Genomic DNA, 144,179 nt, shown 5'->3' on the forward strand with positions numbered 1-144,179 from the left:
CTTCTTCAGCTGAACAACCCAACCATGTATGTCCCATGATTTTATACCTTCACATGCCAGCTGGGAGAGGCAGAGGTACAAGGTATGAGCAAAGCTTCATTCGAGCACCTACAAAGTCTGAGGTGTAACTGTCCTACCCGTGGCCTGTTATATCTCTCCTATTTTACGGTGATGCCAGTTAGCAGATTCATGCAGCCTAAGTTATACTGGATACAGTTCTTTCGTTTGTCTGATATGTTTGTGCCTTCAGAAAGTCCTTTTCCAGTGCTCTATCGTCTTTTGCAGGCAATATGCTTCCTCCCACACAAAGCAGATGACTACTGTTTTGGCAGTGGTCAAAACACCTTATGGCTGTGAACAAAAGACTGAATGTATACCCCCAAAAGTGCAAACATCACACAAGCCTATCCAAGCACTTGACTGGTTCTAAGCAGTGGGCAACAAATAGCTATGAAAACCAATCTTTAGATATGCAGAAGAAGAATATTCATCAAAGGAGCTGCTGGTTGAATAAGTTCTTGAATCAGTCTAGCTGCTTTAAATGGTTACATTAAAACCACTAATTCAGAAGGTAAAGGGTAATTTCAAAAGTTTTACTTGATTTTTTGTATTTTTTTTTTCCATGTCTCTGGTGTAAAACCTACTGGCAAGGCAAATAATTTTAAATAGAAGAATGGCACTTGTGGAACAGTGCAAGTACAAGGTTGAAATGAGGATGAGCAAACAACTATGTCAGTCATCATCTAGGCCTACTTGAATTTTACAGTGCTAGGTAGAGTTCAAATCATGAATTCTAGTGATTAAATGCTTGAGGATTACACATGATACTTCCAATTTCAGCTTCAGTAATGCAAACACTTCAGATTTTTGAAAGAAGTAGTATGTATACACAAAAAAGAATGTGTACTTCTGTCATAGGAAAGGTATAATGTTTATTGTCTATATTTTTAATGTTCATTTCTTGTACATGTATTACTGCACTAATGCAGAAAACATAGAGATGAATCTGTATATCTCCCCATACTTAAACATCTTTCCCAATGTAACTTGGGAATCAATGTACAGCACTGTTTTTCAGCTGAGAACTGATGTGGGAAGGAATGTGTTTATGGAGATAAATGCAAGGGTCAAAGTCTTTAGTCCAGAAATCAATGATAAATGTAATGATCATCGAAGCAGATATCAATAACCAACTCTAGGCTGTGAGACATGAAACAGAATGAGGTAACATACAGAGAAAGGGAAACAACTCAAGATAGGGACTGGCTGCTGAATGTCAAGGAAATCATTATTTGAAGAAGAGTTACAATTTGCCTGTTACAGAGCTATATTCATGCAAGCTCTTTTGAAATTAAGCTAGAAAACATGCAAAATTTGTATGAATTTGTAGAAGTTTGTAGAAGTTTTTGATGAATCATTTTACAAAAGAAAAAAAGAAAAAAAAAAAGACCAAGCTTGATTAAACTGGTAACATTCCGGTTTTTATTATGTTCTGCCTCAGTTGTAATATGAAATGCTCTGTTGCTTTCCCATTACAAAATTTCGAAGTAGTTCTCTCACGTATTGTCCCAATAATCTTTCAAACAGAAGTACAGGGATTCAGGCTGAAACAAAAGAAATTAAGCTGTGTATATTGCATATATGTATATATATATAGTGTGTATATATATGTAGCTTGAATTACTTATTTTGACTACTCTAGAGGATTTCAAAGATCTGAGTTAAGTAAGTTTTTTTCATTTTCAGATGTATCTTAAAAAATTTGTATGTTTTAGCACCTGATGTCTTTTTGCAAATGCCTATGAATTCAATAAATAATGACTTTTCTGTCAGTCATGTGCATTGCTTTTCAGTGCAGAAAAAAATCTAAGGAATAATATTCAGACAAAAACTTTCTAATTAGAAAACACAAGTGCCTAGAAGCTATTAGAATAAATTTTTATGGTTTATGCCAACATTTACCATTCCAGTCAAGAGCACTAACTACCCGGATCGTCTAGTCTCTACTTTTCTTCATCAAAGCCTTTGGAAAGTTTGTTGCATTTCAGTTCAAGAGGGGGTTGGGTGTGAATCAAATCTGAAACATCAAAGTATTTCACAAAATATCTTTACTTTTTTCTTGTCTCAGAAGAGATTCGTTTTTATGTCAGTTTCTGATTTCCAGATGGAAGTAGCTGGAAGGCTGTCTTGGAGGAGGCATACAGGGAATGGATAGAAATGAACACTTTCCATCTCATACACCTGTTTTGGAATTTCATACCTCAAGGACCTTCTTACAGAGAAAGTAACAGGAATCTGGTAGAATAGTTTTCCATTATTTGGAAAACTCTCCAAGCTACTTCGAAGAGAGTCTTGGAATGAGACACTTCACTGCCCAACTTCACTTTATTTTGAAACCCAACTTTTTTCTTTTTTTTTAGCACACTCTAGTGCATTCCCCTTACTCCAATGCATGCCTTGTGATATGTGAAATCAAAACAAATAATTCCTTCAAGTTACGTTTGTTAGAGAAAAGGGTGAGCTTTCCCTTCACAGACTGCTTTTTCTAGAACTACCCAACAACATACAAATAAAAGTAGCTTTATTAGCCTTTTTTTTTCCCCTCTTCAACCTTTTTAGTCCTCCATGTAATTAAAGAATAAACAGTTGCAATTCAAGTAATCCTAACCTACTAGATCATACCCATCAGTTCTTTGGCTTCACTGCCAAACTTATTACCAAGAAAAATTACTAAAGAAGTGTGCTTGCTAGTGGTGGAATAAAAATTAGTGGTAGGCTGTGGCAAAATGTTGTCAACTTAGAAGTACACAACATAACTTTCAAATGAAAAAGCTTTCTTATTTTCTTTTTCATTCTCATACCTTATCCAAGATATAAATGACCTTGCTGTCAGAGAAATGCAGAAAGAAAAATGAAATCACTGGCATGCAGTAGAGCACTATGTGCCCTGTTTTCTAATATACTTTGACGTAAAACAACCAAACTTTTGAAAAACCATTTGGGTTTTAGTTTGGTTTTGGGTGTTTTTTTTTTTGTCTTTACTGACATTTTTAAATACAGCCTCACTTGAGAAGAATGGTAGTTATTGGAGAATAAATCACAAAATAAATCCCCCAGGTCTTCACCAAGCACTCTGCAAGCAATTTAGTACCCATTCTGTTGCAAAGTAAACAGTAAATTTCTTACTTGTTATATAAGCAGGCTAAGAAATTAATCTGCAGTTGAATTTATCTACTAAGGGTGGAGGCTGTTTCGATTAGGGGTCTGAGATATTTTTAGGTGATAAGTAGGAGAGTTCTGAGGAATAGATACTCTTCCTCATATAGAAACATTTACAAAACCTGCATACCAAATATCTTACTAGTGTTTTGTCTTCTATGTTGTGTTTATGCACAACATTGTCATAAGTACTTAAATAAAATTGACTAGCTTGCACTGCAAGATCGGGCAGTAAGTCAAACTTTCAGTTAGGCCTGGGTTCTGCTTAAAAAGTGAACAAAAATATTTCTATAGTATAAAGATTTTAAGGCCCACTCTTGCCGTAAGTCTCCACTTGGTGTTTTTAAGTTTTCTCATTTCATAGGACAAGCACTGATCTCGCCTTCATTTCTACAGGTTTTTGGGTGCACAAAAAAGAAAAAAGCAAAAAAGAACTCACCAACAACCTCCCCCCCCCCCCCCCGCGAAAAAAAAAAAAACAACTAAGCCTCAAAGATTTATATTTTGGAAGTTAAAAAAATATTTATTTTGATATATTTAAAACGAGTGAAAAACTGAGAGGAAAAACCACATTCTTTAAAAAATAGACAATCCATTTCTTCCAGAGCTAAGTTAAATGCATAAGGCTTAATTCCTCAGCTCAGGCAAACTTCTAAGTTAGTCAACAGAGCTTCATTTAGTCACATGGGCCCTTACAACATAGAATCATAGAATAGTTAGGGTTGGAAACGACCTTAAGATCATCGAGTTCCAAAACCCCTGCCATGAGCAGGGACACCTCCCACTAAACCATCCCACCCAAGGCGCTGTCAAACCTGGACTTGAACACCACCACTGGTGGAGCATTCACAACTTCCCTGGGCAACCCATTCCAGTGCCTCACCACCCTTACAGTAAAGAATTTCTTCCTTATATCCAATCTAAACTTCCCCTGTTTAAGTTTTAACCCGTTACCCCTTGTCCTATCACTACAGCCTCTAATGAAGAGTCCATCCCCAGCATCCCTATAGCCCCCCTTCAGATACTGGAAGGCTGCTATGAGGTCTCCATGCAGCTTTCTCTTCTCCAGGCTGAACAGACCCAACTTTCTCAGTCTATTCTCATACGGGAAGTGCTCCAGTCTCTTGATCATCTTGTAAATGAGGAGTTCATACATTGAGTATTAGTTAACCAGATATAAGTGCTAAGTAAATGAAACAAGCATGAGAAGGAGGGTGTTTCAAAAGTTTTGGGGATGTTTTGTATCGCTAGAACCTACTGAAATGTTTTGCATGGAGTTTAATTCAATCTGCAGTGAAGTGTTTCTTTGTCCTAGAAACTGTGTGCCTGCCTTCCCCCTTGCATATTTACAGACACTATCATACACTACATTTAAAGCAAATCTGACAATGACTCTCCAGATCCTGTCAAATCACCTGAAAACTTCTCCTCATTTTATTTCTTGCCTCTGGAAAAGCCTCAGAGAACAAATGGGTCTTGTGGCATGCCTGAGAAATCAGCAAGATTCAGGCTCCAATGAACCAAGGCAGGGAGCAAATTCTGCAGTTAAGGACCCATCACTGTTTATGCCCTGACTCCAGCCCCTTGTGATTAAGCCAGGAGCTTGTTACCTTAAGCATGTTAGATGATCTTGACTGTCATGGTGTCATTTTTATACACCTCAGTGCACACTTTCCCAGCACAGCTTGACAGGGACAGGTGTTATTGCTGAAACCATTTGCATGCAGAAGACTCTACACAAGCACTGAGGCATTTGCAGCCTAATTCTCCAGGAACTGAAAGGACAAACAATAAGCCTGTTGTTTTAATGTAAGACTGGACAGATTTTAGTGGATGAAATAATTTCTTATCCCCATGTTGCAGCATCTGTAATTTTTCCTGTTTTCTGCAAATCATGCTTTTTTACATTTATAGTAATTTATACAGTTGTTAGCACCACAGCATTAGAAGGGCACAGTTGCACAGAGAAGATTAATTGCATTACAATGAAAATAAGTATCACTAAAATTCTCTGAAGTTGAACAACAGTCCACACTCTGCTAATCTGCAGGTTTTTTGTACTGGGAAAAACAATGATTAAGAGAATCCAAACCTGTACTACGTAACATTCTGTGACATATGAACATTGCGCCACTCAATACTGTAAGAAAGTGTCTGACATTCCATATACCTATATCATTCAACTGTTAATACAGTTATTAATAAGATAAAGCAATTAACATTAAAGGTGGAAGAGCTGGTTCATGTGAAATTCATATTTATTTCCAGAAAACTTGTGTCTCCTAAAGTTTCATACACCCCAGATCATTACTTATGAAATAAATTTAAAAGAAATATATTTTCACATATAATGAATTTGTATGTTTGAAAGCACTTCTTATGCCTGCAGTTTGCCATATGTATAATATTCCATATATCTGTGAATATAACTTGGCAGAAATATACATACATTGTCAGTATTCCAAAACAAATTTGCTAGCTGCTATACTAACCATACACTGATTGATAGGACAAGTAGCTTAATAGTGTCACTACTCCTTTCCACTGTATCTCTACAATCATCTACAGTTTTCCTCTAGTAATATTCATTTTCACATTGGGATATTTAGTATATTTTAAAAGATAAAATAAATACACTGTATTCCTAAAGAATCAAGTAATCTTGTTTAGGCTCAGGAGTAAAGCTTCAGTGTTCACGTTGTTATTGTGTAAAAGTTAATATGAAAGCTCAGAAGTGCACCTAAGTTTTTTTTAAATTTTTAATCTTATGGGAAGTGGGCATAGCCTGGTCCTGTCTATAAGACTCCAATTTTGAAATAACTTAAGCACCTATTAATTTTATTCAGTCAGTTCTTTTATTCAGTTGTCTGTAGTCTAAAACTGACCTGCACTGAGACTGTGGAATTAGGTTACAGCAAAGAAAATGCTTAGGTGACTGTGCCCTAATTAAGAAGGCCAGCCTAATTGATGACATTAGATGGTTTAAAAGTGAAATAGTAAGCAAGCGTATATATACTTACAAGTGAGCCCAAGAACTCAATAGTTTTAATATATTCAGGAAATATGAATATGCTTAATACTAATTTAAATTAGGAATATTTTCTAAATAAAATAAGTTTATGATTGTCATCATGTTTTCGATCAGCACCTTTATTCCAGTAATACTTCCATAATTACTTGTAATCATGCTCTACAACAGATATCTATATTTTTCCCTAAGAAAATTAGAAGGTATGAAGATATAAATAAGCATCATAAAATATAGTACAGAGAAAATCTGCTGTCTGATTTATATTTTCTTATTAGGATAATGATTTGCATTTAGCACATAGGGTGAATTAAACCCACCATAACAAGGGCTATAAACCTTTCTATAATTAAGATGAACCAAAACATGTTAAAAAAATGATTCTTCATAATTACTCTTGATAATGAAAATGATATTTTAAAATGAGATTCTTATGTAGTCTTAATAATGCTGCTAATGCAATTTACAGAAGAATAAATAATAAAGTTATATTCTGCTCAGTGTGAGAAAAACTGCCAGTCTTAACTTAGCAATTTTATTCCCTCTCAAGTCTTGCATAAATGAAATGTTCCTTGATGATCCTTTATTTCTGATATTACATCTCAGTTGCATTTGTCTAACAGGCACCCTACATCAATAACCCTAAAACACACAGCTCAATTTCAGAGGAAAGGGAGAAGTCTGCTAAGAAAAAGACTTATTTATTTTGCAAAGAATAGCCAGAAACAGACAGAAGAGAAAATTAAGTTTTCAGTTGCACGAGGTTGACTGGATGGTGTTTTGTAACTTTGAGCTTTCAGGTGCTGCTGGTTCTAGAAATTTTATTTGCTCTCTATTGAGTTCTTCATTTGGAATTGAAGACAACTAGGTTCAGACAGGTGGAAAGAGTAGCCTACATTCCCCCGTGCAAAAATATTAGTTGTGCCAAATCTATTCACTGTGAAAGGTGAACAGTTTTCACTAGAGATATAGTTATAAAGTAACTGAAAAGTCATGCAAATAGGTGAGCATATAGTATGATTGTGGTTTATGTACTGGAATACATACTCATATTGCATCATAGAATAACAGAATAGTTAGGGTTGGAAACAACCTTAAGATCATCGAGTTCCAACCCCCCTTCCATGGGCAGGGACACCTCCCACTAAACCATCCGACCCAAGGCTCTTTCAAACCTGGACTTGAACACCGCCACTGGTGGAGCATTCACAACTTCCCTGGGAAACCCATTCCAGTGCCTCATTGCCCTTACAGTGAAGGACTCCCTCCTTATATCTAATCTAAATGTCACCTGTTTAAGATTTAACCCATTACCCCTTGTCCTATCACTACTGTGGAGATGGAGAAATGGAGAAAACTTCCCCAGCATTCTTATAGGCTCCCTTCAGATACTGGAAGGCTGCTATGAGGTCTCCATGCAGCCTTCTCTTCTCCAGGCTGAACAAACCCAGCTTTCTCAGCCTATTTTCATGCAGGAGGTGCTTCAGTCCCCTGATCATCTTGTAAATGAGTTCATATATAACTTCCTGAGGGCGCACTCAATCCCACTGTCCATGTCACTGACAAAGATGTTGAACAAGACCAGTCCCAGCACCGATCTCTGATGGCCACCACTCGTTACTGGTCTCCAGCTGGACATTGAGTCATTGACCACAACTCTTGACATGTGGCCATCCAGCCAGTTCTTTATCCACCAAGTGGTCCACCTATCAAGTTGATGTCTCCCTCCCCAATTTAGAGACAAGGATGTTGTGTGGGACAGTGTCGAACACTTTCACCAAGTCCAAGTAGATGACATCAACTGCTCTACTGCTGTAGAGCAGTTCTGTAGCCCCATCATGGAAGGCCACCAAATTCGTCAGGCAGGATTTCCCCTTAGTGAAACCATGCTGGCTGTCACCAAGCACCTTGTTCATTTTCATGTGCCTTAGCATGCCTTCTAGGAGAATCTGCTCCAAGATTTTGCCAGGCACGGAGGTGACACTGACTGGTCTGTAATTCTCCGGGTCATCCATTTTCCCTTTCTTGAAAATGTTTTTTTTTTTTCCAATTGTTGGCAACTTCACCTGACTGCCATGATTTTTCAAATATGATGGCCAGTGGCTTAGCAACTTCATTCGCCAGCTCCTTCAGGACCCGCGGATGGATTTCATCAGGACTTGTGCATGTTCAGAGTTTTAAGATGGTCTCGAACCAGTTCCTCTCCTACAGTGGGCCCAAGGTCTTCATTCTCACAGTCCCTGCATCTGCCTTCCAAGACTTGGGTGGTGTGGTCAGAACCTTTGCCAGTGAAGACCGAGGCAAAGAAGTCATTCAGAACCTCAGCCGTCTCCAAATCCAGGGTAGCCAGTTCTCCCGAGAGCTTCCTGAGGGGGCCTACGTTTTCCCTAGTTTGTTTTTTATTTGAAATGTACCTGTAGAATCCCTTCCTGTTATCTTTCACATTCCTAGCCAAGCTTAATTCTAACTGGGCCTTAACTTTCCTAACCTGGTCTGTAGCTTCCCGGACAACATCCCTGTATTCTTCCCAGGCCGCCTGTCCTTGCTTCCACCTTTTATAAGATTCTTTTTTCCCCTGAAGTTTCCTCAGCAGCTCCTTATCCATCCAAGGAGGTCTCCTGGCCCTCCTGCTGCACTTCCTTCTGGTTGTGACACAGCACTTCTGAGCTGGTAGTAGGTGATCCTTGAATATCAACCAACAGACTTGGGCCCCCCTGCCCTGAAGAGGCCAAAGTCTGCTCTCTTGATGTCCAGGGGAATGAGCTTGCTGCACTCTCTTCTCACTGTCCTGAGGATCTTGAACTCAACCATCTCATGATCGCTGCATCCAAGGCTGCCCTGGAGAGTCACATTTCCAACCAGCCCTTCCCTATTGGTGAGCATGAGGTCAAGCACGGCACCTCTCCTTGTTGGCTCCTCTATTACTTGTAGAAGGAAGTTGTCTTCCACACAATGAGGAACCTCCTGGTTTGCTTGTGTTGGGCCGTATCGTCCCTCCAACAGATAGCAGGGTGGTTGAAGTCACCCATGAGAACAAGGGCCTGCGAGCGTGAGGCTTTTCCTATCTGTTTATAGAGTGCTTTATCCACAGAGTCCTCTTGATCAGGCGGTCTGTAACAGAAATCCACAGTAATGTCCCCCATAGCTGTTTTCCCTTTAACCCTGACCCACAAACTCTCTCTTGACTGCTTACCTGTCCTCAGACAGAGTTCCATACTCTCCAGCCTATCCCTAACATAAATAGAAACACTCCCTCCCCATCTGCTGGGCCTGTCTTTCTTTTCTAAAGAGCCCGTAGCCTTCCATTCCAACACTCCAGTCATAGGAGCCATCCCACCATGTTTCTGCGATGGCCATTATATCATAGACATGCACACACCTCTAATTCCTCTTGTTTGGTCCCCATGCTATGGGCATTTGTATAGAGGCATCTGAGATGAGCTCCAAATTAAGCCAGCTCATCAGCTGGAGTCGCTGGAATATCTCTACGCTGCTCCGAGCATTTATTATAGGTGCTGGCAACTGATTGGCAGTGTTGGAATAGAATAATGCCCCCCTCCCCCAACACATCTAGTTTAAAGCATCCTTGACCAGTCTGGCAAGCCTCTTACCAAAACCACTCTTCCCCTTCGTTCCAGAGCAGTGCGACCAGCCTCCAGTAGACCTGGTCTACTAAATTGAGTCCCGTGTTCTAAATACCCAAACCCCTGACTATGGCATCACTGTTCTAACCATTTATTAACCTGTCCAATCCTCCTAGCCTTTTTAAGGTCCTCCCCTTTATCCTGGAGAATTGATGAGAAGACTATCTGAACTCCAGAGCCCCTAACCACCTCTCCCAGGGCTCTGTAGTCCTTCTTTCTGTTCCCCAGGCTACTACTATCTATATCCCTAGCACCCACATGGATCACTAGAAGTGGGTAATAGTCTTTGGGACCTACTAGAGCAGGCAGCCTCCCTGCCACATCCCTGATCCTTGCCCCTGGTAGGTGACACACCTCCCTTGAGACTGGGTCAGGCCGACAGATGGGTGCCTCTGTTCCTTTCAAAGAAGAGACCCCTGCTACTACAACCAGCCACTTTTTCCTGGCAGCATCAGTAGTGATCTTCTTTACCTGTACATCAGCCAGTTGTTCATGTTGGGAGTGTGTTTCCTCATTTGCCCCTGCAGAAATTCAAAGCCATATATTCTTCTTATATAAGAATATATTTTATATATATATATATTTCTTCTTATATAAGAAATATAAGTGTTTCATCCTAAGGAAAGACAATGCTGCATGAAAAAAACAAAATAGTTAAGTAAATAAATCCTTGGAAATAGAAAGGGATAAGAACTGTATGAAATAAAAAATGTAACAGAAAAGAGGAAATCACAGAAGGAAAATATTATGAAGAATATCAAAAGGAAAATTCAACACCTTTCTCAGCAGTGTTTGAAGGACAGAAATTCTTTTCTGTGAGGGTAGTGAAGCACTGGCACAGGTTGCCCAAAGAAGTTGTGAATGGTCCATCCCTGGTGGTATTCAAAGCCAGGCTGTACAGAGCCCTGGGTGACATGGCCTCATGTGAGGCATCCCTGCACATGGCAAGGGGGTTGGAGCTAAATGATCTTAAGGTCCTTTCCACACCAAACCATTCTAATAGTCTATGACTGTGTTCAAAGCTGCGGGGGTTTAGACTGTCACTGAAAGGGTGGTCAGGCACTGAAACAGACTTCCTGGGGAAGTGGTGGAATCACTATCCCTGGAAGTGTTTAAAAAAATGTTTAGATGAGGCCCTTAGTGATACAGTTTAGTGTCAGACTCAGCAGTCCCGGGGTAAAGGTTGGACTTCATAATCTTAAATGTCTTTTCCAACCTAGCTGATTTTATGAATCTATGATTCTTAGAAGCAAATTTGAAAAATTGGAATATAGAATAGAATCAAAACCAAGAAGACTTAACAATAATGCCTGCCTTTTTTGAAATCTGTTTCAAAGTCTATTCTACTTAAATACTGAAAGACAGGATTATTTATAAAAAAAACACCACCTTTCAAACATGAATTCTAAAAACTGATTAGATCCATTTTGGGAAAAAAAAAAAAAAAGTAGTATGGGATATGTGATGAAGTGTTTTTGAAAGTTTTACCAGAAAAGATTCCAGAAAAAGTAGACAAGGAATATAGGTTGGAAAAATACCACTGAATCCAATGATATTGGATTACATGAAGATTAAATGAGTCTTAAATGAGGACTGCAGTTAAGAGGAATTTTCCAACAGAGTTCATTCAATAGGGACTTCAGTGTGAGTGTTGATGCTTTTTTCTTTGCCTTTTCCCAAGTTGTAAGTCCAGTATGATAAACATAGGTTGAGAAATGCCACCTTGTCTGGTTACTGATCCTCAAGCAAACTGACCTGTTCTGGAAGTAAGTGAACTAATTTTAAGTCATATGAGCACCTGCAGGCTTTAAGAAGGCACTCGAAATATTTCACTAGTGATAGTTATTTTTTTAAGGGTATTTAACCTTAAAATACTTTGTTAACAATATTTTTTATTATTTTTTATAAAATATCCATCAGCAATGTTCTATTCCAATACTACGTAAGGCAGCTGTAACATTTTGACTATCAAGTTTTAAAATTTATCTGCAAAGTTTTTAAGTATTCTATGCATAATATATCTGGGTTTTAAAACTTGCATGACTAGCTCCAACCTGATGTAAAAATATTAAGGTTATTTCAAATTGTGGAACTGGTAAATTTTGTTTTTTCTGAAGCATATTCAGATAGCTGCTTTCTGTCTCCACTGAATTCTCTTTGTATATCTGTAGTCTTATTTGCTGGCATTAGTGCTAAGAAATGTTTTATATTTCCTGTAAAATCTATGTGACAAAGAGTGGGTGAGAAGCTTATTCCTTTGTGACTGTAATTAGTAGATCTAAATTGCACATGTTGTTCCTGAAGTACCCAGCAATTCCAGTTTGACAAAAGAAGTTGCTTTACATATATATGCTGAAGAGATGTCTGAAAATAATAGTTACAGGCCAAAAATAGCCTATACCTGATTATCAGCTCATTAGCAGCAATAGTGTCTTCAAAGAATAAAGCAAAATATACAAAATAGGGAGTCAAAATTTAAGTCTGATAACAGAACAAATGGGAAATGAATTGCAGAGATCACAGAGTTCTGTGGGGTTTTGGCTCCAATATAGCCACAGCCAAAATATAATTTTTATAATATTCCAACCAGTTCACCTTGTTAGGGAAATTGAAAAGTACTCTGGTTTATTCTGAAAAAAAAAATCCACAGTTTTTAGGGTCAAAAAAAGAAAAAGAAAAAGCATTTGGGTTGCACTGTTTAGCTCAACAGTACAAGGTATTTTTGTGTTTGGATTGTATCCATACCTTGGGAAATCAAGAAACTGGAATTAGGCATTTCTGTTCGCACACGACAAGTATAACACTATACACAAGTTGGAGCAATTGTCCTGGGTTCAGCAGTAGCAGTCATTTTTCTCCTTCTTGGTAGCTGGTGCAGTGCAGTGTTTTGACTTTCGGCCTGATGTTTTGGTCTGGCCAAGGACTTTGTGAGCCTCATGCTCTGCCAGGGAGGAGGGGAAGCCAGGAGGAGACAGGACACCTGACCCAAACTGACCAAAGAGGTATTCCATACCACAGCACATCGTGCCCAGGATGTAACTGGGAGTTACCCGAAAGGGCTGGGACTGTGGGGTTGGAGGAGGCATCGGTCAGAGCTTGGTCGGGCTGGGGGGGCGAGCTATCAGTTGGCTGGGACTGAGATGTTGTATTCTCTTCCCTTGTTATTTCCTTTATTATTGTTATTATTGGTGGTAGCAGCAGTGATTTGTGTTACACCTTAGTTACTAAACTGTTCTTATCTCAACCCATGGGAGTTGCATTCTGTTCAATTCTCCTCTCTGTCCCTCTGGGAGTAGGGGGAGTGAAAGAAGGGGGGGAGTGAGTGAATGAGTTGCCTGACTGGGTTTAAACCACGACAGCAATATACAGAATATTTCTAGTACATTTCTTATTTTTTGTATCTGTAAAGCAAGAGCAATCCTGCGATGCCGAACCAGATATAATTTAAGAGAAATACATAGTCCTCTTAATGTAACTTAAGGACTTCATGTGTCCAGTGGAACTGATAATTCTTGGTTTACCTCCAGTGAGAGCTGGCACACGTTCACCATACCAACTTTGTAGATACTTATTTTGTTGTTTATAAAAGAAAACAAGGATCTCCTTGAGCATATGCTTCCCATGAAAAGATATAGATTTGTGATCTAGGTTTTTTCAGTAAAAGGAGCAGAAATAAGGACCTGTTTGAGACTGCAGTATTTGTCATTAACTTCCTGCCCAAATTTCCTGTCCATGGCTTAATATTTCTCTATTTTATCATGCAAAGGTATGACTTTTATTATCTTGTGTGACTCTGCCTTGGCAGTATTCTGCAGAGTCCGTTATCTTTCCCAAGGGGACTGGAGTTCTTTCCCCTTGTTTCAAGATGAAAGGTGAGTAACAACTTTGTTTAAAAAACAGCCTTTAAAACCTGTGAGACTTATTTGGAAGGTTGTAATAAAGTAATACACATGAAAACTTTATTGTTTGTAGCTTTAGTCATGGAAATGAACACACATATGGAATAACACCATCAGTTCATGAAGTGATCATGTACTTCACCTCACATCCTATAGAGCTCAAATAAATTGCTTTTGGGTCTGACATGAAAAAAAAAAAAGATAAATTAAAGAAAAAAATAGAAACTAGAACTGGTTAGTATTTCATTAGGTGAAATTTCAAGGACATTTTACGAAGATTAAAATTATTTAGCTAAATAAAAATTTGGCTTTTTATACAGCCAAAGAATATTGTGGCGATACTTTCAAGTTTTCATGAAACTTCTTCAGTCACTATTAGTAAGAATAAATGTAAATATGTGGAATAACACATGAGATTTAGAGAATATATTTTTTATATATTACCTGAAAAGGTAAGGTATTAGGAGCAGTTACCCCAAAATTTAAAAGAAATATTTTACAAAAAGCTACCTGGCAAGATTTTTTACATCGTGTTTTCTTAATATTCATTCTACTGCTGTAAGTGTGGCTTTCTTATGACATGAACACAAACTTCAATTGCACAGTAATGAGTTGCAGTGTTAGAGGTTGCTGAGATACCCTGGGATTTTACCAACAGAATCCATTCAAGTTCCTGAACTGACACACAAATGATAGTAAGTAGAGTATTTGAACGAGAGATGTATTTCATCTTAAATATAAATTTGAAATGAAAATGAGCTCTGACTATTCATAACTTTCACTTATTAAAAGAAAATTATGTTTCTCTAAAAGGAGGAAAAAATATTGCACAATATTGATATGAAATTTTATATTTCATAAAAAAATAAATTCATTACAATGCTTGGGTACATTTTCTTCCTTCTAAAACTTTTTCTTTAAGTTTCTTTTAAAATTAACCAACCTAATGATTTTGTGTGCACAGGTGGCATGATTAATTATTCTGGTTCTAGGGTGTTTTGCAAAAATCATAGGAAAATACTCTGCTTGAAAAGATGATGAAATTGCTCACATAAGCTATGCAGCTTTATTGCTTCACATGCATTCCTAGTGTCTGATAGTTAAGGAGTTGTTGCTGACACTGGCCTGTACTTTTGGTTCTGACACAAGGAGTATTGAAGCCTCTGAATATAAACTGCATTTGTCCTCCAATAAATGCCTAGAAACCTGGTGTATCCTTTTGCTGAAGATATCTTAGGGAAAGAAGATCAAATAAAGGTGACAGTGAAAAGTGGAACAAAATAAATGCTCACTTAAAAATACTGGGCTATTCTCCCTTGAGATGCAGCAGATGCAATCATTTATATTCACTAATTTGTATGTTGATGCAGAGTTCTTGATTGCACAGTGGAAATGAGAAAATAGTCATCTAAAGAAGATTTTATATTTATTTACAATAACAGTAAAGTATGATCATGGTAATAATTTACATATAGTACTAAGTAATGGAGACTTGTGTCCTGAAATCATAGAAAGAATGGTCAAGGTTAGAATGGACCTTAAGATCATCTAGTTCCAACCACCCTGCCATGGGCAGGGACACCACACACTAAACCATGTTGCTGAAGACTCTACCCTACCTGGCCTTGAACTCTGCCAGGGATGGAGCATTCACAACTTCCTTGGACAGCCTGTTCCAGTGCCTCATCATCCTCATAGTAAAGAACTTTTGCCTTATATCTAACCTGAACTTCCACTGTTTAAGTTTGAACCCATTACCCCTTGTTCTATCATTATAGTTCCTGATGAAGAGTACCTCTCTGGCATCCAAATATATAACAGCATATTTATTACCTGAAAATTTGAGAAAAAAAAAATCCAATCCTTCTTTTCATAGATTTTTAGTGGTTGGGATTGTGGTTGGAGTTCTTTAACTCTCTTAAATTAGATCCTGTTTTGTTACTAAGATGATGATAACCAACTCAATCTGAAAATATTTAGTTACAATAGGCAGAGTGATTTGCTAATGGAAAATGTTTTCTCCTTAGTCACAAATTAACTGGAATTTAATTTCTCTTGCTCTTAAATGTATTCAAACATGGGGTAAACTAACCATGATGGGTTGGAAAAACCATCTTTGGGTTGGAAAAATACTTATAGGAATAAATACGTGACAGCTATTCACAGTAATTAAGCTAACCTTTTTTTTGTATTAAAACAAAGAGGAGAGAAGCCTCATGTGACTACCACTAGAACAGTTTCAGGGAGACAACTGAATGATGTGACGAGATATAAAACAGATGTATTGTCTTCCAGGTGTAGGGTTTATAGAAGAAAAGATTATTTTCAATGTCATTTCAGTTGTAATTGAACTATTCCCAGTGAAAGATAAATTTTCACTAAATTGCACTATGGCATTTTCATGGCTTTGGCTTGCCTTAATACCATGTGAATTAAGTTCCTGAAATATTCCATTCCTTTTAGTGAAGGAGATGCACATGGAAACCTGATCATTTAGAATTTAAATTAAGTATAAGCCACAAAAAGACTCATCAAAACTATGCATATCAAAGAAAAAAAACCTCAAACGCAAAAAAGTGAACAAAAAAAATCACAACACACAAGCCTGTTCCTGTCCTCCTTTAAATAACTTGAAATTGAATTTTTTCTTCATCTAATTGTTATAAGACTAATTTTTTTTTTCTATGGTTCACACGTCAGATTGGATAAGAACCCTCCCTGCGTTCACTTTTTACCAAATGCTATGATTTCTTATGTAATTTCATCCTATGAACTGTATATTGCTGGAACAAACACACTTCATTTCTGATATAATAATTTGTTTCAGAATTAATAACCACTAATCACTCTATTGTACTTTTTTTTCACACATATAATGTCAGATACTTAAAATGTTTCTCCCTATTTCAAGAAAAGGGACTTTAAAACATTGTGATATATTTTGAATTACAAATTGTGAATTGTGATTGTGAATAAAAACTCCACAGGGGTAGGAGCTGAGAAGGTTCTTTAGACTGTTTTCCATCACTTTATCGTTTTTTGCATTAAGCCCTAAAAAATACCATTAATGACTTCTCGCACCGTACCAACCTGTTCTGCCCACATTGCAGGTCAGTATTGCCGGGGTCCTAGCTTGCTCCAGTGGCTGCCTGGCCAGCATTAACACAGTGAGACTGCAGCAGTGGAGAATCATTAGGAGCCCTGGACTCAGAAGAACAGGCAAGCGTGACATTGCCAGTTGAAGCAGTACACAGCTCCTGGCAGTGCATGTGTCACCCTGCTCTGAGCCACCTTACCTGGTGATGGCAAGGAGGGGACTCAGCCAGATGCACAGCCCCTCCCGACTGTTCAGCCTTCTCCTTTATGACTGCAGGAAAGGACCAGATTTGCTTGTAATGCCCACTTTTCAACCTGCAAGTCATGAAAAGGTGCACACCCTTTCTGAGTTTATCCTTTATTGAAAGTTGAATACACAGGTGACACAATCCACCTCAGTCCCTCATTTTGCAATGCTGTGAAACTGCAAAATGAGCTTTTACAACAGAAAGTTCGCAATACAAACAGTATGTGCATCTGTGAATTGAGAAACGTGATATACTCCTCTTTTCACATTTTTTTCTCACTCTGGTTGAATTCAAGAAAATGAATTTCTGATGATTCTGTTTGTAAATCTGCCTCTGTGTTTTAGTGGTAATTCCACAGCTGTAAGAACATTTACTATAGTAGTATGTTATGTCACAGTTAGTGGTGAGCACAAAATGTTTTAACGGCTGAACAGCAACAAAATTCTTTTAACATTTTTGTTCTTACTTGTTTCAAACAAAAGGTCAGTTTGACTTAATTCAAAATGTTTTTTACTTGATTTCATGTATTTGTAGAAAAAGGGAAATGTTTCCAACCCTAACTATTCTATGATTCTATGATAAAATGAGGATCTGCACTTAATGTTTTTTCATAAAGGCATTGTAGCACTTGTCCTGTGCTTTTCAAGGTTTGAAAATCTCAGGGCATCAACCAATGGTCGCATGACATTATTTTCCTTTTGTACAAGGAGATTTAAATCGCATTATCTACTGCTCAGGAATATACATATATTACTGTAACGAAATATGGACAAAATCACAGGTGTTCCAGCTGCTTCCTTTTTGTTTTGTTTTTTTTTTGTGTTCCTTGGTTGTTTTTGTTTGGCTGGTTGCTTTTTTAGAAATACACAGTGACTAGTTCACAGATATATGGAGTTTATGCTTAGATGTTCTTCCAAGAAGATAACAAAATTAGAATTATTTGTCCCTAGCAACACTTATATTATAAAGTGCAAAAGTTTAACTTTGCCCCCTTCTCTGCTTCTTTTACTTTGCTTTTGCTTAAGATGTCCAAAATGACATAAAATCCTATTTCAGCTCTGATAAATGTCTGACTTAAAATGACATTTTTTAATTCCTTGTTCAGTTGGAGCAAAATTTACAGATTTTGCCTGATCTTTTGCCACCAGAGTGTAGAATGAATTGCTGTGAAAACTGTGTGGGAGTAATTCACCATCTTTTACTTAGACAATTGGAAGGGAAGGAGGAATAATGTTTGGGGTTTTTTTATAGTTGAGATATGAGTTCTTAATTTCTTAATCTTTTAAACATTAAATTTATATCCCATTAATGCTTTCAGAATATCCATTAATTTTGGATGTGTTAACATATTATTGCATAGCCAGAAATCCAATACTTCCTAAAATCTTAATAATTTTATTTATTTTTATACCAATAACAGATAAGAATTCCTGAGACATGTTGTTTTTGTGCTATGAAAGGACCAAGTATTTTGCAATTATCAAATAGCAGTTCCTGTAAAATGTTCTGAACCTCCCCTTAATAAAAAGAAGCTCCCTTGGAAGTCATAATATGATAGTTCCATACTATTTTAAAATAAACACCCAGTTCTAGGTTTGTCTCTCACTTACAATGGCAAATCAAACTGTGGTTTGCAGTATGGTGGTATTTATCCAATTCCTCAGGTCATACTTGCTCCCTTTCTGCCTCTAGAGTTTCTCCAAGCCAATTCTTGGATCCTTATGCTAATTATAATATCACTGTATGTTTCAAAACAGTCAGTCATCACTTAGCTGATTCTGGTAGCAGCTTCTGGCAACTAACTTCTCTAAACAAGAAAATGTATTTATTTACTTTCAAGAGGACATATCTCTCAGAGATTCTATTTAATATATAAATTGCCTTCTGCAGACCTATGTCTTACTGTAAGTGCCTCCACAGTTACACTGATTATAAGAATGTTGATGAAGTGGAATTAGTACTAAAAAGTGCAACATTTTTTCATCAAATTACAGTATAGCTCATTTTGTGGAGCTGACAGTCATGAATTAAAATTTTTTCTGCTAAGAAAAGGCAGAAATTTTCACAGTGAATGGCTGTTCCAAGTAAAGTTTCGCTAATGTTCTTTATAACTTCTCTGATATGTAGTATATCACTAATACTGAAGAAAACAGATTACAAGTGAAGGGACAGAGTTCATTGAATTCTTTAGGTTCATTATTTATGTTAACCTCAAAAAGGTGCAAAATCCTGCCATGATATTGAGTGGTTAGGCAATAAAATGGCATATGGAGCCCAATGACAATGCAAAACAATGCTCACAAGAGAAAACATTTCAGCTTTATATAGGAACACAGTGATGAGTTCCAAATTAGCTATCACCTCTCTCAGGAAAAAGATCTTGAAATCTTTGTGGATAAAGATGAAAATAAACCAATCTTGGTCATACAGTCTTCTCTGGTCCCTCAAAAAAAAAGCATAAAATAGAACTAGAAAGTACATGGGGAAGAGTAAAGAATGATGTGCATACCAACAAAATGGATAGATTAAAAATATTTGGAAATGAGAAAAGAGTACTATATGATTTTTCCTGATTTTTTAAAGGGCAAGCTGTAAAAAGTACCCACTGAAACAAGAAATATATTTAGAATAATCCAACAGAAAAAAAATTCACACAATTTTCTTCCTCATTCTGTGAAAATGATTGCCACATTTTTCTTCTGAAAGATAAAGGTTTTCTGAAAGTTTTAGTAGAGATTCATGAAGAAACCTACTCAACTGTGGCTGTTGAACATGGTAGTGTGCATTGAACAGTTCATGAACTTCTAATTGGTAAAAGCTTTAAGGACAGATCAAGGGAGAATAACTGTGTCCTTGCTTTGTTCATCAGCTTTATCTTTGTGTGTTGCTTACTGCAGGATCATCATCTAGACGGGCACCTGAATCTGACCCAGCCTGTCAGGTTTTACACAGCTAGAGCTTATCCTAAACAGGATTAAAAAACAAAATTAAAAAAAAAAAAAAGAAAAAGATGCCACCATTCACTATATCAAGTTCTACCAAAATCAGAAAGGTTTAACCTTTATATACAAATGAAAAATGTACTTATCTGTAAGTGCAAAGTTTGAAAGTATAATACTGCTGGATCATTACTGAATAGCAATGATTTAGTTCTTGTAATATATTCATTTTGATCTTTTTCAAGTGAAAGAAGGTCCCAGTGAGAAACAGGCTGATCCTTACTTCAGATTCAGAGAAGTTTCGAAAGAGAGAGGAAAAATTGCCTAGAGCCCTTAAAGCTTTAATGCTCAGATTCAGACCGTTTTGACTTAAGGGCTTTTGAAAGGTATTGCAGGCCATAGATGAATTGTAGAACAAGTAAAACAGAAATTGATGTACAATTATGCATCTGCATTTACTGGATTTGAATTCAGAAGGGAACAAGTCCAGCTGAAGAGGCTGCAATCATCAGATGGTACATGAAATTTGGTTAGCTCTGCTTGGCAGAAAGAGTAAGGAATTACCTGTATGTCCAGACTGGAATGTCTTGGATTAATGTCGTTTCCAAAATTACTCCTTGCCTATATATTACAGGAAAGTTTTTGAAATTAGTTTAATGATTTACAGCAATGCTACTCTCTATGAATATTACAAACATTTAAGGTGTCCTTGAAAAAAATGTAATCATCATTCTGCATATGTTTTTTGGATTAAATGTTTTGTGCATTATGTACTAGTAATGCGGTTTTTTGGTTGTTGTTGGAGTTTTTCTTACCATTGCAAATTCATGTCTTTCTTTTCTATACTGGTGGAGATATTTCTGCTTTGCTGCTTCCTTGGGAGATTTCATCATGCAGAATGAATTATATGGGTACCTCAAATATGACTGGGTTTATCCCTTACATTGGCAGTTAATTTATGAATTAGGCTGCTTAAAATGGACTTCATCAACTAAAATACCTTCAGGACAAAATAGGGCCGTAATCTCTAAGTATGCAAAACAAAAAGTGCCTAGTGCATTCATCCGATAAACAGGCAACTAATCTGCAGCTACGATTAGGAAGTTTCTAAAATCTATTTCAAAAAGTTTTAATTAAAATGGGTTCAATGAGCTGTGGCTTAAAATGATACTTCTATTTTCTTTTTACATCATTGTGGGATTACAGCATTGCATAAAAACATAGAATTTGCTGTGCAGACTTCAGAGCACACAGAATTCTGACAGATGGACACACGTTAACTTTGAAAACAAAGGAAAATAAAAAGGTGAATATGAATGTGTTACACTGACAGGCTCATAACCAAACTATGCATCATCTTTCTATGGTTTTATACATCAAGGACATACTGATTCAAAATGTCAAGTCCTTTAAATAAAAGCAATAGGAAGTTAGGACTCAAGTGTGTATGAGAACTAGTATTTAGTGACTGAGGTCACTGAGGACAGGATTTCTAGATTTCCTCTTCCATTCTGCTGCTAACAGAAAAAATGTAGCAGATGAAATTAAATCCTATTGTTTATATAGCATCTTAAAGTAGCTGAGCAAGTGGAACATGGTGGGATAGCTGAAATTTACTGAACTGCAGCTGAAAACACAGTCCCCCTGTATATAAAATAATTCTTAAATCTAGTTCCTCCTCTATGAGATAATGGAATCTGAAACTCTTCACCAAAATGAAGATGATTTCTATAGTGTAAGATAAACCATGATTACCCAGCCAGATATATATTTAATAACCTTGAAAAAGAGTAAATATTCCAAAACATTTTTCATTTATAATTTGTTGGTGTTCTGTCCATACTGGAAAACACTGCAGCAGCTATAAATCTGCTTTGAATATATCTACCACAGCAAATGTCCTTGCAAACATTTTCATAGCAGAATGTGCTGATGCATTTTTTCTCCTCCTTCATTGATAAGTAGTCATTTAAATCTGCTTTTAGTGACAAACAATTCTGTTATTTTTGATAACTTCTAATCCTATTTCAAAACCACGAAGAGATCATGTGTCCTGCCCAGCTGGCTTCATACTGTAGTCCAACTTTCCTTCAACTCCACCTACCCTAAAGGCCTAAGAAATATCAAAGAAAGCCTACAGGGAATCAGAATGAAACATGTTCAAAGGATGCAGTCTCAAACTGTAGGTAGCAGACTATAAATCCCTTGATGTTTCCTCCTCCTTTTGTTTTACAGATGTTTGGGAACCTACATGTCTGAGGCGGGGGAGGTGGAGGTGCAGAGAGAAAAGGAGATCTAATTCTTTATAAGAGCAAGTCTTCCTTTCTACATAATTTTTTTTTTTCTTTTCAAATATGTTGAGATATTGCCTGTAGAAACAAGACAAAATTAATCCAGCTAAACTGGTACAAAACAATTTTGTTGCTTATACTTTAACTAAATCAACTCTGGCAAGTGCTACTAAGCTCAAGCAAGATTAGATGTAATTTCTCACTTTATACTTGAAAACTGGTAAGGATAAAGTGTACTTCTTAAAGTTTTCTAAAACAATGGCTTAAAATTATTAAAATGGTAATACAGAGCAATCCCAATCTGGTCAGATCACTGTAGACTAGATTCTCAGGTAGGACTGACCATAATAGTTTTAACTAGATAGAATTGTCATGTAAATCATGATCTTGCCTGTATCATTCTGTGTGGTTTTCTTTCTGATCAACATGTGGCGAAGAAAGAGTTTAATTTATAGGCTTCAGTCCTCTTTTCCCTGATGGGCAGCCCTGACCTCCATGTAAGCATGTTCCTGTAGCCAGGCTGTCATGCTGACTTTGGACAAACACCATGGGCTAAATTAATAACCCTAAACTCAAGCCTGGGTTCTACAGCAGGGAGTGTTAGCCTGAGGTGTGTATTGCTTATGCACTTTAACATGTTCAGGCCAGATTGGGTTTTGACCTGACACTGAAAATCCCTGCCCTACCCATCAGGATTGCTAGCAGGGGAGGCTGTCTGTTTGTTATGACTGATTGATGTATTAAAAATGGCATAATATAGAAATCCTGCTCAGTAAGGGCTCCCTTTTCTACAGTGCCTAGTTCTCAAGGACACCCAGGTACAAACCTTGCTTTAAAAAGGTCATCCTGGAGGTCACACAAAATGTGATGAAGTATTGTAGGAAACAAATGAGTAAAGATTTGGCATTAGCGATAGCAACTTTTGTCATGTGTGCTCAGTTTACAGCTTCTCCATTTCAGCAAGAAGGGCTTTCATAGACTGTAATCCATGCTGGGCACCTATCCTGTCATCATCCAGTGACAATGATCTCCTCTCCTTTAATACCAATAAATAAATTAGAAATATGCTAGATATTGAAAGAAAAATTGGATTAATCTATCCTACTTGAATTTCATATATGATACATTACATGCATTGAGAGAGATGGTGGATTAATCCATATACTCAAATTCCTTCAGCAGAAGCAGCAGGGAAGCTTTTTTTTTCCCCAAGCAAGACACTGATTTGTTCCTTCTTGACATTTATCTACACTTAGGCTATCAAGTTAAAGAAATAGAAGAATAGAAGATACTGCAAGAGCACATATAAATCACCCAGAAGAAAAATATTTTTAAAAACTGTATTATACACTACATTTGAATGTGATTATGAATTTACCTTCTTTTGACTTCTATTATCTATCTTCTTTGATATGTCTCAGCAATAGAAGCTGTAGCAGTCAGCAAAACTACAAAGGGAAGAAAAATGACAAAAAGTTATACAGTTAAATGCATTGCTAGAAAGCAGACACTTTTGAAGCTGCCATGACTTTTGACAAGCCTTTAAGATGTCAAAAAGTGTAAATTCAGTGTTGTGTGTGTATGCACTGGGACTTTCAAAAAGGGATATATTTGCTTACTTAGCAAAATCTCTCTCCTTCAACAAATTATAATGGAACAGTAAGCTAATCATAACGGTTGGAGGGTGACTCTTTCTAAAGCTGATTTGGCTTTTCCTCTGCAAGGTGCATCTGTCATTGTAGTCCAAATATTAGAACAGTGCAAATCTCTAAACAATTTTGACTTGTTGACAACCTTTTAGAAACAGTATGACTTGTTTTTGTTTTTCAATATTTTAAAATAACCATATGAGTATTACTCTGCTTTTCCCTCCTCTTCCTCTCCTCTCCAAGAAGTAACCACCTAGTACATGTTTAAAGAGAGATCACATCCAATTTCAAGCCTTATGTATCTGCCTGAGTTGGCAGAGTACTGCACATCTTTAACTTCTATATTGCATCTCAGATGAGAAATTTTAGGTGTTTTTGTCCAGTTTCTTTGTTAAAAGAAACATTAAAAAATTAGATTGCTTCCAGTTTTATAGGACGTAGTCATCAACACATGGTATGGTTCTATCAATATCCTCTTCAATAGTTTACTACTTGGAGTAATGTTGCAGTGCAAGAAAAATCAATACCAGTTTGTGTCTTCTTGGGACACAACAGCTTAAGATAAAACTTCCATAAATGACCTTTTCAGAGATAGCCTTAGTCAGTGACTCAAGATGTAGCAGGAGAAATCCAATAGATGACCTTAAGGCTACCAAACACTAACTGCTTTGGTCACAGTTAGCGATGGGTTGGAAATTGGATTTAGTTCATCCTTGATATTAGTTCCTTTCAATTTTACAGTGCAAATCAATAGTTCTCTTGCAGAAAGATACCTGGAAAAATAGAATATAGAGAATCAATTGCCCCTTAGCGGTGTGAGATTTCTGTTCTCCATCATCCAAAATACACAAAAGTACCAGCAACAGCTGCGTCTGATACTTTAGCTGCCAGGTAACTCATACTCATCTGTCATGTTTCTATTGCTAACTTGTTTGTGCATCTGCTGGAAGGGATGCACGTAAGCATGCCACTGCTGGTTGGAAGAAGGAGCTAGCAAAAAGTTACAGCATACACTGGAATGCATAAGAAGGAGTGGAGGTAATTCTAGGGAGCATGACTGGACGGACTACACTCTTATTCATCCACCCCCTGAGTACTTCCTTCTGTCTCTAGGTAAATCTGTTTCTGCAGAGAAAAATCCAGTGGTTTGCTGTTTGGTTTTTCTGATAGATAACTAGGGCTCAGGCGAAGTGCTATTCTCTGTGTATGCCAACAAGCAACAAGGATAAAAATAGCAAAGTAACTTTTAATCACAAATTTTTAGAAATGTTACTGCAAAACCATGAAAGCAGATAGAGACTCACAATTTATGATGGCAAATATCCATCTAACAACCATCTTTTTTATTTGGGTGGTGGAGGGCTGGGAATGTTTGGTTATGGTGCTTTTCTAGCACCCCAACAATCGTGCATGTGTGTGAAGGTATGTTTATGTCTTCTTCAAAATAATTACCTCTTGTTTGTTTCTGCCACAAAATAGTCAGGAAGTTTACAAGCAAAATTCGGAAAAGCAATGAGCAGCAACCCTGAGATAACAAAACACTGTCCTAATACTTGGGTGTGGTTGTGGAAACTTTATGTGATGATAAGGCAGAAGGAAGATGAAGTGCCAGTTCTTAGAAACATTGTCATAACATGAGTTGAAATGCTTTTCTGCATGCTAGGGTGCATTTTCTAAATCCTGTTTTTAGTCCACTTTATTGGATGATAATTCACAATTTTAATAATTGGATCCAGGTTTTAGATGAACAGCTCTCATTCTTTCAGAATTAAGATTTTAATTCTTGCTGGTTTTGAATTTTTCTTTTTTTTTTTTTAATCTACCTAATGATAATTATTAAATTTTTATTACAAAATAGGCTCAGAGCACTATTGTTATTTTGTTGTTGTCCTAATACATTAGGGATTATGAGTAGACTTCTGAGTTCATTTTAAAGCCATTGTTCTAGATTATACTTTATTAAGATTCTTGTGAAAATATTTGCTCCCATGTCTATGACTGCAAATTAATCAAAAAAAGTTAAAATGCCCATTCATTAACATATGACCTCAAGAGACCATAAACATAATTCTGATTCCAGTTGGCTTTGTGTCCTGGGTTCAGCAGTAGCAGTCATGTTTTTCTTTTGTGGTAGCTGGTGCAGTGCTGTGTTTTGACTTCCAGCCTGGGAACAGTGTTGGTGAAACCAATGTTTTCGGTTGTTGCTAAGTGATGTTTACCCTGACCAAGGACTTTGTGAGCCTCATGCTCTGCCAGGGAGGAGGGGAAGCCAGGAGGAAGCAGAGACAGGACACCTGACCCAAACTGACCAAAGAGGTACCACAGCACGTCATGCCCAGGATGTAACTGACCAAAGAGGTACCACAGCACGTCATGCCCAGGATGTAACTGGGAGTTACCCAGAAGGGCTGGGGAGACTGCGGAGTTGGAGGAGGTATTGGTCAGAGCTTGGTCAGGCTGGGGGGGCAAGTTATCGGTTGGCTGGTGGTGAGGTGATGTATTCTCTTCCCTTGTTATTTCCTTTATCATTATTATCATTGGTGGTAGCAGTAGTGGTCTGTGTTATACCTTAGTTACTAAACTGTTCTTATCTATCTCAACCCGTGGGAGTTGCATTCTTTTCGATTCTCCTCTCTGTCCCTCCAGGAGTAGGGGGAGGGAAAGAAGGGGGGGAGTGAGTGAACGAATTACCTGACTGGGTTTAAACCACGACAGTTCTTTTTGGCGCCCAACGTGGGGCACAAAGGGTTGAGATAACGACAGATCTGACAGGATTATTAGTCACTCGTCACAATGCTGATTTATTGGCTCTCAGAGTTGTTTCTCTTGATCTCACAGTTTCAGAATGTAGTACATTACTTAGAGCCGGTATTTGCTGTGTTAGTGTTTATCAAGTGTGGGGCTTGGGCTAAGGTTCTTGTCTCACTGTGCTTTATGGCAATGGCTTGTAATACGGGCGGGTTCCAGCAGCAGGGCGGGACGGACGTGGCCGTGGACTTGTACCTGGCCGTCCGGCTGCTCTTCACCGGCCGGGCCCTCGTCCTCGCCTCCATCTTTGTGAGGCCGCGGGGAGCCGAGGGGGAGCGGCCCCGGGAGCCGGCGGCTGCTGAAGCGGCCCGGGAGAGTGGCCCCGGGGAGCAACCGGTGGCGGGAGCGGGGCCGGAGGCCGTGAGGGGGCGGCTGCCGGTCGAGGAAGTCGGGGCGGTCGAGGAGAGGAAGGAGGCGGGTGCAGAGCAGAGGGAGAAGGCGGCGGAGGAGCCGAGCCCAGCGGCCGAGCCCAGCCCCGCGACGGCCGAGAGCATTCTCCGGCAGCCGCCCGCCGAGCCCCAGGAGGATGCAGGAGACCACGCAGCGTTTCCCAGCAAGGCAGAGGAGGAAGAGCTAGACTCAGGAAAAGAGAAGCTGGCGGTGGGAGAGCCGGCAAGCACAGCAGCTACACCAGCCCCAGTGACAAGTACAGCAGCATCAACTGAGAGTTCTGAAGGTACGTCATGTAGATGCCCATGTACCCAAGAGTCGGGCCACTGAGGAACACCAGAACAACCAACAAGTGGATAAAGCGGCTAAGATTGAAGGGGCTCAGATGGACTTAGATTGGCAACATAAAGGTGAATTATTTTTGGCCCGGTGGGCCCATGACACTTCAGGCCATTAGGGCAGAGATGCAACATATAGATGGGCTCGTGATCGAGGGGTGGACTTAACAATGGACACTATTGCCCAGGTTATTCATGAGTGTGAAACATGTGCTTCAATTAAGCAAGCCAAGCGGTTAAAGCCTCTTTGGTATGGAGGACGATGGTTGAAGTATAAATATGGGGAGGCCTGGCAGATTGACTATATCACACTGGCGACATCCCGCCAAGGCAAGTGCCATGTGCTTACCATGGTGGAAGCAACCACCAGGTGGCTGGAAACATATGCTGTGCCTCATGCCACTGCCCGGAACACTATCCTGGGCCTTGAGAAGCAGATTGTGTGGTGACACGGCACCCCAGAGAGAATTGAGTCAGACAATGGGACTCATTTCAGGAATAACCTTATAGATATTTGGGCCAAAGAGCATGGCATTGAGTGGGTGTATCACATCCCCTACCACGCACCAGCCTCTGGGAAAATCGAACGGTACAATGGGCTGTTAAAAACTACACTGAGAGCAATGGGTGGGGGAACTTTCAAGCATTGGGATACACACTTACCAAAGGCCACCTGGTTGGTCAACACCAGAGGATCTGCCAACAGGGCTGGCCCAGCCCAGTCAGAACTTTTACATATTGTAGAGGGGGACAGAGTTCCCGTGGTGCATATGAAGAATTTGCTGGGGAAGACAGTCTGGGTTATTCCTGCTTCAGGTAAAGGCAAACCCACTCGTGGGATTGCTTTTGCTCAAGGACCTGGATATACTTGGTGGGTAATGCGGGAAGATGGGGAAGTCCGATGTATCCCTCAAGGGGATTTGATTTTAGGGAAAACAGCCAGTGAACTCAATTATATGCTGTTGCCTGCTGATTGTGATGGGCTATAAAAGTATTACAGTTCAAGACTGTACTCTTCATGCAAGTGTAGACACTTGCTCAAGAGTGTGAAAGAAATATTTTTAAAATAAGGCGGGTTTTAAGCATATGGAAGACTGGATGGACTTTAGAGTAAGAATTCATAGACAGATAACTATTTATTTAAAACCCTAATACAAACTGCTATATTCAACAAAAGCTTAAAAAGTACACAAAACAAAAAACTCCTTTCATGGGAGAATAAAACTCACTCAACTTTATGATTGCATAATGTTGAATATACCTGTCCTGGGTTCAGCAGTAGGAGTCATGTTTTTCCTTTGTGGTAGCTGGTGCTGTGCTGTGTTTTGACTTCCAGCCTGGGAACAGTGCTGGTGATACCGATGTTTTCGGTTGTTGCTAAGTGATGTTTACCCTGACCAAGGACTTTGTGAGGCTCATGCTCTGCCAGGGAGGAGGGGAAGCTGGGAGGAAGCAGAGATGGGGCGCCTGACCCGGGCTAGCCAGGGAGGTATTCCATACCATGGCACGTCATGCCCAGGGTGGGGGGTAACTGGGAGTTACCCGGAAGGACATGGGCTTCTGGGTGGGACTTGTTTCTTGGCCGGTGGTATCATATTCTCTTCCCTTGTTATTTTCCCTTATCATTGTTGTCGTTGGTAGTAGCGGTGGTGATTTGTGTTGTACATTGGTTGCTGGACTGTTCTTGTCTCAACCCGTAGGAGTTGCACACTTTCAATCCTCCTCCCCGTTCCTCCGGGAGCGGGGAAGGGGAGAGCCCCGGTGGGGGGGGGGGGGATGTGCCTCGTTTGTTGTCAGCCCGGCACCACTCACTGGGAGTGAGTGAACGAGTTGCCTGACTGGGTTTAAACCAGGACAATACCAAGCATAGATAAGTTTTTAATGTATTTTTTAATGTCAAAGTTATATAATTCTGAAAAAGAACAAAACTAAAACCAAAAAACAACCTCCTGCAAGAAAAACCCAACACCCCAGAAACAAATGAACAAAAACCTCAACAAAACAACCAGCCAACCAACCAACCAACCAACCAAACAGCTCTCAAGTTCTGAAATATTCACTTTTCATTTCATGAATCCATGCACTAGGTTTATGCATGTAAAACCCTGCTTGAGGATCCTGCTATTTTTATGTACTGACTGTGAAGAAGAAAAGCCATCACAAGTCTTGTATGCAGCAAGTTCTGAATCAGACGTCAGTATTTTCTTTCTTGCCATAGGAAACAAAGATCATTCTATGGTTAAATTATTTGATAAAGATTGGCCCTTTGGCAATATGATGTGAAGAGATTATCTGGGATTTGCTTTGTGAGAGAAGATTGTCTAATGAATAGGTTATTGAATGAATCACAGTAGCATTTAGTACTGATAATGGATTTAAATCCTGAGTTACTCAGATAAAGGGGAGAATCCCATTGCCATCTCAAGCAAATCTCTGAGCCTGCTATTCTAAGATTTCCTGCTAGGATGTAACTTGTTTTATTTCAGTACAGAAAAAAAAAAGAAGTCGCTAAGACCTATTAAAAATTATTAATATTTCATTGTTATTAAATTTTCTAAGAGATAGCTGGTACAGCAAAAACCAGTTTATTTTCCTCTTCAAATTCCATTCACAAATGGTAATTTATATAAAGATATTTCAGAAGATATAAAACACAGTACACTTAATTTTAAATTACTTAAATATCTATTTCTGTTGTGGTCTTTAAAATAATATGCATAAGCAAGTGCTATAAGCATATATCTGACTGGCTGTAGTGGCAGGTGCTGCTCTGGTAGAGACACACCTAAGGGCACAGTGAGTATTCAACACGGACTCCCTCTACAAACCACACAGAGCAGTAGTTTGGAGGTCACAAGCACACCGCATGAAGGATTAACCTACATTCATAGATACAAGTGGCAGTTGTTCCTGACCTGCCCTAAATATAAACGTGTGGCTTATATCAAAAACAGAATGAAAAGTCCTTTTTATTTTAGATTTCTTCTCTTGCAGTGTTTACACCCATTTGAGTCAGTGTTTGTGCTTTCCTCCATAATTTTGTGTATGGCTGTGTTGAAAACACACAAACTAGTCTTTTTCTTCTGATATCTAAGAAAGCACATAATTAGTGTTGATAGTATACATTAACCTTCACAATATATATATATATAAGCCTACAGATAGAGAGACATCAACTTGACAGGTGGACCACTTGGTGGATAAAGAACTGGCTGGATGGCCGCACACAAAGAGTTGTGGTCAATGGCTCAATGTCCAGCTGGAGACCAGTAACGAGTGGTGTCCCTCAGGGATCGGTGTTGAGACCAGTCTTGTTCAACATCTTTGTCACTGACATGGACAGTGGGATTGAGTGCGCCCTCAGCAAGTTTGCCTATGACACCAAGCTGTGTGGTTCATTTGATACGCTGGAGGGAAGGAATGCCATCCAGAGGGACCTTGACACGCTTGTGAGGTGGGCTGATGCCAACCTTATGACGTTGAACCATGCCAAATGCAAGGACCTACACCTGGGTTGGAACAATCCCAGGCACAGCTACAGGTTGGGCAGAGAACAGATTGAGGGCAGCCCTGCAGAGAAGGACTTGAGGGTGTTAGCTGATGAGCAAATGAACATGAGCCAGCTTCAGTGTGCACTTCCAGCCCAGGAAGCCAACTGCATCCTGGGCTGCATCAAAAGGAGCATGACCAGCAGGTCGAAGGAGATGATCCTGCCCCTCTACTCTGCTTTCATGAGACCTCACTTGGAGTATTGTGTGCAGTTCTGGTGTCCTCAACATAAAAAGGACATGGAACTTTTGGAACAAGTCCAGATTAGGGCCATGAGGATTATAAGGGGGCTGGAGTACCTCCTGTATGAAGGCAGGCTGAAAAAATTGGGGTTGTTCAGCCTTTAGAAGAGAAGGCTGCGTGGAGACCTCATAGCAGCCTTCCAGTATCTGAAGGGGGCCTATAAGGATGCTGGAGAGGGACTCTTAACTAGGGGCTGTAGTGACATGACAAGGGGTAATGGGTTAAAACTTAAACAGAGGAAGTTTAGATTGGATATAAGGAAGAAATCCTTTACTATAAGTGTGGTAATGCACTGGAATGGGTTGCGCAGGGAAACTGTGACTGCTCCATCACTGGCAGTGTTCAAGGCCACGTTGGACAGAGCCTCGCGTGAAATGGTTTAGTGTGAGGTGTCCCTGTCCGTGCCAGAAGGGTTGGAACTAGATGATCTTAAGGTCTTTTCCAATCCTAACTATTCTATGATTCTATGAAATAACTGGCATTAATTCCTTAATGTTGGTTTGTTCCATTCTTCTATGATAGGTAGTTAATGAACTAATGCCCAGTGCCAGCCCATATTGAAAACACAGTAGCTACTGTCTTAAAACCTATGAAAAAACACAAAAACAAACAAACAGAAAACAGAAACAAAAACCCAACAAAACAAAACACAAGGAAACAAGCAAAAAAACACCCCCAAAATTAAAATATGAGGACAGGGATTTTATTTTCTCTTATTTCTATTAATAATATCTACCCATTAAAATTATAAACTAATAACAACAAAATCATTAGCTCATTTATTTGGTTTAAAGTTAGCTATAAAGCATCTTTCTGTAAATTTATTTGCCAATTATTCTGGAGTATAGCAAAAGCCAAAATGGGTCTTGAACTCAGTGACAGATATCATTGTCTAGTTACATCAATAAAAGAAAAATACTCCATCTTTGTAAAATTTCCTCCCACAGCAACACTTCCTTTCCAAGTATTCTATCAGGCAGTGTCCTGAAAATAAATAAATGTAGTCTGTTTAGGACTGCAGAAATAGGGGGAAGCCTATCTTTTGAGAAACCGTTCAGGTAGGCAGCAGAAATTACCCAGTAAGAGCAAAAAGTTGAGGGAGCATCATCACAGGGACTCTATCAGAGACCTTTTTGCCGTTAGACCTTTCTCCTTTCAGCTGCTGGAATCAATGGAGGCATTAGAGGAGTAATTTCCCAATGATCCTATTTAACGCCGGCAGAGTATTATGCTGCACCTTTTGTAAATTTACATGTGGGCCTGTTGATTGTTTTTATGTTTTTTGCTTCCTTTGGTGTTTGGTTTTGTTTTTTTTACTTTAGTGGGTGAAAGTTGAAGATACAAAAGAGGTTATTTTAAAATCTAGAGCACTCAGCACTGTCCCAGCTCTACTACCATGAAGGTTTAACACTCGCACATGTAGATTGCATATGGTGTAGTGATTCTTCGTTTCTTTTAAAATCCTCATTCATGACATTCCTTTGTAATGACAGAGTATACTTCTCTCTTATAAATATTTTTGAACAGTTTAAAAACTGAGTTTATTTAGGTATCTGGAAGACTTCTAACCATATAAGTTTTATATGCTATTACAAGTAGACTTGCACTCACGAAAAAGCTGAAATGCCATAACCCATCTAGAGAATTCTGCTATCTTCTTTGCCACATAGAATTTAACAAGGCTAAAACAAGGATAACTTTAATACATTTCTACAGAATTGCAATTAAAATAATGTATGGAATTCACTAGAAGATAATTTTCTTTCTGTAGTTTTCAAACCCAAACTTACAGATTTCTGTTATATTCTGCATGCTCATAATTTCCTAGTAAGTTCCAAAGATAGCAAAATGGAAATAACATCAATATCACTTTCTATTAAATTCTGGATTACTTTGTCATAAAATCAAAATTATGGCAACCAAATTAATTTAAAAAGAAAAGCTTTCTGAAGGATCACTAATGTTAACCAGGCCCTGAGGATAAAATGAACCAAGCCATAAGGAATAAAACTTGTCTCACATTAAGAAGACTACCCTGGAGAAAAGATGAATTAACCTGATTCATTCTGAAATAGTCAGATCTGGGTGTTTGTTGAGTTGAGAAAAATGTACCAGATTGTATATTTCAGCATGCAGTATTCCCACTATATGTGAACAGCAAAGTACACATACAAGTGTACATATTCTATGAAGAACAGTATTGGCCTCTACAACCCCAGAAGACACAGAAAGGGAAAGGTCAACAAGTTTTTTGACCACCAGATAAGAGCAGCCTACAATGAAAATGTTCTTAACTTTCATTCCCCCTCCTGTACATTGCATGCATTGCAGAGAGCTATCTGAACTGCTGCTATGGGAAGGTTAACATTTACTTATTTAATACTGTGTGCTAAGAATAGCAAGTTAATTGGTCCCTGAAGCATGAAGGATTAAAGTTCACAGTGGCAGTTCGTGAGAGAGAAGCCATGAACAACTCTCTCCAAGGTTCCCCTTTGTTGGAGGCATGTAAAGCAAGAGAGTGCACAGAAGAATTTGTCTCAGTTTGGAGTGATCTTAACATACATAATTTTGTTTTAGTATATGTGAAACGAATAAAACAAATAAAGAGGGGGGAAATTCAAGGGGCAGAATTTCATCAGAAATATTGAAGTTTGATATTAGAAAATAGTTTTTTAAGCACTGGAATAATCTATCTGAGAAAACTTAGAATTCTCCATCAGTTACTATACACTGAGAGACATTATATAGCTCAAGCCTCATGAGCAGTTTGGGAGGGGAAACAGATAAGATCATTTCTCAGCTTGTTCCATGGCCCAATATTCCGTAATCCTGAGTTAAAGAGTAGCAGTCAATGAACTGCATAAATATTTGTGTGTTTGTCAAAAAAAAAAAAAAAAAAAGGTGTAAATGAGAAAGAAGATGTAAAGAAGAGGTATAAGGTATAAGATAGAGGGAAATTGCTTCCAAGGTGGTAGCAACAGATAACATATTCATTGAAATATTAGTGGATGACCAGCTAAGATATACTTGAATAGAAGCATCTATTATCATTCCAGACAACAGTAAGAGTTTCACTTTTCCACATTCTTCCAACTCAGTTTCTTTGCTAACACTTTTCATGTGTTCTGGTTCACACAAGATGCACCACTACAGTTCAAAGTGATAGAGATTCCTTCTTTTCTCACTTAAAGGCTTTGTTTGTGTTTCTGTGAAAACACATGTTAATAAACAGACATGCCTACTTGTTCCTCTTAGTCTGATAAATGTATTCCTGTCTAATCCTGCTCCACCTCTTCACAACAGATGTTCTTTTGACTAGCTAGTACTCAAAGGTTGAAAATTATTTTTGCTGGTGTAGTCTATAATCATTCTCCAAAATAGAATAGAGTATCTGGCTTTATTTTGATGACATAAAATGTGGTTAGGAGGCTTTGACAACTTCTTAGAGGTTTTTTTCTAAATAAGGACCAACACAAAATGTAATTCCTCAACCTTTGCTTTAGGTGTTTGAAGTTATCAGCTTCATGTTGACACTCAAACACTAAGAAACTCCTACTCATGGCAGCAGAAGAAAAGGCTCTGGACTGAGCGATACAAATTCCAGTAGAAGTTTCCAGTTGATCATTACAGAAAGTCATATGCTGCATCATAGAATTAAGGATCCATATGTAACATCTCTACAGGCATTTCTGTCATCTGTTATTAATCAAGGAGGTTCTGCAATTGTGTGGAAGACAACTTCCTTCTGCAAGTAATAGAGGAGACAACAAGGAGAATTGCCATGCTTGATGTCATGATTACCAACAGGGAAGGGCTTGTTGGACGTATGATGCTCCAGGGCAGCCTTAGTTGTAGCAATCATGAGATGGCCGAGTTCAAGATCCTCAGGACTGTGAGAGTGTGCAGCAAGTTCACTGCCCTGGACTTCAAGAGATCAGACTTTGGCCTCTTCAGGAACCTGCTTAGTAAGATTCCAGGGAATATAGCCCTAGAGGGCAGGCAGGCCCAAAACTGTTGGCTGATGTTTAAGGATCACCTGCTAAAAGCTCAGGAGTGTTGTGTCCCTGCTAGAAGGAAGTGAAGCAAGAGGGCCAGGAGACGTCCATGGATGGATAAGGAACTGCTGAGAAAACTTTGAGGGAAAAATGAGGCTTATAAAAGATGGAAGCAAGGATAAGCGGCCTGGGAAGAATATACAGGGATGTTGTCCGGGAAGCTAGGGACCAAGTTAGGAAAGCTAAGGTCCAGTTCGAATTAAACTTGGCTAGGGATGTGAAAAATAACAGGAAGGGATTCTACAGGTACATTGCGAATAAAAGACAGACTAGGGACAACATGGGCCCTCTCCAGAAATTATCAGGAGAACTGGCTACCCTGGATTTGGAGAAGGCTGAGGTTCTTAAAGGCTTCTTTGCCTCGGTCTTCACTGGCAAAGGCTCTGACCACACCACCCAGGTCTTGGAAGGCAGAAGCAGGGACTGGCAGAATGAAGACCTTGGGCCCACTGTAGGAGAGGATCTGGTTCGAGACCATCCTGAGAACCTGAACGTGCACAAGTCCATGGGACCTGATGAAATCCATCCGCGGGTCCTGAAGGAGCTGGCGAATGAAGTTGCTAAGCCACTGGCCATCATGTTTGAAAAATTGTGGCAGTCAGGTGAAGTTCCAAAGGACTGGAAGAAGGGAAATATAACCCCCATTTTCAAGAAGGGGAAACTCAGGGAACTACAGATCACTCAGTCTCACCTCTGTGCCTGGCAAAAATCTTGGAGCATATTCACCTGGAAGACACGCTAAGACACATGAAAAACAACAAGGTGCTTGGTGACAGCCAGCATGGCTTCACTAAGAGGAAATCCTGCCTGACCAATTTGGTGACCTTCTATGATGGGGCTACAGAACTGATGGACAAGGGTAGAGCAGCTGACGTCATCTACCTGGACTTGTGTAAAGTGTTCCACACTGTCCCACACGACATCCTTGTCTCTAAATTGGAGAGACATCAATTTGATAGGTGGATCACTCGGTGGATAAAGAACTGGCTGGATGGCCGCACACAAAGAGTTGTGGTCAATGGCTCAATGTTCAGCTGGAGACCAGTAACGAGTGGTGTCCCTCAGGGATCTGTGTTGGGACCTGTCTTGTTCAACATCTTTGTCGCTGACATGGACACTGGGATTGAGTGTGCCCTCAGCAAGTTTGCCTATGACACCAAGCTGTGTGGTTCATTTGATACGCTGGAGGGAAGGAATGCCATCCAGAGGGACCTTGACATGCTTGTGAGGTGGGCTGATGCCAACCTTATGACGTTGAACCATGCCAAATGGAAGGTCCTACACCTGGGTCAGAGCAATCCCAGGCCCAGCTACAGGCTGGGCAGAGAAGAGATTCAGATCAGCCCTGCAGAGAAGGACTTGAGCGTGTTGGTTGATGAGAAACTTGACATCAGCTGGCAGTGTGAGCTCTCAGCCCAGAAAGCTAACTGTATCCTGGGCTGCATGCTGGGGAGGGACCTTCATTAGGGACTGCAGTGACAGGACAAGCAGCAATGGGTTAAAACTTAAACAGGGGAAGTTTAGATTGGATATAAGGAAGAAGTTCTTTACTGTTATTGGTTGTCCAAGGAAGCTGTGAATGCTCCATCCCTGGCAGTGTTCAAGTCCAGGTTAGACAGAACCTTGGGTGACATGGTTTAGTATGAGGTGCCCCTGTCTATGGCAGGAGGGTTGGAACTAGATGATCTTAAGGTCCTTTCCAACCCTAACTATTCTATGATTTTATGATTAATATTATCCCAGATTAAGAAGGTAGCAGAGCTGGGCCATTCAGTTGTCTCCTTACACACTAATACTTTTAAGCCTGGGTGAAAATTCACACAAATGAATAACTTTGACCTTCATGCTGTCCAAGACATTACCAAGCTAAGACGAACTGAGACGTCAGGTTATTTGATATAGGATCCTATTAGCTATGTGATATTCTTATTGTATGTCCTTTGTAGGTTAGAATCAGTTGAGACAACTCTTGAGACATAAAACTTGGTTTTGTAATAGTTTGCATTTTATGTAACTACTCACACATAAAAATAAGATCAAAGAAAATGGAAAAAGTTGCCTGAATTTGTAGCACTTTAGACCTTCTCTGTCTTACTTATTTCTTGATTCTTTCCTTCCTTATTGTTTAACATTTTTGTACTCATTTTTCATTCATGCAAGGGAAGAGGATAAGTGCTTTGGATGACCCCAATTTTACCTGCAAAGAAAGGAACCTTTCTTTCATTTTCAAACACCTTGAGAGAAAATAGTAAAACAGCAAGATGAGCCTTATATTAAACTCCCCAGTTAAAGACAATCCAGTCTATCCAGTCATTTAATTTAGCCAATAATTGCATGACTACAGCACTCATGCAGGATAAGGAAGATAGACACTCAGTTCCTTATTATTTTCAAAGACCTGAACCTCAATTTTCTATTTCCTAGTAAAACTAACTTCAAGACTGTAAGTAATATTGTTTTGGGTTTCTTTGTCTTCCGTGATAAATCTCTTTCAGTCTATTCACTTGGGATAACTGAATATAGCCAGTGACTAAGACCTTAAGCATTTACCTATTATGTAGGATATTTATATCTTTCTTCCCAACCCAGTATGTAATTTCAGAATTTGTTTTAGAAAAAGGAGAAAAAGCTGTTGAAAACAATGTTCCTCAGAGTATCCTGGAGCACTCTTGAAAGTGCATGGCTTCAGGTATTTGCGGAAAGAAAGTGTCAAGTAATCCCTTTTTTTAGATTTGTGAACTTAGTTTATTTTTTGTTTATTTCAGAGAAAACCGTTGCATCCAGTCAAATTTTAAACAGCTTCAGCTTCTAGAAACCCCCCATTTTTGAGACAACACTCTATATGTCCCTGTTTGTGCCTTCATTCTCCTAAGTGCTATCAAACCTGGTAAAAACCGCCACCACAACAACACAATCCCTATCAATCAAAAAAACCCACCACCACCATAACAACAGAAAACATAGTTTTACCTTGGAAAATTAAGTGTTCCTAGTTGAGAGGTTATTCTAGAGAGGGACTCTTCATAAGAGACTGTAGTGGTAAGACAAGGGGTAATGGGTTCCAACTAAACACGGGAAGTTCAGGTTAGATATAAGTAAGAAGTTCTCTACTGTAAGGGCATTGAGACACTGGAATGGGTTGCCCAAAGAACTGGTAAATGCACCATCCTTGGCAGGGTTCAAGGCCAGGCTGGACAGAGCCTTGGGCAGCATGGTCTAGTGTGTGGTGTCCTTGCCCATGGCAGGGTAGTTTGGGACTAGATGATTTTAAGGTCCTTTCCAACCCTAACTATTCTGTGATTATATAATTCTACGATTCTGTATGCTTCAGGAATTCTGACTCTCCAGATGAAGTCCCAGGTGAACAGAATGTCAGAGAGAAAAAGTGATTCTGGATGTTGTGTTTAGAGCAGGTCACAATGAAGCAACAAATGTGTAAAGTGAATTGAAGAGAAAAGTTTAGGTCAAGAAAGAGGATGACAGTTTGGGGGAAAAAACAAACAAAAAAGTAAAAAAAGTAGTTGCATGGAAAAAAAGACTTCCAGTAATAAGGCTGCTTTTACATCTGGTGAACAGCACTGTATCTTCCCATCCATTTTTTCCTTTCCAAATAGCCTGATCTCCAGGGCAGGGCAAGGCCAGGCAAGGCAAAACCATGCAAAGTGAGAAAGGGTGTGTGCCAGATGAAAGCATGACACACTTGCAAGTGAGCAGAATTCAGAAGATGCTTTAGTCTACTTGATGTTTGGATTCCACATTAGATTCTTTGTGAATATAGAGGTCACAAGGCTCCCCTCCTTCCATGCATTGTTTTTATCAAAGACACCCGCGCTAAGACAATGAGAAGCAATGTATATTATAGAGATCCTTTTTATAGTGATCCCTGTCACTTTTATTTTTGAGGTAAAGGATACACGCCAGCTTATGGAGTCAAATTTATTGTTCTTTTAAACATCTGTTTCTCAGCAATTTAAGGATAGTTTTCAAAACTTATAGAAAAGAAAATAACTTTGCTGATTTTTAGCCTTTATCCCACATGATAACCACTAAAATCATTGCCATAAACATGTTTCAGAACCGCCTTTGCTGCCCTACTTCCTCTTCAAGCATAATAAGAAAAGCCAGTATAAATGTTACTCTAAATCCAAGGGCATATCAACTACTATCTTCTCTTTACCTAGCATATCTGATGACAAATATTGTTGCGCTCGAAATCACGTCATAGTCAAGAGGGAGCTATCAAGCAGAACTAAGAATTTACTGTAAATCTGATTAAAATCTTTGCAATCTAATCAAAACACAACGGTTATTATTAGTCCAGTTATGACAGTACTATTACTTATAGTCCAAATTAATGCAGAAAAGCCTCATTAGCAATACCTTTAAAAGTATTATAAAAGAACATTTCCTAGTCTCTTTTCTCTTGTGTGATGCTCAACCTTCCAGTGTCCCTCTGGGTCCCAAGAATGATGGCTTCATTCTTTTTCAGGAAGAAGGAGGTAAAGGTGTTGTGTTGGTTTGGTGTAAGGAGGGGTCGTGCTTCCACAAACTAATGGCATCCTGAGGTCCTTATGGGGAGGAGTATGAAGACAGAAGCTTCCTTAGTCTTGCATCTCTTTTAAACCTTCTTTTAAAAAAACCCACTGTCTTCTCATCAGTTCCCAGTTGTCATTATTGTAAACGGCTGCTGTTTGTCACCCACTGACTCCCAATCTTAGCTAGACTGTTGCTGTACTGGGGATCACAGGGCAAAGCTAAAACAGGGGAGCCCATAGGCACTGCTCCTCCCAGGAACTTCTAAACTAGGCTGAACCCAGCTGGGGCCACAGTGAGCCCAGATGAGCCCTGAGACCCTGCTTTGCTAGGGCAGTGCAAAGACTGTAACCTGATACTAGTCATAGCAAAACATATTTGCTGGGCTGCATCGTGAGCTCTTGATCAAGTACCACTAGAGAGAGAACTGTGGCAAGTTCTTTGCAGCAAGACAGCCACTTCAGCACTTCTCCAGGTGAGTCAGGAGAAGGGTACAGAGGTAGCTGGGATTCTTACGGTTATTGACTATTTTGTTGCAGCTCCTTCTGTAAAGCTGATTGAAAACGTAGGTTAGCACTTGTGCTGATGATGATTTTTTTGGTCCTTGGGATTTTCTTGGTAGCACAATTTTTTCCTCTGCATTATGTGTGATAAGATAGAACAAGAGACATCTAAGACAGGGGTCACGCTCTTCCAAGTCTCAGTGTGAACTGTCAGCCTGCAGCTGTTACGTTAGCACTGCTTTTGGTAGAACAAATCTTCAGTTAATGCATATAGTATAAGGTTTTTAGATGTTTAGAGGACAATCAGCAGATAGTTTAAACTAATTTTATATTCTACTGTGATTTTTTATCTTAAATGCAAAATGAATAAAGTTTTATGAGGCATTGCATGTAGAGTGAATATTGCACAGCTTTTATTCTTCCTCTGAAAATGAAGGTTTTGGCTTCAAGAATAATTTAGAAAGTAATTTAAATTTCCCTAGTGAATAGCAAATATAAATTTATTTAAGTCTTCATGTTTGGATTTTTCTTTCTCTTTCAGAAAGTGTTTGGAGAGGCTTCCCAATGGCTACTTCTTGAAATCTGTTGAAACAGATAATGGATTTCTTTCCTGTTTCTAAAGTTGCCAGGCAGTATAGGTTTCTCATTTTTTTCCTGAAATGCGTTTGAACCTTTGGACAATAGAACCCAAAGTTCAGACAAACTCCTTGAAATTGTTAAACAAAACTGGTTTATCACTGAATGTTAGCATACATCAATAATAAATAAAGAGAACCAGGGTGACACCTGAAGGCAGCTGGAGTTGCAGTCTCCTACCTCAGATGGTCTGCCAGACTCACTGTCTTCCTTAGGAAGGCCAAATAAGAAATAATAATGCCTGGCTGTTTCTGACTCCAGAGTCAGAGCAGGAAAATAAATAAACTTTTACCCCTGAATAAAGGCGAGACTGGATTTTTAGTGTAAGGTTATGGAAAATCTCAGACTGGTACCTTCTGCCCCAGTCTGCAACACACCTTCTCTTCTTCAACTTCCCCTTCTGTAAAGGAAACACTCTTCCCAAATGGTGTGGTGTTTTCACCTGTAGTAAACATTTCAGTCATATTTTGAGAACTGTTATATCATAGAAGACACCATCGAAATTTTCACAGATATGAGAACATCCAGTTCACTATTTGTAAATATATGTTTAAACTTAAGCCATTATGTCTAAAATGCAAACAAAATATCAGAAAAACATTACTAAGTATTTTATGAAATCTGGGTTAACTACTTGTGTTGGTGGGTCCTTTAGATTGTTGAATATAGTTGTTATGCTATGTAAATAAAACTTTTTTTCAAGAATTTGTTCCAACTTTATTTTTATATCTTCTGGAAAACAGATCAAAGCTAAATGTTGTGTCAAGATCTTAAATAAATAGGAGAGAAGGATTACTTGAAAGGAAAAGCACTGTATCATAAACCAAGTATGAACAGTTAATTACTGTAGGTTCCAGAAAGCTAAAAATGCTTTAGAGAAAGATACACATAGTGACACACAAAACTGCACAGGAGCTTACCAACTGAAGTGACATAAAGGAATCAGATGCCCAAATTAGGCAAATATTTATAAACAGAGAAAATTCATTTTAACATATAATAGTGAGGCTTCCATAGTGATTTGTATCCTTAAAGTTTGCTTTAATCCCTCTGGGGTTTAAAGAAAATGTATAAATTCATTCCCTGCATTTTTATACCCAAAGTTTTTGATCTGATTTTCTTTTCCCCATCAGATTTTGCTCATAGATTGTTGAAAAAAATCCATATAGACTTTTAAATCTTCTATTTATTTTTATTTTCTTCTCACCTAGACATAATTTTCTGCATTTTGTAGTACTGCCTTTGGTCCTGATTTTTCTTTCACAGGAAAATTATTTTCCTTTCACAGTCTGACTTCATTTTTCCTTAGGGTATTCAATTCTGATTTACTGGCTTGGAGAGAAATCAGAAAACCTTACAGATGCATTTCATATGCAAGCAACTCTTTCCTTATAAACTCAAAACCTGACAAATATGTGATTTTTACTTATGTACATCTAGACTAGTTAACGCTTTGACTTCAAAGTGGTCCTAGCATCTTCTTTACATGTGACACATCATTATCCATTACCAGATGCAGATTTCCTCCAAGATAGTGTTTTCTCTCACTGTCCATCATATTTGAAAAATCATGGCAGTCAGGTGAAGTTCCTGATGACTGGAAAAAGGGAAATATAAGCCCCATTTTCAAGAAGGGGAAAATGGATGACCCGGGGAACTACAGACCACTCAGTCTCACCTCTGTGCCTAGCAAAAATCTTGGAGCAGATTCTCTTGGAAGGCATGCTAAGGAGCATGTGTCGTGGTTTAAACCCAGTCAGGTAATTCGTTCGCTCACTTCCCCCCCCTTTCTTGCCCTCCCCCTGCTCTCGGAGGGACGGAGAGGAGAATCAAAAGAATGCAACTCCCACGGGTTGAGATAAGAACAGTTTAGTAACTAAGGTATAACACAGATCACTACTGCTACCACCAATGATAATAATGATAAAGGAAATAACAAGGGAACAGAATACAACACCTCACCACCCGCTGACCGATAACTCGCCCCCCAAGCCCGACCAAGCTCCGACCGATACCTCCTCCAACCCTGCAGTCTCCCAGCCCTTCCGGCTCACTCCCAGTTACATCCTGGGCATGACGTGCTGTGGTATGGAATACCTCTTTGGTCAGTTTGGGTCAGGTGTCCTGTCTCTGCTTCCTCTCAGCTTCCCCTCCTCCCTGGCAGAGCATGAGGCTCACAAAGTCCTTGGCCAAACCAAAACATCTCTATCAGCTCTGTTCCCGAGCCGAAAGTCAAAACACTGCACTGCACCAGCTACCAAGGAGGAGAAACATGACTGCTACTGCTGAACCCAGGACATTATCCACCCCTTATTCCATACCATTCATGTCATGCTCAGTTCCCACATTTTCAATATACCATCACTCTTATCTCGGTGCACTCTTATCTTAGTGCATGGACCAGTCCCTATAAAGCTGCTGCGTCCATCTGGTCCATGATGTCAGGCTCCATCTCTTGTAACAGTCTTCCAGAGCAGGAGAGACTGTGTGCAGTGTTCACACGCGTGAATAACCTGGGCAATAGTGTCCATTGTTAAGTCCACCCCTCGATCATGAGTCCATCTCTGTGTTGCATCTCTGCTCTGATGGCCTGAAGTGCCATGGGCCCACCAGGCTTAAAATAATTCACTGTCCCCTTCAGCAGTTTCTGCAGCTTGTTGCTGGGGACTCCATACAGCTGCCTTCCATCTCCAACGCTTCCAAAGCACTGGAGGGGCCCAGTGGACTAGATACTTGCCCATACTGTCCCACACACCCTGCCACTCATGACTCTCCAGCCTTGGGGAAAATCTCTTGGTCCCCCTATATTGTTGTTTAACCCCAGACAAGACCCAAACCTGACTCTGCTTAACTTTTGAGATCAGACAAAATGGTTGTGGGTAGAACACAGTCTGTGTGTGTGCCAACATGCTGATCCCCATCACAATCAGCAGGCAGGTCCCAAGGGTACCCAAAGGCCATTCAGAGCCTTCAGAACTCTCAAACGATGCTGCTGTGCTTGTCACTGGGGCTCGTGTAGCTGCTGTGCTTGCCGGCTCTCCCACCACCAGCTTCTCTTTTCCTGAGTCCAGCTCTTCCTCCTCTGCCGTGCTGGGAAGTGCTGCGTGGTCTCCTGCATCCTCCTGGGGCTCGGCGGGCGGCTTCCGGGGGATGCTCTCGGCCGTCTCAGGGCGGGGCTCGGCCGCCGGACTCGGCTCCTCCGCCGGGCTCGGCTCTTCCGCGGGGCTCGGCTCCTCCGCCGCCTTATCCCGCTGCTCGGCAGCCGCTTCCTTCTGCTCCTCGACCGCCCCGGCCTCCTCCACCCGCAGCCGTCCCTTCGCGGCCTCCGGCCCCGCTCGCGCCGCCGCTTGGTCCCCGGGGCTGCTCTCCCGGGCCGCTTCAGCAGCCGCCGCCTCCCGGGACCGCTCCCCCTCAGTTCCCTGCAGCCTTACGAAGATGGAGAGTAGGGCGAGGGCCAGGACGGTGAAGAGCAGCCGGACGGCCAGGTACAAGTCCACGGCCACGTCCGTCCCGCTCTGCTGCTGGAGCCCGCCCGTATTACAAGCCATTGCCATAAAGCACAGTGAGACAAGAACCTTAGCCCAGGCCCCACACTTGATAAACACTATCACAGCAAATACCGGCTCTACGTAAGTTACAACGGTCTGAAGCTGTGAGATCAAGAAGAACAACTCTGATACCCAATAAATCAGCAGATCTATTAATCCAGTCAAATCTGTCGAACAAAAAGAACTGTCGTGGTTTAAACCCAGTCAGGATACTTCCCCCCCTTTCTTGCCCTCCCCCTGCTCTCGGAGGGACGGAGAGGAGAATCAAAAGAATGCAACTCCCACGGGTTGAGATAAGAACAGTTTAGTAACTAAGGTATAACACAGATCACTACTGCTACCACCAATGATAATAATGATAAAGGAAATAACAAGGGAACAGAATACAACACCTCACCACCCGCTGACCGATAACTCGCCCCCCAAGCCCGACCAAGCTCCGACCGATACCTCCTCCAACCCTGCAGTCTCCCAGCCCTTCCGGCTCACTCCCAGTTACATCCTGGGCATGACGTGCTGTGGTATGGAATACCTCTTTGGTCAGTTTGGGTCAGGTGTCCTGTCTCTGCTTCCTCTCAGCTTCCCCTCCAAACATCTCTATCAGCTCTGTTCCCGAGCCGAAAGTCAAAACACTGCACTGCACCAGCTACCAAGGAGGAGAAACATGACTGCTACTGCTGAACCCAGGACATTATGAAAAACAACAAGGATGCTGTGGGAGACAGTATCAAATGCCTTACTGAAATCAAGAAAAAAACACATCTGCCGCTCTACCATCATCCATCCACCTAGTTACTTCCTCATAGAAGTCTATAAGGTTGGTCAAACATGACTTCCCCTTGGTAAAGCCATGTTGGCTGCTCTTAATGACCCCCTCATCCTTGATATGTCAGAGATGGTGTCAAGAATAAGTTGTTCCATCACCTTTCCAGGGATGGAGGTAAGGCTGATCGGTCTATAATTACCCGGGTCCTCCTTCTTGCCCTTCTTATAGACTGGCATGACATTTGCCATCCTCCAATCCTCAGGCACCTCTCCTGTTTCCCACGATGATGGAGAGTGGCCCAGCAATGATCTCCTCCAGCTCCCTCAGCACCCGTGGGTGTATTCCATCTGGACCCATTGATTTATAGATGTCCAGATTGCTTAACTGATCCCTAACCCATTCCTCATCCACCAAAGAAAACTCCTCCTTTATCCTGACTCCTTCTGGGGCTATAGGAATCTGGGTCCCCCGGGGAGAGTCTGCAGGAGTAAAGACAGAGTCAAAGAAGGCATTCAGCACCTCTGCCTTCTTTATATCCTCTGTCTCCAGGGCACCCACCTCGTTCAGCAGTGGGCCTATATTGCCTCTTGTGTTAGTTTTATCCGCTATGTATTTCAAGAAGCCCTTTCTATTGTCCTTAATCGGACTTGCAAGATTAAGTTCCAAGGAGGCCTTAGCTGTCCTAATTGCCCCCCTACATCCTCTAACAACTGTCCTATATTCCTCTCAAGTGGCCAGCCCCTCCTTCCATAATCCATAGATTCTCTTTTTCTGCATGAGTTTGCCCAGCAGTTCCTTGTTTAACCATGCTGGTCTGCTGGCTCCCCTACTTGACTTCCTACCCATTGGGATACTCTGACTCTGAGCTTGGAAGAAGTGGTCCTTGAATGCTGACCAACTATCTTGAGCCCCTTTACCACCTAGTATCCTTTCCCATGAGATTTCCCTTAGCAATTGATTGAAGAGGCCAAAGTTGGCCCTTCGGAAATCCAGAATTGTGGCCTTGTTAGGTATTCTATTCCTCCCACACAGGATCCTAAACTCCGCCATCTCATGGTCACTGCAGCCAAGGCTGCCATTGACCATCACCACTTCAAACAGACCCTCATTGTTGGTGAGTACTAGATCCAGCAGCGCTCATCTCCTAGTTGGTTTGTCCACCATTTGTATCAATATTTGTTTAACATTTTTGTTGATGACATGGACAGTGGGATTGAGTGTGCCCTCTGCAAGTTTGCTGATGACACCAGGCTGTGTGGTTTGGTTGATACACTGGAGGGAAGGAATGCCATCCAGAGGGACCTTGACACGCTTGTGAGGTGGGCTGATGCCAACCTTATGAAGTTGAACCATGCCAAATGCAAGGTCCTACACCTGGGTCGGAGCAATCCCAGGCACAGCTACAGGGTGGGCAGAGAAGAGATTCAGAGCAGCCCTGTGGAGAAGCACTTGGTGGTGCTAGCTGATGAAAAAATGAACATGAGCCAGCAGTGTGAGCTTGCAGCCCAGAAAGCCAACTGTATCCTGGGCTGAATCAAAAGAAGCATGACCACCACTTCGAAGGAGGTGATCCTGCCCCTCTGCTCTGCTTTCATGAGACCTCACTTGAGTACTGGTGTCCTCAACATAAAAAGGACATGGAACTGTTGGAACAAGCCCAGAGGAGGGCCATGAGGATGATCACGGGACTGGAACACCTCCCCTATGAAGACAGGCTGAGAAAGTTGTGGCTGTTCAGCCTGGAGAAGAAAAGGCTGCATGGAGGCCTCATAGCAACCTTCCAGTATCTGAAGGGGGCCTACAAAGATGCTGGTGTGGGACTCTTCATTAGGGACTGTAGTGATAGGACAAGTGGTAATGGGTTCAAACTTAAACAGGAGAAGTTTAGATTGGATCTAAGGAAGAAATTCTTTACTATAAGTGTGGTGAGGCACTGGAATGGGTTACCCAGGGAAGCTGTGAATGCTCCATCCCTCGTGGTGCTCAGGGCCAGGTTGGACGAGGCCTTGGGTAATATGGTTTAGTGTGAGGTGTCCCTGCCCGTGGCAGAGGGACTGGAACTAGATGATCTTAAGGTCCTTTCCAACCCTAACTATTCTATGATTCTACAAAGAGGAATAAATTGGAAAAGTTTGAAAGGTATATTGAAAGGTACATTCTCCAGCATATCTCAAATAACAGAACCTGGTTTTCAGTATCAGTATTCTCATAATGTGAATTTTACTTCCTATGTAAATAGTTTAAGAAAATGAAAGCCATTGGCACTGCTACTTTTAATTGTAAAATAATCAAAAATGTAAAACAATGGCAAAAGAAAGCCTCTCACTCTGATTCATGTTATCTTCACTCTGTTTAGTAACCAAAAAAGAAAACAAGTGGGCACCATTGAGAAAGGATAGTCATTGCACTGTAGTTGGTTGTAACTTTCTTTAGTGTTATGTTTGGAACTCTGACTTGATTAAAATTACTGCGTAAACTGCTTAAAGTCTACACCTTTCCCAAGTCTGGGTCAGTATTTTCATGTGTAAATTGAAGTGTCACTTTAATTATATTTCATTGAAGTCACACAACCTGATATTTTACAACTGAGAAATAAATAATGAATGGTTATTTGTGAAGATACTGTGTCTGATAATCATAGTAATTTAAAAAATTAGGAAGGAAATAAACTTCCAATTATCTGATCCATCTACTGCCATTTCAGAATTGCTCATCATAATGTTTTTAGTATTTTGTTCAGTTTTGTTTTAAAAGCTCCATATAACATGGCTTCCCCCATTTCCACGGGGAGGCTGTTCAATTTAGAAAAGAAATAATGACAGCTCTTAAGTGGGTGCCCCCAGCCCCCAACCTTAATTTAGGCACAGTGAATGATCTGCTTCCTTTGGGCATATTTGCTCAAGGTGACATTAGAGAACACTGGGTAAGTGAGTACACTGCCTCAAAATATTCAGGCTAAAAATTCCACCCAAAACCACTGAAATTTAAAGCAGTCATTGCACAGAGTACAGTTAGTCTTGGGTTTAAAGAACATCCGTGTTGTAAAGGATACTGGCATTCAGACATGTAAAACATTCAGCCTATAATCCAATAAAACAAGCAAACAAAAGTTTTATTAAGATCTTTAATGATTCTCACAGAAGATTAAGCTTGCAAACTGTAATAGCCTACATGCGTTGCTGATTTTGGATAATAGTGTGTTAGACACAATGTTTCATCCTCTTCTTTTGAATGTTCAAACTTGATTGTGCATATTTGTTTTCTATTACTTTTTTTTTCTGGTGGTAGCCTGGAGTTGTTATTCTCTTACTTGAACTGGTTGCCCTCCACTTCCTAGCTAGTAATGTCTTCACATAGAAATTCTGCTATCCTCGTGAAACTAACCCAAAAGGTGTTTTAGGCTATGCCTGTTCCACCAAATTAGCAGTGCCAGGGAATGTTTTGGGGACAGGTATGCAGTTATCCATATGGCTAAGTTTACAGAGTAGTCCCTGACTACTTGGGAAGGCCCTTCACTTCTCATTCAATGCTGTTCATCTGCTGTATGCTACTAAAATTTTTACTCCTATTTCTCTCAATGCCGACAGCCTTTATTGCCTTCTCAAAGCATACTCTAACAAATGCTTCCGTATGTTTCCTCAGGCAGCCACTCATACCTGTGAATCTCACTGTGAGTCTCCAAAAAGCTTTTGTCTTTTAAATTTCTTAAATTTCTCTTCTGTGACATAGCCAGAGGAACAAAATAAAATAATAAACAAAACAAAATAAAACAAATAGACAGCCATTAGACAGTTCTTGTGTTGCGATCATTGCACATTACACTGGTCCCTGGTACATAATAATTCCTTTTTCTTCCCTTCTGAGACCATCCATCTCATTTATTGTCTCTGTTCTGAAGGGTCATGTCATGGTCCTTCATTTTAGATAAAGGCTTTACTTTAATATAAATAATAAACCAAATTGATAGGACCATGGATTATATGAGGGACTGTCACAATGGTCTTAAATAGAAATGTTACTTATTTATTTATTTATTTATTTATTCTACTAGAGGTACACACAAGGGAATAGAACAAAGTAATTGTTCTGAGATGGTCTTTACACATCCATGTTGTGGTTGCTCAGACATTTGAGGAATTAAAAGTTAAATGTACATTTACATAGTGCTAACATATATATATATATATATACACACATAGGACTTTCACTGATAACAAAATATATGGCAGGTACTTCAGGACTCAAAAATATTGGAATCAGATAGGTTTCATTTCCATCACATATTTTTCAGTTTCCAGAGCTCTATTTAAAATACTTATTTGTTGTAGTATCATAGTTATGAATTTTCAGAATTTGTAGGAATGCCAAGATGTCCCAATTTGGCATTATTAAAATGAAAAGGGATCTTGATTATTAATTATAAATGAGTGAAAAATAATTTTGATAAAAAGAAATATTCCTGAAATAAAAAAAATGCACTTGCAAAATATGTTATTTGACCTGATTTTCATTTATTAGTTTACTTTTTCTTTTTTTTTTTTAAATATTGATCTTTTGCAAATAAAAAAGTATCTGAGCTGGGGGGTTTCCTACTTAAATCACATGGGAAGGAAGGGTAAGCAAAATAAGTTCTAAAGGAACCTAATATTTATTTTATCAAGAAGAGCCTTGCAGCAGTTTTTCAACTAATTGAATGCTTCTTTCTTTTTTTTTTTTTAATTTATTTTTCATTAGAAAGTATTTTCCTATTTTATTGGTATTAAATTACACTCTGATGTAGCTGAATTTGTTGTTCAGGTGCTGTCTGAAAACATGGGTTAGGACCCTATAGGAGTAAGTGGACAAAAGAAGATGAAATAGAAATCTGAAAACTTACTCTGCAATTCTTGAGAAATAAATGTACAGAGAGAATGTAAATTAGCTTCCATTAGCTAATCAGCAGACAGGGATTTGTGTAAATGAGTAAGAAAATATTATAAGGCATTCCTAAGTTTCTGTGCATTATCTGTGTTCTATGATTGGATGAAACAAATTGATTTGAGTATGCTAATTAAAAGTTACATGGCCTAATGGGAACATTCAGACATTTACACAGACAGTAAATATTTCTTATCATCCTAAGTTAGAAAAAAATATTCAATTGGTACATTAAAATACTAGGCATTGCCACAGTATGTTTTAAACAGTTGTAAAGGTAAAATGTGGTACAATTGCATTTCAGTATTTTGTTCAGATATAGTTGTTTACAGAGTAATAAAGGTTCAACTAAGAAGAATAGAAAATAAAACCTCCATTATATTTTGCAAAGCAGCGTTTGACATGTTCTTCCTTTCACTCAACTGTTTTTAGTAGGCAAGGATACTAAGAGCACCAACTTGCTAGTATATCAAAACATTGTTTTACTGAATGCTATATCTAAAGCCTTTAAGACCCAGTCTGAACTGAATAATACCATTCAGGAATCATTTAATAATGAGGTGTAGCTACAGTGCATACTTCTTTTTTTAGACATGCTGGTCATTACACAGTGTCATTCTGAAGCTATTTTTCTTTTGATGCTTGTGTAGGTGTGTGTTCATGAAGGCCATTGAAGAAATTATTGTGCTCCTGCTCATTGTGAGGTCTTTTAAACACAGATTAGATGACATTAAAAGTATATTGATCTGGTAAGAGCAATATTAATTGTTATGTAGAGAAAAGAAAAACCCCAGTCCAGAAGCTATTTAAATGTGCGACTTTCAGTTAGCATGTGGTTTGTAGTAGTAGTTTGATCAAATGGCATGTGAAGAACTGCTCATTTTCTAGTTTCTTTTCCTCTGTCTCTCTCTTCCATAACACTGTATAATTTATAATTGTATGCATTATAAATGTTGAGAAATTTTATAAACAGAATGATCACATATGCATATGACTATTTGACATGAAAAACTTGGAGCAATGAATGCTGCTGAGAAGTTTAAACAACAATTTGATGTTCTCTCGGACTTAAAACTCTTTATTACCTGGAGAATGTATTCCAAATCTGTTCATCGTTACCACCTATTATGCTTATTTAAAAAAATTCAAACAACCTTACCTTTCTCTAAGCTCTGTGAGTGTATGCACAATGTCATATGTGCATACAGAACTATAATCAGGAATGTATTTACACTATTTCAAAATCACAGTATTCAGTTAAATAGAAATCAGTCTATGCTATTGTCGCTACTGCGTGTGTCTGTCATATCTTCCAGTGTCAGATCACTTTGTAGTGAAGACTAGAAAGGACCAAAAAGTAAATTACCAAAAAGTAAAAATATATGAAGTGTAAACTACCATGTAGACAACTGATATAAAATATAAGTAGTCTTGCAAGATTTACATTGTGTGAACAAGCCTTTTGGGTCCAAAAGAAACTGATTATGTTGTAGGTTTCTAGATCTGTTTTTGAAGTCCTCACAGTGTTTCAGAGATGTAGGAGCTTTAAGTTTTCTAGTAAGTACACATGAAGAAAGAGAATGTTAAATACAGCAGCTGAATTTGGTACTGGTAGGAATGTATGCAGTTCCATGGATTTTGATGTAGCTGAAAATAAAACCACCAGCTGGGAATTCATTTTAGCTGTTTAATGACAGTTTTGTTTCAGAGTAATTTTAAAACCTCAGTATATGAACTGCAAAAGAAAAATTAACATTTTTCAATTGCATAGAAATACTAATAAAGTTGTTTTAAAACTGTAGTGGGTTGAATTTTGATGGCTGCTAGGTGCCCACCCAGCTTCTCAGTCAGGAGATTGTTTGCCAAGGACAAAACAGACTGAACTTAAGGGAGATTTCTTTAATTTATTGCCAATTAAAACTAGAGTAAGGTGGTGAGAAAGAGACAAAACTAACACACACACCAACTTGCTTCATGCCAGGCTCAATTTTACTCCTTCTTTCATGACTTCTCTACCTTCATCCCCCTCCCAGGCACCTGGGGAATAGGGGCTTTGACCAGTCCATAACAGCTCCTCCTTCTTTCTCGCACTTTTTCCCAGTTCCAGTGTGGGTTCTTCCCACAGGCTACAGTCCTCCATAAACTGGTCCAGCATTTTTCCTCTCCACCAGGTACAGTCATTCAGGAACTGACCACTCCAGTGTGGATTCCCCACAGGCCACTGCCAGAAAACCTGGCGCTTTGTGGACTCTTCTCTACTCACTGCAGCTCTTGTCAGGAGCTCTCCATGAGCTGCAGTTTCCATCATGGAATGTCCACTTCCTGTGGTGTGCTGTCTTCCACGGGCTGCTTTGTGGATATCTGTTCAAGTGTGATCCTCCATGGGCTGCAGGGGGACAACCTGGTCCACCAACCTATTCGTGGGCTGGAGGGGAATCTCTGCTCTGGCACCTGGAGCACCTCCTCCCCTCCTCCCCTCTTCCTCTCACCTTGGTGTCTGTAGGGCTGTTTCTCTCACATCTGCTGTGCAATGTTTTCACCCTTTCTTACATAAGTTTTTTGAGAGATCCCACCATCTTGGCTCATCTTTGTCCTTCAATGTGTCCACTGAACTGACTGTAACAAGCTGTGTTTGGCATAGGGCAGACCCGGCCTCTTCTCACAAAAGCTGTCTTGCAGCCCAGCTCCACTGCCAACTCCCAGGCACATGCAACCCATACAAAAGACTCCTGCTTTTCCTGTGGCATCTACTGTAAAATAACAACAGCAACAACGACAATGACAACAACAACAACAACAATAATATGATGATGATGCAGTTGAGCAATTAAATCCTGCTTTTTTTTTTTTTTTCCAGAGTTGAAAAGTGATGCACATTTGCAATTCAGTAGGCCTAAGTATACCTGGTTTTGCTGGTGCAATTTTCATAACCCAGGGAGCTGACTTCCATTTAGCCTTTCACATTTTGCCTTACTTAATAAGCAAAGCCTTTTATAGGATTTCCTGAATTGCAACTAAACTAGTACTTTCATCTTTCATTTAGAGTAATTTTACTGGAAAGTGGAATCAAATAAATATGTAGAAAGAAGCAACAAAGACATTAAGTAGGACAACTTGATTTCATAGAGATAGTGAGAATCCATTTCACTAAAATAGGATGCCCTCAAAACTATGTCCTTTGCAACTTGGATCTAGGAAGTAGTATCTAGCAGGCACTTTGCACAGAGGTGTGATGACTGGTGGTCTTAGATATCACTCAAAATTAAGCTTTTTGCTTAATTGCAGGGGATTGGCTTTCTTTTTATAATCAGGAACTGAAAGTGTTGCAGTTTAAACATTAAAAACAAACAAAAAAGACTTTTAATTGATATTGCTTTTAATTTAGTTGGAGCCATAAATCATCCTACGACTTTCTGTGAAGGATATTATACAAATGTTTTGTATTCACAATCTCAAAGTGCCCTCTGCCTTGGTCTCTTGATTGCCATTTTTCTCACACCAAAACATCATGTAATGAAATTAGTTTCAGAGTGTACATACAGTAAATACAGATCTCTTATGGCTAGCAGTCATCTTATTACCATCAGTACGATATCCAGCATCACTCTTAATGTTCAGACATTACTATAGAAGTAAATGGTGCCAAAAGCAGTCCCACGATTACAATAACATTAAATTAAAAAATTGAAAAAACTTAATCCTACAAGTGGGGAAATTATATGTGTATATTTACCTAGAAAGGTGTATTCCTTCTTCACATTGAAGATGAATGCAAATCCCAGTCTTAGATCAGCCAAATTGTTACTACATTGTAAAACGAAAATGATGTAATGGAAGTTATGGCCAAGGAAATGGAGAGAAGGTAAATTCCAGCTCACCAGTATTAAGCACTTCATAATACTGTCAAGCACTTTTACTAATAATCATTAGTGTTCCCTGGTCCATCAAGTTTTAGTTTAAAGCATTGCAAAAATAAGTATTCAATAGCATTAGTTAAGAAAAAACCCACATTACACTTGTTTTTCTTACTGCAGTTTTATTTTCACTTCACTACTCTTACAGGAGTTTCATCTGCCCATGAGCCAAAACTAAAACCTGTGCTCACCTGCATGGCTCATCAACAATGTGGGTATGAGTTCCTAAAGGCCTATTTTTTGAAACTATTAAGCTTTTCTCTTTGCAACCTCAGACAAATTTAACCTTGGGCAGAAGCTGTACTGTTGTCTTTAGTCAGAAATGTAGGGGTAACTGCACTAGATGAGAAAACTAGCACATCTAGTCTCGCCTCCTCTCTCATATAATAGTTAAGAAAAAAAAAGGAAGAACAAAAAAATTAACAATCCAATTTTCTGAGCAGTCATAAATGACCTGACCTGACAGCTCAAGAAATTCCTCTTAATACCAGGAAATTTAGACTATGGTATGCCTTAAAGGATAGGAAACACTCTCTAATCATAGAAGAAAAAAAGCCTCTTTGTAATATAAAATGAATGGCTGTTTTTTTTTTATTTTTTTTAGCATTTTTTAATACTATTTTTAAGGTCTAGAGGTATTAAATTTTCACAAAATAGGTACATTGTATAAATCTTATTAAAATAATTTCTTGCCTCCTGGCTTGACTAAATGCCCCCATTTTCACTTTATTTGCTTTTTGAATACTCAAAGAAGGTAAGTCCATGCTTTGAATTGGTCTCTTCATCTCCTCTAATATCATTTACTACAATGTCAACCCTAGCCTAAATTGTCCCAGTTATGGTCTGTTCCATTTTCACCACTGGGGTTTCTAAGAGGCTGAAAGTGAAGCTGAAATGTTGCTGGTGTACCCCTGTCTGAGAATGGCAATAGTAAATTTGTATGTTTTGTATGTGTACCATGAACTTCACTAACATGTGAATGGGTTAGGAAACTACCAAGTAAGGCTTTAAAAAAAAAAAAAATACTCATTATACTCATTATATCAGTATTCCTATAGATTAAGCTGAATGGAGTAATGAAAATCTAATTCCTTTTCTAGTAGAATATTCAAAAGTGATTTTACTTTGATTCGTTAACCCAAAGTAAAGAGGAGTTAAAGAAGTCAGCTGAGAAGAAATGGTTCACCATCTTTTAATGGATGCAGTTGTCTCCTTGCTTTCCTACTCATTGCTGTCTTCCAAACACCTGCATTTTGCAGTGGATTCTTGTCACCTCTCTGAACAGGAAAGTCTTAGGGTGGTCAAACACAGGGACAGGTTGCTCACTAAGGTTGTGGATTCTGCCTGTGAAGATAGATACTCACAGCCTGACTGAACAAAGCCCTGGGTGGCCAGACCTAACCGGACCTGCTTTGAGAAGGGTGTTGGACTATATGGCTCCCAAGGGTGCCCTCCCACATAAATTGTTGTGTGAATCAGTGATCATATACCTGGCTTCATGGTTCCACCCCTATCTGTGCACTTGAAAGCACACAAACTTAGATCTTCAGTATACTATTCATCAGAAGCTGAAGGTTATATTTCTCAGCTCTACTTTCTATTTCTTCCATACAGAGGAATAGGGCTCCATAAATTTTTTGACTACTTTGATTTCTACATTTGAAAGGCTTTTGCTTACTAAATAAGTATTAATGCCTAGACTAGTTGAAAATATTGGTTACATTATGAGTCAATACACTCATGCCAAATGGGGAGAAAGTACTGACTATAGTATTGCAAAGCTTTTTCCTGAGTAATTGTGGATTATAGACAGAATGGGTTCAGATTAATAAAATACAAGAAATGTATATGGAAAGCAAATTACTCCATGTTTTTTTCACTTCAATGTGCTCTTGCTGTACTCCCTTACTACCCCTCCCAGATTATTTTATAGACCAAAATTGGTGAAATCTAGGTCTCTTCCAGTGGAGTAACACTAACAACATTGTCATTCTGTTTTCTATTATTATGACAGAGGGGGGTAAGGAGGGAGGGAGGGAGGGAGGGAGGAAGGCAGGAAGGCAGGAAGGCAGGAAGGCAGGAAGGAAGGAAGGCAGGAAGGAAGGAAGGCAGGAAGGAAGGAAGGAAGGAAGGAAGGCAGGAAGGAAGGAAGGCAGGAAGGAAGGAAAAGAAAGGGAAAGGAGTGAGCATGTAACCATATGTTTTATCTTATTCATTTTAGATTTGGTGGGATTTTTTTCCCTCATTCACATCTTACTTACAATAATCACATTTTATGTTTTGACAGGTAAGGCTGCCATATTAAGGCAGATAATTTGTTTTTACAACTTCTAAAATTAACTGTCACTGTATTTGTTCTTTCCTTCATGTTAACCTGATCATTGTGTCTGATCTTCTGTATATTTATTCTGAGTAAACATTCTTTGTTCTTTGAGTCTTTCTACTCTTTTATCATTATTTTAATATTTTTTTAGAAATTAAATGGAAAAAGTGACAAAGTATCTGCAAAAACTTAAATGAATAAGATATTCTATTTAGCCTGATAATCCTGATTCTTCTAACCCTCCCTTTTAGAATGTTCTCTTTTTTTCTGATTAAAAATAAATGGGGGAGGGGCAGAGCAATGTTTTAGCATATGATGCTTCCTGTGATTGCTTCAAGACTCTTATGCAACCGATACTCATAAAATGCTACTATTTAAAAAAGGTTCTGCTCATTGGAAAGATATCACCAGTATTAAAAAAAAGAGGCTTACCTTTCAAACTAAATAAAACTTTTGTAGCGTGTCCATGGCACCTCCTAAAGTGTTCTGTACAAAACTTCCAAGACTGTTTTCTACTTCCACTACATCAAAGATCTTTTCTACACTCCCTAAATATATAGCAGTCTTCCTCAGAACCTGACTTACCATCTCCAGATAACCTATGACTGACAAATTATTTTCGAATCCAGCTTGCTGTCATGACTTGTTAATGTCCAAAAGCCTTTTTAGTCTCTTACCAAACTCTTTTGTTAGCATCTTACTGTAGAACACTAAAAATAAGCTATTGGAAGTACAACTCTTGAGGTCCTTGACAGTTCATTCTTTAATTGAAATTACTGCCTCAGAATTTTTGCAACATACACATACTGATATGCTGCATATGTTACAGTCTTTTACTTTAAAGTGCCTGGAACAATGGATGGAAGAAAACAAGCTTTTTTATGAATTTCCTAAAATTTAGCTGGAGTCTGAACAGCCAATAGGAGGTGTGAAGCAAGATCCACAAAAAAGGTGTAGAGACAGTAAAGCACAGTTTAGCAGCCAATTAGAACACCAATCAGCATTTCATATTGATTCAGAAAAATAAGTGGAGATGATATTTATTCTTTTCTCCATAGATCAATATTCAGCATACTCAGAAACTGACAAAAGAAAAATGTGAGAAACACAATCTCTTACTCTGTCTGGAAGGATAAGAGATTGGGTTAAAGACAAACATTTCAATAAGCAGGTCATGAAGCATTTTCCATCTCTTCTGACTCAAGCTGCCCATATCATGTTGAATATTAGATGTTAGCTGGCCATTAAAGAGTTAGGCAGAAAAAGCAGGAGTGTTGAACCTTGCAGTATAATGCCCGGTGGTATATGACAAGTGACATGACATGGTGAGTTTGGCCTTATGTCCTTGCCCTGGTTTCATCTGGGACAGAGTTATTTTATTCCCTAGTACCTGATACAGTGCTACAGTTTGGCTTTAGCCTGAGAATAATGCTGATAAGGAATGTAATAGGAAGAAAAATAACTCTATCCCAGCTAGAAACAGGACAGTCTCCATGTTTAGGCTATCTTACTTAGCAGTGCATCATAGACAAACCCTAGGATATCAGAGACATCAACACAGGACTGGCCAATGGGATGCTAGATTCACAAGAAGCCCATGCTTTTTTAGAGCCGTAATGAGTTGCCAGGCTGAAAACCATAAGGTATATAGTGTGATATTTAGTGTGATATTATTCTGTTATGTTTAAACAAGTTAATATTTAGCAGTTTTTTCTTCAAGTAACATTAATATAAAATAAGTTCAGCTAGCTTTAGAGACCCCTATCATATCATCATGACATGTATACAAGCTCTCTCTAAAGACATTCAGTAATATTTAGGGCTCTTAGCCAGATTGGGAGGTTTTTCTGACAGCTGACTGAAAACACAAAATGGAAACTAGCAGATCGTTAATTGAATGCTTCCTGTGTGATTTCTACAGTAACACTAGCGCTCCATTTTGCATTCTGCAACCTTCTCTGTTTTGCCTGAAAGATGTAGGTGACATTACATTAAAGGTTAGATCAATTAAAATGCATGTTAGATTTTTTAATCTTTATTTTTTTAAAGAACATGTAAAATGTAGGTAGGAAGTTTAATCCTTTCTCTAAATAATACCATTATGTTAAAAGCTATTTTCTTTTTTTTTCCTCACTGGTCGTTAGTAATAGCTTCTGTCAAAATATGCATGATTTGCACCTTCCTCAACCTCCCCAGTTCCCTCCCAACTAACACACACAGAAACATATCTGCCCTCGTAAAGCTAGTTATGGTTTTAGTTAAAGATTGAGAGAAATTACTACAAGTATTATGTGGTTAATAAGATAGATAAGCTTTTTAATGTCTCTCTGATTTTGTAAAGAGAAAGAACTCAATATAGTGCTCTTAGTCATGGCTATCTACGGTATCTCCCAGAGATTCTTTTACCACCCTCTGTAAAAACTGCAGCCTATATCTATAATATGTTTATAATGGCTATTAATCCACAACCTAATTAAAAACGGGACTTTTATAAAAACATATCTGAAAGGCAAAACTTGCAGTTATCAAACTAAAGACGAAGACATTCCCACGTGTTTGAAGAGTTTTCTTCCAAAAGTATACATCCTTGAGGCTTCTAAAAAATGCAACTACATCCAGACAGTGGGAATTCTTAATCTTCATAACTTTATAAACTTAAAAATCATTGTAAACTAACAATGTCAACATCAGTAAATAGACATGGCTACTCATTTTTAACTCTTTCTGCTTAAATACTATAAATCATATCATAATGTACACTAAATTATAACTACATGCTAATTAATAATAGGTGGTCCTATGCGGAACTAACAATAAATTGTGCAACATTAAAACTAACTTATAGTAAAAATGGTTAGGAATAAAATTGAACACAACTCTGCTTTTACAGTTATTAATAATGCATTATAAATAGTTGTCTCCCTGTCAATACAAGGATCCCTGAATTAGTTGCTGAAGGCTTTCATCCAATAAATTCTGTCTTCTGATAACTTTCTAGGGATTTCACCTCCCTAATTACTCTGAAGTACTTTGTTAAGTTACAATTACTGTAATTTGTTCCATGAAAAAAGTATTCATCTTTTGTGAGTAAATATAGGTCTGCAGGTCTGTTTATGTTATTTTTGTAGAAATTTACTGAAAATATCAGACTTTGATTAATATTTAGGAGGAGAAAAATAATAAATCCCTTTTTCTAATTTTTTCTCCAAGATGAATTTTCAGAACAGAATAACAAATTGGCAAAGCCACCTTAATGGTAGTGGGTTTCAGGTTAAAATGTTCAGTCTTTTCAGATAAAAGTTCTGACTGTAAGACTGTTTCTGTATTTCCTAATGAACTTTAATTCTATTTTAGCTTAATCACAAAACTGACATTGCAAGAAGTGGACACTTCATTCAGAGCACATAGAACATTGTCACTGTGTTGATGGACTCTCTGCTGATTTAATTATGCCGTATACGAGTAATATGTGAAATATTCCATCAGGAACTCACCCAACAGAGGTGGTTTTGTTGTTGGGCTTGTTTGTTTTTTTTCTTTTCTAACAAATTGAAGAATCAGTTATTTGCACAGCATTAATTCCCACCATCGTCTGCATCTCGTGATGCTGGATTTACACTGGGCCTGTATTAGGTTTGATTTCACAAAGAATGGATTAAGTCAGACCTCCTTTTAGGGATTAGGCTTGGCTTTCACAACAATTTCATACAGAAATGTATTCTACTTGGCCTACAAAGTGTTTGTGCAGTAGATAATTAAGTGGTCTCCTTTATCCACATCACATGGTTGACTTAAATCTGTCTAAACTGAAGGATCCAGTGTTCACCTTTCATTTAGGAAAAATATGTCAAATAATTCAAATCCCACGTACAGCTGCCACAGCTGAAACAATAATAGCCTCAATCTCTATTACTGGGATACTTTAAACCCCAAAATAGAGGCATGTGCCTGCAAATAGCATCCTTTACCTCCCCCCACTTTTCTCCCACTCACTCCTCTCCTCTCCCCCCTTCCCCCCTCCTGCCTTTGTTTCTGAAGAAAGCATAGCTGGTTTATAACACAGAAAAAGAGAAGCATGAAAAATGGAATCTATAACATAGCCTTGAGGGCAAATTTAGAGATATAAAAGTTTTGTGAATTAAATACTGGCTAGTAGATCATAGCTTCTGTTGTTTGAGTCACCTATTCTCAATGAAAAAGAGCTTTGTATAAACTTTCACAGTAAATGATTTTCATCAAGTATCTTGGACATAGTCATGTTATCATAATGAAAACAAGATGCAAAGCTACAGTTATTTCTATATAAATTAAAAAGTATTCACATGAGTTACTCATCCTCTGCTATGTAGATCTGAATTTTGTTTTCTGCAGTGATTACACTATAGGGACATTACAATTGAATTGAAACATATGTATCTCTAGTGATAAAGACAATAAGTTTTCTCTCTTTGAAAAAAACAAAAGATTACTATAACCTGATAAATCTAAATTTAAAATTTACTTATTAATCATTTATTACTTATTTAGATTCTTCATTTTTAATTTTGATTAACACTGTTATTATGAAAATAAATAATTTATAAACTCATTTTCAATGGAGATTTCTCATTCAGGTTTCTAAAATGCTGGATATGCAATAAGAAACTTTCAAATGATGGGGTCATGGGGGCATGGGGCATATCAAGGTCAAAGATGAGATTATTTTTAATAGCAACTGGGTTTTAAATTCACTTCCATCTTAAACAAAATAACAGATAACATGGTAAATAACAAGAGGAAGAATAAGTATTTTGCATATACTGACTGCTAAAAAGTAGGTATTCCCGTAGGCTTCAGAGGGGACCCTTATTAAAAAAAAATTGGAGTTCAAGAATTAATGGAAAGTGGAAAGGATTTAATTTCTTTTGTAGATATACTAGTGCTGGCTAAACTCAGAAGGGAGTTTTTCAAAGGCATAAGTGTCAGTCAGAAGCCCACATCCCATTCTTTGGAAGTCAGTACCGGTTAGGCGCCAAGCTGGTACTGATGCCTTTGAAAACCTTCCCCAAGTGCCAGATTTTGTAAGATGTTGAGCACCAATCGAAAGCAGACAGGGCTGTTCAACACTTCAAGGGATCAAGTCTATAATGTCTACTATGGTATTCACCTCACATCAAAGGGAATTGGTATTGTTGCTTTAAGATAATGCTTTACTTCAGGAACATTTTAATTTGTCTTTGTACATATTATGTCTTATATCCTCACTTGGGGTTTTAGTCCCTGTACTTGCTGCAGGTTTGACATGTCTTAACTTGAGGAAAGGAGTTTATTTTCTTAGCTTTAATGGCTATATCATCTGTTCCTTTTAGCTTTTTCTCATGCATATATATGAAAAATAGAACACAGAAAGTTTAAAAAAAAAAACCAAACCAAACCATCCTGGCAGTTTCCTGTAAAGAAACTACTTCAGCATTATGCCAATAATGAAACTAATGTACAGTGTCAAGCGCTGCCACTTTCAAAGGCACAGTGAGCCTGACGTAGACAGCAGGGAATAATGGCACTTCCTCAAAAACTGACAAAGAAAAAAAACCACATTCATTATGTATCCGCATAGATAAATATAAATTTGACTGGATGAGAGAAGTAGTTTTAAAAACATAATGTTGCAACTTGTATGACATCCAGCTACTAACTTAGGTCTTGTTTCAGTAGAAAAGAAATAATAATGATGAGCTTCAAACTTGTACAGAATCCAGTGTTATTCAGCAATCTTTATGCTTAAAATTGCGTAGATCTGTAAGTATAAAAGGGCATGTACCTTTCCATATTTGCAGGGACATAGGAACATTATGCATGATCAATTTACAGAAGTCAGATTAGGAGACAGAGTTCCCTAAGCTAATTTGAGTATTTCTAGGCATGTGAATTTGCCTCAGATTCTAGCACAACTAATGGAATATCAGTATTTGGGATGATGTTCTTCATCCTGATATTCAGTGCCTTTTTGTAACCCTTTAACTTCTGAAAGCAACAGTTCCAGCCTTCCTTGTCCTTTCTGCTGTGAGCCGTTCTGAGCTATGAAGCTAGCACACGACTGCATTTCCTCTTTTAGACAAAATGGACATATTAGCATAGTTCCCTGCTTGTCCCATCACTCCTGTTAATAGTGCTTCATTATCAGATTGTTTTCATAATTTTTTTCGTGACAAGTCATGGAATTACAGCATGTGAGACCTATTAGTAAGTATAGACCTAACCTGTACAGTCATTAGTCTTATCAAGTATTTCCTTATATTTTTGTATGTAGTAGGACAAGATTTGTTTTTCAGTTGATTTTGGAAATTTCATATAATGTGTTCTTCCCTTACCTAATTTCTGCTTGAAGAGGGAATAAATCCATAGGTTTAGAACAAGCACAGAGAATTTATTGCATTTGTTCTCAAAAAAATTGTCTCTTGTCCAAGCCCACCTTTGTTTACAACATTCCACTCAGATCTCATCTGTTATTTTTGTTACATGTTTTGAAGATCCATTTGCAAATATTTCTGGATTCACAAATAAAATAAACTATCTCTGTCTCATCCGCATATCAAACGTAACTCTGAACAACACCATCAACTTAACTATGCTTCAAAAACAAATATGTGATTACCATTCCACAGTTTGTAGCATTTTTTTTTATTTCTGTAATAGTGACCATTATCACAAGTCATGAAACACAGAAATCACATATAAGTGTCTGTGGAATATTTCATTATCTCCTCCCTGTTCCTTTAAGAGTTCTACTTATATTTTGCCAATGTTGAAAGGTGGCACAAATCATCTGATTAGGGTTTGAATTTATTAGCACCATTTCACAATTTCATAACTGACGATTACACATATTTCCATGATTCCAGCTGGGTTCTGTTAAAAGTCTTGAACTGCATCCTCCCTTACACATTTCTAAAAAAGACATCTCCATTATGACAGTAATAGTCATTTAATATTTCTGATGTTATAAGTAGTATGTAAGGACAGAGCAGTATTAAAGTGACAGAAAGCCACTTCAGTCATTTGTAAAACAAAGCACTTTACAAAATTTGTGGTTTCTAAGAATGTTAAATCTTCCTAAGCTAAGCATGCAGTGAGAACTCTAAAATAACTTTTTATTTAAAAGAAATCACTGATTGCAAACTTATAAAGGCCATATCTACAAAATTAATCTGCCACTTTAATTCCAAACTTCAAATAATGATATTTTTATATTCTCTATGCAAGATAAAAATGGAGATAAGAAAAAACCACCTCAGAATTAGATAAAAACAAGTTAATAAACACTTATAAAATGCTTTTACTTAGTTCTAGTTAAAGTAGGAAACCTCAAGTCTTCTATTTTTAGAGCCAAAGCCCTATAAAGAAGGCTTACACCAAACCATGTAAAGGAAAGCTGATACTGATGATATATGAGGAAGTAACATAAGTCTCATATTTATTATATTAAAATTTTTAGTATTTGTCCAAATGGAAAAATTGCTGCTACAGAATACTCTTTCAAAGACAGTTTACCTCAGCTACTCATACTGCACATAAATATTTTCATAAAATATGAATACAATAAAATACCAATTTTAAGAAATTTTAATAACTTTCTGATTTAAAATTCTCCAAAGGATGGAATTTGCATTCTTGCGCACAAAAAATTAAATAATTTGTGTATAAAACTAATCTAAAAATTTTAGATAAAATTTTATAATGGGAAAACTAGTTTAATTGAAATAAAAATACTTCATGGATTAGGGTTGATTTCAGAGTTAACATTGCTTTAAAAAAAATAAATGAAAGGGTTTAGTATATAATTTTGCCTTTGATTAAAATGTATTGTTCCATTTTTGCCAGCTATGTGCTTTATCTTGACTTTTATGAAATAATATATCATTATTAGATTTAATGTCATATATTTGATTATTGTTCATCTCATCAAAGTGACACAAAATTGTACAAAATTAATGGCTTCAGTATTTCTGAATTCCTGTTCAGTGGAAAATGTGGATTTTTCTTTCAATTTTAACTAAGAGTCAAATTTGAACGTTAAAATATCAAATGGAATGAAAATTCTATCTTCATTTCTGTGAACACATTTATTTATCCAAATTGTTGCCACTTGGCATGTTTTAGATGTTACCTATGTGTAGTGAGTTCTATTTCCCCTTGCAACTCTCTGTGACTTTGACCAAAGCCATTCCTCTTTCTCAGCAGATATAGTTCCAGAGATGCCAAGGACATTCTCAGTAAAAGAATTTCAGTAAGAATTACTTTCTCTAGACTTCTTTATCATTGAACTGGTGGACTTACTACTGATTTATGTTTGCCTTGATTGAACACTTTCCATAAACATCTGCTCTTTCTGCTTCTATCCTTAAAAAATGGTAGTCCCTCCAAGTGATGCTTTCTCTTTTCCAGTTATTTAAAATATTCATAGTTAAGTAATTTATTAAAACATACCTTTGTCTTGCTGCTCACAAAAAAACTTGATAGTAGCTAGACAGGTGTGCCCACTGTTTATCACCACTGCTGCTTGTAATTTTCTAATTAATACCTTATATTCTTCTCACCTGCTGGTTGCTTACTCTCTGAAAGCACTATCAAGACATCTTTTTGTTATCTTTTTTGTAATATAGAAATTTATTTACCTAGACACACATACATAGTTATATATATGCTTTGTGAACATTAGTATGAATAGTGCTGAATAACAAAGGTGTAGGAGAAGAAAGAATAAAGGGAGAAACTTACTGAATACTTTCTGCATTTCTTTAGGATTTTTGTGATTGAGATGTAACTGACAAAGCTGAGGTACAATAGCACTAAACTTTGCTAAATCAAGATGTATAGGAAGCTGCCTGGTTTCCTAGAGAAGTTTGCAGTAGCATTATCTAGTATCTGTGCTAAGGATACTCTGTTCTGGCTGACGTTATGAATTGTATAACCCTCCTGTTTTCTCATAGCAAACCATGGGTGGCCTAATGGGTCAAATCTAGTAGACCTCCTCTTAAAATCAGTCTCTGAGTGCTTAGGTATTAAATATGTGTTGTGATTTAACCCCAGACAGCTGCTTACCCACTCCCCCTGTGCTGAGACAAGGGAGAGAATTGGAAGTGGAAAAGTGAGGAAACTTATGGGGTGAGATAAAGACAGTTTAATAGATAAAGCAAAAGTCACACACATAAGCAAAACAAAACAAGGAATTCATTCACCATTCCCCAGTGGCAGGCAGGTGTTTAGCTACACCCAGGACAGCAGGGCTTCATCACATGTAATGGTTACTTGAGAAGACAAACAGCATAACTCCACATGTCCCTCCATTCCTTCCTTCTTCCCCCAGCATTTTATTGTTAAGCATGATGTCATATGGTACGAATGTCCTTTTGGTCAGTTGGGGTCGGGTGTCCTGGCTGTGTCCCTTCGCAACTTCTTGTGTACCCCCACCCTACTCACCGGTGGGGTGAGAAAAAGAAAAGGCATTCACTCTCTGTAAGCACAGCTCAGCAACAACAAAAACAACGCTGTATTATCAACACTGTTGTCAGGACAAATCCAAAACGTCACCCCATGCCAGCTACAATGGAAAAAAAGAAATCTATCCCAGTTGAAACTGGCACAATATGCAAGCCAAAAATTCCCTCTTTTTTTTTTTTTTCTAAATTTAGCAGTAAATTCCTTTTCAGTACTTGTATCCCATAAGCATACAGAACATAAAGAACTCTATGCCAGATCCTGCAAATAAATGTGTTCTGAAGAGTTTGGTTTGAAAGGGTTTGAGGATTGACTTTCAGTATTGTCTAGGTTATTTGCTTTTTTCTTACAAGATACAAAAATGATTGGCAGCTCACTCAAAGACAGTTTATGGCAAAAATAATGTGTCAAATAGCTAAAAAGTTTCTGTGGCTTTTGGTCAAACAAGCTGTTCTATTCTGCCATTAAAATGAATGCTGTCAAAAACTGAATAGTGTTTTGACAACAGTGTAATTTTCCTTCATCATCTCAGATCATTTTGCTGCCCAGATATATTTTGTTAAGAATTTTTCTATCTGTAGAATACATACTGTAATCTTCAGAAAGTATTTTCTAACTCAAAATTGCTTTGAGAAATATTTTCCATTTCAAGAAATAAATCCAGTCAGCTACCTAATAAATACAGATAGCAAAACAACACTGAAAGGAAAAAGTACTTGCTGTATTTAACTACCATATTTGTTTATTTGTTGGTTTTTATCATCACCATAGGAAAAAAAAATATAAATAAACTTTACAGAACCAATCAAGTGTATCAATGGACAGCCAGCCAACAGAATAATTGTTAATGAGCTTTGAAGAATAAAACGCTTTCATAAATGGAGAGAAATATACAAAATTTCATTACTTTCACTGCATCCAAGCATTTTGAATCTCTCTGACTATAAAGTGTTTTCTATTAGGTGAAACTAAAATGGCTAAACTGAATTGGTATCTCATTTCTCTTGTTAGGGTCCAATTTTATTTTGTTTCTCTCAGCACGGAAATCAAGAATTTATCTAAGGCAATGAACAACGGTTCATGTGACTGAAGGATTTCTAAATTATGACGATATACTTGTGTCCTGGGTTTAGCAGTAGCAGTCAATTTTTCTCCTTCTTGGTAGCTGGTGCAGCGTTGTGTTTTGACTTTCAGCCTAGGAAGAACGCTGATAACACCAATGTTTTTAGTTGTTGCTAAGTAATGTTTACCCTGACCAAGGACTTGTGAGGCTCATGCTCTGCCAGGGAGGAGGGGAAGCCAGGAGGAAGCAGAGACGGGGTGCTTGACCCAGGCTAGCCAAAGAGGTATTCCATACCACAGCACGTCATGGCCGGGGTGGGGGAGGGGAGGGGGGGTAACTGGGAGTTACCCAGAAGGACACGGGCTTCTTGGTCGGACTCATTTCTTGGCGAGTGGTATCGTATTCTCTTCCCTTGTTATTTTCTCTTATCATTGTTGTCGGTGGTGGTAGCAGTGGTGATTTGTGTACATTGGTTGCTGGACTGTTCTTGTCTCGACCCGTGGGAGTTGCACTCTTTCAATCCTCCGCACCATCCATCCGGGAGTGGGGAAGAGGGTGGGGGGAGGGGGGAGGAAAGAAAGAAGGAGGAAAAGGGGGGGGGAGTGAATGAAGGAGCTGTCTGGCTGTGTTTAAACCACGATAACTTGCAACTTTTAACAAATCATGATCTGCTTAAATAAGTTTTTTCCTTTTATTATACATAGTTTGAAGGTGTTAATTGTCAATTTAATTTTTTTCTAAACCTTGAAACACACATAAAATTTCTCATCGCCTCATATAGGAAGTGGCCATTATGTGAGAAATGCTTGCCATGCGATATCCTTTATCAGTTATGTAGTCCATAAAAAAATTATAGCAGGGAAGAAAATATTGGGTTTTGGAGGGGTTTTTTCCTCTAAAAAAAAAAGAAAAATCAAAGTATATTTAAAGAAATTGTAAGCTGAAAATATTTCTGATAACCTCAATATTTTGCTTTTGGTGTTTTATGAAAAGAAAGACAAATGTCCATTTTTTTCTAGCTTCTGTCTCTCATCAATCTTTTTATGTCTTTTTTTTTTATTTTATTCCAAAGGAAGCTGCCAATTTCAATCTAAATTCATAAATAGCTTTGTTTGAACAAATCTGTTTGACAAATAAACCATTCAGAAAATGAACAAAGACTGTCTACCTCTTCAGTTATCTTTTCAACATGTGCATCATGCTCCTTTCTTTCAGAATCTGCATATGTCAGAAACATTTTACTCACGAACAAATTTACCAAAGCCCCACCACCTCTATAAAATGCATATCATTCTCAATCACCTTTTCTGCCTCTCACATTTCCAGTGAGAAACATACACAATGTACCCAGCCATAAAATGAGAGTCTTCCATCGTTTGAGAAATTGTCACCAAATTCATTTTATCAATGCACTTGATAATACTTTTCAAGCTATGATATGTGATGCAGTATGTCAGAACTGAAGCAGGAATGCTGACAACCATCTATCTACCTTTGATTTCCAGAAGGTACAGAAGAAACTGTTACAGAATTTAAACACACAAACTTAAATCTCTTTTACTATTCCAGTGTTGCAAGTTGAGACAAAATATGTTTTACCTCAAGATCAGGTATTTAGAAGCATATCTTGCCTCCACTTTCATTGCCTTCTTGCAGTAGCTAAGTGACTATGGTTCTTGAGCCAGCTGCAGGCTGTTAAGGGAATTTCCAGCCAACGCTGAAACAGAACAAACACCACTGCAGCATCATGTGGAAAAAAAAATGAAAAACATACTTGCAAAGCACTTTTTCTGGTAACATTTTCTCTTGTGATTCTAATGCTTACCTGTTGCTCAAGCCTCGAGGTTTCTGCTTTGCATTTCTGTTGTCTCAGACCAATTAATCTGTACACTTTTGATTAAGATGTTCAGGTTACTGCTGTGTATAAGGTTTTGGATTAAAAAATATCTTGATTATTTTATTTTATTTTATTATTTTATTTTATTTTATTTATTTTATTTTGTTTTATTTATTTTTTTTTATCTCTCAGTTTTAGCACAGCCTTGGTCCCTTTTCTCTCCCTTCCCCAGCCCCAAATATTTGACAGCTTCAGACATGGAGATATATCCTTTGTATAATAGTAGACTGTTTCTATCCTATCTCACCAGCAGATCTGAAAACATACAGCGCCCTCTGAGCCTATGATGTAAACTGTACATCGTATACACTATTCACGGCTTGACTATTTGTCAGGCAGCTAGCAGTCATCCATTCACACCACTTCTTTTATTATTTTTGTAGCATAGGACAGGAGAATGGCTTCATTCCAGCCATCCAGTTTTTACCCACCCTCCCTCTTTAGTATTGCTACAGTCTAGTGTCTAATTAATCACATTAGGGTTAATTGTAATGGAGAATTAAAAATTCTTGGAATGACAACAGATCCAGACAGGAGCAAAAACTGTGTTCATTTTTCATGAAAGTAAAAACGTGATGGGGTAAGAAAGACAATCTTTTGAGGATTTCCTTGAGGAGGATTGCCAATGCTTCACATTAAAAAAAAAAGTATTTTAAAATATAAATGGAATTAAATATTCTTTTTAAAAACCACTCTTATGGAACATCACAAAGCTCCATAAAGTATCTAGTTGCTCTGGATTTCACTTACTTTTATTCAGTTCTTTTTTAATTTTTTGCCTGAGGGACTGGAATTTCTGTAGTCTAGACATGATGGCTCACTGTGAGCCTGTGATGGGTAGGATGCACAGAGCCTTCTTGTCTGAGGGAGTTCTTCACCACCACTCTAACAGGACAAAGAAACTGTGGAAAAGAGAAGACATAAGAGAGAATTACAAGGGAAAAAATGCAGTATAAGTAACAGGATATTATGCTCCATTTAAAGGAGAGAGTAAAATTAAGAAGAAAAGTATATTTCAAAGTAGTTTTAGGATTTAAATTTCACTTTCTTCAAGTTTAACTTCTTTCTCTGCTACACACCTTCTACACAATTTTTAGTCAAGACACCTGTGCACAGATTTTCAAGTATCTGGACACCTGCACCCAGAAAGTGCATGAGAGCAGTTGAACTAAGTCAGACCAAAGACCTTTCCATTCAGTTTCCTATCTCTAACAGCATGGTTTGCAAACACAGCTATGAATTTTATATATAAAATAAATGTATATATAAATATGACTACAACATTAGTGGCCATTTCTGAAAATCTGGCCCTTTTAAACAAACAGCAGATTGTAAATTGTTTTCTCATTAGAATATGCTACCGTTAAACTAACTTAATACACTTATGTTAATTTCAAATCACAAAGAAGGAAGGGCTAAACATATGCTGGTGCTATACTGGCAATAAATATCAAGTCCCCAGAGCTGAATTTGTTGCATTTACAGGTATGTTTTAGAAATATACAAATGTTTATTAGACTTATCTTGAAAGAAGTGAAGACAAAGCACATGCAATACTATAATTCCCCATACAACTTCTCTGTGCAAACTGATTCTGTTTGACTGATGCAAATTGATTTCTTTTCCTTGTATTTTTAGGAAATCAGTTTCATAAAACTCATACTCTCTGCTCAGTCCAGGAAAACACCACCAACTAGAAAGAATTAACTTCTGTTTCCCAGGGTAAACCACCAGCACTGAAAATTATCTCAAAGCTATTCTAAGCAAGTAATAATACACAGGTTAAGCAGCACACTACTCCTTTTTTTCCCCGAAATCCATAAGTTCAACAACTCAGTGACTCAATGACAAAAATCATCAGTGAACAATGCAGTACCATACTACAAAACCCAAGGAAAACGTCTGGTCATAAGTGACAAAAAATAAAAGACAAAAAGGATAGGTTTTCCTTATTTCATATTAAGAATGATGCTTTTGGAATGAAGCTGACTCTACAGGAACATGTTCTGTAATACATCACATCAAAACCAGTAAAATGTCATAAAGTACGAAGAACTGCCAGAAAACAGGTAAGCCTATGTACCAACTCCTGTTCTCAAAATTGACAGTCTTTTTCAAGTGACACACTGGATTAAAGAGAATAGAATGAATCATGGGAGCAGATGTTAGAACTTAAATCTCCTGCTGCCAGTTAAGCACCCTCTTTGTTAGATTATCCCATCAGAATTTTTCTTCTATTAAGTCTCCTGCACAATTTGAATTTTGGATTATTTCTTCTGAAGAGATAAGGAGCACTTCCCCACAAGCTCACATTCAGACTTGTTTCCATCCATAGTACTCTAGAGCCCTCTTGCAAGTGGAAGATTGGTCTTGAGTCTTGTCCAATCTATCAGAATATTAAACCTCAATGTCCAGGTTTTTGAGCAGGTGTTCTACCTGCACAGTTATAACAGCAAAGAATAAGGTAACTATTACCGCTTCATCTGGCTACATTTGTAAGAAAGTCAAAATTTTCTTTGTTTTATGTACGCTGAGAGCATACCTCTGGTATCAGGATCTCTTTCGGTTGGGGGGCTTGGTCCAACTTCATTGCCACATGCAAACTGGGACAGCCTGGTCATGCAAAACTTAAACAGCCAAGCCCTGAAGATGTTTCCGTTGAAAGCAACCAGGCAACATGAACTTTAAAAGGTGGGTGGTTCTTGTAACATGAGATTTCTGATTTATGTCTTTAGGCTCTGAAACATAACGTTTAGTGAAGTTTTGGTTTAGTTTTCAAGACTAAAATGAAAACAAATGAAGAGACTTCATATTACTCTTGCTCTTTTGTATAAAGCAGAATCAAGGCTATAAGGCAACCATCCCTTCTGCACAGTGAGGCTAAGCATATATGGTATGTGTGAATTTACCTGTCTGAGACTTTAGACAGAACCCTCATCCCCCCATTTAAATTCACAGTTATGAGACACATATGAATTATAGTCCGTTATATGTTAAAAAGGGGCTATTTCATGCTATTTCTGTTACTATAAATGACATTCTATATTAAATTTATTTTGCATGAGGCAGCAGTATCCATTAAGAACCAGAAGGTATTTATTTGCATGGCTGCATGCTGTAATATTGAATATTAATTATTATTTTTCAGTATTTGCTTTTTTCCCCACTAACTTCAAATAACTTATGCGTGTGATTTCAGAGCAAGTCTCATGATTCCTCCATTCCTAATATGGAGGGTAGAAAATCTGTAGAAACACAGCTGGATTGAAAGTCTAGAGATAGGCCTCTTCCCAGCTTTAGGATAACTTTTTGAATGGCTCTTCATTTCTGCCTTATTTCACTTAAAGATGTAGACATAAGGACAAAGTTGGGCTGTTGCAAAGTGGAGCAAAGGGGTTCTCACACAGTTGCCTAAATGAAGGTGTCAGAGAGGCACTAATTTGGCTAAGTCTTCTCTTGTTTTAGCCGACAAGAAAGGGAAATAGCTGCAGATGTGCAGTGCAGAGGTCAGCAGGAGACAGCCACAATGAACCATCATACAAGAAGAAACACATACTGAAATGTTTTGCTCTGCTCAAGAGTTAATGAGTAAATTTATATTTAGAGGTACAATTCAGAATGCTGAAATTACAGCCACACAAACCTTTTCTGTTTTTTCTGGAAGTTCAGATGTTATATTCTTCCCCATTCTCCAAGCTACATTTCAGTATGAAGCTCTGAAAGTTAATATGTTCCTGTTCTAATGGTGTCTGTGATTTTAGCATTTCTATTATTGTCAAAATAAAGGATTAGCTCACTAGCTAATCAAAATTATTAATTATTATGAATTATCAAATATTTGGTGAACTGTGATTGATAGTGAAACTGAAAACCAGTGTAGCATTAATAGCAGTATATTGAGATCAATCTGAATTTTTTCATCTCCCAAAGCCTTTTAACTGTATATCTATTGAATAAATATATAGAAATGAATTTTTATTAAGCTAACTTTTAAAAATCATTCTCAAAACAATCATCGGACAGGAAGGAAACTGCCAGTACTGTGTCATAATTTCTGCAGAAAATCTAATAATGCATGTCTGTGCTGATATTGAAGATTGAGATCTACAATACCTTTGCCGTCTGTTTCTAAGTAATTAGGCATGTATTCATCCAAGAAAACCTACGTATGTGTTCTTTGCAACACGTGTTTCCACAGATGCTGTGGAAAATTAGAAATGTTAGGTCTCAAAAGTCCAAACATTTTTATCATGCAAAAATTAATTGAGCCATAAACAAAAAGGGGGGGTGGGGGGGTGAGGGGTGGGAGGGTGGAAATCGAGGCACACTTTTAATAAGCAGAAAATTGAACACAGTATTTTGGCTCTCCATAACAACAGCCTACTTTTTAGACTTTGTGTCTATCACTTTTGCATTGAAGTGACCTGTTGTTAAAAGCTTAGGACTGCATTTTAATATTCCTTGTCAAAAGCTGGAACCCCCTCCTTGGGCAGCGAGTCACTCATTGTCTTTTGTCTTTAAATTCTGAGAGTCTTCAGAGCTCTGTTTCCTTTTTTCTTTTCTTTTCTTTTCTTTTCTTTTCTTTTCTTTTCTTTTCTTTTCTTTTCTTTTTTTCTTTTCTTTTTTTTTCTTTTTTTTTCTTTTCTTTTCTTTTTTTTCTTTTCTTTTTTTCTTTTCTTTTCCTTTTTTTTTTTTTTTTTCTTTTTTTTCTTTTCTTTTCTTTTCTTTTCTTTTTTCTTTTTTTTTCTTTTCTTTTCTTTTCTTTTTTTCTTTTCTTTTCTTTTTTCTTTTCTTTTCTTTTCTTTCCTTTTCTTTCCTTTTCTTTTTTCTTTTCCCTTTCCTTTCCTTTCTTTTTTCTTTTCCCTTTCCTTTCCTTTCCTTTATTCTTTTCTTTTCTTTTCTTCTTTTTTTTTTCCTAGAACAGTGGCAAACATTTATTAAATTAGTGTTTTTCTTCAAATCTAGTTGTTATCTGAGTGTCATGCATTTTCCTCAGAAAGAATTGCTTTCAACAAGTGTGTTATTACAAGGGTATTATTGAAAAGCCTATCTTTCTCCCATGCCTATATAGTATTCTGATTTTTGGACAGAAACATTTGGAGCAGGATAGGATATTCTAAATGTGCATTAGAAACTGGCTGGAATGAAATGGATATATACCTATTCCTTTCATTATGGACACTTGTATATGTAACTGAATTTTGCAGCTCTAAAAAGCAGAAATTAAGTGTGTCACGATCACATTTATCTAACATTTTTTAAGGGCTCTTATAAATCCTTGTGTGGATACACTGTTCAAGATCAGCAGGCCAGTGCTATGAACCCTGAAATCATTAACAATATTAATGCTTCTCAGACTGTGAGAAGTGGAACTATAAAACTGGAGATGGTTGTGAGGCATTTGTTTCTCCATTAATAGTATTTTTTGTTAATCTAAAACTAGAGATATGCATAGTGGTCCTGCATCACACAGAGTGATGATAACAGAAAGCTTGTAACAGAGAACAATAAAGAGAAGGAAAGCATATAGAGGAGGAAAGAAGAATTCCTATCAGAATATCAAATTGGGAAAGTATTTTTCTGAACAATTTCTGCTGCTGCCCCAAAATACTGTCAAGGTTCAGCCAGAAGCTGCACCTACTAGAAGGAAACAGAACATTTGGAAAGAGGGAAATTAGGGTAGGAAAACACCCAACATCTCAAAAATAATTTTGAAACAGCTGAATTCTGACCAAGATGTTTCAAATCTAGGAAATAAAATGTTCTGAATTGCCTGAATGCTACACGTATTTTGCAACCATTTCCTAGATTTTTACTTAAAAAAGTCAGTAATTGAATCCAATAATGTTTTCCATAGGACAGGACAACAAAAGAGGAAAGGTAAGGACAGGGTCCAAGCAGCTGAATCTGTTTACTCAGATTTCACTAAAAACCAGTAAGATTTCCCATTCACATATTTACATGTAACATGTAAATTTCTTCTACACTTATTCTACATACAAATAATTTCTACTTCATATATAGAAGTTATTCCAGGAATGAATTTGACCCTAACCTTTACATTCTGTTCACTTTTGCTAAGATTCAAAACAGCTGAAATCTTTTTCTGTTTCAAGTTTATCCTCTATTTTGACATACTGGGAGTACTGAAGTAGCACAAGGTATTGTCCTTCCTCACCATTCCACACATGAATGGGATAAAGAATAAATATATCTCATACCAGACACTCTCTTCTTTTTTTTTCCTCTTTTTTTTCTCTTTATCAGCCTTGGTGGTATGACACTGATTTGGATGAAGAACAAAATCTCTTCCTCCTAATACCAGCTAGAAGGTTTTGAGACATATTCTGTGCTAAATTCTGCTTGGAATAAAGAGCTGTTGTCCACATGTTTTACCCCTGGGTAGCTGCAGAGATCAATGCACTTGATTACAGCTTGTACATTCATATCACGGAACCCATTTTACATTGTTAATAAGAGCAGCCTGACATTAGCTCGAAGAGAAAAGCAATCACTTAAGCTCTTTCCATTTGCTTAGTTTTTCAATCACTTAAGCTCTTTCCATTTGCTTAGTTTTTAAGTGCCAAACGTTACGTCCTGCATAGATATTCATAGGGAATGAGTCAAAGGGGGCAAGAAATTCTGTGAGGTTCCCTTTAAAGTTTTCTTCAGTCTTTTTCTCTGAAAGGTGAAGTTTTGTGGGCTGTGGAATGAGCAAGAGATTAACTCCTACTTCCCTTTTTTGCTGCTTTTCTGGCCTCTTGTGAACCATCTCTGTACCACTTTGAAAGGGGCACATACGTAGGGCTTCAGCTAAGCCCCACCAAACAGCTGAGACTGAGGTATATGTGTGTGTGATAGATATAGGTGTACATGAAATATACTTCTGTGAATTTATACATAGTGATCAAGTCATCAAGATGCTAACAAAGATTAGTATGTCAAACAAAGAAAACTAAGAAAGCTTTGGCAAGTTTCACAGGGATACTTTGTGGCACAAAGGGACTGGCATTATTTTTGTACTAATTGGCTCAGAGGATAATACAGTTTCAAATGTTCCTTAATGCATACTCTATTGTCACATCCACACAACTGACCCCAGGGTGGCTGTAACACAGCAACCTACATATCCCACAGTGCCTTCCTTCACTTGATGTCAAAGCCCTCTATTTATGGACTGATTTATCTGCCCTGTGTCACACATGTCACATTGTCAGTAAGTGTTATGGGATACATGGTAAAGAATTCATGCAGGCAGGAAAGGACATTCCTCACTGCCCCGCCAAAAAGGGAAAAATGTGTGTAGTCCTTCAAGAATGCATCAGCTGGTACCTATGCTCAAAAATCAGTCTAGTCATGGACGCAAGTTCCAGGAGGACTTGCTCCAGAGCACAGGCTGTGATAAATGAGCTAAAAGAATTTAAGAAATTCTTCAGTGAAAGATGGAAGTTTAGACAAGGAAAATATGCTCGATTTGTATATGAAATATGCTTGCTTCTTGATTTGTACCTTTGTACTTTAGGTCCACTGCACTGGAGACAAAATAATAAATACATTTTTGATCTGAAAAAGCTGTAAAGGTGCAGCAATAAGGTTTCACAATACAGTGCTAGGATACTTAAACCAGCTTTGAGTGAGGCAGAAGATAAAAGATACCTATAGCAGGGTAGAACTTGGTGAAACTGAAAATGAAGGGTAGGTTTATTTGCCCTACACTGTTAAGATTGATTCCTACCAAAGCTAGCAATGTTCTCCCCATTGAATTCTAATTACAGGCCCTCATACATCACTTTGGCTACTTTAGAATCATAGAATCAACTAGGTTGGAACTGTTACACCAACACTGCCAAGACCACTACTAAACCATGTCTCTAAGGGCCTTGTTTACACAGTTTTTGAACACTTTCAGGGACAGTAATCCCACCACTTCCCTAGGCAGCTGGTTCCAATGCCTGAGTACCCTCTGGGGAAGAAACATTTCCAGATATCCAATTAAACCTCCCCTGGCACAGCTTAAGGCCATTACCTCTTGTCCTATCACATGTTACTTGGGAGAAGAAACTGACACCCACCTCACTACAACCTCCTTTCAGGTAGTTGAGAGAGTAATAGGCCCCCCCAGAGCCTTCTTTTCTCCTTTTATTAAACATAGATCCTTCAAGCTGCTGGTGCCAAACACAGGGAAATTACTGTCTTAAAACTTCATTATGTGGGAAGCTGAGGTTTAGACAGGATGTGAAGATAAGGAAGACTATCTGATTGTAACCAGAAATGAGTAAAGGAAGAAAATCTCCATTTATATGTAGTGTAGATGTGCTGAATGGACATCAACTGTCCCTCAAAAATAACAATGTGACTATGTATTTTACATTAAACACATTTATGCTTCTATACATGCAGGGCAAATGTCTACATTTTAACATTCAGCATATAGTTTTGCAATATATATATTTTTTTTCTGCAAGATTACATATGGGATAGGATATTTGCAGTATTCCAAAGAAAATACATATGAAGTTTGAGAAGTGTCATGATAAAGTAGGGAACTAGAGAATATTTTTCTCCCTTTTGTACCATTTATCTTCAATAAAAATTCAGGCCCTTGCCTAACACATAATTTACTGTATTTATTCCTTTTGCACTTAACATGAATATAATTTCCTTGGGCGTTGTCATTGTCAGGTTTTTCTTTCCTTTGCTCCCTCCTTCCCATCTGCACTTCCCAGCACAATTCAGCCAGGAGGGCTGGAGAGCAGCTGTCTCCACATGCAAGCCAGTGGTTTGCCAGCAGGGCCTGCTTCTGCATGGGTTCATTGGTTTTCCTCATCCTCCCTTTTAGGTGTGATCTCAGCATTTTTTAAATGCTAAGTATAATTTAAAAAAGACTTCAGCTTTCCGCTGAGCAGCTAAATAGTGTTTGTCTTGCTAACACTGATACTCTTTATGAAGGCATTATATGGAAGCTCACTTTCAAGCAACTAAAATGACAATATAAATTCAGTGCCATGGTAGTAATTTATCACTTTATGATAATGCCACAATATACAAATGATAAGACTGAAGGGCTCAGGGAGAAACTTGAGGGGTTTTAGCTTTTATTTATGGATTTATGTAATACAAGGAAGTAAGTGCTAAAGGAGGAATACAAAGACATTTCATCTGACAGGCTGATTTAGTTCTTCCCATTCCCTGATCAATGACCTCCCTTATGTTTAGAAGAGACCAAACACTCCAGAAAGAAATGTGGGTCTTCTCTACTAAAATTAGTCAGAAAAATAGGTGGGCTTAGTTAAATTGTTAGAATTAATCCCATGAATAAGGTATAATTATAAATTCTTTACCTGACGTGTATGTTGCCACAAATGAGTTGTATGCCATAAACTGTATGTTGCCGATAAGCTTAAAGGAGAATACCTTTCACAGAGTACTGCATCTGTTAAGAAACTTGTCAATAAGAAAGACAAACTCAGTACAGGCATGTGCAGGATCATGACCTAGATGCAAACTGATGCATGATGGAGATTTAAAATGTTAACAAGGACATTAATAAAATTATTAATAACATTAATGCTGAAGAAATAATTTGTTGGCATGCATTTTAAAAGAAATACATTAAATTGGTTTTGTATATTCCATTTTTTGCATGTTAAAATAGCCATTTATTTCCTCTACTCTTTTGTGCATTTCTAAACTATACATACAAAACTAAGTAGCAACATATGCCATGTGTATCTTTCTACCAGGTACCAGTCTAACCTCTAAACTCTTTCCATTTATAACAGACCAAAAATAATTAAATCCTCTGTGAGCTTTAGGTTGTTCTTGTTACTTTTCAGTGGAATAAAACTCTACTTAAGGTAATATAAAACATAAATGCTAAATGCAGCATCACATTTGTCTTTGTAGGATGCTAGTTTCATTTCTTGCAACCATACAGCTTATGGCAATGATAGCTTGTGGTGTACAAGACCATAAGAACAAGAACATAAAACCTTGTGAATATACATACAGTTAGCTTATACACATAGCCTTTTAAAGCAGCCAATATCCAGGAAGGTGACAGCTGATATCTTAGGTAACAGCTCAGACTGAACAGAGTGCCCTGCTTAACTGAATACATATCTATAGTTAGGTGTAAGAAGTCAGCTGAGGAAAGCAAAGATTATAGCACGTCTCTGTGACAAATCCAGCTTCACAACGTTTCAAACCTAAATCAACACCGACCTATATGTCTACTGCCATTTTAGTTGATAAGTAGAGTTAGCACTAAGACAGATAGATATCTCAGGATATGGAAATAGTAGTCTTGGATTGCAACAAATCCCACAGGCTGTTACAGTGGCCTTGTACCCTCTGCAGTAAAGGAGCAATAAATAATTCAAACTGATCCCTTTTCCATAAGTGAAAGTGATAACTTGCAAATACCAAATGGTCTTCCCAGCCTATTTCTGCATGCTAGTTTTCAAATTGATTCTGAAAATATAGAATTTGGGTGAATAAACTGCTGATATTGACTCCTTCATTTTGTGAGCAAACACAGAGAGGCTATCAGAACTTTGAGCTATATAAGGATTCCTGCTGCTGAGGCAAACGAGCAGAGTTGCAGATATGGTAGGACCTTGAACTGTGTCAGTGACCTTTGGCAACATATTAGGTGCAGGTGCCCAGAGGGAAGCCACATGGGGTTGAAGGGGTGGCCTCTGGAACAAGATACCTGGACGACCCCATGAAGAAGACAACTAGTTCCAGCCACTTCCACGGACCCAGCACAGGGCTCAGCTGAGCCCCTCAGCCAAGATGGTGGCTCCTCTGGGAAAGTGTGCTTAAGAAAGGGCAAAATGCTATGTAGAAGCTGTAAGAGAGGAGTAATTAAAAAATAAGTGAAGTAGTCCTGTAGACACGCAGGTCAATGAAGAAGGCCCTTCCTGGGCTACCTGGAGGAGGTGCTTCAGGTGGTGGAGCACAGACTCCCCTGCAGACTGTGGTGAAGACAGTGATGAGGCAGGCTATCCCCTTTCAGCCCATGGAGGTCCATGATGAAATACATACCCACACTGCAGCCCATGGAGGACCCCATGGCACAGCAGGTGGACTTATCCTGAAGGAAGCTACAGCCTGTGGAGAGCCTGCACTGGAGGAGGCTCTGGTCCAGAGCCCACACAGAGGCAGGTTTTCTGACAGAACCTGTGGCCATGCTAGAGCTGTCTGTTCCTAACAGACTGTACCCTGTGGAGAGAATCCATACTGGAGAAGTTTCTGAAAGACCCCTAAGCCTCACTGCAGTGAGAAGGACCCATGCTGGAGCAGTTCATCAAGGAATATACCTAGTGGAAAGACCCTCAGTGGTGCAGTCTATCCCTGAAGCACTGTACCCAAGTGGAAAGGGTCCAAACTGGAGCAGTTTGGAAGGACCCATATTGGAGCAAGCCCATGGGAAGGACCCATATTGGAGCAAGGTAGAAGTGAGAGGAGGAAGGAGGAACTGTTATGAACTGACCACAACTCCCTATTCCCTTGCACTATTCAGAGGGGAAGAAGTAGAGAAACTGGGAATGAAGGAGAAAAGTTGGGTCTGGGAGGAAGAGAAGATGGTGGGAAGGTGAGTTTTTAGCTTTGACTTTTTGCTCACTATTTTACTCCACTTTTAATTGGCAATAATTTAAACTGATCTTCCCCAAGTTGTCTGGCTTGCTGGTGATGGTAACTGGTAAGCAATATCTCTGTCTTTATCTTGAGCCACAAGCTTTTAATCTTATTTTATCCCTTTGTCCTGCTGAGAAGGTGTAGTGAAGAGGGTGAAGTGATAGGGGGGCTTGATGGGCATCTGTCAGTCACCGAAAGTCAACCCACCGGAGGCTTGTTGCTGGAATATTTGTATTAACTATTATATTTGTTTATGAATTTCCTTGTGGAAGATGGAAGTGTTGTGATTAGGTATATTTCTTAGTGCTGCCATGGTTTCTACCATCTCATAAGACTCAAGGATTGTCAGGCCTGTTCCTGAAGTATAAAGACAAGTTATTTTAAAAAAGAGGCAGATGTTATAAGATAAAAGCTGGGATTTCTTTTCTGCCTCAAAAAGAAACCTAAAATGTCACAAAAAGAGGAAATATTCTTGCTAGAATAGCTCAGCTGTAAAGTTGCAATGCAGAGTACAAGAAATGGTATGTACAACTTGGCAGCACTCCCTTGCCCATAAAGAGTCTTCAGCTCCATTTGAGGCAAAAAGATTTGTTTACTCTATCATATGGCACAGGCAGAGATTAAGAAGCTGTATGTTTTATATACTTTTCATTAGTCTTCTTAGGGGACTCTGTTTCCCATTCAGAGACAGTTTTTCAAACTATTAATATTTTATAGACCACAAGGGCACTTTCAGTTTCCTGGCTCCAGGTATGCACCCTGGCTCCACCCCAAATCTATACCAATAAAAGGTCCACAACTGCAGCAGCATTTCCTGATCTCATCTGCACAGGAAGCACAAGCCCACAGGGCAGATGATGGAAGCAGCATGTGCTCAGTCTCAGAATCTAAAGAAATTGTAACCTGAAGTTCCCTAAATATAACTGTAGGAAGAAAATGTAGACAATCTTATGGACATTGAGACCAGTAAAATATTCAGAAAACTTTTAGGTTGCTGATCCTTAGAGTGTATCTGGCCACTGAGGCTCTCTACCACGTATGAGAAACGTCTGTTGCTCTATATAGTATGGAAATGATTTCAAAGTATGAAAAGTTTCAGGTAATCCAGAAACTAGAATGCATGACTTGACTGGCCAGTCCCACAAAATGAATAAACAAATACTAAGGGAAATGAATTATCTGCAGCATTTGTCTATGTATGTCTTCAGCTCCTGAAAATGTACGTAAGAATTCTGTTCACACAATTTCTTATAGCATTCTCAGAAAAAGGCTTTGTTATTAGACTATTCCCTATTAGTATTTTCCCTAGATATAATGACAGGGATCGAAAAAATTAATTTCTATTCAAGTAAGATATTTTTAATGTCTAAATATATAAATAGTAATTATACAAAGTTTAAAAAAAATATTTTATGTAAGGTCATAAGAAGTTACATAAAAACGCATAAAAAATATGTGTTAATAACATTATCTCTTCCACAGATTATTTATTTGAAAAAAAGATTAAATATTTTTATTGACCAGGAAAAAGAATCTGTTTCAATCTATAACATCTTTTAATATGGATACTTTATTTTGGTATATTTTGACTGTAAATTCAGCGCAGATAAAATATTTTCATAGAGTAGATGCCACAAAATAAGGTAGCATTCTGTGCTTTAGTTATTGCGTAACTGGATTCTCCAAGTGTATATTAAAAAATCTAAGAAAAACATCCTACAGTTTACACCTCTAATGTGGGCAATCTTAATAAAAAGCTTTCATTAAATACATTTATTATAGAAACAGAACTAATGCAATTCTTGTTACATTCTCATAGGTTGTTACAAAGGGAAATCGTCAGGGCAAGAGGCATTGCTTATGCTTATTCATTCTATCCTGGTGTATCTGCAGATATTCAGGAAGGCTCACACTTGGAAGAAAGCAATCTCTGAAGAGTGACTGTGTGAGGAAATGGTAATTTGGCTATGTAATCAAATTGCAATGTGTTCATTTAGCAGATGTGAGCAAATAAAGAGAAAACCAAATTTAGATTTGTGCCAATTGCTCTTTTATATTCTTGCTTGGTTTTGAGGACTCCCTATGATTCTGTCTAATTTACTTTGTGGCAGTAACATGTGGCATGGTTTTGTACAGCTTCCGGCTGCAGCACTGCAGTTTGCCAACAGATGGCATGATGCATTTCCATTAATCGGTGTCTCTCTGACAAGATCACTGCCTGTTCATCCCTGAAATAAACCCAGAGCACCACCCTAGCCCTCAGATCTGCAAAGATTTAAACGTGTTATAATTTGCATACTACTACCACTAAATTTGATCTTTCCTGCTGTATTAAAGGCTTTATTTTTTCCACTATGGTAAGAGAGCATCTACCTATAGCTATGCAATGTCAAATTATTTAAGTATATAAGCACAGTAGGGGAGAATATTCTTGAGCTATTATTATAGAACCTGTTCACTATAGTGTTCTCCAAAAAGCTAGCCAAATATATTTGATTTTATGTGAATATAGTCCTGGAGAAATAAGTCAAAATATCCAGCACTGCACTGCAAATACTCAATCCAATGTATTTCTTAGATTTCTTCTAGCCTGCACAGCTGAAGAAAAGTTATAAAGTTACATGAAAAGGATGATACATGAAGTAGTAGTATGAAATAGGAGTGTGAAATAGGGTACAGAACTGTGTGAAATACATGCTGAATACTCAGTGAATGCCAGCTCTGGACATGAGCTACTTCTTGGCTATGCAGTCAAGGGTTGAGAATGGAAATCACAGCATTTCACCTTTATCTGCAAATTCAGTTTGGCTCTAACCAATGGATCCCTCTCTGCTTTGAACTTAACAATTAAAGCTCTGAAATGAATTGTTCTTGAGCAAGTACTTTTTCCTTTTCAGGACTTTTTTCTGATGGCACAGACAGAACAAGCTACTGCATTACCTAACATGCCCAGAGGAACTGTAGGGGGAACAGATATCATGTTAGGAGTTACTTTTGTACCTCAATAGGATTTGGAGGTTAATCTTCAATTTCAATGCATAGGTAGTAGAATATATTCAAAATAGGGAATATGCAATGAATGATTTTACTGAACTGCAGAAATGTGTATGGCATGCTAACCAGGACTAGTCCAGACCATATGCTGGAATGTCACTGACCATATAGGGCACTTGACATTCATTAAAAAAAAAAGTCTTGTGAACTCTTCCCAGTTTCTTCTATGCTTCTTATAAATCACATCTATAGAAACACTGATACTTGAAGCTGAATACAAAGATACCTGTCTATTAGGCTGTTCAGCCCAATGATTCAGCTGCTAAACCTCATCACCACTACCCAGAAAAGGAAATTTGCAGTTATAATGTAATCTTTGCTCCTGATGACTTTATGTCTCACCATACTTAAAGACATATTGTTTGTTTTGCTAGTTTATTACCTTGGTTTGAGACTTTTCAGCTTGTCAGTTTGGTTTTGGAATGTCCTGTGTCTTTATCTAATGCCTTGCAGACATGTAGGAGTATCACATCAATAGAAATATCCTTACTAACAAAATCCATAATCTCATAAAAAATATTAAGTTAGGTTGACGAGATTTGTTTTGTGTAAACCTACACTGACTGTTAGTAATTATATTGCCTTATTCCACTTTTTCAAGTCTTATTTCAACCATAGCAATATTTTCTTTGGGATCAATACTGGGGTTGGCTTGGGTCATCAAGCAGAAAAGTACAAAACAAAACAGGTCAAGGCCTAATCATTCCTCACGCTATTTTCTCCACCAATTAATTGAAGTGGAAAATATCTAAAGATCTCAACTCACTTTCCATGTCAGCCCGATTTGAAGTCTGGGTAGATCTTTGGAGAATGTATGAATTTTTGTGGTATTTTCATGTTCAGTGCTCAGACTTCAATTCCTTCCCTTGTAAGTGTAATGTTTCTCAGAGGAGCAATGTATTAACTCCCAGAGAGACAAGAAGTCAGGGGTATTTTCATTGTTTGGGCTGCAGTATAATGACCCTTCAGAGCTGGAAAAGGCTTTGTTCCTGAGGGAGGATGTTCACTGGAAAGGCAGGGGCAATATCATTCACTGGGCATTAACATTTAACAGTGATCTCTCTGTCACTTTTCCTCAAGCATAAAAGAAATGATGCTTGTTTGAGAAAAGGGCAAGGAAAGAAAGAATACAGGACCCTGCTCAATGAGATGGAGTCTATTAGAGGCAGAGAGACATTGACAATGCTTTAAAGATTCCAGAAAGAAAGATGGTCACTTATGTGCTCTAACTGACAAAGACTTTGTTGAGATGACATTCTGATTCAATAATTTTGCTTCTCTATCTACAACTGCAGTTAAAGGCTAGTTTATTTTAGAAAAGCTACCCTGTCTAGCTGTGACTTAGTTAGTTCCTACTATGTCCCTTGATAAGAAGAGCTCTTTATTTGCTGTAGACTTCGCTGTGTGAAAGAGGTCACATATTAAGCAAATTTATCCTCAACACTGAAGCCCAAGAACATGAATGAACCTAGCGGTATATAGAGACTAAACCCAGAGCAATATTTAAATATTCCCAGAAAAAGAATTAGTAAAAATAAAAACCCCAACAAAAAACAAAACCCAGGAACATTTGCACACATCTGCATAGTGCTTAATCTCAGGTGGCAGAACAGAGGAAGCAAATCTTTTCCTTTCTTAATGAGGTTTGGATACTACCTAAACTCCTTTTTTCCAAACTCAAAATAATCTGCCAAACAGCATATAAGTGGAAGGCAGGACACTGCAGGGTGCTAAAGAAACATGTGCTGGTAAACCTTTGCTTAGCAAAGTGGCAGACCTCTGGATATACAAAACTGGATGTCTTCACATCTAGGACTAGAAGACCCCCAAACCTCTCTCAAATGGGACCTTTGGGGTCAGCTGTAAAAAAAAAAAAAACCCAAACAAACAAACCATCAGTAGAAACATGTTACTTTAACAGAAAGTTTCCTGGGTTCCAGTCAAGATGTCAAATTGTCAGGTAATATGAAATAGACTGGTTTTTGGACTGCAAGACTGCAGTGCCAGTTAATTCTGTATCTCCTCCAGATAAGGACTGAATAAGATACAGGGCAATCATGGTAAAGGGCCATATACTGTAAAAGTCTTTCTCTCCTCTGTTCAGTCAGATGAGACTAGACAATTTTCAGGTCAATTTGCAAAGCCCTTTACAGCTCTCATGGATGAGACAAGGACTGAAATAATGTCATTTAAGAGACTTTATTATTGCTATATGTTCTGTTCTATCACAAAACCTGGTAGCTTTTGTAATTACCATATGTATTTTTATAACAGCTTTTGTTAGGTTTTTATAATTACACATATGGTACATTTCTTTTTTGCTTGTTTTCGTTTTCTTTTAAGGAACCTGAGTATTAAATATATGCTAAGAACGAAGCTTATTGTTAACGCTTAACTACTTATTTTCCATGCCTTATTTTCTTGACTGTGAGATTCATCGTGTGTGTGGTTCCTCCTAGATCATGTTAATCATATTGAGCAAGACTTCAGGCTGTCCTATTTCTCCAACAAAAAAGGTCCTATCAGTACACAGGACACTTGCACTTCTGTACAGTACTAGTCACCATTTTGGGTTTTGTTTATTCCTAATTTCTGTCCTTCCCTCTGATGTTTTGAAGTATTTATACACCTTTACATCCACCAAAGCTTTAAAGCTGAGCAACTGCCACATTTGCAGAGAAATCACTCACGGGAAGCGTGCATGCATTTATTTTCTCAAGTGCCTCCAGGTGATTAAGCTTAAGGCCAAATTCTGCTCCTGCGAAGAGAACCCAGAAAGAAGTAATTTGCCTCCAGGGACTGTGGGAATTTCTCTCACTCTATCAGAAGTCTCTGAGGTACCAAGGCCACAGCTGCTATCACAATGCTAAGCTTGAGGCAGTATAGTTACATAAATTACTGCTTCTTATCCCTTACATGTTTCTCAAGAAACAAGTTCATTAAAAAAAAACAAAAACAAAAACCCAACAAAAAAAAAAACAAAACAAGCAATACTGATCTGTCTTTTTTTTGACTTTTGTGTATTTGGATGCATCAGTCACTGCACACTAAACTGTCCTAGAAAGATGCTGCCCCCACCTCCCCCACCCCAAATCTGTGTGGCCCAGTAGTTTTATAATGACCTGAAGCTTTCGTACCCTGAGTGGGCATCATTCTTCCCCTCATAAACTGAACAGCTACCTTAATGTAAGGTGCAGCACTGGATCCCAGCAAATGCTTACTCACCTCAATGGCAAACAGAACTTCCCTCCACACAACCACTATCCGACTATGACAACTGTATCTTAAAAGTCTGTTCACCTTCAGGCTCATGCAGAAACTAAAAATATCTGCCCGGTGCATACAAACGCCTCAAATTCTCTTCCTCCTGTGTGAACTCTGCATTTACAGCCAAGCTCCTTTTTGATCACTCTCCTCACAGCTCCTAAGCCTTGCCATCCGAGATCTGTTCCTACTCAAGAAGACTGGTATGCAACATTCCCAGTTCAGATTCATCACTTGGACAGACTGCCCTTGCTGATCCCTTACATCTGAGTTGCAGGCATACTTTTAGTGGAAGATGGATTTCTCTCCAGAATGAGCATTTTACAGATTTTTTTAGGGATAACATCTTCAAGTATTTGGTAACTTTTTAATCCTAGAAGGAAGACGACTGAATTGTTGCTAGATATTTCCAGGGGTTTTACTCATCTAAGTCCCCAGTTCAGTGGAGTTCAGATGAAGAGTTCTGTATTCAAGGTTTTGGCTTGACCCTTTGCTATCAGCCCTTCTCCTGCTTTTATATGCACGAGAATATTTGACGAAGTTTGTTGGCACTGGCATATTCACAATATTGCAGTTGGTGTTGATCTCACAAATAATTCTGTTGTGCTCCCTGGGAATAGGTAATGGAATAGGCAAAAAACCATATTCTTATAGAGACAGAAAACTCAGCATAAAAATGCAGTTAGGGAGCACAGAAAACAGCAGAGTAGCTCTCAGCACAGAAATCACAAAAGAACTAATTTGCCAGAATGCCATTCCAAGCCCATGACCACAGCATTAGTAATGCTGTAAGAGTATGAAGTGCACCTGAGCCTTATTCTCATTAACCTTTTGGGTTAATGTGTAGCACACAAACATAAAGGGGCTGTGTGTGTAGTGTAGTACAACGGAGGGTGAAAAGCAAGCATGAGGGAAGGAAAGGAGTGGGAATAACTCACGGCGAAGACAGAACCCTTTTTATTCTCGAAATGAACTGAGCATTGTTTTTCTCCCACGCAGAACTGTAAAAAGTGAATGAAGAAAGTCATTCCAAAAGAGAAATTAATTCACATACATTGGCTTCAAATCTAACATGTATTTAAATTAGTTATCACCCAGACCATTCCCTGGTAAGGAAACTGCTAAACAACAAAAACATTTGATCTCAGATTTGTCTAGATTCCAGGACTAATCATTTTCTCATCAATGGCCAAGGTAAAGTGACCAGATGTCTCAATCAGGTTGCACAAGTACCAGGTTTTAATAAACTCACCCACTGTTCAGTGATATTTTTTGTTATAAGACAGAGACATCCTACTGTTATTCTGCCACTGATCCACCCTCAGTACAAAAAAGGCTGATTCGCAGACTCTGCTCCTCCTCCTCTGTATGTCATATCTGCAGTAGATTATCAAATTCTCATTAACACAGGAGAGAGTACAGCCTGGCACCTGCAAAGTGTTTTCAAATATGACTGCTTAATGTGTCTTGGCAAAGCTGGTTTGTAATAAGAAGCCAAGCAGTGGTGCAGCCAAGGACGTATTGCATGAGATCTCTGTCCCCAGGCAGTCTAACTTGGACACAACAGACTTGGAGTGCAGCTTTGCTCTCTTCTGCTGCCCTGTGCTCCCCCCCTTTTCACGCTCTTCGACAGCCCTTTTTTTCCTGTTCATTGCAGCCTCCCCTCACGATTCCCTCTCAAATGCCCATTTTCATCTTCCAGATGGAGAGGCTGGGCCCTTCATAGCTAACCTCATGGATTACATGAATAAAGACACTGTTTCTGCTCTTGTTACATTTAAAGAATGTAAACAGTTCCCAAAATTTGTGCAATTCAGATAGGCACAATCAATGCAAGATTTTATCTCTTGGTTAAAACTGAGTCAGGCACGGCAGCTAGCGGTCTCAAGCTTCTGATAAGCTTTGTAGAGAGACCTTAATTGTTGGCCATTTTAATTAAACTAACATAAAGTGGTATTAGCTTGTAAATTGCTATTTAATATAACCTACTCTTTATAATATTTCATATATACACAGGGTTTTTTTTTTGCAGTTTCAACAGTCTCTAGTACCTTTACTTCATGTTCTAGTCAATGAGCAGAATATGTTATTTGATCATTTTCCATTCAAGAGATGGAAGCATACAAAGAAAGTGTGTGCTGCATTGTGCTGTCAGTGCAGCTTTTAGTCCATGCAGGTTAATCTATTGAAGCATCTCAGAGTTTTTGATCAGTCTAAAACATAGCACATTTGCTTGAAATAGGACTTTGAAATTTTATCTGTAAGTTCTAAATGAGATAGTAGTATGAGCTTCTCCAGCTCTTTAATAATGAATGCAGTTATGTCATTTTATCTGCATAGGAATACACTAAACAAAATCAAAGCAGCATAGGCATAACTCTTACACTTTCAAAATTGCTAATACAGCTCTATGTACACTCAACTCTTTCTTCCTATGCATACTTATAGCCTGCAGAAATATAGTATGGTGTATTGGTGCTTTTAAACTGAGTGCTGCTGCTGCATTCACTAAACTCATACTTATTCACGTTCCCATTTACTTTAGGATCAGAAAAGTCCATCTTGCAGTATTTGACCACTTAGTCAATGATTCATGTCTTTGATCTTACATTTTGTCATGTATCTAGTGCCAATGAAAGCCTCATGGGTCCTTCCAGTTCCATATTAACCTAACTTGTGTACTGGAATAGGCACCTTGAGCTGTATATATTATAATTCAGGCAGACCATGTCTAAGTACCCCAGTTTTAAGCACCTTGAATGCTTAGATTCCAGCTTTGTGTTAAGGTTTGTCAATAAGATGTTTATAGTTGGAAGAATATTGCTTTTAGTTCACATACCTTTTTATTGTAGTCTAGCATGTGGAAACATAAATGAGCTTTTGGAGAGTGAAGTTTTGTTGCAGTTTACTGCTGGGATTCTGTTGCTAGATGGACATCTAAGCACAAGCAATTTTTTGTTGTTTATTTTGCATCTAACTGATTAGATACAATACTAATCTGTTCAAAACATGCTAGTTTAAGTTAGAGGTCAATAACATTTTTCTCTGCCTCTTGTCAGAATGATGATGGATGGCATAATGTAATATCTCTCTACACACTGAAAACTGCTGCCTGAACACTAGTGTCATTAGCAACACCATTACTATATTTCATATCCCTCGCTGCTCTCTTCTCTTTGAAGGATTCAGCTCTTTCATCTAAATGTAAGTAAACAGTAATAAATGTCAGACTGGATTTCTGCTCTGTGGACTTTTCTCTGATCTGTGCTGGCTCTCTGCACTCTCTACTGTTCCCAAACACAGCAACAAGCAAAACTGATATTTGGCAGCCTACTTCCACCAAACAGGTACTGCAGTAGCCGGCACCCAAAGTAGGCAGGCTGGGAGGAGATGGTGCTTTAGGCAGATGCAGGTCTGCCTCTGAACCACACAACAAGGAAAAAAAAAAAAGACAAAAAACGCATTCATTCATCTCTAACTTCAAAATGGACACTGTAATGATCACGGATCCCACAACTTTATTTTGAAAATGCATGAGAGTTCCCTATTTTAGAATGCAAGCTCCTGAAAGCAAATGCTTCTCTGAGAATCTTGGGCTTATATGCTGGGGGAAAAAATAGGCTTACATAATGTCAATCAATTTCCTGAAAATTCTTAATATAGTTCAAAAACATTTTTTTAATTATTTTAATAAAAATCCTAGTTTACTAAGCCTAGTCTTATGATTTGGTAAGAGCTGGTTCACATTTTTTGAAAGTGTAGTACTGACTGTACTATGACATAGAAGCCATGTGTGAACATGTGGCATGACTAAGTTGTAATAAACTCAATAAGACTGAATAATGGGTTGCAAGGTATTTTTACATTAACAGAAGAATAGCTTTTCTTCTACTATAGAAATATAAGTAAATGAAGTAGCCTTAAATGAAATATCTGGGAACTGTGGGTATTCATGATGGCCTTGTGAGTGAATCAAAAGCTTTGTGAGGGCTTTTCCCTCTGTTGGTTACTGGTTTTGTATTCCAGAAGAATCTGCCCACAATAAATTACTATTATTGCTGCTTCAGTCTTATATAAATCTTTTTCTCCAAGGTGCTCTTGATACCCTACTAGCTTACATGAACCAAACCTTTTGTGATCTTTGTGAGGTAAAGAGTTCCCAAACCTTTGAACCTATCTACCTGAAGAAAATATTTAAGATGTTGCAACGACAGAAGCTTTCCTCAGTGTTTCTGATCTTATCATAGCATATTTCTGAGAAAGCTGTCATGCTTAAATTTAAAACCTGAAAAACATATTAGCTCATCTCAAGCAAATACCAGTGAACTAAAAATTTGAGTATAACATTCTCCAGATCAATTAAATAAAACGAAAAACAGGAGACAAGAAAAAAATCTTTTCCATATATTAGCAGTCTATCTATAACCACTCCCAAGCACATATGCTCCATGCCCACATCCTCAGATATGCACTGGGGAGAATAATTTTTCATGAATAATATTAATAATTCAACAACAACTGGCCTGAAGTATCAGATTAATCAACAAGCACTAGATGATAACCACAATGCATATTGCTAGTTTCTGCCCGTTTAGCCAAGTACTTAGGCACATGTAAATCCCACCTCATTCCAGAGCTAAGTACATGATTAAATACTTTGCTGAACAGAGACGGACTGCTGAAAAGAGACACTGACCAGTATTTCAGCTCCTGACATCAGTCTGATCCATATTCTCCAAAAGTCCAGATAGACATCTATTAACTTTGTTGCATTTCAAATCATGCTTATAATACGTAGGGCATTCCAGTACTTTTGAGCTATTTTAGTCAATTGAGAAAAAGATGATACAATTTGAAATTCCTGCTACCAAATTAACAAATTAATGGGTTTTTCTTCTGAACAGCAACATTTTGTAGCTGCTAATCCATTTGTTTTCTGGAGTCTATAACAACCAGATCCTTTATGCTACAGCCAGTCTTATCTTACCCAGTAAATTAATTATCACTACTTGCCACAACAAAAAGAGTGAAGTAAATGAAAGATATTCTCTTAGAAAACTAAAACAAAACAAAATAACAAACACCTAACCAACCAACCAAAGAAACAAACAAAACCCCCAATGGTTTTCCCCATTATGTTCAGTTCATGAAGCTTTTTTTAAAGAAAATGAGCTGATCAAAGCCATCCACCTCATAAAAGTCACATGTAGCATTAAGTTAGGACATCAACCGTTAGGTAAAAAGGCTCTACATGCTACATACCTTAAGGCTATCAATTGTAGTAAATCTTATGGAGTGAAAGTTAAAGCTATTTTGGTTTCTCTGTGCTGGAGGAAGGTTTCAACTGTCAACTAAAATAAATAAAAGAGGGAAAGGCAAGAACTCATACATGTATCAATGAACAACAAACTCGCTAGCAGATTATGCTTTTATTCGTATCACAAAAAACCTTCAATCTCATTTTTAAAATAAAAACAAAAAAAAAAGGAGTGGAAGGAGAAATATTAGTATGGACATAACCTTGGTTTTCCTTGAAATTCAATTCTGTTAAACACAAATCCTCAGATTACCCTTTCAGCTTTCACCATGTTACCAATCATGTTTGTTCAATATAGCAGTCTGTTTTTTTTTTTTTGCCTTTTGTTTATCCGAACAACAGATTATTTAGATATCCTCTCTAAACCATTAAATCAGTCTAACCATGTATTAAAATATCTTGCAAATTCCTCAAAATGCTGTTTTCATGACATATTTCTTTAGCAGTACAAAATCCAAATGTGACAAGGAATAAAGCTCTTGATGTAAAGAGCTGGTCCTATAGACAGATCCCCACTGGGCAGATGGTTATTTTTAATAGACTGACCTAATTTCTTCATAGTGATCCAGGGATAGCATAAAGCCCTGTGGAGGAACTGGTCTATTGTGTTGAAGTAACAAGAGAGAACACTAGATATTTGTAACAGCAACATCTGTTGGTCTGAGTTCAGTCTTAACAAATATCTACTGTCACAACAAATATATACTGAGAAGGGTTCTGAGGATGGAAAGACTAATTATGACTGACCTACCATGTGATACCAAGCTGAACTAGCTATATTCAGGAGCTGAGGAAACCCTTCAGAAAATGTTTTGTTTGTACGATTACTGAATTATTGCCATTTTCCATTTCAGCATTTTCTTGCTTGTATTTTCTGTCCTTTCATAAATGTTGGTAAACCTGAAGATAACCAAATTCCATTGTCTTTTTTTCCCTTCCCATGTTTCTCTCATTCTCATTCCTGTAGTTCCTCTCATTTTTCTTTTGATCTTTCCAGAACTGCTAAGATTAGGAGCTAGTAATCAGTCTTATTGAAAGGAAGAGTACTTAATATACTTAATAAATATACTTAATATACTTCTATATTATACAGGCTACAGATTTCAAACACATGAAATTACTTTTGTTCCCATTGCATCCAGTGAAGATCATTTTAGTTTGAATCAAAGTCGAGAGGAAAACCTAGGCCACAACAAACATACTCAGAGGCTACTATTTCAGCACAAAACAGCATCCATGCCTGGAAAAATATAACTCGACAAGAAATTTTATAGGGTACTATTTCCATTCTTACATTCATCAGCAGATAGAAGGTGCATTTGAAATAAAACTAGCAAAATATTCGCCCATAAATTCCTTAGAAAAGTTTTCAAGGACAAAAGTAGTGCTCTATAGTTAGTCGCATATTAGCTAAAACAGAAGTTTATAGACCCTGTGCTCAAAGACAAGCTGCCTACACCTCTTCAAGAGCCAGTAAAGTACTGTTCTTCCACACCATGGTGCTCTGTCAGAGTAAGGGCTATTTCCCCCAAGTGGGCCTATTTGTAAAAACATTCTTAGTAAAAGAAAATGCAATGTATAATGGTCAGTTCACCTCAGACATGGTACTCAGCATCTTACTTGATTTGAAAAATAACTTTAGTCTAGTTGTTTTCAACCTTATTTAACAATATTTAAAAAAATTTTCAGAGAAAATATTATTCAGTTACTTATTGTTCAGACTGGTCTTTCTTACTAATATTCACCCTCAGTACTCCAATCACCCAAACTGAAATGATGGGTAAGGATCCTGCATATTCTTTTATGCCTTAATACTCCATTGCTTTCTCAGTCTTTCCACACAGGAGAGCTGTTTCAGTCCCATAATCATCCCTGTGGCCCTTTAGTGGATTTCCTCTGTATGTCTGGCAAGGAGTTATGAGTTGGACTTGATGATCCTTATGGGTCCCTTCCAATTTGTGCTATTCTATAATTCTACAATATATGAAAACAAGCTATGGAAAGATACAGTCAATGAGTTTTCCTCTCTTTATTGAAAACCTCCACTGATAATGTTGATACACATTCATGCATAAACTAAAACACTAGCAGAAAATGTTTTTGCTCTTCCTACACACACCAGTTGTGCATCTTCTCTAGGACACTCAGAAGTACTGATGTGACACTGAGTGACCTGGAAATGCAGCTCTCCTCATTGTACTCTGTTGAAGACCTTGCAAATTTCTGCAAGAATATGCAGCAAGAGATACTGTTTCCATGTAAAGCCATTTTTTAGAGATTTTCCTATGCAAAGTTAAGGGGCTTTATTTTAACAGGCACATGAAGATTGAAGTTAGTAGAGACAAAACCCTATTAACTCATTTTCAGTGCCTGTCTGAAAATATAACCCAAGATTCTACAAATCTTCAAGCAAACAACATAGGAGGCTGATTCACATAAGAAATATATTAGGCTGGGTACTGGAAGAGGGAAGTTTTCCCAATCAACATGGCAACTACCTTTGGGCAAACACTTTTGTATTTATATATGTCTGTTTCTGCTCTCATCTCCATTCATTTATTCTATGCAGATTATACAATTTTAAGACCAGAACTGTTAATCAATATATTTTTTAAGTAGTAGGTCTGAAAATGCAAGTGTCAGTGTCAAAGGGCTAATTTAGTGTGTATAAATCATAAACAAAAAGTAAATATAAACAAACAATCTTGTATTTCATTGCAATATATTGGCAATTTACTCTCTTTTTAATACTAATGTCAGTCTTGAGGATATCCCAGGAAAGAAATCCTATCAGCCTTATAATAGCACTAGTAGAAGTCGAGTTTACAAACCTGCACCCTCTTTCCTTCACAATATGGAAGAAATAGAAACCATCAGTTGATCTTCATGCAGAAGAATATATTCTTGTGACAGGTGTTTCAGTGTCTCTTGGACAGCCTTCCAGCCAGCCAGCTCTACGTTTCACTAGCTGTAGCCCCAGACAAGAGTTCTTTATAAAATTGTACCTGGATCAATTATGTGTGCAGCGTAACGCAAATATTTAATCTTTCTTTGGAGTAAACTTTTGGTTTTCTTTTTTAAATATTTAAGAACCATATGCCCAAATATACTTATGTGCTTACAGCATAGCATATCCTTACGGGTCCTGAGAAAGTAATATCAGTCATGCTACAAAGGCAGATGCAAAACAAAGTAACAAACATCAAAGAAAAAAAAGGGCTCAACGAGGACATGCCATACTGAATATCATTTTATGTATTATTTTCCTGTACCCAGTATTTTTAACCATTTCTTGTCAATAATTAATTTGAATTAATAAAATCAATGTATGGGTTCCACAGACACTTGAATTTTTCTGTTATCATATCAAATAAATTAAAGTTGCTTGCATGATATATTTTTCTGTTAATACCCATTCATTAACCATGGGAGGTCTTTCTAATATCACAGTGTAATTTGTTTTTACCAGCTTGAGACTTTTTCCACTCCTTTGTGATTTTTCTTTATACATATTATTATTTTTTGATTTATGTAGCATTGCTCCCTATGCACTAGTAGTGCTTCAAGAAATTCAACAGAGTCAAACTAAAAGGCAAGAAACTTCAACTATTTGTAAAAGAGAAAACTCTTTAGTACAGGCTTTAAAAAGGGAAATGGATAGCAGCAGGGTTCTGTTGGGTGTAGGTCACAAATCATTTTAATATATCTGCAAAACAGTTGATCATCATATCTTACTGAGGAGAGTGTGAACTGCAAGTGTTCATCCCAGTACTCAACTGCATCATATATATGCCAATAATCAGAAATAAGAGGAGGTAAAAAACTCTATCAACATCCAGATGATATAAGAAAAAAAACAATGGAGAACATATATACACAAACAATGTCCTGAATATCAAAGGTGCTCAGATTTGAAGGGTAAATGGTTTGATGTGAATGTAAATCTCACTTTCAAGAGTATCTTCTGGGAAATAGCAGGAAAAAAATATAATTCTAGTCACTGGCTAGTCCAAAATATAAAAAAAAAAAATAATAATTTGGGGCCAAACCAAAAGAAGAATTTTGGACTTTCCCACAGAAATATTTACTTTCTCCTTAAGTTTTATGTTGTTTTCCCCATGATAAATTGGAACATTTAAAATAGCACATTTCCAAATTAAATGTTTTTTAAAGAAAACAAGAACTCTTTTAGATTTCTTAATTAAAAAAAAGGCTCAGATTATTGTAAATACAACTCTGATTTACCAATAATTTCTCTTAACATAAAATATATTTTCTAAAAATTTCATTCTGGGATCATAACCTCAAAAGTAGTATAAAATTAAGTACTTCTGCTCAAACAAAAGATTTCAAGCAGATCAGACCTCATTTTTACCATGATGCATAAAAGACATATCATCTGGCCTGATAAACCACATCCTCATTGCTTTTGACAGCACACCAATTTGATAGACAATTTACACATTTGTTTTCTGTGAACCCCGACCTCTCTTTTACCTTATTCCTCTCTTTAGCATATGTTTGTTTGTCCTGATCTGATTTAATCTTAACTTATAAATGTTTCCTAAATGCAAACACAGGTTATAGTGGGATCTAGGTCAGACATAGTGGCTTTTATGCCACCAGTATAAAGATAAAAATATTTTATTATTAGGCATTAATTAATGAAGACATTTATTTGACATGTAAAGCTTGGCAAGATGGTATGCTGTGAAGTATTTTGAGTTCTCTGTTATCTATTTTGATCTCTATTAAGCCTATAGTCTTTATCGACATAAGTGGCACTTCTGAAGCAGCATTTTAAATGCCTTGCCTACTAAGACAAGGTTACGAAACTTTCATTCTTATAATGACTGCTTCTGAACAGTCATTCTGAAATGCTGAACCATGAAGCACTGATTGTAATAAATGTTCCATGCTAATCAACACAATAACACAACAAACTCTTACTAAGAGAGATATGGAGACAAATAACAAGCAATGACCATTTATCTTGACAGCAGGATAACACAACATAAACCACATATTTGATATGTAAAACAGGATCTCTGAAAGACATGGTTTTGAATGGCCTGAAGCATTCTGTGTTCATTTCATCAAAATATTTTAAATACACATGAAATCTTAACTTGAAACATTTTTTTTATTATTCACTTAGAATTTCTTGATACAAATTTTCTATATCTGATAGGCTTCTGATGAATTCAGTCTGTTCAATCAAATGCAAACTAGTTGAAGTTTATTATGCAGCAGACACTGAATATGAATACTTGGTGAATGTGTCTGACCAGCTTATCAGAAAACTAAAGTGCTCTGACAACTTTTTTTAAGAGTGTTTCCTGGAAATACTAGTTTTCTTGATTGTCTGGATATTTTTATCTTGTTATTTACTATTTGTCAGGGGAGATGAGGTTCCTCTTTCTCTGATTTTAAGATAGCCTGTAGGTTAATTTACTTTTTTTTTTTTTGTAGCCTGCTTAGGTTGGTAGTGGGAGTGGACAACAGAGCAGGTAAATCACAAAAAATAACCTGTTCCCTCTTCATGTTTGCCTTGGTTTCATTGCATTGTTAAAGAAGGAAACTGCCTTTGCTGATTTGAAATTTTCTGGCTCACATTAGTTTCTCTCTGAATGCTTGAAATGCATTCAGCTTTAGGAAGCTTCAAGTGGCTATTTTAAATGCTTTGGGGATGAGGCTATTGGCTATATTTGAAGCTGATTATTGGCTGCAATTTATGTTGTCAACAGGAACATTCTCACTATGGGACAGCAACTGATGAACACAGACTATTCTCTACCAAAGCCTACATAGAGTTCTATAACAGGTGGTGTAATACTTCCACTGATGTATATTTTCAGTGTGTACCAAAATCCTCAACTACAGTCTCACCAACTCTAGCTCTCTGGACTGATACTGTACCCTACCCTATCTCTTTTGGGCGTAGCTGTTTTATTCAGCAATTCTTCAGCTTTGGCAAGCATTTGGGAAGTGAGTTTATTAGAAGATTCCCTTATTGAATACCAGTCACACACAATGTAGCTAATAAAAAAGAACAAAAAAGTTCTAAAAAAAAAATGACTATAAACTATTTATAATCCTAATTTGTTGAAAATAAGTATGCTGGGAAAGATCAGCTTTTACAAAGAAAGATATCGGTAACAGCGTAAAAATGGATCCATGGACTAAAAGCCTTCAGTCCTGGATTTTCCCTTTTGTATCAATGGTGCCTGCAAACTTACAATGCAATCCTCCTCATCAGGACTCAAGATATGCCAGGAGGGAAGAGGAATGGTGAGCAGGGAGCCACTGACTGGTCAATCTGGTAACCTTAAGGAAAGACTGGGAAAGAGATGAGCCCTTGTTCAGTTGGAGAAAAAGTAATGTCTGTCAGGAGGTAAAAGGAAGAGTCGTTTTATTCCAAGATGAGTTTGTTCCCCAAATAGTTTCTGGTGGTTATTGAACAACCCTAAGGTGGTAGTTACTGGTATATACGGCTGTCAGATCAGCTTAGCTCAACCCAGACCTAATTCTCTTTAATTTACCTGTAATTTTTGCAAACCTCACTTTCATTCCCTTTAGATACAAGCCTCACTGAGAAGCATTATATTACAATCACCCTGCTTTTTTAACAATTTGAAAATCTTTCAGTAATAACCATATTATCCCCACTTTTTTCCCCTAGATTATATTCTTCTATAAGTGAAGTTATCAATAATTCCTGCTGTTACACATAAAATAAAGCAAGCATATGAAAAGGTCTCTCTTGGATGTAAAACTGCACTGACAATCAGTCCAGTGCAGTTGCGCTGAGTACAGGGATGTTAGAAAATGCCTGTTGCTAACAGCAGCCGAGCTGAGTCTGAGCTTTTCCAGCTCTCATTCCCCCCTCCCTCCCCAGTACCCCCACCTTTCAATTGCATCTAATAGCATATTTTTCAACCATAACTACTACCACTGCAGGTAATTCATTTTCTTCTATGCAATATAATTATCACTGGAGGAAACAAAAGGGGGAAGGTACTATTCCGTCTAATTTTCTTTGACTTCCTCATCCAGAACTTATACCTTCCCCCCCCCAAGCACAATGCTGTACATACTGTTTTGTGCAACTGCACTGGTCATGTGTCATAAGTCTCATTTTTTTCATGCCGCTCTCTACTGCAAGCATGTTTTATAAATCACAGCGGAGTTGTTAACAGTGTGTGACTGACAGTCTTGTTTGATAGACAATCTGTGATCCTTTCAGCCTTTTACTAATAAGCTCATTAGGACAGAAAACTGAAAATACTTTCTAGGATATAGCAATGAACTTCAGCAAATTCAGTGCATGTCTGACCCCTCAAAATTTACAGAATCAATCTTTCTTCAATCAAAACTTTGTCAGGTTCTGCTGCATGTCTTCTGAAGGTTACTGTGATTTTTTTTTTCTTTTCCTCTTCTCCACCTGTTTTTTTTTTTTTATTGTTTGGGGTTTTTTTGGTTGATTTTTTTTTTTTTTTTTTGGTAATACAGGTTCCGTTGCAAACACAAAAACCTTGCAAAGAAATGTAGGTCAAGGTGAAATAGTCTGAACACTTTTTTTCTTTTTCTTTTCCAGGTTTATCTTTTGAAAACCCTCGGAAAGATTTTTGTTGTTTTTAAGATATGACCTTATTTTAGATGAACTTTTAGGTAAACATTAATTTTAAGAAAAACCTTAAAATGCCTACAGCCTATTGACATTGGCATTTAGACTGAGGTTTCCAAAATGCAAATGCTACTTGAATAAGTATTCAAGTAAGAAAACTACTTGAACAGAGACTGATTAAGCTACTTCTTAGTTCCTCTGCATATTCTGATTCTGGTCAGACAATTACAAAAATCCCTTTTGACACAGGCACACATTTTGAGGCCTTAAAATTAATGTGGGAAAAAAGATTCTAAAAGTAGCACGAAATAAGCGCTTCTGAAGAATTCTGTCACGGAAAAAAAAAAAAGTCAGAACATCAGTAAATGCCTTAAAGGTGATCTCTTTCTGGAAAATCTGACATCTTTAAATGACCAATGGGATTGAAAACTAACTGAATGAGAAATACTTATGTGAAATAATAATAATAATTGAAAAAAAAATTTTCATTTGAAAAATAATGCACTGAAAACTAATACAGTGAATAAACACTTGTCCTGGGTTTAGCAGTAGCAGTCAATTTTTCTCCTTAGTAGCTGGTGCAGCGCTGTGTTTTGACTTTCAGCCTGGGAACAGTGCTGATAACACTGATGTTTACTCTGACCAAGGACTTTCTGAGCCTCATGCTCTGTCAGGGAGGAGGGGAGGTTGGCAGGAAGCAGGGACAGGACACCTGACCCAAACTGACCAAAGAGGTATTCCATACCACAGCACGTCATGCCTGGGGAGGTAACTGGGAGTTAGCTGGAAGGGCACTCTCTTCTCAGTCGGGCTCGTTTTGGCGGGTGGTGTCGTATTCTCTTCCCTTGTTATTTCCCTTATCATTATTATCATTGGTGGTAGCAGCAGTGGTTTGTGTTATACCTTAGTTACTAAACTGTTCTTATCTCAACCCATGGGAGTTATATTCTTTCAATTCTCCTCCCCATCTCTCTGGGAGCAGAGAATGTGGGGGGGGGGGGGGGGGGGATGGAAGGAAAGATGGCGGGGGGGGGGGGGGGGGGGGCGTAGAAATTATGTGGCTGACTGGGTTTCAACCACGACAACACTGAAATTAATACAGTGTTCCAGGGAACGGGGCAGACTTGCTTTTGGGGATATTTCTTCTTACAGTATAAGGAACTATATCACTTAGCTGTATTGGGAAATTGCAGCATGTGGGACTGCAGTCTTTATTTCTTCTGCTAAATAGCTGCTTCATCATGTGGCTGAAAGCTGACTGTGACTGATTCTCCTTCTGGCTCATGAATTACAACAGATATTCTGTTCTGTTAGCCAAAGAATAGTCTATAGGTATGGACCTCATCTCCAATAAATCCAAATCATCATAACAGAAATGCTAAAGTGTACGATCTTCTTCACTTTATCTTAAATCTGTAATTATTTTTTTATCATCTTCTGATTTTCCTGGTTCATTCTAATGTTTTCTCTTTTCTTTTTCAACTTTTTTTTCTACACTTTTTTCTCCTTTCTTTGGGTTTCCATAAAAGTAAAATTTCCTGTCTCCTACTGGGTTTCCCTGTTATTCTATTGCTGGTCTTTTGGATCCTGAGCTTTCCTCTTCTCTTAGACCCTTTACTTCCCTTCCTCTAACCAATTCATTCTCTCTTGTATTAAACACCCTTCATTTTTCTCACCCTGTTTTTACTGCCTCAAATTTTTTTCTTTTTTTTCAGCCACAATGGGAGAGAACAGCTGAATAATTATTCTGAGGAGAGAGAAAGAAGCTGTAGTTTTTAGTAACAAAATTGCCAAGTCTTAGTAGTTTGATGTAAAGGAACAATAACATCAAGCAGTCAATAAGTAGTACTAACAAATCAATGTAGATAGTGAAAGCAAAGAATTAGACAACTGCCTGCATCAGGCAATACTTACAGATGCCAGGATTAGACTGAGACAACTTGACTGATGACCAGGATGTCTACATCATTCCTTTATTTACCTCCCAGACACTTCCTACTTCAGAGGAAGAGCCTGTTAAAGATCAGTAGCACTAAATAAAAAGAAAGCCATTCATCTCATTCCTTTTGGTAAAAGGATGAGATAATACAACCTACTGTGGCATCAAATTTGGGATAAGTAGAGGCTGGGCACAGAAATCCAGAGGAGCAATACAGAATGTTTTTCTGTCATGCTCACCTAAACCCTAACAGCAATATTCTTCATACAGATCAGTTTAGGGAGCTACTTATATTTCTGTTTCCACTGAATGCTTTGGTTACCGAGATGTGGCCTCTGCACCTTGTAGACTCTATTCCTTCCTATTGGACCTTTAATTCCTGTTGACGCAATGGCCCAGTTTCAGTGTGGTCACCAGATATGTTAGACACATTATTCTATAGTCAGATAGCTAGGGAACAAAACAGTGGATCTAATTGTGCCTACGACATGGTTAATCACTGCCCATGCAAGAGTGAGTGTTGTGTTCTTCCTTTCCTTTCTTTGCACTTTCATATCTTCTTATGTCAAGGAAGAAACCACTCAAAAATACCCAACCCCTCACATCATTCAATCACTTAGCTATGCTGCCAAAGGCAATAACCTAATTCCTTGTTGCCAAAGGGTAAGATTCAAAATACCTACTTTGGTACCTAAAATGCAAAAGATTAGGGGACAGGCCAAGTTTTATAAGATGTTTGTGCAGAAAGGGGAACTTACTCTTAGGACAATTCTCCAGAGGACCACAGAGCTCTGGAAAGTATGGAGGCAGCTACTAAGTATCACCAGCTCAAACGCTGTACTTCAGAAAAGAAAGATGTACAGAGCCTTCGCATTGGAGTTTTGGCTATCCTTGAGTTACCCATTATTCAAATTATTAGAATTTAATATTTTAGAATTTATATTTATATTTATATTTTAGAATTTATATTTTTCTTTAGACCAACATAACCTCACCTATCTCCCTATCACACAGGATTCCACTTACAATCTCTGAATTGCTGAATTACTGTATTCTTTACTTTCACACTGTGTGACACCTAAGTTGAAGCAGCCTGCCTAAAGTATCTAGGTACCATATTAATGATCATGGGCTCAGTTTATTTTAAGGTAAGGATACTCATCAATATCTCCAGTCAGTAAAAGTTTTGAGAAGCAATGTAAATGAGACACTCACTTCTGCCTGATCATTGCAGTAGACATGCAAATTATTTGTAGAAGCTATATAACCTTAACATGTATGTGTTTTTAAACATTTTACAAAATTACTCCTGGTAATTGAATAAGAAGAGCAGCTACTAGAAAAGAAAAGAATGCAACCTGTTCCCAGCCCACGCATGCTCTTAACTACAACAAATTGTTGTTCTTTCAAGGTGCGCAGAATTGTTTATTATTGTGCCTCATTTTCATTCTTGTTTTGAAGCCAGCACCTGAGAAGCAATCAATTCTTGCTAATTATTAATAACGGGTATTCTCTTGACATGAAGATATTATTGTGCAAACTGTTTTGCCAAAATGTGCATTGAACTTAATTTTTAAATCTAATTAATCATGTAGTTTTTGAATGCAGTTGTGCATTTCCCTTTAACTTGCAATCTTATTGTTAGTATACAGTACTAATTACGGTTACCTAAAATCTAGATACTGTAATTTGATGCACTAAATACAAACAAATTATTGATAAAATATCTTACAAGTCACATAAAACCAATCTCATGCCATTTAATTAAAGCTCACAAGTTGCAGGCAGAAGAAATAACTACTTGAATTATAAAATAGGAACAAAGACAAGAAGCACAAATAAATATAAGTAGCAGGATCTATTGGTGAACTGTGTCTCACTGTGACACAGACTCAAACACAGTTAATCAGCTATCTTCCAAATGTTAATGTACATCAAACAGAAGATATAATACCACTGCAGACAGCATTTAAGAAGCCTTTAATGTGACTGATGAACTGATGATTACTGAGATTCTTTGCAGTTTGAAACAGTACTGTCCTCATTCTGATGAATGACTGAGCAATTAAAGAAGAGATGGTCTTACTTACATACAATTTCATAGCAAGACTGTTTACAGACTGAAGAAGTTATGAAGGAAAGCAAGAACTCATTAAAGAAAGGAAGAAGTCATTAAGGAGAGTTTCTATCCCTGTGAGTCACAACACATGAATTTGGACACAAAATGAAAGGAGCTAGCTGAAAGTTCATGGATCAAAATTAGCAGGCATGACAATATAGTGATGCTGTCATGTGCTGCTTCTATAGAATGCCTGATCCAGAAGTAGATAAGGCCTTCTTCAAGCTATGGGAGTAAAGCTCACTTCACAGTCATTATAGGAGATTTTTACTACTTCAGTATCTGCTGGAAGGATAATACAGCATGGCACAACCAATCCAGGAGTCTTCTGGGGAGCAAAAAGGACAGCTTCCTGACACAGGTGATCAAGGAACCAGAAAGGGAGATCAAAGACCTTGGAATATCAGTCATATAAGAGGTTAACAGAACCAGGGCTGTTCAACCCGGAGAAGAGAAGGCTCAGGGAGATCTTATCAATGTATGTAATAACTAATGGGAGGAAATTGATCAGAAGGAGCTGAGCTCTTTTCAGTAGTGCTCATTGAAAAGAAAGCTGGAAACAGGCACAAACTTAAATAAATAAATAAATAAATAATCAAACATGCACCCCACCCCCTCCAAAAAAAAAAAACACTTAAACACAAGAAACATTTTTTTTACTATAGGAGTGGTCAAACACTAGAACGAGCTGCCATGAGAGGCTGTGAAGTCTCCATTCATAGATATTCAAAACTCAGCTAAACACAGTCCTGAGCAGTCTTCTCTAGCTGACTCTGCTTGAGCAGAGCCATTGGAATAAACAGTCTCCAAAGGTGCCTTCCAGCCTCAACATTTCTGAACTAGAACAGAAGACCATTGCGTCATCTAGGTTATGATTTAGTTTCATACTGAGCATGCAGTATAAGCCAAGAACAGACATTTGCTTTGATTAAAAAGCTCCTTTTTCAAGTTTTGAGAAAAGTTTACCAGATAAAACTAATCTGTATTCATACAGCGGGGATATTCATCATGTTAATAATGGTATCAATCCTGAAACTAGTGCCATCGGCGCAAACTAACTACTGAAAATTTAGACAAAAAAGGGTAACTGTTGCCCACAAGTATGCCAACCAGGTTTCTGCATTCACAACACACAATGAAACTGCACAAATATATGTAAACAACACATTCCTAGTTAGGCCATCTGGTCTGTAACTGCTGCCTCTGTGTTTGCTGACATGGTGTACCGGCACATGGAAGACTGACTGATGTTTATAAAATATTTTTATCAAGTATAATTGTTCTACAATTAGAGTAACACATACATAGAGATATATCAGAGTCAACTCTGGCATTTCCTAATATTCATGTCCTAATTATTGGACATCTAATTTCTTACTTTTTAATAGATAGGTATGGATATTTTTCACATTTCACATAGATTATATTCTTGAGAATAATATATAGTTGAGCATTTTATTCTTTATGGATGTTTTTATAATATGTAACGGGGGTGTTTCAATAAAATGATGAGAATAAAATCTGGATTAAATTCAACATCTATAAAGAGGTATTTTCAAATGCCAGCTATAAGGTCTCAAAAAGCAAAGTCATGTATAGAACTGAAACACTTTTGAGAAAAAGAAGCTCCAAGAGCCCTCCTAAGAGCCACTGACAGCATAATGAGCACTTCCTGGTAATGATACAAGCATATGAGGCATGTGAGATTCCACCACATAAGTGAAAGATCACGCTTCTCTGCAGCTCTAACAATTCAGACCACAGACACTGACATATGACTGAGGCTGCAAATGTGTTAAGACAGTTCATTTGGATTTCATCTCAATAGGTGGCTTTTTGTTTTTTCTTTAACCCCCGTAACAACTAAAGTGCCTTAGCATATCTGCTAAGAGCTGATCGGTGCAACAGCTCTTGGCTCCAAAATTACATCTGTTTATAAATATTTTTAAAATAAAATAAAAACTGGAGCTGGAGGGAAGGCATCTATTAAGATATGAACCAGGGAGCTTGAAGGAATTTATCGAGAATAACAATTCAATAGAGGAACACAAATTTGAGAGCTTTCTGCTCTGCCAAATGTGGGCATCAACAATGTGGTAAGACCATTATTTTTTATAAGAAGCTAAACACTTTGATCTCACTTTATATCTGTCTGTGACACTATTTTTATTAATAACAAGAAGAAAATTTGGGCTGTCTGGCCTCAAGAAAAATCTGATTTCAGGAGGTAGCAGATTTAGTAACATACTTAAAGTGGTCAATGTTTTTAGGATTGTAAGAGTGAATCAAAGGGCCCAACTTGATCCACTTAAGTCGGACCTTTTTTAACACAGTGGAACAGCACTCATATCCCTACTACTAAAGTGACCCAAAGCCACCTCTAAAATATGATTTTAAAGCATGGTTTGGAAAGAAAATTATTATCATCATAGGAGTAGGTATTTTCTTATTCACTGCTTTGTCTGTAAATGTTCTTTTTATACAAGCACACTGAGGAAATGAGAGAAAAGCACAAAATCAGTATATGTAGCAATAATATGGGGCTAATTTCCTCCTGGTTTAAGTCTAATGGAGTCACCTGGAATATCACATCAGGGAAATAGACTCCTTTCTTTACAATATCTAATCCACGGCCATGGAATTTGCATTTCTAAAATCATCTAATTGAAACAAAAGACTGCAAGAAATCTTTTAAATTAAGCACAAAAAAAGTAAATCCAGAGTTAATGCTGCATTGCTGATGCTGTTCTTAATGGATTCCCCTGTGCTTAGGTGCTGTTGCAGCCCCAAAAATTCTTGCAGCATTGCCAGTTTTCTTACTTCCTGAAAATTGAAAGCACAAGGGGGATGAGTTAAGAACACAGGGACAGCCTTGCTCTGAATTTCTGTGCTTTACCTACCCTAAATGACAGCCATAACAATATACAATCAGTTTACCACTGCCAGTATGGGATTTGGGCAGTAGGTTTAGTTTACTGTTGACAAATATAGTACTTGAGCCTGAACCACCTATCCTGGGATAAAACACAGTATAAAAGGTTGTTAACTAGAAACTCTGAATAATTCATTGCCCGTGCTCTCTTTTCAGTAAGCTACTAAGTCCCTTTTTAGATCAAACATCCCAGTATGGCAAGATGTTGTCACCTAGGATGACTGGAAATGTTTTTGCCACTCTCCTAATTTAAATTGAGCTGTAAAAAGGAGTTCAAAGGGGCAGAGCTGACAGGGATATTTGCTCATAATAATCCTAGCTGTGTGAAATTCACATAGATGGCCAAAGGAGAAGAGAAATAAGCCTGGGTTTATAGCAAAGTGAAGAGACTGGGAATGTTCTGTGGGCTTTCTGCGATACCTGTGTCCACTGCCAGTGTCCCCAGGAAGAAATTGCATTGTGTGAAAGGGACAGAGCTTGGCTGCTGTGGGAGGGCCTTCATCCGGGGGTGGTTACACCTCTTTGCACCCAACTTGCACATTTCAGTGTGGCTGTATCACAGGCATACCCCAAAGTGTAGGAACCCAGTATTTTAGAGAATGGAGATTTTTTTGTATTTGCAGTAAGAAAAAAGACGTGATTCTCATTAAAATACAGTGACTGAGCTTTTTTATTTTTTTTTTCACCTTGCAGAACCTTACCATTCAACACAGATAGATATTAACAGAATGAGTCAGCAGGACTTAAGAAACATAAGTGCCCATTCAACACCAAGCTGTCTTTCTGTTCTTCTTCCTTTAAATAAACTCTAAGTTAAAATGATTTTTTTTTTTTATCTCTTTAACTGACAAGCATGTTAATGTAACATCTGACCTTACAGATGTAATGACAACAAAAATGTTGTCTTTACATTTCACAATCCCTAACTTTCTGTGCTTTTCACAGGAAGTTACCATGTTTAAACGTAAGCATCCTATTTTTAAGATGGCCTTTTAAATTGGACAGAATCAAGTAGCTACCTCTTTGAAGTAACTATTATGCGACAGCTGATACTCATTGTAATCCCTCCTGGTTTAGCCGGAAACCGCTTCTAAGTTTATGTATGGTTTTTCTCCCAATCCTTTTTGATTTTAGTAATTTTGAAGAAACAGTAGCTATGGTTCTATATGCTGATATCTCAGCATTTCAGTGTGCTTATCAGTGATAGCTGAATTGTTAACAATATTTAGGGAAGGTTTTCTTTGAGCTTTTCTGATATGGTCTGTTGGTGGAGGTGAGAGAGGGAAAAACTTATAACAATATACAGGTTTGGGGTTTTCAAATGTTAATTTTAGTAGTAGGCTTGATCAAAAGAAATTAACAGAGTTTAGTATCTGTCTAGGGACAATATCTGACATAAAATATCTAAGACATAGCATGATAAGTCATGCTTGCTCAGTAAATTTGCTCATCTGGCTAAGTAAAACTTAACTGCAAGTCAGAATATTGTCACCTAAAATTATGGCCAGGTTTTAGGTTTTCTACATGTTGCACTCAAAATTATATTTGAAGGAGATCCAAGAGGCTGACATTGCTGAGAACACTCTCTAAAAATGATACTGCATACAAATCTTGAAGGATATTTAAAAGGTTAGTCTACTAAAAAGTAGAAAAACTTTAATTTACCTTCTAAAAATATTAGTAGTTAATTTTTCCTAAGACTCAATCCAACATTTCAATTACCCTAAAAGCTTAAGAACTTTAACCAAGTAGCATACCAGTAATTCACAGGGAAAGGCAGAAGCTCATGATTAAATCCCTTCTATAAGCCATTTTAAACATACCAAAGGTAAAATGATGACTCAAATTATTAAAATTCTAGCCCTTACAAAAGCAAAATATTATCTTTCTTAGAATAATAAATACAAAGTGAAGTCAAAACTTTCTTCTGAAAAAAAAATAAAGAAAAAGAGTATGGCAAGTACACATACAGAAAAGGGATACATATCACAGTTTGATAGCTGCATGCTAGCTTTGGGAACAAATCCATCTGACCATGGGTGAAGTACTTGTCAGGTTGTGAAGAAGGAACAGGGCAGTTTTCTTCAGACGGTCTTCCAGCCCTTACCACATGTTTTGGAGATGACAAGTGTGTTAGATCCCCATGAGAGTGTTGACAGCAGCAGAATGTAATTAGCAGACACCCAAAAAACTCTAAATTGAAAGCCCCATTCTGCCCTTTCCCACCTGTTGGACACTATAAGACTGAAGATCATCTGCTGCCAGAGTGCTAACCAAATTCACTGCCAAGGCTTGGAAAATGTGTTTCTGTTATCTCCACATAACTGGTGAAACCAAACAAATGGGAGGAAGACATCTGTGAAATATTCAGCATCTGCTGCTTTCCAGAACAACTGGTTGTTTTAAATTTTTGATAGACTTACTTTTTGCCCCCATAATGATGCATGAAAGATTAACCAGGTATGAAAATTTTACCAAAGTATTGTGAATCTCTGAAGTAAAAACAGAGTATTTCTCTAAACCACAGTTTTGCAAGTGAACAAATATGAATGATAGCTTTCAAAAGCTCTTGTACTACATCATTTCAGTGGTTCCATCCTAAAGATGACATGTGGCCCCTATTCTATATATGTTTACATCTGTTCACTGAATTCAATAGGAAAGGCACACAAAAAAGTCTACCATGATGTAGGCTAGATTAAAAAGTGTTTCTGCAAGATGCATAACCCTTCAGCATTTTCTGGTGACCAATGTGCTCTGCAAAGTATGACAAAAGAAAGTTTGTCCCTCCTAGGCAAAACATTCACTTGATGAGTGATTAAAGGGGAAAGAGATTTTGCTCATTTATGATTAAATCACTTTTGTGTGTATCTTGACCTCTTATTTTTGACCTTGAATGTTTGTACTCATGTTTGCTTTCTATATATTTCTGCATTCTATGTACTTTATTCTTGTTCATCTGTTTCTATATAACATCTTGCATACAAAGCATCTTCGGTGAGGCTTTTAAGAAAATTATTAAGCTAATATATATTATTTTCTCATTCGCAAATTGAAAAAAAATGAAAATTATGCACCTATTTGCTATGTTATATGTAACATGCTCATGATTTTACAGTGACATATCAGCCAGCATTTGGAAGCAGAAATATGCCGTTGCCTGGTTCAAGCTGGAGAGCCAAGTCCTACAGGAGGGAGTTGCAACGAACTGTGCATTGGCGACAGTTGGACTTTTACCTACAAAAACCTGTCATCATCCAAATATAAACTGGTAACTATGAAGATGATTACTACTGCTCAGAAGACAGGTGATTAAATACTCCTAGGGAAACTGGGTGAAATCTTGTCTTCATTAGTATCTGTGGGAAAACTCCCCTTGGCCACAACACGCTTGGGATTTCATCTGTTGCCTCCTGCCCAAATGAGCCCCTTCTGTGCTCTCTGTGCTTTCAAAAGCTCCTACAGTTATTTGTATTACCTGCATTCTCAAATACTCTGAAAAAAGCATTTGGCTTATAATGAGCAGAGTTTTAAAACTTTAGACCATCATGTACTTAAAAACTTCACCTGGAGTGAACATCTGGGATTCTTAGCAACACTGTTTTAGAGACATAGGAAAAGTCCCCAAAGGCCAGCATTTTGAGCTCCCAGCTTCCTTTCCTCCACCCCATGAAAAACTCACTTGTTTATAACATGACATTTCTTAAGCTACACTTTTCTTTCTTCCTTCCTTACTAACTATCAAATAAAAAGGTATTGTAAATTTTATTGTAGTGCTCCTAAATCTGACAGTGCAATATGTAAGGCACCCTCATAGTTCTCTACTTTATATATTATTTTTATGATGAGAATTAAGGGCTTTATGAGGCTGTAATTTCTGATGTTACCATCTTTCCCTAGGAACTGTTATCCCCAATACACAGAAGAGAAGCTACAACTTTTCAAGGTCAACTGAATATTTCAAATTAGGAAGGGAAAATGTGAAAAAAAGTCTCTGCCCTCTGCCCTAGTTGAAAACATTTTCAGCATAAAATTACAAACAGATAAATGCAAAGTTGCAGGTATTTGTAGGCTGTAATCCTGAAAGAGCAGGAGCCTTACTATGCCTGCACAGAGCCTCTCTGAAACGACAGGTCAACAAAGTTAGTCTGAAAGATGAGAGATGGCCCTGTGGGAGACAAGGTCACCCAAAGCACGTAACCCCCTTGTACATGGAGTAGATGGTGTTCAGTAGACTGGAAACCTCTACCCACTCCCCTGTTATATGGGTTCAGCACACCAGCTCACAAAGCAATCTGTACCTGAAATGTCATCTCCTAACTTTCTCCTTTACTGCAGAATCCCCTATGAAAATAGGTTCTCAAGAACAGAAATAAGAGCAATCTTTCAAAAAAAATTTATGCTAGAAAGATCATTATTGTCAGGTAGTCTGACATAATGGCAATGATTTTACCAGGAAATTACCATCAGGGCTAAAGTCTCCTAAAGGTACATAAATAATTCATTTTCATTCATAGAACTTACTTCACCACTATTTTGTATAGTCTGAATACTCGTTAGACTGCAGTGCCTCTAACAGTCAACACACCTTGTTCCACGTGTAACAAGATATAGCAGAAATTGCTGTTTCTTTGAATTAATGCTATTCTTAAAAATACATATGTAAGTCAAATAAACAGTCCTCAGGCTCTGATCACCTATTAATTCCAATAAGGAAACATAATAATTTACACAACTGCATTGGGTTTGCATGGAAATGTTTTGGTAGGAAGGTAGGTTACAGGGGTGGATTCTGTGAGAAGCTGCTAGGAGCTTTCTCCATGGCTGACAGAGCCAGTGCCAGCCAGCCCCAAGACGGACCGCTGCTGGCCAGGGCCAAGCCCATCAGTGACTGTGGTGGAGCTTCTGGGATAACAGAGGGGTAAAAGAAATGTTGTGCAACAGGAGCTAGGAGAGAGAAGCAAGAATATGCGAAAAGAACAGCCCTGAAGACCTTGAGGTCAGTGCAGAAGGAAGAGAAAAAAGTGCTCCAAATGCCAGAACAGAGATTCCCCTGCAGCCCGTGATGCAGACCATAATGAGGCAGGCTGTGCCTCTGCAGCACACGGAGGTCCATGGTGGAGCAGATACCCACCTGCAGCCCATAGACAGCCCCAGGCTAGAGCAGGTCTGTGGGCAGGACTTATGACCCCACAGGGGACAAAAACTGGAGTAGTCTGTTCCTGAAGGGCTGCACCCATGGAAGTGACCCACACTGGAGCAGTCTGTTCCTGAAGGGCTGCATCCGTGAAATGGACCTACACTGGAGCAGTTCATGAACTGCAGCCTGTGGGAAGCACTCACAATGGGGAAATTCATGGAGGACTGTGTCATGGAGGGATCTTATGCTGGAGCAGTGGAAGAGTGTAAGCAAGAGTCCTCCCCTGAGGAGGAAGGAGCAGCAGAGAAGTGTGATGAGCTGACCACAAACTCCATTCCTGAGCTGTTTCAATGGAGAAGGTAGAGAATTTGGGAGTAAATTTGAGCATGGGAAGAGGGTAGGGGTAGGAGAATGTTTTTTGTTGTATTTTTGTTTGTTTTTTTTCAACAAGATTCGCACTTATTTCTCATTATCCCATTCTGATTTGATTGACAAGAACTTAATTTTCCCCAAGTCAAATCTGTTCTGCCTGTGACAGTGATTTTTGAGTGATCTTTCCCTGCCCTTATCTCAGCCCGAAAACCTTTTGTTATATTTTTTCTCCTCCATCCATTTAAGGAGGGGACTGATAGAGCAGCTTTGGTGGGCACCTGGTGTTTAGCCAGGACAACTCACCACAGGGAATTTACAAAACTCAACAGATTCGTTCAACTGTTCCAGGCTACAGTACTTTTAACCATGAAAATAACTGGTTGCAGTTGTGATTGTGTGTATATATGTATTTATAAATAGAACAGAAGATGTAGCTAGTACAATTTTCTCTTAATCTTGTATTGCAAAAAGAAGTGTATTTTATTACAATAAAAAGGTGAATTTTCAGTCAGTAGAAACTAATCCTGCTGCCTCTATTCACCCTTTATTCACATTCTTATTTATGTAGGAAATGAGTCCTCACTAATAAGGACTAATGTTGGTTTTGCTAAAGCAGTAATTTTCACTTGAGTAATACAAAAGGCTTAGTACAGCACCCACTAAAACAAAATTCTGCAAAGCGGTTGAAATCCTGACTGCTAATGTGTTTCTGGCTTTGTTGTTTTGATTTGATTTTGAAAGCATGAAAACATATTTGAGGTAAATAGCTTATAATTCTTTTTAATAAAACTTCTATCAAAATCATTATTTCTCATATCTCATAATATCAGTTATTAATTTCTCAAATTTGTCCTAGAGCTCTGTCTGTAATTTGTGATTTTGTTTTTAAACAACAACAAAAATTAAAGGATGACAAGGACATGTTGACAACCTAATTAGCGTACAACACCTTTGAGTTTTGACATGTATTAAAATGTAGCCCACTTGCTCTTTTAGTGACAGTTCTAATAATTTTGGGCAAGGTCTCGCACCTACATTCTTCATAAAAGTCTGGTTGTGGTATTCCTTCAGTGGAGATGAGCTCCGTGACAGATTTCTATACTGCATGTAAGAAAAATATAGCACAGTAACTATCCAAAGCATGCATCTATTTAGCATATAGACTTACAAAAAGGAAATAGGTTGTTTCTGTCCCTGATCTTGAATCCATGGGGAGCATTGTGAGCTGCCTGGCTTACCCTGTCTGTGAGATTCCAGAGAGCCATAGCTAAGCTGGTACACTGTTAAGTGTTTCAGCCCAATAAGACAGAAACAAAACCTTTCCTGACAGGTTTCTGTCATTCTATAAAGTAGGTTATAAAATGTTGCTTTTTTAAGAGGTGGTTTCAAACAAAGCAATTGTTACATGGACACCACGCACACCATAGGTATTTTTACCTGTAAATTGGCATGTACAAGACAAAACTTGTTCTTAAGCTGGAATTTAAACATCGCTTTTCAATGGCAGAAACTTCTTAAAAACTGCTAACAGCAACATTTATTACTGAAAATCCTAGGTGTAAAGTCCCAGGACTAACACCTCACTTATCTTGGATCCCCATGGTTGCCAACTTAGAAATGAAAGCATCTGGTTGGTTGTCCTTCCGAAAGTTGTAGCGATTTTTGCATGCAACATGTAGTTCCTTCATTGTTTGTGAATATATTAAATATCAGGTTTTGTGGACTTTAATACTGTAGGGAACTACTGCACTACTGAAGTAGTATATTAATCTGACTTACATATTACATAGTAGTACCATAGGGCTTCATGCAATACTTCAGAGAAGAAAAATTAAGGGGTATTCATCTCAGTGAATACTGAAATTTTTGATTCAGTCTTTTAATTGGCAACTTCAGTCATCTATGACTGTAACAGAGCATCTACAGCATAAAATAAAAGTTAGTGCTGAGGTAAATATGGCTCAGAGTTCTAGATATTTTAGCAAATATGCTTATGTTATTTTATTGTTAATGTGATAAATCTGTGTACAGTTTACTAAGGTCAGCAAACTAAAGTGTTTAACCTGGCCATTTACTGTGTCTTGCTCAGTATTTTAATGAGTGCATTATTAAAACTTTTATAGTCAGCTGTCAGTGTCATAGACTAATCAATTCCTCCCTAATATTAAATACATAGGTAAACAGAGAGGTTTAATGATTTTTTATTTTTTTAATTAAAGTTTTTTGGTCATGCACAATAACTTTATCTTTTTTTTTTTTAAAGGAAAACAAACAACCCAGCTTAAAATAACCTTTTCTGAAGGAGGAAATTTTAATGAATTTTAACATATTTTTGGTTGTTACAGATTTCCTATCATATTGATAATGAAGATATTTGCCAATTATTTTGCAAATTATTTGATTTTTTTCTAACTATCATATATCATAAACGATTCTTCTTGTTATGAACATACAAAAATATCATGAACTACAGAAGAATTGTAGCAAACTTTTTTCTTTAATGCAACCTGAAATTCAGAGATATATTATTCTTGGCCACCGTCATAAATCTTTCATGTTATTCAGATATCTTCAGTATCAACTTTTTTTATTATGCTCCAGAGTATAGTTTTTCTGAAGTTCTAGGATAATTATTTGATATGTTAGTCTTAAATTTGAAATATAAACTTGTAGATGTAATTGGAGCAAGTCATTTTTATGACAATTCTGTGAGTAATTCTGAACTGTGACCAGACTGTATTTCTCATACAGGCCTCAGCTGTACTGGGGAGGCATGGTGAGCAGTAAGGAGGAGTTTGAAGCTGTGACATGCAAAGTTCACTGTTCTGCTTTTTGGTTTACTTTTGGCACATCTGTCCATGTAAAGTCATCTTAATGATAAAGTGCTTCTCAACATGCAGCTTTCTCCTCTTCACACTCATTTCACAGGACACATGGATGTTAAATAATGTCCACTCTCCTTCTCTCATCCTTGAAAATTTGTTTCCATGCTGGCACAGTAATAAGAGGCCAGTCCTTACAATTTGGGGAAGGTAGTCATCCAGTTATGGACCCTACTCAGACTATACACTGAGGAAGAACTTTGTCCTTTCCCATCCTCTACTGGCCATCCCATTATCACCGAGAAAATACAACCCTCATTCTCATTTGTCTCTTACACTATCCAAGTGATCATTGAATCAATGTGATTTTTTTGGTTCAATATTTACTTCCAGATTTAGTCTAACGTGCATAATTTAGTCAATTCAAAAGTAAGTTAGTTCTTCATCATCTTCTTTCCCTTTTCCAGAAAGAAATCCCTGCCTCTTTCCCTAGTGCTCTGTAATTTCCAAAGGTCTCTAAACATTTGAATATACCACTTTCATAGCATGATGGAATTTCATTGATATCATTGAGCAAAGACAAATACAGAGCAACTAAATGTTGGAGAGCAATGACTTCCAGTATTACTAATGAAACAATCCAAATAAAGGTAGATATTTTGAACTAAATAATACTATGAAATTTAGTGACTGTGTTTTTTTCCTTAAGGACAAAGCAAAACAGCTTAAGTACAAGTCAGAAGTCTAAACCACACAAGGAATCCTCAGCAACAAGTTTGATTTTCATGAGAAAATAGACTTACTGAGAAAATGCCCAAAAGTGTTATTCCACCTCTTCCCTTATAGTTCTTCAAAATGCCACATGAACCCAGAGATCAAACCAGCTTGACCTGAGCTACTTCATACTACTTAGAGTAAAGCAGAGAGAGCAGAGTCCTGCACATATAAAATACCACCTCACTCCAGGTAAAATCAGAAAATTCTACACAAAGCATCATAATGCCAGAAGCCTTCTTTAGACACCAAATGTAAAACCAAAGGAGGTAGAGAATTAACTCAGCTTGCACCACCCACAAAGAAGATAGAACTCCTGCCTTAGACTCAATTTGAAAAAGGGGTAACATTACATTTGGTATTCAGATCCTAATAACAACTGGTATATGAGCTATAGTATACAATTTCAGAGCAAACTGGATGCTAGGACCTGATCATGTAAGGGTTGTTTCCAGCTTACACATTCACACAGGTGGAACTGACATTTTTGGTTGCCTGATGATCAGTGGTAAGCCAAAACATTTGTGAATTACCATGAAAAGCCTTTTCTATGATTGTTAAATAATCGTAATAATAAAAAAGAAGGTTTTGTAATTTCATTTTAACATTTTATAATTCTTAACTTTAGATTAATTTTGCTGATATTTTCTCACACAGGCCAGTGTGATTTATTTTTCAGTTTAACTTGTTATTAGAAAATAAGCCACCGCAGCATCTATATGTGATTCTTGTGATTACAAACCTTATCTGTCAGGTTCTGTCAAAATCAGATTTGATTTTTTATGTTGATTTCTATAATTTACATTTACAGAGTATGGCAAGAAAAAAAAAATTAATAAAATTAAATAAATACATACTTGGAGAGAATTAATCAAAGCTTCCATGTAAAAAATAAATAAATTAGGGGGGCACTTAGAAAACACTGAACTTGCTGAGCAAGATTAAATACAGGGTTTTCATCTTGCTTCAGGTTATTATTTGCCTGAATTTGAAGGTTTTTTTTGTTTTGTTTTTGTTCAGGCTATGTTCAAAATCTCATCTGGCATAGCAGAGTCTATTTATTTTGATACTACAGGATATAAAATGACGAGGAATGTGAGCTAGTGAAGGTTCAGACACAAACCAACAAATCTCCGTTTCCTTGAGGTTAAATGCAGAATTCCTCTCTGTTCTTAATGGCTCATGGAGATGCCCCATAGGCAAGATGCAGTAGTTTCTATCTTGCATTGTTATATGAGTGCAACCTTCCTTGTGCTATCTGCCATAGTTAATGGCTAACATTTATAACCAAGCAGTTTATTCTGCAGCTGGAGAAGTAAATGCAGCCAAAAATAAAAAAAAAAGGTGGATTTGTGTTGAAAGTGCTTAACCAAGCCCCACACTTCATTTGGAGAGGTCCTTAAGTGAGAAGCTGCTCAGATGCATGCAAATATTTGCCTACAGCAGCTGCTCTTCACTCCCAGGGGTGTAACGTGTAACTTATACTTCCCTGCATGTAGCACATGTCACTTCTTCAAGTGTGTTTATAGTATCCTAGTGGAAAGGCTTAAAAATCTGCAAGCCTCAGACCCCAGGAGTGTAGAAGTTTTAAAGGTTAAAACAATGCTGACATGTGCAAAGCCAAAGTAAGGGAAAATAAGCTTGTTCCCTCTTTTGCGGGTGGGTTCTCAGAGAATGATTGTCGTGATGTGTAAGTGAAAATCAGTATGAAATTTTATGGCCATTATAATAGAAGTAAATGTAATAAACTAAGTTTCTCATATTTAGAAAACTAGATTTAGAGAGGTTTTTAGTCCTGCTTTTTCACAGAAACACATGACAGTTAAAATACACTGGCTCAGCCTGGTCCTCCATTCGCTCTCACTGAACAACCTCTCATGCTGCTCATTCGGGACACAGAATTCTCTGCATTAATTTCATAAGTCTTTTGATTAGGTTTTCTATATATAATTTTGATTCTATCTGTTTCAGGAAAAGAAGAAGGGGGATGATAGTTTTAAATTTCCGTGATAATTCAATTTTAAAAAAGGGGGGGGGGGGAGGGGAATGATTAATACTGATTTGAAGACACCAGAAAATTTAAAAATACCACAAAAACAAACATGCACCTGAAAGTCAATCCACAAATACAGATAAGCTTGTAGAACCCTCAGGTTTCCTGGGCCTAGCAACAGAAACTCCCTGAGACCTATTTTAGGTCATTTGTTAAATGTTGTCATTTGTTCCAGCCATCCATAAAATACCCACCCATATGTGAATCCTTACATATTAATTGGATTGAATTATGCAGCCAGCTGTTACAACAGCCAGAAAAAACACCTGTCCCCTTTAATGACTACTATCAATAATCTTGCTTACAGTGTTTTGTGTAAAGACAGAAAAGTAGTTTCTGTGTGGTATTTTCAATCTAGGTGAATCAGGAAGCACAAGAAATCTTTTCAGAAACTTGTTCTCCTGGGTTTTTTAGCTGAGATGCCATGACTAAATAGGCTCTGATAAGTTCCAAGCAATAAAACTCCAACCCTTTTGAGAATCTTCCCTTGCTAATTATTATTCAGTATGTTAAAACATCTTCAGCTCACTCACCTCCACTAAATTAAAATAAGAGGAAAGACCTGTATGAGTTGATTGAGCAGAAGCTATTTCAGCTCTCAGCAGTTTCAGAGCTCTCTGTTCCCTGCTGTGATCATATAAGAGCAAGAAAGGTGTAGGCTGCTGTGAAGCTGCAGTGATTTTTTTTTTTTGTTTGCTGTTTTTCTTTTAGACTCTGTTTACTCCTGGAACCATCCTGCATAAAACTACTGCTTTCCACTCAAACACTTCCTTTTGGTAGCACTTTATTTTTCAGTATTTCTCCAAGCCTGTTATTTTTTAACCTATTTGGAAAGCCCATTTGCTCCATTAAATAAACACATAAGTGTGGTTTGACAGCAGTGAGATCTATGTTTTTTCTTAAGACTTAGATATCACACCTAACATAATTTCATTCATGTGACCAAGCAAGTAAATAGCAAATGTACCCTGAAAAATTTTACTAGCAAAGAGAGAGAAGATAATATTGATGCCAAACTTATTCACTTAATAGAATTTTCCAAAATGATTTTTCCTTTTTATAGAATAAGCTTTATTAAAATGCATACTCTCCCTTTTCAAAAGGAGCTCTTAAAACTTCACGTTTATGGATTTCTCCTTTCTTTAAGGGGTATTGCTCTCCTATTTCTTTTCTGTCACTAAACCCTTTTGTCCATCTGTATTGGGCCTGACTGAGATAGAGTTAATTTTCCCCATAACGGCCCTTATAGTGCTCTTTGAATTGGTAACTAGGAAGGTGTTGATAACACACCAGTGTTTTGGCTATTGCTTAGCAGTGCTCTCACAGTAACAAGGCTGACTCTCCACCGTTTCCCCCTCACCAGTTGGCTGGGGGTGGGCAAGATCTTGGGAGGAAACATAGCCAGGACAACTGGCCCAAACTGACATAGGATATTGTATCTGCTCACCAATAAAAGATAAGAGAAAGGAGGAGAAAGGGGGAGCACTAGTTATTTATGACATTTGTCTTTTGTAAGCAACCGTTAACGCGTTCTGAAGCCCTGCTTCCTGGGAAGTGGCCCGACATCACTTGCTGATGGGAAGTAAAGAATAAAATCTTTTGTTTTACTTTCCTTTCACCCCAGGCCTTTGCTTTTGCTTTATTAAACTGCCTTTATCTTGACTCACAATTCTTTTTTCACCTTATTTTCTCTGCCCCATCCTGCTGAGAAGGGGAGTGATATTGCAGCTTGATGTGCTTCTAGCGTCCAGCCAAGGTGTACCTACCACAGCAAACTACAAACTACATCACATGATTTTCCCATCCATTTGACTCCTACTACCATATTGCTTGATCTTCCATGTCGCATCTTTATGGTCAGCCTCATCAATTCTCCCAGCTGGTTCTGGGTCAGGAAATTTCCACCCCATAAGCAGATCATTAAAATGTAATGTACTGGAAGCAGGAGCTCCTGTCTATGAGAGGCATAATGGATTAATTAATTATTATAACCTATTGTTCTTCCCTTTTGTCAGGACTTCTTTCTGCTTTATGAAATAAAACCATACCACTTCAAGCCCAGGAAACAGTTTTGTAAGAGTTAAGGATTTTTTTTACTTTTTTTGTTGAGACATCCAGTTCTCCTGAAAGTGCTACAGCCTATTAATTAGGCATGGGAGGGGTTTCATCATTAAGTTATCAGCATTTACTGTCATCAACTATAAGCTCAGTACTGCTGTTTATGAGAATATTTGGTTGATTTGCATACATTCTGAAGAAATGTTTTGCACACCAGAGAAATAGATACTCAGCTCTCCCTTGCCTTGGGCAGACATAATCCCAGAAATGAAACAATTAAAAATGAACATATTTTGTAACACTTTATTACAGTACAGCAGGGCTTGCACTAAAGTATCTTTATTGTTTTCAACTCAGAATCACACAACCACTCTCTCACTTTCCCCCCTTCTTCATCCCCCACTCGTGGAGGAATGGGGAGGAGAATAGAAAGAATGTAACTCCCATGGGTTGAGACAAGAACAGTGCAGTAACTAAGGCATAACACAAATCACTGCTGCTACCACAAATAATAGTAATGATAAGGGAAATAACAAGGGAAGAGAATACAACCACTCACCTGCCAACCCATACCCAACCCAGCCCGAGCAGTGATCTAGCCCTTCTGGGTAACTGTCCCCAGTTTATATACTGGTTATGACATGTCGTGGTATGGAATACCTCTTTGGCTAGTTTGGGTCAGGTGTCCTGTCTCTGCTTGCTTCCTCCCGGCTTCCCCTCCTCCCTGGCAGAGCATGAGTCTCACAAAGTCCTTGGTCAGAGTAAACATTACTGAGCAGTAACTAAAAACATTGGTGTTATCAGTGCTGTTCCCAGGCTGAAAGTCAAAAAACACATCATTGCAGCATCTACTAAGAAGGGGAAAAGTGACTGCTATTGCTGAACCCAGGACATCATCACAATATTGCTGAATAGTGGTCATACTTAGAAAATTAAATGGATAATCCACATAAGCACAGAAGACAGAGAACACCACAAAAGTCACTGTATATTTCAGAACTGCAAAATCTACATTTTACAACGCCCAGAAGAAACACATTTTTCTTCACTGGTTATTACCAGCAATACTTATCTCAAAATGCCATCAAAATAACTGAATGAGTAAGCACAATAACATTTTTTAAAAAGTATGTTGGCATGGGCCTTCCAAAAAGAGGAATATTAATTCCTGGAGGAGCAGTTAGAACTAGTTGTCTTCTGTAAGTTTTCCATGGAGTTTGCACAGATGTTTATTGGTTCAATGGTTTATTTTTTTACAGAGAATCTGTAGAAGGGAATTGCTTAATCTGTGAGGTGTGATCAGAGGATGTTCAGTATGCCATTAGGCGTAACCTAGAAGAAGTGGCAATGGTGCACTGTATTATCAAAAGTACATATCTGAAATGCTGGAAACTTGTATGCAAATGAGCACTGCTTGATTTTATTTCTCTTCATTCATTTCGCTAGGTTATGGAGGTAGCCTAATTATTCATCTCTTTCTCACTGGAGCAGATCTTTCTCTCTTTACTTTTTAGGAACAAAATGAAAGATTTTTCTATTTTAGGCACTTTCTCAGTATTTTTGCAAGGTAAATACATGCTATCATATGTAAGGTGTTAATACATGGAGCAGATTCTCCTGCTTCTCTTGGAGCAGATTCTTCTGGAAGGCATGCTAAGGCACATGAAAATCAACAAGGTGCTTGGTGACAGCCAGCATGGCTTCACTAAGGGGAAATCCTGCCTGACCAATTTGGTGGCCTTCTATGATGGGGCTACAGAACTCACGGACAGGGGTGGAGCACTTGATGTCATCTACCTGGACTTGTGCAAAGCATTTGACGCTGTCCCACACAACATCCTTGTCTCTAAATTGGAGCGACATCAATTTGATGGATGGACCACTCGGTGGATAAAGAACTGGCTGGATGGCCACACACAAAGAGTTGTGGTCAATGGCTTAATGTTCAGCTGGAGACCAGTAACGAGTGCCATGCCTCAGGGATCGGTGTTGGGATTGGTCTTGTTCAACATCTTTCTCAGTGACATGGACAGTGGGATTGAGTGTGCCCTCTGCAAGTTTGCTGATGACACCAAGCTGTGTGGTTCGGTTGATACGCTGGAGGGATGGAATGCCATCCAGAGGGACCTTGACACGCTTGTGAGGTGGGCTGATGCCAACCTCATGAAGTTTAACCATGACAAGTGCAAGGTCCTACACCTGGGTCAGAGCAATCCCAGGCACAGCTACAGGTTGGGCAGAGAAGAGATTCAGAGCAGCCCTGTGGAGAAGGACTTGGGGGTGTTGGTTGATGAGAAAATGAACATGAGACGGCTTCAGTGTGCACTTGCAGCCCAGAAAGCCAACCGTATCCTGGGCTGCATTAAAAGGAGCGTGACCAGCAGGTCGAAGGAGGTGATCTGCCCCTCTACTGTGCTTTTGTGAGACCTCACCTGGAGTATTGTGTGCAGTTCTGGTGTCCTCAACATAAAAAGGACATGGAACTGTTGGAACAAGTCCAGAGGAGGGCCACGAGGATGATCAGGAGACTGGAGCACCTCCTGTATGAAGACAGGCTGAGGAAGTTGGGTCTGTTGAGCCTGGAGAAGAGAAGGCTGTGTGGAGACCTCATAGCAGCCTTCCAGTATCTGAAGGGGGCCTATAGGGATGCTGGGGAGGGACTCTTCATTAGAGACTGTAGTGACAGGACAAGGGGTAATGGGTTAAAACTTAAACAGGGGAAGTTTAGATTGGATATAAGGAGGAAATTCTTTCCTGTTAGGGTGTTGAGGCACTGGAATGGGTTGCCCAGGGAGGTTGTGAATGCTCCAACCCTGGCAGTGTTCAAGGCCAGGTTGGACGAGGCCTTGGGTGGTATGGTTTAGCATAAGGTGTCCCTGCCCACGGCAGGGGGGTTGGAACTAGATGATCTTAAGGTCCTTTCCAACCCTAACGATTCTATGATTCTATGATTCTGTGAGGATTATGAGCCTGTACTAAGTGAAACCAACACTGGAATTTGTAAACCTACAGTAAAGCAACACCTTACCTTCCAGGTAGAAGCTCACAAGTTGTAAAATTCTACTAAGAAAAATTACAGTTTTATTGTGTTATTTTCCAACCAAGTTCAAGCTGGAATTTTGACCTCCTTTGCAGTCAGTGAAGCTGAGAACACAGGACATGCAGCTCTGCCACAGAAAATGCTCCTTGAAGTAAGACTTACTGCTGACTGGCGTGGTGGACAAATGCTTCAAAGAAAAATATTATTTAATCAGTCCTAGCCCACCATTCTGTCACACACCCAGCTGTGCAGTACTACAACATGCAGAAAGTCTTTTTTTAAAAAAAATCAGCTGGTGATCTTCCTATACCATGCACATACACACACACAAAAAAAAATATTGCTAGTATCTGTATTTTTTGGTTTATTTATTATTTAGCTGGTGGAAGTGAAAATGCTATCATAATTCACACAAATTTCCTGCCTTTACCTTAGTATTTTAAAGCTATATTCTCATCCTTAGCAATTTAAAATATATTGTTGGCAGCGGCCAAGAATGGGAAGGAAGGACAGAAAGGGGGAAAAAAAAGCTAATATCAAAGCATACTGTCTTAGTTATATAAGGAAATAAAATATGGCACATACTCATTAGAAATATACTCCACTCTTCAATGATAACTAGGTTGTTACTGTCTGACTCCAAAGAAAAAACTATGAAGTTTACTGTTCTCTGTCCTCTGTGAATACTTTATCTGTGAATAAATTCCCTTGTATGCCTCTTTTTGTAAAAGAATACATTCAGCATTAGAACTCTTTTTAATAATTGCTTTCTTTTTAAATATACCTTTAAAAACAAATCATTATTAAAATTAGAACTGTTTTGGAATGTCAGAAACACTTTTAATTCTGATTAACTATAGTTATCTCTGGGAAGACTGTATACTTTTAGTAAGAGAAAATGCACTTTTGTTTGCTTTAAAATTTTCCATTTTGATGGGTGCTGACAAGCTGTTAAGCAAACCAGTAAAATTAGCTTGGAATTGGGACCATACTAGGGGAAGGAATTCTGGTCTGTGTTGTTTTTTAACCAAAAGTACACATGTAAATGTAATTTCTATTGTAATAGAAAGACTGTGGAAACTGAAGTTTAATATTTATTTCTGATGTTTTGTCATGACCAGGTTTTGACCAGCTTTTTTTTCCATTTCATCCAAATGTGTGACTTTTTCTAAAATCAGCACTTTTTTTTATATTTCAGAACACTTATAATTTCTGAATTGGTATTACATTAGTTCTTAACCATGAAGAGTCCACCACTCACTCCAGTGATGGTATAAAGAAGTACACACACTACCTAACCTGCTGATTCTGATTGGGTATCTCACTCCAATAGCAACATACCTGTGGCAATAACTTTGAAACTGAAAATGTCTGATATTTCATGCTGCTTTCAATTTTTTTTTTTTGTTCAACAGTAATTCTAAAAATACAGGAAATTCTTTGTTCTACCTGAAACAATTCATGTTGAAAAGTGAGGGTCAGCTGATGGATTTTGGTGTTTTTTTTGTTATGAAGCTTATGCAAATATAACATGAGGTCTTTTTGAAACTTTCTTTGAAACTATCTTTTAATAATAAATTAGTGTTTTGTTTAAAGCATAGAAATTCTGGGTTTTTTTTGTTTTTTGTTTTTTCACCTCTGACAGAGAAGGCGCAGAAAACCTAAGACAACATGTTTTATCTGGTGCCACTCTACATTTAGACCAAAAAAAGAAAATCAGTGAAATAATGGTTCCTAAGTCTACAGGAACACCAGTGTTATGAATAATTCAGATGAGAAACCTGTGGTCTCCATATGGTCCTGTAAGAAGCACTCTGATAAGCTGCTTTGCTTGCTACTGAGAAACAAATATGAAAACAGGGAAGATATTGGAGTTTTAGAAAGAAAGAGAAAGCAGGTGTCTTCTAAATTAGAGGGCAGAATCAGGTTCAGAATCAGCATTTCTGGCATAAGCTCCTTTGAGTGACTTTGAGACATCTACCCTTTCTTCAGCCATCTGAACATATACCATATAAAAATACCACTCGGCTGCTGCTGCCTCAGGTAGGCTGAGCTTCTGGTAAATCAGTTACATGAGAGGGAAGGGCAGGGGAAGACTATGTACTGCAGACATTGCTTTTCTTTCACTAAAACTGCACAACAAACATTTTTTTCCTCAGTGAAAAATTAAAAAAAAAGAAGAGAAATAAAACAGTACCACCAGAAAGTGAAGAAGACAGACACTGCTGAAGTGATATTTACATTCAAATGAATATCAGAGCATTACATTTTTTAGTTGGAGAGATTTACCCATCAGGACTAATAGCCCACCAGGGCTCATCCATGTTAAATATTCCATTTCTTTAGAAGAGCAACTAATTGTTTCTTGAGCAATCCTTGTGTTTTTGCTCAGCAATAGTGCCTGATAGGCCATTCCATATGTTTATTATGTGCTAAGTGAAAAAAGTCTTGTTAACATCTGTCAGAAGTAAGCTTCTCTCTCATTTCTATTTACGGCTCTTGAAATTCATACTGAGTGGGAAATAGCTATTCAGGCTGACATTTTGTACTCTTCATGGATTTCAGCCTTCTTCAGCAAAGACCCCTTAAACTTGATTCTGTCTCACATAATATTTAGCAACTGATCTACATCTCTTCTTCTAATATATTTACTATGATGTTAATACATAAATGTTGCCAACGTAACCATTATGAAAAATTTCAAATAAATGCTATTGGCTTGATATTCTGCTGATGCAAATCAATATATTTTAATCAAAATTAATGGAGCATGATTGTTTGCATTAGATTAGATTTGGTCTCAAAAATAAAATAGTACAAACCCATACAAGCTTGAAAAATCAGAGTTCAAGATAAAGTATCAGGTCAAAAAGTTAAAGAATAAAAAGGTTATTTATACGTGAATCTGTGATACAGTATGAATTAGGTCTGCAAGACAATAGAAAAAATTATAATGAGTTGGAATGAAAGAAACAGCCTGAGCTCTGCCTTGATTTGGTCTTTTGTGATTTTACTTTTAAAACAAATAAGTAGAGATTTGTGCTGGCTTTGGCTGGTATAGAGTTATTTTCCCTCATAGTATATAGTGTGGGGCTATGTTCTAGATTTCTGCTGAGAACAGCATTGATAATACAGGGATGTTTTCGTTGTTGCTGAGCAGTGCTGGCAGGGCCAAGGCCTTTTCTGCTCCTTACCCACCAGTGAGTAGGCTGGGGCTACACAAGGAGTTGGGAGGGAACACATCCAGGATAGCTGACCCCAACTGACCCGAGGGATATTCCAAACCATATGACATCATGCTCAGCATATAAAGCTGGAGGAAGAAGGAGGAAGAGGGGATGTTTGGCATGATGGTGTTTGTCTTCCTAGGTAACCATGACATGTAATGGAACCCTGCTATCCTGAAGATAGCTGAACACCTGCCTCATCATGGGAAGTGATGAATTAATTACTTGGTTTGTTTTGCTTGTGTGCATGAGTTTGCTTTACCTATTAAACTGTCTTTACCTCAGTCCATGAATTTTCTTATTTTTGCCATTCTGATTCTCTCCCCTAACCCACCAGCACAGTAAGTGGCTGGGTGGGCCTTAGTTGCTGGCTGTGGTTAAACCACTACAAGATGTTAAATCCTCTAGAGAGCTGAATGATTCAATGATGTTGTTCATTCCTAATGAATGTTCAAATTATGTTTTCTCTTAGGATCCTCAGACATTACCAGTGTAGTAAGCAACTGGCAGGACTTACACTCAAACCCTTAATAGTTCCATTTTCTCCAGTTAATTTCTTCCTGATCTGAATCTGAATCCTGTTTTCTTTCTGTGCCAGAAGTCCTTTAAAGAAAAGGATTAAAATCTGTGAAGTAATACCAAAATTACTTCTACTGTTCCTTCCAGAATATGACTGCAAGTGCTTTCAGTATTCTGAAAATCAGCTTGCCTCTGCACAGTGTGCTGCACCAGGCATATTTTCCCAGTAGGGGAAACATAGCCCCCCAGTAGGGGGGCTGTACTTTGCTGTAGCCAAGAGAAAGAGTTCCACTTCTCCACTACATTTTTGCAATGAAAAGCAGGCTGGCATTGATTCTTCCAGACGTTAGTGGCCATGAAGTACTAGAAAAGAGTGAAACATGGTAATGAAAACATGAACATACCCTCAGCAAGGCTGCTGGTGTCACCAAGCTGTGTGGTTCATTGATACGCTGGAGGGAAGGAATGCCATCCAGAGGGACCTTGACACGCTTGTGAGGTGGGCTGATGCCAACCTCATGAAGTTTAACCATGACAAGTGCAAGGTCCTACATCTGGGTCAGAGCAATCCCAGGCACAGCTACAGGTTGGGCAGAGAAGGGATTCAGAGCAGCCCTGAGGAGAAGGACTTGGGGTGTTGGTTGATGAGAAAATGAACATGAGATGGCTTCAGTGTGCACTCACAGCCCAGAAAGCCAACTGTATCCTGGGCTGCATCAAAAGGAGAGTGACCAGCAGGTCGAAGGAGGTGATCCTGCCCCTCTACTCTGCTCTCATGAGACCTCACTTGGAGTATTGTGTGCAGTTCTGGTGTCCTCAACATAAAAAGGACATGGAACTGTTGGAACAAGTCCAGAGGAGGGCCACGAGGATGATCAGGGGACTGGAGCACCTCCCGTATGAAGACAGGCTGAGAAGGTTGGAGCTGTTGAGCCTGGAGAAGAGAAGGCTGTGTGGAGACCTCATAGCAGCCTTCCAGTATCTGAAGGGGGGGTATAAGGATGCTGGGGATGGAGTGCTTATTAGGGACTGTACTGATAGAACAAGGGGTAATGGGTTAAAACTTAAACAGGGGAAGTCTAGGTTGGATATAAGGAGGAAGTTCTTTACTGTAAGGGTGGTGAGGTAATGGAATGGGTTGCCCAGGGAAGTTGTGAATGCTCCATTCCTAGTGGAATTCAAGGCCATGTTGGACAGAGCCTTGGGTGACATTGTTTAGTGTGAGGTGTCCCCAGTGGCGGGGGGGTTGGAACTAGATGATCTTAAGGTTCTTTCCGACCCTAACCTTTCTACGATTCTATGATTCTATTTTTTTTTTTTTTCCAAGGCTCTCAAGATGTTGTTTGTGCAGAAAGAGTGGAAGTTAAGTAGCAGGAGCAAGTGTAGACTGCTTTTATTTTGTCTGCCATATACCTGTACGAGTGGCTGTCATACATGCAGATGTGAGTATGTATCCACATGCATTTATATCTATACATATAATGCAAGCTGCAGAGAGAGTTGATATCCAATTAGTTGTAGGAAATTTTATGAGTCTGGGGGACTTTGCTCAGAAACAGACATGCCTATCTTGTTGCTGATGGAGATATGCTTAGGTCTGCATGCAGTTCTGCATATATATACTCTAAATACAGCTCCCTTTTTTGTACCTGCTGCTACTGTGAAACACTGATCTTTTCTGGTCTAAAATGTCCACCCTCCCTTTTCTTGGATCTCTTTTATTAACTTCTCAAATTCCTAAATAACAGCAAAATGGTCATGTTCCAGCATATTAGTGTCTCTATGACTTCTTGTACCCTATAAGCACAGTGAACTCACAAGTCAAATCATTCATGTTTAAGCTCTTCAACAAATTCAGTTTCAGATTTTAAGTCCTCTGATGTATTCCTCTCACATATCTGCCGATGAAACTAAGTATTTGAAGATAAAATTTTGTCCCTTTGCTGTTTATGATTGTTACATTATATATTGTCCTCAGTTACATCTGGTCACTTTCACTGACCTTAATAAATCTGAGGAACTATGAAGAAGGTTTGAGCTAACACATCATATCTCTTAATTCATCATTCACATGCCTCTATCAAAAGGTATAGTTTGGACTAAGCTCTTTATTACTTGGTAACTGGAACAGGCCGAGATTGCATTTATATTCTAATAGTCACCTTGTCAGTTGACAGTAACATGTTATGTCACCACCACTTATTCTTGTTTGATAAGTGCTTATGCCATGATTTGTAGTTGCTCTGCCACTTACTCATTAGTACTGTTGATTGTTTGTAATGTAAATGAAGCCATACTGTTCCTGGAGTGGTACGTTGGAAGAATGAGGAGCAATAGACAAGTTGTGGTAACGGAAATTATGATTGCACATAAGGAAATATTATTTCCAAAGACAACAGTAAAACATTGGAGTAGCTTACCTGTAGCTTACCTGTAGAGGCTGTAGAGGTTATAGAGTCTCAGCTCTTGGTGCTGCTTTAGATTTCAAGAAGAAAGAACTAGGGCTCAAAATACGAAAAAAAAACATGAAATATTTGCAGGGTAAAAAGGAGCTGTTTAAGGGTAATATTTACTTTTAAATTAAAATACTTAAAAGCCCAAACAATAAGATATGGTTGAATATTAATTTCTTTTATATATCTTCAAGTGCAAACACTACCTGGATTTTTTACTACGTTGCAACACCTCAGCTAATACACAATTTGGATTGTGATGTAAGTTTTCTGCATGTGCAGTAAAATAGGTAAAAATTATTTTCATAAAATGACTAAATATAATAATATAATAAGAAATATAGAAACCTTTGGAGATCATCTAGTCCAATTCCCCACTTAGGACAGGGCCAGTTAGAGCAGGTTGCTCAGCACAGTGTCCAGCTGAGTTTTGAATATTACAACTTTGAAGACTTCAGCTTTTCTGGGGAACGTGCTCTAATTTGAGAAACCTTTCAGAAGAAAAGTGTTTAATAGGAATTTCCTTTATTTATGTTTGTACTCATTGTCTTTTGTCCTGTCACTGGGCACTGTTTTAATGTCTTCATACCATCCCTTGGCCTTCTCCAGGCCAAGCAGATGCAGCTTTCTCAGCCTCTCCTGATATGTCCGACACATCAGTCACTTGACCATCCTCATGGCCCTAAAATTTCTTTTATGTGAATGCCAAAAGTAAAAGTTTGCAATGAAATAAATGGCCTTTGTTACATTAATATTTTTCTATCTAAAAACTGGGGAAAAAATTTATGTATACAAAGATTGAACAGAATTTCAAAATTAACAAGGAAATATAAATAATCCTTGAAGTGTCATGTATTTTAATTTAAAATATAATCATATAACTTAATTTTCTATTGAAATTATTTTCTAGTAAGCATGATAAAAATATCAGCTTCTTCTTGTTTCTCCCTTCAGTGCTTATTTTCCAGTCACTCAAACTTAATATTACACATATTATTTTTTTAACTATCATTGAAAATGAAAGATTTATTAATGAAAATGTTTCATATAATTGCAGAGTATTCCACCAGTTGCCTTTTTCCTGTTTGCACTGAAGTCCATGAATTCTGCCAGTAAAGAGACTCCATTTTAATTTTATTAAATTCTATAACAAAATATTGTATACATTCCACATTTCCAGCTGCCTGCTGTCAATACAAGGTGGTGATTCTTGCCTAGTAACAGTGTTATTTTTCTGAATTTGCCCCCTTAGCTGAAATAACAGTAGAAACAGATATAGAAATCTCTCTGTGATGTTCAGCCCTCTTGTAATTCAGGTACATGCAGACTCTAATAAGGGTCAAGACAACTCTTCCTTTAATTATAGCAGCAGAGGCTGACATTTCTTATTCTTTTTCTTATTTACCTCAGTCATGAGATTATTATGCTATTTAAAGGTCTCACTGAATAAAATGTCTTTTCTTTCTGTTGAATAGTACCATATAGTAATTGGTGATAACATGAATGTGTAAGTTTTAAGAAACACAGTCTTAAATGGTTTACATCATGTGTGGTCATCTGTATGCTGTGTATGTTCCCTAACTTGGAAAGAAGCCATTTCATTATTATATGATATAATACCATGATATCTTTTTGCAACTACTGCTGTCAAAGTAAGAGCACAATGCTGTCAAACTTAGGTGGCTGTCTAGACTTCAAGGATAAATGTTCTATGTCAACCTCATTTTTAACACTTGCTTACTTGTTTCTTAGATGCTGAGGCTGTCATTTAAACTTTGTTTAAGTAACAAAGGTAGTTCCACATTTATTAAAGTACAATCATTTTCTTATAAAAAATCACCCTCAAGCAAGAGAGAGAAAATGTTTACTGATTCACTTGCTGCAAAACTCATCCTGTAAAATCTATTTGTATTTAGGGTTGTAGCCTGTGGACGTAATGCTTTTGTGCAGAAGGGCCAAAAGAGCAAAAAAAGGAGAAGGCTTAGACAGAATAAAGCTGTTGCACAGACCAGATCAGCTGATAAACCTGTCCCAGAGGTATTTATAATGCCTTCCTTCCTCTTCCCAAATACAACTCAGAAACAGGTGAGAAAAGTCAGAGTACCCACAGGTACAAGCTCTGCTTTAGTTACTCTTCATTAAATCTCAGTATTATAAAGGATGCTTAGCTGTGGTTTGAATGACATCTTAAAGACTCTTAGTTTAGGAGGCAATATGATGAATCCTATTGAGGCAGATATCTTCCTGTATTATTTTTATTTTCTCAGGAGAAAAGAATGAGTTAAATCTACAGTTGGCATGCAGGAAAATTAAAACAGAGCTCTTTCACCTTGATGTTCGGCTGAACTGACGGAACTTTCATTTTCTACTGTTTGTAGCATGAATGAATAGCCAGCTAATTTTTTACACCATATTTATTAATAAGCAGACCGTCTGTGTTTGATTTTCTTCTCAGCTTCCAGAAAGATTTTTATGCCCCAAAGAATGGCAGGAAGTAAAAGTGGAAATAAGGTTCTCCAGTTACACAGTAAAAAAAAAACCAAACCACAGCACCCAATTTTTAGATCAGGAGGTTATAAGGTGTTGTTGGTTATAAGGTGAATATTTTTTATATTGTAATAGTATGAAGAGAGTCTAATCAGAATTGATAACAATTTGAACGAAGTTCTTAAGACACAAAGTGTTTATTAACTATCCCAAGAGAAATAATTTCATGAATTACATTTATTAATTTTTTTTTAAACAATGCTACTTGAAGATCTACCTTTACAATTTATAACTATGTTCAAGCAACCTAGTGAAGAAAAGACCCTGACCTGCTTCTTTAAAAGGTCTTATCCAGATTAGTTGTCATTTTTTTCTTCAGTACACATAAATACATTTTACAGTATACCAATCGGTGAGAGCATGGGCAAGAAGAAGGAGCAGTTGATAACAGGTCCTGGTGTCTGTAATCTCCGAACATTGTTGGAGTATAGAAGGCAAAGAAACTGCCTTGAATGGAAGTGTAGAGAGTTTAAAAGGAAAGAGTTTAAAAAGGAGTATAGACGATAATTAGGTAAGATTTAATCAAAACAAAGCAATGAATTACTGGTTAAAAAGTGACAGAAAGAAAGGAGGTAGTGTTATTTCAGATGCAATCTGGTTTTGACATACTTGATGTTTTTAATAGTGTTTGGCTAGTCAGAAGCAGCTAAACATGACACAGTATTGTCCAACAGAAAAATATAATAAATGAATAAAAGTGTGTGGAGAAATCATTGAAAAAAGTAAGATTGAGAATAATCTTATTTCTACACTGGCCTGGCCCTCAGGAAATTGTTTCTTATGTCTCCTTGCAGTTCTCATACGCTAATGAAAGAGAAAAAAGAGGGTATGGTAAAACCTAAAATTATTCCTTTTATATATATTTTACTTTCAGTCTAAGGAGATTAGGCTGAACAAAACAATGTGACTCTGCATGAACCACAGGCTGAGAACTACAGGTATAATGCATGTATCTGTAATACACAACTGAACAATTTGGATTAGAAATGGTTTACTACAGTCCTTTCTTTGCAAGGTTAATCACTTTTTGAAGCATTTCAAAGATAATTTCCAAATCGTATTTCATTCTCTTCCCTGATTTAGAAAATGGATGGTATTTGTTGCCATGTCTACAGCTTGTTTTAATGCCTTCTGTACAAAGAGTTCCATTATAGATGACCATGTCAAAATTAACCTCTAATAAAATGAACTTTTTTTCCTGTTTGCAATTGTACAAGCCATCTACCCTCTCAATCAAAATCCCATTTATGTTTGTGCAGCATCTCCGTGGCAACTACAAGAAAAGCTTGTTGGAAAGTACCTTGGCAGCTTATCCTTATTTTTTTCTTGCTGTCCTTTTAACAAAGAGCTCCAGTGCTTTAGAATAATAAGCAGCCAACATAATGTGTCATTCTCTGATCATCCTGAGCTAACCTATACCTGTATTTCTAGGATGGGGGTTAAGGGGAAAGACAAACAGATAAGTATAACAAAAATTCAACCCAGGAAAAAATCTTCATCAAGAGTACAGAAGCTGCAGATCCCCCTATTGCTATGTTTCAGGCATTATCCTTAACATTGTATTATAAACTGAGAAATAAAGCTAATAACAGCAGTTTCCGGGACTTTTCAAAAGAACATATAAATTTGTGTAATGTATATATTTCAATGAATTACCTTTTTTTCAATAGATTCATTTCTGGACAAAATGGTATATAACTTAACATAGCAAATAATAGCTATGCTCTGAGTGCCCTGCTGGAAGAATCATTTTTACTCTTCTTCTCTATGTGAAAAATCATTAATTTTACAGAGAACAGTTGGCATTTTCACAGCAGTGACTATTTTTCACTTGAGGAGAGTGGGAAAAAATCACTATATATTTTCTTTGTGTGGAAAGCATAAAAATTATGAAGCAGATCCAGTGGTTTCATTTTTCACAGAACCTGCAATAATGTGATTTTCACTGGTCTCCTCAAAAATTACTTTGGCCAAACTTACTGTAAAATATCTATAAAACATTTCTAGCTTTTATATCTACACTTTGGTAAAATAGTTAAACTATATTTTTAAAGAGTCTTCATTTTTAAGATCTAACCATTTTTTAAAACTAGTATGTTTTTATTGACATGTTTCTCACATATCCTGATTGTTAAACATTTTAAGTGTGATTTCCATGTGTAACAGTTTTAACACCTGTTTACCTAAAATATTGCTGGCCTTTTAGGACATCAGTGATCAAATCACAAACATCCAAACTTTTTGTGAACTTTAGTGGGTTGCTATTATCCTTGCAAGTTATGTTCCTAATATTCATTGTAAAATGAATATCCAACCGTATCAACTGATCTGCAGTGATTTCCTTTCTGGTCATGTTAGGTGTGAAAAAGCTCTTTTATGGCTCCCTTATTGAAAAGAATTTATAGGAAAAGCATTCTTTTGAAATATTAAAATTCAAACCTGAAGCAATATACGGGATCCTTCTCTCTCAAATACTTATTGCGTGGGATACAGTTTGGTTATCATTCTTCATGCTGCACCTTATCATATCAAGTGTATTGAACCAAATTCAGTCAGCACAAATATCATGGCAGAGAGCTAAACATGTTACAAAAAGGAATATTTCTGGCCTAAATTTATCTTCTCCCAGAACTCATTAAGAAATTGCTTTATAGTTTAGGTTTGTTTTCTGGTGTTTAGTTTTTCTGGTTTGGTTTTGTTTTTGTTTTTCATATAAAATTGAATTCTGGAGGATAGAACAGAATGTCATAACAAGTATCTCATAGATACAGTCAATTTAGCATTTTATCGGACATGGAGGTTTGTGTCTCACATCAGTAGATGTTTATTTACTGCATTAATTTAGGTTGAAGGTTGGGTTTATTTCATTGCAGCAGTCACTCTTCTACTTGTTATAAAATGTGCAACTGAATGCTAGTGATTCACCTTTCTGTACTCCAGGAGGCAGACACCAGAAAGTGGTGAGATCAAACTACTTGCTAGACAACACTTGATTTTTCAAATCTATCTGTTTCCACTGGAGAAAACCCCAAATGGCTACAGTAGTAACTGACTGAAAGATGGAAATGGAGAGAAGTTGGGTTAAGCCACCTTACCTACTGGTCTTGCAAAACATGAGCCAAGTGAAGGAAGCTTGTGCCACAAAATACTGTTACAACACATTGGGATTTTTACCTTTTCTTTTTTCCTAAGACAAGTTTATGAATTAGGGTTTTTTCAAACAGTAATATAATTGAGGATGTGACTTAGTCTTCCAAGCTTTTGTATGTGTATACATTATGATACACTTTTAACTGAATGATTAGCCATTTATCCTATGGGACATTATCACCTTCAGTGAATAAGAAAAAGAAACACCATGAGCAAGACACTGGGCAGTGCCATGACCAGCTCTAAATCCAAGCCTATGGATTTCTTTTATGTCCTTAAATTTCTATTTTAAAACTTAAGCTTCTTGTGGTTTAAAAAAAAAAAACAAAAGAAACAAACAAAAAAAACACCTGAATAGCAACTCATGTATTATTTTTTTTAACACTTAAAATGGTAACATATGGATGAATAATAGTTTTCTCCCTGATCAATCCAGTCCAGTATTTCAAAAACTGTTGCTAAAGAATAGAATTTATCTGGTAGTCTATTTAATTGTTTCTATTTCATACATCAGTAAAACTCTGCTCAACTGAAAAAGGTCATAGCTTGAAAATGCAGTTCAAGGATATGCATATTTTTTTGTTTTCTTCCACAACGTCTAACTCAATTGCTTTTAATTGCATTTAAAAAAGGATTTTTTTTTTTTTTTTTTGTGAGATTTCAAACGAGGCAACTGAAATAGCTGTTCAGCTCATTTTCTTTGGTGGCTGTGAAGCTGATATAATTAGTTGAATTTTCAACGCCTTTTATAATGCTTATATAGAGGATCTTTTCTCTACATCTTTTGGCTTTTTGACTGTTTTAGAATGCAGCGGATGTTCCATGGACTTCACTGTGTGATTATGGGTCTTAGCAGGCAGTCCTTTTTCCAGTGTTGGGTAGCTCATAAAATCTAGGTGGTGCCTCTGGAATGTTATTGCTTTCATCAAAACCTTGATTTAAAAGCTTTAGGTTTCTTTTCTGAACTTTATGTTTAGTTAACTGTTAGAAGTCATGGCTGTCCGTTTCTTTCATGGAAATAATGTTGCCATTCTAGAAATGTATACTGCTCAACTCTCATGTTTCTTATAGTCCTAGATTATTTCAGTGGTAAAATAATTGCGTCTTTCTTTACCCTATTCATTTCAGGCAATTCATTCCATTGAAAGGAGTATCACCTTTGTGTGCTGGATTGTGCTATAAACACAGACACCTCACACTAAACCATGTTACTCAAGGCTCTGTCCAATCCAGCCTTGAACACTGCCAGGAATGGAGCACTCACAGCTTCCCTGGGCAACCCATTCCAGTGCCTCACCACCCTTACAGTAAAGAACTTCCTCGTTATATCCAATCTAGACTTCCCCTGTTTAAGTTATAACCCATTACCCCTTTCCCTATTACTACAGTCCCTAATGAATATTTTCTCCCCAGCATCCCTATAGGCCCCCTTCAGATACTGGAAGGCTGCTATGAGGTCTCCACGCAGCCTTCTCTTCTCCAGGCTCAACAGCTCCAACCTTCTCAGCCTGTCTTCATACGGGAGGTGCTCCAGTCCCCTGGTCATCCTCATGGCCCTCCTCTGGACTTGTTCCAACAGTTTCATGTCCTTTTTATGTTGAGGACACCAGAACTGCACATGATACTCCAAGTGAGGTCTCATGAGAGCAGAGTAGAGGGGCAGGATCACCTGCTTCGACCTGCTGGTCACGCTGCTTTTGATGCAGCCCAGGATACGGTTGGCTTTCTGGGCTGCAAGCGCACACTGAAGCCGTCTCATGTTCATTTTCTCATCAACCAACACCCCAAGTGCTCTGCAAAGGTGCTGTGAATCTGCTCTCTGCCCAACCTGTAGCTGTGCCTGGGATTGCTCTGACCCAGGTGTAGGACCTTGCACTTGGTTTGATTAAACTTCATAAGCTTGGCATCAACCCACCACACAAGCATGTCAAGGTTCCTTTGGATGACATTCCTTCCCTCCAGCTTATCAAATGAACCACACAACTTGGTGTCATCAGCAAACTTGCTGAGGGCACCTCAATCCCACTGTCTGTGTTGCTGACAAAGACGTTGAACAGGATTGGTCTGAACACCAACCCCTGAGGGAGCAGATCCATAATAAAGCCATGGGTGTGATTAGTCCTCAATTCGCAACCCCCTCACCTTTTAACAAACAATATAAAGCATCCTTTGTATTTGTGGTGAGTAGGCTGCAGTGGCAGAAACCCAGCATCATAGATCTGGTCACACCAGAGAGGAGTTAAAAGGAGGTAATTTTTCTGGCCCTGTTCACCTGGACTCTACACCTACATTAAAGCTTCAATGGAGAAGGTGTAGAGTCAGAAAATTATTCTCCCATGACATTTTTGCAATCCAAAAAATGTTTTCTTCTCTGAATCTAAGATGAAAACTGAAACCACATGCAATCTGATAAAGGAGATAAAAGGCTAATTTATAATAAATCAGAGACTCAATTTTTATTTCAGCTTGTGTTTAATTTTGCTAGTATAATTTGATTAAATTTCCAAAGAAAAGTTTGACTTGTTCTTTAAAAACAGGTTCACCTACAAAATGTGAAAAAGCTTCAAAACTTCTCAGACTTTTAATCTTCCTCATAAGACAGTAAAAGTTCCTTCACATCAACTGTCTCTCACAAGTTTTCATTTTAAAAATTGATTTTTTGGAGGATAGAATACACTTTCTTATGAATTCCCAAACCAGTTCTACCTCATATTTTCACACTTTTCCACTTGTGATAACAGAAATATAATAAGATAGCAGCTATTACAGGTCACCTAGCAATTTCTGCCCCGCCCCCCCCCCCCAAAAAAAAAAAAAAAAAAAAGAAAACAAAAGAAAACAAGGAACTTTCTGACTTGTGGCATATGAAAAAATCCAGTGGTGGCATGAAAAGGTGATCCAACATTTGTTGGAAATTTCTTTTGGGAGTGACTGTATGCCGGTTTACTACAGTATGTGTCATGGCTTAAGCCCACAATTTTAGTAGCAATGATGAGCTACAGCAACTTTTATTACTATTTTAATCTACCTATCCTACAGCCCTATGAGAAGATAAGTTACATCTTTACTGTTGATGGTGGGTGCTCCTCTGAATAATGACCCATTAATCAAACCAACCTGTCCAAGTTCACAAGATACTATAAAACAATACAGAAGTTTCAAAGCAAGCTTTAAACAAAAGAAAGGACAAGACATTTCACCAATCTCCAATATTTACTGCATACTTAACTCAAAATGTAATATTAAATATTTACCAAGTCATCCCAGTTTGGCTAGGCTTGTTCCAGCCACACAGGGCAGTCTGTAGTCAATAGCAGGGATGGCAAGAGAAAAATACAGGAAATCAATAGCCATAATAATGACATAGGCATTGTCCTTCCTAAAGTACCCTGGAGAGAAGACTCACAAGCAAATGGACTGGAAAATATGCCTATATTTAGCCTACCTAATGTTCTTCTCCATTTAAACTAACTGTGTATAAATAAAGTAGCTGTTAAAACTAATTCTACTAAATCTACCCTGAATAGTCATCATTGATTTGCATTATAGTATGGGTCAATGAGGAAAGAAAAGTACAAAGCATGGATAATGCATAAAAAAAAAACAACCCTTTTGGCATTGTTTCATAAAATTGTGCCAAAATACACACTGTCAGCAAGTACTTTGTGTTTTAAATGCCACCTGTATTTTATAGTAAGTTTAGATATAGAATAGATCTGGATTATCACTAGGCTCAAGAATCTTCAAAAAAATCTTCTGGTGCTTATGTATGATATACCAGAGCCATGTGAAAAGAAAGCATTGCATATAGAAATTACTTGATGGGAAAATATCTAAATTCAGAATTTTAGTTCTACAGAAAAAGAAAAAAATTGCATTCATTAGAAATCCATTAGAAACAGCAAAGAGAAAAATAGAAATGTCGTGCTTAAGAAGCAGCATTAGAAAATGGGAGTTCCAGATTTTACACTCATATGAGAGGGTAACTAACGTGAAGAAATAAACATGAAGTATACACCTTGCTACAAATGTGATATATTTTTTATATGCACACACATATATGTGTGTGTTTGTATATACACCGGAATAGCTGGTAACGTATATTTAGTTATAAATTGGTGTATTAACCGTGCCAAGTGCAAGAAATTCAATATAAAAATATTGTCTGCTTGTTTCTGTCTTTGTCCTGTATCTTGAAAATTACTGTTTTCCTTGGATAAGGGATATAAATATTCAATGAACTTTTTAGGGAAATGGCTGTTGGGAATAATAAAATAATAAAATATTTTGGGAGAAGCCTTAATTGACAAGAATTGCTCAGATATTCTAAAAGGTTTTAGTTGAACTAACTGTGCAGGGAGGTCTTGCATAGTAAAGAGAAGCACTTGTAAATCACAGTTTCCCCTTCTGCACCAGAAACACGCAGACCTGATTCTCAGCTCATGCAAATTAGTAAAGCTTCATTGATTTTGCAGAGATCATGCATGGGTAATGGCATTGTACAACAACCTGAGAAAAAGTAGAATTATATATCTCATGCTTTCTGGGGGCCAAAATCTAGACTAATTAAAAACTATGGTTTCCCCTATGTTTGATTTGTTTATGGTACTGAAACCAAACTCCTTTACACAGGAGCAGAAATCCATGCCTTCTGCTGACTTCTAATGCACTTAATGACTTTTCCCCCGGTGAAGGCCTTACCCACTCTCTCCCTGGGCTAATCCATACTCTGAAGATCCAGGGCCCTGCTGATGAGCAGGGCCAAAAGGATGAATACAGACAGCACAACAAAGTTTAGATGACTTAAAAGCATGATGCTTTAGAGAGTTACAGGCACTGGAGTTGAAAAAAAAAAAAGAAAAAAAAAGAAAAGAAAAGATTTTACCATTCTGTTTAGTACCTTTTCTAAAAAAGTTTGTCCTTTCATTGACACCTCTTACTCTAAATCACTCAAGCAGTAAACAACAGCCATTTATTACAGTGGAGGGCTAGCTCCTAGCAGTCTCATCCAATTAGGGAACACTTAAAATACTCTTTCAGAACTTCTGCTTTCTTCTTCTCTCTCCTTTACCATTATGTTGAATGGCAGTGATTAGATTTCATGATTCCTATGTTCTCAGCACCTAAAAGTTCCCCTTTGTTCACAAAATGCAGACAAATCCATAAAATCTTTCTCCATTTTCAAGGGCTGAAAAGGTGATAGCAGTTAACCCTTGACATCAAACATTATTAGGACCTGAACTTTCACAAGAAAGATGTAATTTCCTTCAGGTCGTGCACTAGGACTGCTAAATCTTTGCTAAACACCAGCTCTATGAAGACCAAGTCATCACTTAGAGAAATTTCCATTAAAAAACATGCTTTATACACCTTTATGATTGATTATGGGCTTACATATTTCTAATAAATTAAGGTACAACCGACCATTTCAAATATGTGTCAAGTGTTCATCACTGCTTATCGGTGCCAAGAGATCTGAAAATTTATGGAATACATGCATTTAAGAGAGACAAACTAACAGACATACCCACAATCTTAGGTTTTGCATATAGCTATTACACTCTTCAGGATGTCAAAAATTTCCTTTGGTCGGCTGTAATAATGAGGCTTTCCACCATCTCCCTTTACAGCTGTTTCTCTAAAAGACTACAGAATTATTATTTAAAGAGGGACATATTCTTAAATTTCACTTTTTTTTTGACCAATGTTAAAGAAATTAACTTGATTAGTTAAAAGTTTATGTTTCTCTATTTCCTTTTTGTAAAGTTTTAAGGTACATCAAAAGCAGTAAAATCAGCTCTCCGCAATGAACTTTTTCTTGTGAAAAGGTCCTGCCCATGCACAGGTTATAGAACATTCTTAAGGATGCAGAAGCTGAAGAAAAAAAAAGACCTGTAGAGATGATCAGAAATATCAAGAGCTGTAGGCAGAAGATCAGAGATGGAACAAAGCAAGTAAAGCTGAGTTTGCAATGTGAAAACATTCTTGACATGGATCTTCTGCCAAAATTTTGGAGTGAGGTAGGACCAACAACGAGCAAGGTCATGAAGCAACTTGAAGTTTATTGACATGAATTTTATGCAGACAGGGACAAGAGGTCTCTTTCATATGAATCATAACTGACTTTGAAAAATACATCAATAAAGAGCTTAGAAGAATGACATGGAACATTTAAACTTCTAATTGCTGATTAGAGTCTACCGCAGCAGTGGTCAAATGCCATAATCATCAAAAATATATGAGAAGTCCTTTTGTGATTTATTTTGGTGATCTTAATCTAGACCTACTGGATACATTCTCATCTCGTGAAAGTTAGTTACCAAATTATCAACCCAATAAATATTTACTGTGAATATTTGCTCATTCCCAAAGAACTTCAGAGATTCACACTGTGTCTTCCACTGTTTGCTCTTCATATTAATAATCTTGGTGATTGTTTGCATAAGACATAGCTGCATCTGGAAACTGATGATACTGTAAACAGCAGCCCTGTGAAACCTCTTTGGGACTTAAAGAAAAAAAAAACAAAAAAACACTTATGCAGATTTTTCCTGTTTTATTCTGCAATTGCAAGTAACAGACTAATGTTTGTAAAGACTGTATGTCCACCTCCTAGACCTCACCCCTCAAGCAGCATCTATTTGAATTCTGCAGGTAAGTTTATATTAATGAGATGAAAATCTTCCAAGGTTTTATTTGTGTTAATAAACAAATGTCATTAATTAATGAGCATAAGGAATTCAAAGGGGCTTAACTCACCCAAAATTTAACATACCTTAGAAAGTCATTAAGATTTAAGAACACCGGTAACTTAGACAATCCTATGATTTAACATTAAATTCATATAAAATCATAATTAAACCAGCGTAAATGAAAGAAAAAGATTTATTACATCTTCCTTGTGAAACGAAGACTACTTGCCAGCTTCAAAAAGGCCTATTTTCAAACATGAACTCTGTGATTATGTCATTGATGACAGGAAAGGGGATGATCAGTCCGCTTACTAATTATGTTTATTTTTACAATGTAATTATAGGTTACAGTTCTGTGTTGTATGAAATTTGAAAGCATTCTAAGCATTACCATGGTAAAAAAATAGATGTTCTCAGCTGATTGAATGTCTTCATGCAAGAGAATTTGGTCTCAACAGCTCATTTTACAGAATTGAGACATCACAGGAATGAATGCTGTTTTTCTGATATCCAGACACACTGCTACATTATTGATTTCTTTGACAACAAAGAAACCCTATGGTTTATAAGGTCACTTACAACAGTTTGCATTTTGAGAGATAACAATTTTCTTCCTTCCCTGAAAGCGTCTGTAACATCATAAACTATTACAGGAAATAAGCTGCCTGTTACTCTGAAAAATATGTGGTCTCACAGAAATTCTCAAAAAAAGGTTGAGGAAGAAATGCAGTTGCATATATTCTTTCCTTTGTCATTACTACAGCTTTAGATTTTCCTGCCCAAGGAAAGTTTCCTGTCTTATTAGTTCAAATAGCTAGAGGTTGTAGTTTGATTTTCTTTCAAATCCAATTTTTAATTAAAATAAAATCTTTCAAGGAAGAATCTTCTGTGTTACTTTCATCCTGGAGTCTAACATTTTTTGAAAAGATGGAGAATCACATATACAACATGATTTTTTTCTTTTATAGGGAGTTTTTGATGGCCTTGTGCACCAAAAAAAAAAATCTGCCTTGGGGAACTTATGAAAAATACTGATTTTTAAGTTAACTTCTTGTTGTTTCTTTATTTACATAAACATGGCTTTCTTCAGTTTTATATCTGAACCCCTCCAGCTCTTTTAAGACAATACTTTTCCTTTTTTCCACCCTCAAAAATATCCAATCTAATCTAAAAATCTAATAACTTCCCTTCCCACAATTCCTTTCTCATTTTTCTGTCATGGAGAGCTTGGTGAGTAGCTCAACATGATCTGTCAATGTGCACTTGCAGCCCAGAAAGCCAACCGTATGCTGAGCTGCAACAAAAGCAGCATGACCAGGAGGTCAAGGCAGGTGATTCTACCCCGTTGCTCCACTCTCGTGAGACCTCCACAGGAGAACTGAGTTAAGCTCTGGGTCTCCCAAGAGGGATATGGACCTGTTGGAGCAGGTGCAGAGGAGGGTCATGAGGATGATCCAAGGCTGGAGCACCTCTGCTTTGAAGACAGGCTGAGAGAGCTGGGGTTGTTCTGCCTGAAGAGGAGAAGGTTCCAGAGAGACTTTATAGCAGTACCTAAAAGGGGCCTAAAGAAATCTGGAGAGGGATTTTTATAAGGGCATGTAGGGATAAGACAAGGAAGAAGAGCCTTAAAGTGATGGAGAGCAGATTAAATTAGCTATTAGGAAGAAATTCTTTGCTATGAGAGTGGTGAGGCACAGGTTGCCCAAAGAAGCTGTGGCTGCCCCATCCCTGGCAGCGTTCAAGGCCAGGTTCAATGGGGCTTTAAGCAACCTAGTCTAGTAGAAGTTGTCCCTGCCTAAGGCAGGTGGATTGGAAGTAGGTGATTTTTAAGGACTCTTCCAACTCGAACCATTCTATAATTCTGTGATTCTATTATTTTTGACAAGATAAACTAATTTATTCTTTGGGTTTTTGTTGTTTGGTTTTGTTTGTTTGTTTGTTTTTAATGGATTACATTTGTTAGAGATACTGAATTAAGTAAGGTATTACCTCAGGTGAACAGACCCTTTCCCAGGCAGTGTATATTCCACATTGCCAATCTAGCTTTAAAAAGTCTTGCCTATTATTATTATTGTTTGATATTTACACTTTTCCAGTGGAAAACAGCAACGGTAATGGGTTAAAACTTAAACATATTGGATATAAGGAGGAAGTTCTTTACTGTAAGGGTGGTGAGGCACTGGAATGGGTTGCCCGAGTAAATTGTGAATACTCCATTCCTGGCGATGTTCAAGGCCAGGTTGGACAGAGCCTTGGGTGGCATGGTTTAGTGTGAGGTGTCCTGCCCATGGGAGGTGGGATGGAAATAGATGATCTTAAGGTCCTTTCCAACCTAACTATTCTATGATTCTATAATTCTATAATAGGGGTGTCAGGATCTAGAAAAAGAAATAGTCTCAAGTAGCTAGCAACTGTCATATTGAGCATTGAAATTGCAGACAGCAAATGTACAGGTCTGATTCCT

Source organism: Pezoporus wallicus, unplaced genomic scaffold (genome assembly GCF_028554395.1).
Source record: "Pezoporus wallicus isolate ANWC-B61680 ecotype Strahan unplaced genomic scaffold, APGP_CSIRO_Pwel_v1 contig_227, whole genome shotgun sequence".
NCBI lineage: Eukaryota > Metazoa > Chordata > Aves > Psittaciformes > Psittacidae > Pezoporus > Pezoporus wallicus.